The sequence below is a fragment of the Salmo salar genome, chromosome 12, assembly GCF_965601325.2.
Source record: "Salmo salar chromosome 12, fSalSal1, whole genome shotgun sequence".
NCBI lineage: Eukaryota > Metazoa > Chordata > Actinopteri > Salmoniformes > Salmonidae > Salmo > Salmo salar.
The window spans coordinates 31,729,059-31,848,207 of record NC_138302.1 but is presented as its reverse complement, the minus strand read 5'-3'; the positions used below and the strand labels follow the sequence as shown (position 1 = coordinate 31,848,207).

The following is a 119,149-nucleotide window of genomic DNA, read 5'->3' as shown; positions in this document are numbered from 1 at the left end:
TTGTCAGCACATTCAACTATGTAAAGAAAAAAGTATTTAATAAGATTATTTCTTTCATTCAGATCTAGGATGTGTTGTTTAAGTGTTCCCTTTATTTTTTTGAGCAGTATATATATGTATATATATAAACAAATGTGGACTGGGCATAAGGTAGGCAATGTCAAACTATAATAAAACTAAGTCTTCATCTTTTGTGTCTTTTAATATAAATAAATATGCATGTGAGCAGTGACTTGAAATACCATTGATGATGGTGATGACTTATCCTTTCACTTACACTGTGTTTTCAAAAATATCCCTCAAATACCCCTCGAGGGACATAATACGTTATGTCAAACTGTAGAATTGCAGGAAATGTGTTTTTAAAATGTAAAAATTGTATGTCTCGTGTTCGTCCCCCCAATATCTACACCACCATTTCGCCCTTGGTCTGATGGCATTGATGGAAATCCCACCTGTCTTGCTATTCTTCTACACTGAACAAAAATATAAACGCGACATGCAACAACTTCTTATAAGGAAATCAGTCAATTGAAATAAATAAATTAGGCCCTAATCTATTGATTTCAAATGACTGTGAATACAGATATGCATCAGTTGGTCACAGATAACTTTTAAAAAAAGTTAGGGGTGTGGATCATAAAACCAGTCAGTGTCTGGTGTGACCACCATTTTCCACATCTCCTTCGCATAGAGTTAATCAGGCTGTTGATTGTGGCCTGTGGAATGTTGTCCCACTCCTCTTCAATGATGCGAAGTTGCTGTGCGAAGTTTCTGGATGTTGGTAGGAACTGGAACACACTGTTGTACACGTTAATCTAGAGCATCCCTAACATGCTCAATGAGTGACATGTCTGGTGAGTATGCAAGCCATGGAGGAACTGGGACATGTTCAGCTTCCAGTAATTGTGTACAGATCCTTGCGACATGGGGCGGTGCATTATCATGCTCAAACATGAGGTGATGGCGGCGGATGAATGGCACAACAACGGGCCTCAGGATCTCATCAAATTGCTATAGACCCTGGTGAAGAAGACGAGTACGCAGATGAGCTTCTCTGAGACGGTTTCTTGACAGTTTGTGCAGAAATTCTTTGGTTGTACAAACCCACAGTTTCATCAGCTGCCCGGGTGGCTGGTCTCAGACGATCCTGCAGGTGAAGAAGTCAGGTTTTGAAGTGTGCCCCTGCTGTCTGTAAATAAATTAAAAACAAGACAATCGTGCTGTCTGTAATATATATTTTTTTAACAACAATCATGCTGTCCGGGTTGCTTAAGATAAGGAATTTGATGTGTAGCGTTTACTTTTAACTTTTGATCAAGTATGAAGCAGTGTTGCAAATGCAGAGTGCCATGATACACACAGTGGCTTGTGAAATTATTCACCCCCTTGGCATTTTTCCTATTTTGTTGCCTTACAACCTGGAATTAAAATAGATTTTTTAGGGGGTTTGTATCATTTCATTTACACAACATACCTACCACTTTGAAGATGCAACATATTTTTTTATTGTGAGACAAACATGAAATAAGAAAAAAAATAAGAAAACTTGAGCGTGCATAACTATTCACCCCCCCAAAGTCAATACTTTGTAGAGCCACCTTTTGCAGCAATTACAGCTGCAAGTCTCTTGGGGTATGTCTCTATAAGCTTGGCACATCTAGTCACTGGGATTTTTGCCCATTATTCAAGGCAAAACTGCTTCAGCTCCTTCAAGTTCGATGGGTTCTGCTGGAGTACAGCAATCTTTAAGTCATACCACAGATTCTCAATTGGATTGAGGTCTGGGCTTTGACTAGGCCATTCCAAGACATTTAAATGTTTCCCCTTAAACCACTTGAGTGTTGCTTTAGCAGTATGCTTAGGGTCATTGTCCTGATGGAAGGTGAACCTTCGTCCCAGTCTTAAATCTTTGGAAGACTGAAACAGGTTTCCCTCAAGAATTTCCCTGTATTTAGCGCCATACATCATTCCTTCAATTCTGACCAGTTTCCCAGTCCCTGCCGATGAAAAACATCCCCACAGCATAATGCTGCCACCACCATGCTTCACAGTAGGGATGGTATTCTCGGGGTGATGAGAGGTGTTGGGTTTGCGCCAGACATAGCGTTTTCCTTGATGGCCAAAAATCTCAATTTTAGTCTCATCATACCAGAGTACCTTCTTCCATATGTTTGGAGAGTCTCCCACATGCCTTTTGGCGAACACCAAACGTGTTTGCTTATTTTCTTCTTAAAGCAATTTTTCTGGCCACTCTTCTGTAAAGCCTAGCTCTGTGGAGTGTACAGCTTAAAGTGCTCCTATGGACAGATACTCCAATCTCAGCTGTGGAGCTTTGCAGCTCCTTCAGGGTTATCTTTGGTCTCTTTGTTGCCTCTCTGATTAATGTCCCTCCTTGCCTGGTCCGTGAGTTATGGTGGGCGGCCCTCTCTTGGCAGGTTTGTTGTTGTGCCATATTCTTTCCATTTTCTATAATGGATTTAACGGTGCTCCGTGGGATGTTCAAAGTTTCTGATATTTTTATAACCCAACTCTGATCTGTACTTCTCCACAACTTTGTCCCCGACCTGTTTGGAGAGCTCCTTGGTCTTCATGGTGCCGCTTGCTTGGTGGTGCACCTTGCGTGGTGGTGCACCTTGCGTGGTGGTGCACCTTGCGTGGTGGTGCACCTTGCTTGGTGGTGCACCTTGCTTAGTGGTGTTGCAGACTCTGGGACCTTTCAGAACAGGTGTATATATATACTGAGATCATGTGACAGATCATGTGACACTTAGAGTGCACACAGGTGGACTTTATTTAACTAATTATGTGACTTCCTAAGGTAATTGGTTGCACCAGATCTTATTTAGGGGCTTCAAAGCAAAGGGGCTGAATACATATGCACACACCACTTTTCTGTTTTGAATTTTTTTGAATTTAAAAAAAAAGTATTTTTTTTTTCATTTCACTTCACCAATTTGGACTATTTTGTGTATGTCCATTACATGAAATCCAAATAAAAATCAATTTAAATGACATGTTGTAATACAACAAAATAGGAAAAACGCCAAGGGGATGAATACTTTTGCAAGGCACTGTACCCTTGGTACCACGAGTAAGATTTAAAAAAACTTGTGGCCATGAAGGACCCAGCGGTCATCTCCACCATTCCCAGTTATATCTGTGAGTGAATCTTGATGGTGTACAAGTGACACCTATCCGCTTCAAGTCCGCAGCCCACGGCGTCCAATAGCTAAGAGCTGTGAAGAGGCTTTGGAGAGGAAGTTCTTTGCAGTTGCCCTATCTGAAGACCTAAAGAAGAAAAATGTCCATTAGTGCAGCTCTCAGGTTGGGAAACTGGCACTGTTCCATAATAAAGCTTCCCCTCCTCAGAAGGCATTCCCTCCTTTGACTGACAGCGACAATTTGGAATACATCCACTGTGTAACTCTGCCTCGCTCCTCCGTCAGAGATGTGGTCTGGATCCATCCCAAATACTTTGTTGGGGACGACTATGAAGAGGTTGTAACATCAGAGACCAACACCAAAGGATTGTGGAAAGACACCGCAAGAACAGGCTCAGAAGGATGCAGAGAGGGACAAACCAAAGGTGACAAACCTTGATATTGTTCCTGTTATTATTGACAGGAAAGTGTGTTCCAGGATTCATGGACATTCAAGCACTATTACGAATGTAATGACATCCCACTTTGCAATGATATGGTCCAGCACATTCATATCCACGTTCAGAATGAAGCATTGAAATACCAAAACCAAAGAATATAGTCTTAGGCACTGAAGTAACTCAACAATCAGCCAGACAACATAGCCAAATTCTTAGAAGACATCAAACTCTACATTAGGAAGGAATACTTCAAGACCTTCTGTCAATGTGCAAGATGTAAATCCCAGCTGTATCCAGACAGACGATCTCTGCTGGTATGCAACATTGCGGTCAGTGAGGTCATGGCTCACCTGAGGTCTACCTTGACCTTCGCCAAGGACACCAAGAAGGGTGATGACCGGCCATACTGCATCAACATCCCGGTCAAGAGAAAGACCAGCACACCGAATTATACAGGCAGAACACTGTTTACTGTTGTTGTGGTACATTCAGAATCAGGCCTAGTCTCTTGTAAATTACTTGTATTCCACAATGTTTTTTCATTCATAATTTTACAACAATATCCAATGTTGAGGACACAGCTACTTTTTTTATGTGATCAAATGTTTTTTATTTAGTCATAATTGTCAGCAAATATGAATACATACATAGAAAAGGAAGTTACATCCCCTTCCCCTGAGTACACAGCTACTAACATGTTGGGCAATAACAACTTGCACTTCCGTTCAATCAGTTCCTATGTTGTCACTTTACCATTTACCCCAGACAAAACCAAGCTGGAGCTACATATCGAGAAAGCAAGCGCTGGAAAAACTCCTTACCCCAGTTGAGAAGGTAAGCTACACTGTATTCTGTATTGTCTCATTGATAATATCAGTCAATTTGAATGTTGTCTGTCCCGTACTGAGCTGCAGCTTCAGCCAATGCCATCCTTCTCTCTTTCATGTTGACAAAATGGTCTATCACTCTGTCAAACAGTACATGCTTTTATTTTTGGTTGTCCTATGCTACCTGGCTAAAATGCTTGCTCGCTAGCCTTACGTCCTTTCATGGGCAACGTTAGCTAGTTAACATTAGTCTTCTACATCTAGCTACATATTGAACGTCCATTCTCTCAGGCCAAGGGCACAATGTATGACTTAATGGTTGGATCAGAATAGCTTTTATAATCATTGGCCAGTACAGAGAATTAAGTAAAACCACAAGTCCAAATACCTATCTCCATCCATGACTAATTTAGGAAATAGCAATTTGCATGAAATCACCAAAATGCAACAATTCAAGTTGTTTCTTTCAATGACAGTACGCTCTCAATACGATTTGATAAGAGTGAAGGCAAATCCAAACTGGCATCCATTGACACGTTTTTGGTGCGCCAGGACCAATTACAGTTGAACTCACTCAGTTTAATTGGCTATTACTGATTGGCTATTATTTTATATACAATTTTATCAAGGGAGGCCAAATGCTCGCTGGCTTCCCTTGCGTTCAAAGCTATAGCCGGCAACAATGTCATACTCTTTTGGACCAGACAGCATCAGATAGATGGCCTACACATACTGTACAGAGAGGCAGAGGGGCGCTGTTTCAGTCGAGTGGATGCTTTCATATACTGCATATTCAGCCTCTTGCGAATTGAAGGAAAATTATGAAACACAGAAAGATGAAAGATTAATTATTTTATGTTTTTTTTCTTGGTAAATGTTTTGGGAAAGACTGGCTTCCCTTGGCATTCATGAATACACACCACTGCTCACAAGCTCTGTTTGTTCACAGGAACTCAAACCCCTCTTCTGGCAGGAGCGGGCTCCCAAGAAAAATAAGTGTTGTGGCTGGTTCTGCGGTTTGTTTGGCTGCAAGAAGAAACCTGGGGCGCAATACTGGAACAAGGAGATGCGCAGGTTTGGAATTGTGTATGTTAGAGTTGCCATCTAATCAAACTTATTGACGCACACACATCTACAGAGACACAGATAATACAACATAGCCTACCTCAAACCAAACACAATGTAGAGCTTGTCCAATAGTATGTCTTATTTTCAATGTAGGCCTTCATAGTATTGATAGCCTCTGAATATGTCTGTCACCAAATAATATTCTGTTCACCTGCAGTTTAATTATATTTAAAAAGAAAAACATTTTATTATTTGTAAACTATTCAACTTTGTGAGTTTTACACGTCTTTTATATTTTAAAGACATACCTACATGTCTTTTATAGGACTTTTCTTACTGATATTTCTGATACGGAATAAAAAAAACATTCCATATAGAGAAGCCTCCTGTGTCTTTTATGCTCAATGTAACTAATAACCATACATTGTTTTATTGTTGTATTTATGGTGTAGCCTGAAAATCTAAGTGTTTTAATGTTGTTTTTGATTACATTAGTTCATTTTTTGGGCGAAAATATGTTTTTCATTTGGATTTCTAATCTAGAAAGTTATTGTAACTTCATTCTAATCTTTATACATTTTGTATAGAATTGCGTACGCGACCTATGCTTTGGAGAAAAACGTCTACGTCTCGTCACCGGAAGTTGTCACACTGCTGATGCTCCGCCACCAAATGCTACATTCCCCCATAAATCCAAAGCTGTAAAACAGGTATTTAACTTTATATTGACAATTGTGTTATCCCAAGTTGCAGAGAGAGTCTTGCCATATATACGCTTTATATCATGCAAAAGGCAATGTTTAATTAACTTGACGAACAATAACACGCTGCTGTTGAGAGATTTGCTAGCCCCTCATCCCAATGTTTACAAATGTTCTCCCCAAGCAAGTGTGGCTGACCAGTAGAATATGACAGCTAGCTAAACCATGTGCAACTGAATCATAGAGGCCTCAAATGAGTTGACAGTAGACTGCTTATTGAGAGACAAACACATTTCTTAAAACAAATCATTTAGCTATATGTAGTGTAGCTAGCTAGTACAGAACTGTGCTGTAGCCTATTTAAATTCACCCTCATTAAAAGCCCAACCTGTTTGACGAGCTAAACACAGGTAGGTCTAGTTGTAGTCAACTGCATATTTAAATCAGTCACGTTAAAAAACTAATTACATACACTACCGTTCAAAAGTTTTGGGTCACTAAGAAATGTTCTTGTTTTTGAAAGAAAAGCAAAAAAATTTGTCCATTAAAATAACATCAAATTGATCAGAAATACAGTGTAGACATTGTTAATGTTGTAAATGACTATTGTAGCTGGAAACGGCAGATTTTTAATGGACAATCTACATAGGTGTACAGAGGCCCATTATCAGCAACCATCACTCCTGTGTTCCACTGACACCAGTCTCAAAGTCAACAGTGAAGAGGTGACTCCGGGATGCTGGCCTTCTAGGCAGAGTTGCAAAGAAAAAGCCATATCTCAGATGGGCCAATAAAAATAAAAGATTAAGATGGGAAAAAGAACACAGACACTGGACAGAGGAACTCTGCCTAGAAGGCCAGCATCCCAGAGTCACTTCTTCACTGTTGATGTTGAGACTGGTGTTTAGCTGGTACTATTTAATGAAGCTGCCAGTTGAGGACTTATGAGGCGTCTGTTTCTCAAACTAGACACTCTAATGTACTTGTCCTCTTGCTCAGTTGTGCACTGGGGCCTCCCACTCGTCTTTCTATTCTGGTTAGGGCCAGTTTGCGCTGTTCTGTGAAGGGAGTAGTACACAGTGTTGTATGAGATCTTCAGTTTCTTGGCAATTTCTCGCATGGAATAGCCTTCATTTCTCAGAACAAGAATAGACTGACGAGTTTCAGAAGAAAGTTATTTGTTTCTGGTTATTTTGAGCCTGTAATCGAACCTGCAAATGATGCTCCAGATACTCAACTACTCTAAAGAAGGCCAGTTTATTGCTTCTTTAATCAGAACAACAGTTTTCAGCTGTGCTAACATAATTGCAAAAGGTTTTTCTAATGATCAATTAGCCTTTTAAAATGATCAACTTAGATTAGCTAACACAACGTGCCATTCCCATACAAATCATTAAAATCCAGACAGAAATACTTTCACAAGAAGCAACCTATTATCACTCAGTCAAACTCTCATTTCATTTAGTAAGTTCACCATTCTGCCGTTCTGTTGCTGATAATGGGCCTCTGTACGCCTATGTAGATAATCCATAAAAAATCGTCCGTTTCCAGCTACTAGTCATTTACAACATTAACAATGTCTACACTGTATTTCTGATCAATTTGATGTTATTTTAATGGACAAATACAATGTGCATTTCTTTCAAAAACCAGGACATTTCTAAGTGACCCCAAACTTTTGAATGGTAGTGTAAGTTGTGTAGATATCTTTTCCCCAGATGCTTGGAGAATGGGGAGAGGTGTGGTGGCTGATTTTGGCCCCAGTGAGTTAATCTCTGGCCTGTGCCACACGGACACCCTTGACCCGTTCCCAGTGTGGCGGGATGGAGCCATCAGCCCCTGTTTTAACCAGCTGGTTCTGGGAGCCCTGGCTCACGCTGTGGTGGCCGTCTTCAGTGCCTGCTACCTGAGTGCTCAGAGGTAACGTTAGGTCACAGTCAGGCCGCTCACAAAATCACAAGGCGTAGGCTAGAACATTCTGGCCACTATTAATCCTACAGCACATACAGTAGCATGTGATACAGGCCCGCATATTGTACCTACATGTACCTAGGTAAAATGAAGATGCATGATTTCTACCTCCAGAACAGTAAGTTCATGTCTAGTTCATGTCTGTACTGGATCCCATTCTGTAGATCGGCATCTTTATCAGTTATTATATCTAGCCAGGCCATATTTCAGACAGCTCATCTACCATTTTATCCTTTTGCATTACACAGATGCAGCCTCCTCCGGTCCTCTCCCCCATGTGGCTGGGGCCTCAGGTTGGTCTCGGCCCTGCTGGTGGCCCTGTTCTTTGTGGGGGACTTGGTCCTGGTGGCCCTCCTCCACCGGGGGGACATGTACCTGGACGTCCTGGCTGATGGATGTGCCATTCTGTCCTGGCTGGTCCACTTTGGGGCCCTGCTTGTCCTCCAGAGGTCCATCCATAGAAGAACCAGGGGTCCCTCTATGTTACTACTGCTGGTGCTGTTGCCTATCCCTAACCTGGTGGTCACCCTGCTGGATTACGCCCAGGATACCACCTACCTGGACCTGGCGGAGCCCCTTAGAGTGGCACGGCTGGTGCTCGCAGCCGCCCGGGGACTCCCTCTCCTGGTCTATCTCCTGGCCTTCGCTGCTCCCTGCGTCGGTGAAGGGAGTTACACCTCCATGTCCGTCAATGATGCAGACAGCTCTCTCCTCATCCCAGAGAGTTCCTACCAGGAAACGGGAGAGATGGTGGCAGAGGATGGCAGTGGCTGCATCTCCCGCCTGCTGTACCTGTGGTTGAACCCTCTGCTGAGGCGCGGGCGGCGCGGGGAGCTGGAGAGGCCATGCGATGTCTATCTCCTTCCTCGGAGACTGCGCACAAGCGCAGTGCGCCGACACTTCCTCCGCTGCTGGGAGGACTGCCAACAGCGGGCAGCAACACAGAGAGGGAACACTACACCCAGGCCTGCAAACATGAGCCTACAGAATGGAACATGGACTTCACCCCTCCAGGAGGAACTATCTGGTATAGCAGTGGAGGTAGGACTGTTAAAAGTGTTGCACAAAGCCTTCGGGCTGCGCTACTACCTGCTTGGTGTGCTGAAGCTAGCGGGCAACATGCTGGGCTTTGCGGGGCCCCTGCTCCTCAGCAGCCTGGTGACCTACATGGAGGAGGAGGGGGCCCCCGTCAGCCGGGGGGCCTGGTGTGCCACAGGCCTCTTCTTCAGCACCTTATTTTCCGCCCTCATCCGGAACCTCTTCGTCTTTGAGGTCTCAAAGGTCTCACTCTCGGCGCGCGCCGCCCTTGTCTCCTCCATCTACGGCAAAGCACTGCGGGTCAACGGCGGCGGCCTGGCGGCACGGTTCACCTTGGGTGAGGTGGTCAACTTCATGAGCACAGACACGGACCGCGTGGTCAACTTCTTCAACAGTTTCCACGAGATGTGGAGTCTGCCCTTCCAGTTCTCTATTGCCCTCTACCTGCTCTACCTGCAGGTGGGCGTGGCCTTCCTAGGAGGACTGGGTGTGGCTCTGCTGCTGGTGCCGCTCAATAAGGTGCTGGCCTCGAAGATCATGGAGAATAACAAGCACATGCTCACACATAAGGATAGTCGTGTCAAGGTGAGAAATTCTCTATGGCTTTGGCTATCTTTGACTTTTATCTTAACACACCAACCATAGCAAACATCAATATGGACACTATTATGTTTAGAGTAGTACTATTAAGTAGTTATAACGTAGTAATTGCATTATACAACTTCATACATACTGTACGGGTTCTTGTAGACCTAGTCCTACAGCTTTTATATTAAAATACTTTGATATCAGATGTGAGATGTGAACTCATTCAATGTCGTCTGTTTGCCCTGTCCTTGCCTTCCAGCTAATGACAGAGGTCCTCTTTGGAATACGAGTCATCAAGTTCTACAACTGGGAGGCCTACTTTGCCCAGAAGATAGCAGCTTGTCGGAGGCAAGAGCTGTCCCACCTCAAGGCCATTAAGTACCTGGATGCTCTGTGTGTGTACACCTGGGGAGCTCTACCCGTAGTCATATCTATCATCACCTTCGTCACATACGTGCTGCTCGGCCATGAGCTCACTGCAGCCAAGGTAGGCATGTTTCATTTTGTGAAACTAGAGCGCTTCGCTTTTAAATGTGAGCAAACTATTTTGCAATCAATCTGTTCCAATGTCCTCACTAGCATACCACCTTGTATGAAGTAATGTTTCGGTTAGAACATTCCAAGTGGTGGCTATGCCAAAATGGACATGGGAAGAGACGTATTAACTGTTGAAAGACCTACTAGCTGATACCCAGGAACACAATGAGGATGTGGGTACATGAGACTAATTCGAATAGGGACACTTTCCCTCCCCCATTGCAGGTGTTCACCACACTGGCTCTAGTGGGCATGCTGATTCTCCCCCTCAACAGCTTCCCCTGGGTCCTCAACGGTACCCTGGAGGCCAAGGTGTCCCTGGACCGCATCCAACGCTTCCTCAAGCTGCCCAACCAGGACCTCGATGCATACTTCAGTCATGGTAGGTGTGTGTGTATATGTGCGTGCGCAGCATAAATAAAGAACATTTTGCTTGTACATACATTATTAATTAATACATGTGCAATAACTCTGTCTATGAAAGTGAGATATGCAAATATGTGTATGAATGTTTTTCATTGACTTTGTGGCTCCAACTTACAGTGGCCTCTGAGGACCCCCAGGACACCATTGTGATGAGTCAGGGCACATTCTCATGGCAGGGGCCTGGGGGGCCAGACCACCCCACAGAGGGAGATACAGGCTCTGAGACTGAATCCACCAAAGGAAGTCTGCTGCTCCATAGCCTCAACCTCACCATCACTAAGGTGTGTACCCTGCATCACAAACTATGTAACCTATACAGTGTGTAAATCATGGGGTCTACCATCTAATCACTGCAATGTTGTAATGCTTTTTTTCTTGTCCGTCAGGGATCCCTAGTTGTTGTGGTGGGCAAGGTGGGCTGTGGGAAGAGCTCGTTACTGGCAGCCATCACTGGAGAACTCAACAGGTAATGCTCATCGCCTCATTTACTAAGTTTACAAAGCTCAAGTAAATTTGTTTTGTTTGTTTATTTCAATGACCTTTTTGGATCTATCATTGAGTTATTACTTCCCTCTGTAGGCGTGCAGGTGTTGTATACGTCCAGGGCAGGGAGAATGGGTTTGGTCTAGCCGCTCAGGAGCCGTGGATCCAGCATGCAACAGTTCGGGACAACATTCTGTTTGGCAGAGACTACAACAGTTCCTTCTACCAGGCCGTGGTGGAGGCCTGTGCACTCACAGACGACATCAATGTGAGACTCACCATCTCTCTTTTTCTTTTTAACTCTCTTTATTTGTTTCTGTCTCTACTTCAATCTCTCTTATCCTCACAGACAACCTCAATGCTACCGTTCTCCCTCGTTCCATTTTATTTTGGCCAAGTACAAGCTTTACTTGACAACCCCTAATATATTTGTGATATATCCAATGACTGTTATAAACACAAATTCCAAACTCGGTGCATATGAAAGTATTTGACTGAATTGTCTTGTTTGTCCAGATTCTGCCTAATGGGGACAGGACCGAGGTGGGAGAGAACGGAGTTAATCTGAGTGGAGGACAGAAAGCTCGCCTGGCCTTGGCCAGAGCTGTTTACATGGTAAGAGTCCTCACCAGAATCCATGGTAGCACAACAGCCATCTAGAAAAGACAGAGACTGTGTTTCAGTGAATCTCCAACTTTATTTAACAAGCAAGCTTTTACCAGGTTAGGAGTTTGGATAGCAGAAAACATTCAATGATTATATTTTTGTACTGAATGTCAATTTCTCTTTTTGTCTTTATCTCTCTTGCACACATCTGCATACTCCCCCTCTCTCTTTTAAACATACAAGGAGAAAGACATTTTCCTCCTGGACGATCCACTGGCAGCAGTAGACACTGACGTGGCCCATCACCTCATGGAGAGATGCATCATGGGAATCCTCAGGAGCAAGACCAGAATCCTTTGCACCCACCGCATAGAGTTTGTGGACAAAGCTGATGTGGTGATTCTCATGGACAATGGAACAATTATTAAAACTGGTAGTGAACTCTGGCCTTATGTTCTTCAATTGATAATGGAATAATGAATTACTTTTCTGTGTTAACACATTTATATGTCTGAATAAACTCTGTATGTCCTTCTCATTCGTTTTAAATAGGTACACCTGAAGAGGTCCTTCCTTTAGTAGAAGCAGTGCCCAAGAACCGGAAGAATGACAGTAATGCAAAGGAGAAAGGTACCAGTAGTCATTAATGTCTCTTAGCATTGTGTTTTTGGAATATATTGCTTGCGACACAGTGCTAATATCACTGATGCAGAGGAACGAAGCTCCATTTAATTACTTTCTACATCTTGAATTGAGTGGTGGACTACTGTATGGAAAAATTGCCAGGTGTTTTTATGTGCATTCTGACTTGAATCAGATGTTATTGAGCGAGAGGAGGAGCAGGGCCCGTCCAATGAGCTGTTTGCAGAGGTGGAGTCTTCACTGTCAGGGGAGGAGCAGAAGGCTGTGGGCGGGCTGGCCTGGAAGGTTTACCACGCCTACTGGAGAGCGGTAGGAGGGGCTTTGGCTGTCTCCATCCTACTGTCCCTACTCCTCATGCAAGGTACAGTGACCACCTGGTGCCTTAATCACATCACACTTCTGTTGCCTTTGCAGGCTTGTATATGTTTTGCACATTTTGCTGTCTCTGTCCCTCAGCCTCTAAGAATGTGTCTGACTGGTGGCTGTCCCACTGGATCTCTAACCTGAAGAACAATGGTTCCGCCCAGAGTGTTCTAATGCCTGCCTACAGCTCACCACATCTGCTGCTATTCTCTCCTGGAAGACTAATGTAAGTTAGATAGAGGTTCTTACAACGTTGGGACTGATACCCTAGATAAGATTCCAATTACTCAGAATGTGCAGTGTGATTCCTCTTATATAATCCACTTACGACTCCACACTGCTTTAAGTCATACTTAGATACATTTATATACAGAGCCTCTAAATATTTTAGATTGTGCAGTAAAAGGATTAGGTTTCATAGAGGTGTCAAATCCCACAGACATCCATGATGCAGCACACACGCATGACAAGATTTATTAAGCAATTGCATATTAAAATGTGTGTTTTCTCCCCTTATCTCCAGGTACCCGGTCAGTATTATGGAAACGACACCTTTCGCCAACATGAGCTCAGAGGTGAAGTTCTATCTGACAGTTTACGGTTCCATTGCGGGGGCTAACACGATCTTCACCGCCGTCCGAGCCTTCCTCTTCGCCTATGGAGGCATCCGTGCAGCATCGGTCGTCCACAACAGACTGCTGGACACAGTCCTCAAGGTGGGCATTTTCTGTTCAGTTGACCCCTCGGGAAACTGGTTTAGTCATGGTCATGGTTTCAATCATGCAAAGGCAGTATTTTAAATTTGTAGCATAAATATGATTTATTTCTGAAAGATTCTCATTGTTCAACTCATGCTGTGAGAGCAGTTGAGGGGAAGATGGCTCATAGTAATGGCTGGAATGGAGTCGATGGAATGGTATCAAACACATCAAAGACGTGGTTTCCATGTGGTTGATACCACTCCATTGACTCCATTCCAGCCATTATTATACATTTCTAGTGTTGGGTACTGTTTGTAATTGTGTGTGTGTGTGTGTGTGTGTGTGTGTGTGTGTATATATATATATATATATATATATATATATATATATATATAGGCTGAAAAGGCATTGGTCCCATGCTGCAGCGCTATATGTGATCGGGAGGCAGCGGTTTAGACTGCTAAGACCACCTTAATCCACGTGTTTGTAATGTTTACTATTTACATTGCCATGATAGAGTACAAACACACCTAACTAACCCTGACTCGCCTCTCTATATCAATCCAGGCTACAGTTACCTTCTTCGACACTACACCGCTGGGCCGTGTCCTTAACCGCTTCTCCTCCGACCTGTACAGCGTGGACGATACTCTCCCTTTCTTCCTCAACATTCTGCTGGCTAACATCTTCGGCCTGCTGGGAATGCTGGTAGTGATGAGCTACGGGCTGCCCTGGGTCTTAGTGCCCCTGCTGCCCCTGGGCCTGCTTTACCACTGCACACAGCGCTTCTACCGACACACATCCAGAGACCTAAAGCGTCTGTGCAGCCTCACCCTCTCGCCGGTGTATTCGCATTTCTCTGAGACGCTGAGTGGCCTGGGTACCATCCGAGCAAGTTCCAGTGCCTCCAGGTGAGGACGGTAAAGTTAGAATGAGGAATTGATATTTTGGGCCAACCTAGATCTGTGGTTACCAACTTTGATTTGGCTAGTTGAATCAGGGGTGTTAGCGGTTAGTGCTGAGCTGGCACAAAAGCCTGCTTAACCTGTAGGACCAGTCCAAGGTCCAAGCCAAAACATGTTTTTTGTGCTGGCTACTACTGTAATATTTGAAAATGTAAAAATAAGTGAATAGGATTTCAGTGTAAATACACAGTTGTCTGCCTGCGGTTACAGCTGAAATATTGCTGTCAATGCATGAATTAGGTAACCTTTGAGTGGAAGGAGGTTCATCTTCTCTGTCTGTTGTGGCTCCAGATTCGAGGAGGAGAACGAGCGGCGCCTGGAGCAGAACCAGCGCTGTCTGTTCCTTAGCAACGCCGCCATGCAGTGGCTGGACATCCGCCTGCAGATGATCGGCGTCATCGTGGTGACGGGCATCGGCGTGATCGCCGTCGTCCAGCACCAGTTCAAATCCATCGACCCAGGTGAGCAGCCAGCTAGCATGTTAGCATGTGTCCCATAGTCAGCACAGGCCTAGCACAACACAGGCCTTGACTCAGATTACACTGTTGATGTCTACTAGTTGTTGAGGCTGCTGCAGAGGAGAATCTAGAAATAGTATCAGTACATGTACACTGAGAGTAGAAAACATTAAGAACACCTTCTCTTTCCATGACATAGACTGACCAGGTGAATCCAGGTGAAAGCTATGATCCCTTATTGATGTCACTTGTACAATCAACTTCAATCAGTGTAGATGAAGGGGAGGAGACAGGTTAAAGGATTTTTAAGCCATGAGAAAATTGAGACATGGATTGTGTGTGTGCCATTCAGAGGGTGAATGGGTAAGACAAAATATTTAAGTGCCTTAAAGGGTTTTGTAGTAGGTGCTAGGCGCACCGTTTGTGTCAAGAACTGCAACACTGCTGGGTTTTTCCATGCGCATCAGTTTCCCGTGTATATCAAGAATGGTCCACCACCCAAAAGGCATCCAGCCAACTTGACACAATTGTGGAAAGCATTGGCGTCAACATGGGTCAGCATCCCTGTGGAACGCTTTTGACACCTTGTAGAGTCCATGCCCTGACGAATTGAGGCTGTTCTGAAGGCAATATTCTTTTGTATTGAGTATACTCTAGACATGTCCTGTTTGCTGTGTCTAGGCCTTAATAATGACTGTTTGTCCTATGGGTGTTCTCCCTGCCAGGTCTGGTGGGTCTGTCCCTGTCCTATGCTCTGTCCATCACAGGCCTGCTGTCAGGCCTCATCTTCAGCTTCACCCAGACAGAGATGCAGCTGGTGAGTGTGGAGCGCACCGAGGAGTACTCCACCACCCTGCCCACTGAGCCACAACACAGCAACCCACAGGTGAGGAGTCCTGTGAGGGCGTGTGTCTTATAGCATACCACTCAGCTGCACCTCATTGAGGTGGTTTCACAATTCCTTTTTTTCAATGTCAGAAGTGTACGCCACTCTGTAGACCTTTAGAAGGTTATGTGGCAGGTTTTCAGTGGTTGTCTTTATGAGGTGTTGGATAGATGTTATTTCTAAAATTACTAAATCTATTTGTTCTTTGGGTCTTTTAGCCTGGTCAGTTACTTCTTACTGAAGTGGCCATTCAGGGGAATAGAAAACAAGTACATTTGTAAAATGACTGAGGACCCATCTACTTCCGTCTTTACCATAGGTGCCCACCTCGTGGCCGGAGCAGGGTTGGGTGGAGTTCCGTGGGGCCGTGCTGTCCTACAGAGAGGGCCTGCCCAACGCCCTGGACGGGGTGAGCCTGGTGGTCCGGCCTGGGGAGAAGGTGGGGGTGGTGGGCCGGACGGGCTCAGGAAAGTCCACCCTGTTCCTGGCCCTCTTCCGCATGGTGGAGCTGAACCAGGGTCAGATCTTACTGGACGGAGTGGACACCAGACAGGTGGGACTGGCCCAGCTCAGGTGAGAGGATTAAGAGATGATGTTGATGAGTATGGTGGTGGTATGATAATGGATTTGAATGTTTTTTTTGTACTTTTCCAACTGCTAGACTCAACATTATTGTGTACTTGGATGATGATGGTGATCTGTGCATCTGGTGACGACATTCATCGAGCACGTCTACATATTTTGAACTACAAAAAATCTGTGTTCCTTCATTCATTCATGAATCTAGAGTAGTTGACAGATCAATCTTTCACACTGTATTTGTGGCTCCCCCTGCAGGTCCAAACTGGCCATCATCCCCCAGGACCCGTTCATGTTCAGAGGGACAGTGAGGGAGAACCTGGACCCATGTGGACGTCACCCTGACCCCCAGCTACTGGAGGTCCTGGAACACTGTCACCTCAGCCCTGTCATCAACCGCATCGGTGAGAAAGAGGGAGGGTGGGAGAGAAAGAGAGGGGGAAGAGAGGATTGAGGCCAGTAGAGGAGGGAGATTGTGATGGTGATAGAAGGGAGATGGATGATGAAAAAGCATGCAAATGAGAGGGTGATATAGCAGATAAGAAATAGGAAGAGTAGTTGAATTAAACAGACAAACAGAATGAGAGACCAATGGAGAGAAGAGGGGTATCAAACGGGTGAAAGTAAGCCGGTACCATGTCCCGACAAAATAAATACTGGTGGTATGCCGTCCTGGTAAAACGTGGCCCATCGCAATAATTAAAAGGAAATACCAAGAAAACTATATGCAATTACACCATTATTTAACATTACCGCATGTCAGCTGCATGAAAATGAGTGAGTTGTCTTGAAATCGGTCCGTATACCCTCTAAATTGCGCTGTGATTTGAAGAGAACACAAAAATGTTGCCAAGGCGGAGATAAGTGACCGAGATGCACGCGTACAGCAGTGGATGCATCAAGACAGGCTACAAGTGTAGTGGGCCTAATGACAATCGACGAATGTCATTACACTTTTAGTTTTTTTGTAACAGATTTGTCTTTCCATTCAGAAAATTGCGGGTGCACTGTGGATGCTGGAATTATTTTGTGAGTGGACAAACGTGCGTGTGTAGCTAACAGGAGTGCCTTTTGAAGTGATTGTTTCACAATCAAGTGAAAACCTCATGACTGGTTGTTTTTATGCCACATTAAAAGTTAATACATGATAAAAGTTATATGACACGGCAATCATATGACATTAATAGCGATTCTATATGTAATATATGCATCTATATGTCATTCTATGATTAGACTAGGGCTGTTAGGGTGACCGTATTACCGCCACACCGGCAGTCAAATTCCACGTGACCGTTTAGTCATGGTAACTAAGCTTCTCCAAGCTCTGATGCGGCTGATCGTCATTAGTAGCCTACCAAACTTGCTAACTGCCTGGTACTCAGCACTCTATTCTCCGTCTAATCACTCTGACATCAATGCAAATGTAATCGAAAATCAAATCAAACACTTCATGAGCTCATGTTGCGCAACATTTCTATAGGATATGCAGTTGCGCGAGAAAAGTGTTTTGATGGCCTCTATTAAAAAGAGGAGGATCCCATCAGCTTTCTATAAGCTAGGCTTTCCTAATATTAAACACATTGCTTTGCTTTAAAACAGAAGTATAGCCTACCTGGCTGGCATTAAAGCTAACCACAGGAAAAGTTTCCTTCATTTGCTATTTAAGTGCAGAGATTCAAGCAGACCACCATAGTCCCTGTGCCCAAGGAAGCGAAGGTAACCTGCCTAAAGGATTACCACCCCGTGGCACTCACGTCGGTAGCCATGAAGTGCTTTGAAAGGGTGCTCATGGTTCACATCGACAGCATCCTCCCGGACACCCTAGACCCACTCCAATTCGCATACCGCCCCAACAGATCCACAGATGACGCAATCTCAATCTCACTCCACACTGCCCTTTCTCACCTGGACAAAAGGAACACCTATGTGAGAATGCTGTTCATTGACTACAGCTCAGCTCAACACCATAGTGCCCACGAAGCTCATCACTAAGCTAAGGACTCTGGGACTAAACACCTCGCTCTGCAACTGGATCCTGGACTTCCTGACGGGCCGCCCCCAGGTGGTAAGAGTAGGCAACAACACGTCTGCCACGCTGATCCTTAACACTGGGGCCCCTCAGGGGTGTACTTAGTCCCCTCCTGTATTCCCTGTTCACCCACGACTGCGTGGCCAAATACAACTCCAACACCATCATTAAGTTTGCTGACGACACAACAGCCTGATCACCGACAACGATGAGACAACCCCTCAACACAGAATAGCTGCATGTGTGCACTTCATCAGAAATCATTTGGAGAAAACATCCTTTCTATTTTATTCAGCTACAGTTGAAGTCAGAAGTTTACATACACCTTAGCCAAATACATTTCAACTCAGTTTTTCACAATTCCTGACATTTAAATCCAAGTAAAAATTCCCTGTCGGTTAGGATCACCACTTTATTTTAAGAATGTGAAATGTCAGAATAATAGTAGAGAGTGATTTATTTCAGCTTTTATTTCTTTCATCACATTCCCAGTGGGTCAGACGTTTACTTACACTCAGTTAGTATTTGGTAGCATTGCCTTTAAATTGTTTATCTTGGGTCAAACGTTTCAGGTAGCCTTCCACAAGCTTCCCATTTGGAAGAACCATTTGCAACCAAGCTTTAACTTCCTGACTGATGTCTTGAGATGTTGCTTCAATATATCCACATAATTTTCCATCCTCATGATGCCATATATTTTGTGAAGTGCACCAGTCCCTCCTGCAGCAAAGCACCCCCACAACATGATGCTGCCACCCACGTGCTTCACGGTTGGGATGGTGTTCTTCGGCTTGCAAGCGGTCCCCTTTTTCCTCCAAACATAACGATGGTCATTATGGCCAAACAGTTATATTTTTGTTTCATCAGACCAAAGGAAATTTCTCCAAAAAGTACGATCTTTGTCCCCATGTGCAGTTGCAAACCGTAGTCTGGCTTTTTTATGGCGGTTTTGGAGCAGTGGCTTCTTCCTTGCTGAGCGGCCTTTCAGGTTATGTCGACCTAGGACTCGTTTTACTGTGGATATAGATACTTTTGTACCTGTTTCTTCCAGCATCTTCACAAGGTCCTTTGCTGTTGTTCTGGGATTGATTTGCCCTTTTCGCACCAAAGTACGTTCATCTCTAGGAGACAATGAGTCTCTTTCCTGAGCGGTTTGACGGCTGCATGGTCCCATAGTGTTTATACTTGCGTGCTATTGTTTGTACAGATGAACGTGGTACCTTCAGGCATTTGGAAATTGCTCCAAGGATGAACCAGACTTGTGGAGGTCTACAATTACTTTTCTGAGGTCTTGGCTGACTTCTTTAGATTTTCCCATGATGTCAAGCAAAGAGGCACTGAGTTTGAAGGTAGGCCTTGAAATAGATCCACAGGTACACCACCAATTGACTCAAATAATGTCAATTAGCCTATCAGAAGCTTCTAAAGCCATGACATAACTTTCTGGAATTTTCCAAGCTGTTTAAAGGCACAGTCAACTTAGTGTATGTAAACTTCTGACCCACTGGAATTGTGATACAGTGAATTATAAGTGAAATAATCTGTCTGTAAACAATTGTTGGAAAAAATACTTGTCATGCACGAAGTAGATGTCCTAACCGACTTGCCAAAACTATAGTTTGTTAACAAGAAATTTGTGGAGTGGTGGAAAAACTAGTTTTAATGACTCCAACCTAAGTGTATGTAAACTTCCGACTTCAACTGTATGTTCAATTGTATTCTTCATACTATAAAATAATGCCACGGAATTCTAAGCAAATCTTGTCTGCTAAATGAACTAGTGTATCCCACAGCAATATGGCAAAGCCAGATCAGGGCCTAACATAACGACAACTCAGAGTATGCTATTCTGTTCTTCTGAAATAGACTACATTTTCTTCATATCATGTTTCTTTAGACCTGCCTAAAATAAATAATGGATTTATTGTCATGGTGTAGGTTATATTACATAGATTTATTAGACATTTTCAAATGTAGAGGTTCCAAAGGTCTACATCAGTGTGGAAGCCAGGAGATGCCAAATGTGTTTGTTAATTAACGGTCAATTACTGTGTGACCGGCAGTCATTTGCTTTACAATCACAACATGTCATGACCGCAACAGCCCTAGATTAGACCCATTTAAAAAAAACATAGTATGTCTAGTACCTGTAAGAAATTAATTCTACTTTCACGTTTGGTATCAAACCAAGTGAGAGTGAAAGAAGAAGGAGGGAAGAGAGTGACGGTAGTAATTAGTTCATGTTTCTGTCTGTAAGAGTTCGGTCAGGTGGCCTCACTAACATCTGTGTATCTTAGGTGGTCTTGGTGCTGAGGTGGGAGAGCGGGGCAAGTCTCTCTCTCTGGGACAAAGACAGCTGCTGTGTCTGGCCAGGGCTCTGCTGACTGAAGCTAATGTAAGAACCAGCCCGCACCATCATCCATATCGATTACTAACATGGCTTTGAATTCATCCATCCATACCAATTACTAACATGGCTTTGAATTCAACATTCCATATCAATTACTAGACAATCAGCTGGGCTAGACAATCTGGACCCTCTCTTTCTAAAATTATCCGCCTCCATTGTTGCAACCCCTATTACTAGTCTGTTCAACCTCTTTTTTGTATCGTAAGAGATTCCTAAAGATTGGAAAGCTGCCGCGGTCATCCCCCTCTTCAAAGGGGGTGACACTCTAGACCCAAAGTGTTACAGACCTATATCCATCCTGCCCTGCCTTTCCAAAGTCTTCGAAAGCCAAGTTAACAATCAGATCACTGACCATTTTGAATCCCACCGTACCTTCTCCGCTGTGCAATCCGGTTTCCGAGCTGGTCACGGGGGCACCTCAGCCACGTTCAAGGTACTAAACGATATCATAACCGCCATCGGTAAAAGACAGTACTGTGCAGCCATCTTCATCGACCTGGCCAAGGCTTTCGACTCTGTCAATCACCGTATTCTTATCGGCAGACTCAACAGCCTTGGTTTCTCAAATGACTGCCTCTCCTGGTTCACCAACTACTTCTCAGATAGAGTTCATTGTGTCAAATCGGAGGGCCTGTTGCCTGGATCTCTGGCAGTCTCTATGGGGGTACCACAGGGTTCAATTCTCGGGCCGACTCTCTTCTCTGTATACATCAATGATGTCGCTCTTGCTGCGGGTGATTCCTTGATCCACCTCTACGTAGACGACACCATTCTGTATACATCTGGCCCTTCTTTGGACACTGTGTTAACAAACCTCCAATCGAGCTTCAATGCCATACAACACTCCTTCTGTGGCCTCCAACTGCTCTTAAATGCTAGTAAAACTAAATGCATGCTCTTCAACCGATCGCTGCCCGCACCCGCCCGCCCGACTAGCATCACTACTCTGGACGGTTCTGACTTAGAATATGTGGACAACTACAAATACCTAGATGTCTGGCTAGACTGTAAACTCTCCTTCCAGACTCATTAAGCATCTCCAATCCCAAATGAAATCTAGAATCGGCTTCCTATTTCGCAACAAAGCCTCCTTCACTCACGCTGCCAAACATACCCTCGTAAAACTGACTATCCTACCGATCCTCGACTTCGGCGATGTCATTTACAAAATAGCCTCCAACACTCTACTCAGTAAACTGGATGCATTCTATCACAGTGCCATCCGTTTTGTCACCAAAGCCCCATATACCACCCACCACTGTGACCCGTATGCTCTCGTCAGCTGGCCCTCGCTACATATTCGGCACCAGACCCACTGGCTCCAGGTCATCTATAAGTCTTTGCTAGGTAAAGCTCCGCCTTATCACAGCCCACTGGTCACCATAACAACACCCACCCGTAACACGCTCTCCAGCAGGTATATCTCACTGGTCATCCCCAAAGCCAACACTTACTTTGGCCGCCTTTCCTTCCAGTTCTCCGCTGCCAATGACTAGAACGAATTGCAAAAATCGCTGAAGTTGGAGACTTATATCTCTCTCACTAACTTTAGGCATCAGCTATCTGAGCAGCTCACCGATCGCTGCAGCTGTACACAGCCCATCTGTAAATAGCCCATCCAACTACCTACCTCATCCCCATATTTACTTTTTTTGCTCTTTTGCACACCAGTATTTCTACTTGCACATCATCACCTGCACATCTATCACTCCAGTGTTAATTTGCGAAATTGTAATTACTTTGCTACTATGGCCTATTTATTGCCTTACCTCCTTACTACATTTGCACACACTGTATATAGATTTTTCTATTGTTATTGACTGTACTTTTGTTTATCCCATGTGTAACTCTGTGTTGTTGTTTTTTGTCGCACTGCTTTGCTTTATCTTGGCCAGGTCGCAGTTGTAAATGAGAACTTGTTCTCAGCTGGCCTCCCTGGTGAAATAAATGTGAAATAAAAAACTAACATGGCTTTATTTCTCAACCATTTTTTCCTCTCTATAGATTCTGTGTATTGACGAAGCTACAGCCAGCGTTGACCAAAAGACTGACAAACTGCTACAACAGACAATCAGAGAGAAGTTTCAAGACAAGACCGTCCTCACCATTGCCCATAGGTAAATGATTCAGTGAACACAACTTTACATAATAATCTTAAATGCTTTAGTAGACATTTATACCGAATTATACATAACATAAGTTTTCATGGTACATTTATAACGTAATTTGATGTCATACTTTATTAAACTGACACCTTGATTTTCTCTGTCAACAGGATCAACACCATCTTGGACTCCGACAGAGTGCTGGTGATGCATTCTGGGAAGGTGGTGGAGTTTGACACCCCTGCTGATCTGTGCCAAAGAGACGACTCTATTTTCTGCAAGCTGGTTGGTGGGAGGGGAGAGTGAGAAGAGAAGCTATCAGAGGACTAAAGACAATGGGAAATGTCAATGGGAATCTCTCTATCTCTCTGTTTCCCCACAGGAGGGCAGTGGTGGTCGGACTCGGTGGACCTGTCCAATGGAGGTGGTAGAAGTTGGCCCTATAATAATTACTGGTCCAGGGTCAGATAATTTACAAAAATTCAGCCCCATAATCATTAAGGTTAGGATTTAGTGTAGGGTAATCTGATCCTAGATCTGTGGTTAAGGGTTGAGACTTCTGCCTTGAGGCCCACCGACTGACATTTGACCTCAGAGAGCAAGGTCTGAATAGTCCAACCCAAGCGAGATTTTTCTTTTACTACATTTTAGGAAGCCGGGTTAATTTTCTAACCTGGGCGTCGTGGAATTTCTCTGCTTTTTATTCAGGAAACACGTTAATGTGGTACAAAGGAACTGATGTGTCAATAGCACAGAGGTAATGAAGGAACATGGAATAAGTACTTTAATTGATTTTGTGTTGAAGGGAGTATTTTATAGAGCTATAATGGATTTTGACTGAAAAGTTGTCTTCCTAGAGCAAGTCAGTCATTCACTTTGCAGCATCGTCAATCATTTCTGAATGTCTGAGATTCCTCTTGCACCTGGTCTGTTGGCAGTATGATAGTTATAGCTAGACAGAGCGCACAATAATGGACATACTTCACATAGATAAAATGCATGTTTACACATTGTTTGCTGTATGGACGTGTTGCAGACGAACAGACTTTGTGATAAATAAAGACAATTTCAAGTTCATCTTTTTACCATTCACACAGAGCACATTTGTTTGGAAGCTCCTCACAATATTGTTACATCTGATGATTTCAAGCCATTCTGTAGCAGAACTACTGTATATCAGTCATTTGAGAATGTTTCTGTTTTGTAATATACTGTAAGAGAGAACAACTCATGGAGAATCACCTTTACATACAGCGTTTTCACTTGTGGTCAGTACTCTCATGTACAGTAATATGAAGGTGTAGCATGTTCAAAATAAAATGTCTCTACTGGTTTTACACGTCTTGTCACTGTTTTTATTTATTGAGTTTGCTTGAACGTCATTTTGATAATCGTCATAATTAGGCATTAGTTATATTTCTGTTTTACACATCCCATGTTATTGTTTTGTTGAGTTTGGGTTGATCAAAATGTCAATATGTTTACATAATTGTCATTAATGGTAATTGGAAGGAGGAGTAGCCCCACCTTAAAAGGTATGATTACATAGTAAGAATGTTATAATGTGTCATAAATCAGTTCTAATCCCTAGATCATGCCACACCTTCATTGTTGTGTCTTATAATTACCATGAGTCATGAATGAATGCCTAGCTGCCCCTCCCTTGAAACAAGACAACTCTTTGGCACACCTCTGCATTTTTGTTATATAAACAGACAATTTTTTCCACCTGTCTTGGTGTGTTGATGGAGAAAAACAGAGCACTCTCCATCTCACAGTTCCAGTCTTGAGAGGCCAGGTTTCAGTGATCACCGTGCCTACCTGGACAGTTTGTGGCTGGGAAAGGATGCCGAAGATGGAACCAGTTTGTCTGCTTTGGGGAGGGTATGTTTTCGCTGACTGAGGCACCGGGAAGGTATGCTGAAGGTGGAACCAGTTTTTCTGCTTTGGGGAGGGTATGCTTTCGCTGACTGAGGCACAGGGTAGGCACTCCTACAGGAGTACGGAACACCATAGACTGCTAACACTCGACTTTCTCACATCGGTGGTAAAACTCCTCGGTGGCTGAGTAACAAGAAACTGCATGGTCAAAACAACCCAATGGAGCCTAAGGTAAGATTTTGATTTGTTGTCAATTTACATTTAGAAACTTTTGCTGAAGTACTCCATCCAGACTATGTGGTGCCAGGTACTATTACTAGTGTTTACAAAGTCCACAAGAATGTCATTGTAAGGGTCAGTTGTACAACTGAATGCATCTTTTGCATTTAACCCAACCCCTCTGAATCAGGGAGGGGCAGGGGGCTGCCATAATTGACATCCACGGCACCCGGGGAACAGTGGGTTAACTGCCTTGCTCAGTGGCAGAACGACAGATTTTTACCTTGTCAGCTCGGGGATTTGATCCAGCAACCTTTCAGTTACAACCGTCACACACATTGTCCAACACTCTTGTCAATCCAGCAACCTTTTGGTTACTGGCCCAACGCTCTAATCACTAGGCTACCTGCCGCAGCTAGATAAGTATGTCAAGTTTGCAACAGTATGTGCAGGTTTGTAATGCAAATGTCTACAGTAACTATTGGCATGGATGATGTTTTTAAAAAAAAAGTAACAAGAAGGAACACCTATGTGAGAATGCTATTCATTGACTACAGCTCAGCGTTCAACACCATAGTACCCTCAAAGCTCATCACTAAGCTAAGGAACCTGGGACTAAACACATCCCTCTGCAACTGGATCCTGGACTTCCTAACGGGCTGCCCCCAGGTGGTAAGGGTAGGAAGCAACACATTTGCCACGCTCATCCTCAACACTGGAGCCCACAGGAGTGCGTGCTCAGTCCCCTCCTGTACTCCCTGTTCACCCACGACTGCATGGCCAGTCAGGAGTCCAACACCATCATAAAGTTTGCAGACGACACAACAGTGGTAGGCCTGATCACCGACAACGACGAGACAGCCTATAGAGAGTTGGTCAGAGACCTGGCCGGGTGGTGCCAGAATAACAACCTATCCCTCAACGTAACCAAGACTAAGGAGATGATTGTGGACTACAGGAAAAGGAGCACAGAGCACGTCCCCATTCTCATCGACGGGGCTGTAGTGGAGCCGGTTGAGAGCTTCAAATTCCTTGGTGTCCACATCAACAACAAACTAGAATGGTCCAAACACACCAAGACTAGCCTATTCCCCCTCAGGAAACTAAAAAGATTTGGCATGGGTCCTGAGATCCTCAAAAGGTTCTACAGCTGCAACATCAAGAGCATCCTGACCGGTTGCATCACTGCCTGGTACGGCAATTGCTCGGCCTCCGACCGCAAGGTACTTCAGAGGGTAGTGCATACGGCCCAGTACGTCACTGGGGCAAAGCTGCCTGCCATCCAGGACCTCTACACCAGGCGGTGTCAGAGGAAGGCCCTAAAAATTGTCAAAGACTCCAGCCACCCCAGTCATAGACTGTTCTCTCTACTACCGCATGGCAAGCGGTACCGGAGTGCCAAGTCTAGGACAAAAAGGCTTCTCAACAGTTTTTACCCACAAGCAATAAGACTCCTGAACAGGTAACCAATGGTTACCCAGACTATTTGCATTGTGTGCCCCCCCCCCCACCCCTCTTTTACGCTGCTGCTACTCTCTGTTCATCATATATGCAGTCACTTTAACTATACCTACATGTACATACTACCTCAATAAGCCTGACTAACCGGTGTCTGTAAATAGCCTTGCTACTCTTATTTTAAAATGTATTTTTACTGTTGTTTTATTTCTTTACTTACCTACACACACACACACACACACACACACACACACACACACACACACACACACACACACACACACACACACACACACACACACACACACACACACACACACACACACACACACACACATACCTTTTGTTCGCACTATTGGTTAGAGCCTGTAAATAAGCACTTCACTGTTGTATTCGGCGCACGTGACAAATAAACTTTGATTTGATTTGATATTTCTATTTCTATGGTCAATTTTAGATCAACGCTATGCATTTTCAGCCATTCCTGAACCTGAGACCAAAAACAGGTTACCTGAGGGCAATACCAAAATAAATAGTCTATTGATTCTGTATCCTCACGACAAAATCTGCAGAGCTTTGATGATTTTATGCCCCAAATATTCAACGTTTTGTTGGTGGCAAGAATTCTATATAATAATTTTAGCTGAAAAGCACTAAGTCTTGAATCTTGCGTTGTTCAATATATCAACTCATACCCTGTGCCATGGAATCGGTACATCAAAAATCTCTTCCCAACTATTTTGCAATCTGTATGGCACAGTTGTCAACATCCTGGTCCTCAAATGAAACTGGTATACTTTCCTATTTATGCTATTTTTATTCCTCCGCCAGTTTTGATCCTTTATATTGAGCATACAGACCAGTTCCCTACCTCCTCCCGCTGCCACCTGCCTCCTCCATTTTGGGGTAGAGCTGTAATCAATTGATTGTACTCTTGGATTGAGCAGACCTTTCCGTACAATTCTGATTTTATAAGAGAATTATCCAGGCATTCATAAAATCCAGGCATTTAAAAATAAAATCCATTCTTACTTTGTAAAATGCCTTTTCAAAATCTGCTATAAATACCATTCCTGGCTTCTTATATGTTTCATGATATTCTATTATTTCTAGTAGTTGTCGTCTATTAAGTCCATTGTATCGTCCATGTAAAAAACCTGTCTGATCAGGATGAACAATGCCTGATAAAACCCTTTTAATTTTGAGTGCTATGTATTTTGCTAGTATTTTTGCATCACAACATTGAAGTGTAAGGGGCCTCCAGTTTTTTAGATAGACTGGGTGTTTATATTTGCCATCTGGGTCTAGTTTTAATAATATAGAAATCAGACCTTCCTGCTGAGTACCTGACAGACTACCATTTCTATAGGAGTAGTTAAAACAATCTAACAATGGAGCTTTTAGTATATAAAAAAATACTTGATATACCTCTATCGGTATGCCATCAAGCCCTGGGGTTTTCCAGACTGAAAGGATTTAATAGCCTCAAAAAGTTCTTCCTCTGTAATTTGGCCTTCGCACTGATCTTTCTGTACATTTGTTAATTTTACATTTTTTTGATTATTTGGAAAGAATTCCTTACCGCAGTCTTCATTCAGTGGGAAAGGAGGAGACGGAAAAGAGAACATTTGCCTAAAATAATTTGCTTCCTCTTTTAAAATATAATTCGGAGAATCATAGATGACTCTGTCTTCAGTAATGAGTTTTTGCAAATTCTATTTGTTAGCATTCCTGTATTGGAGATTCAGGAAGAATTTTGTGCATTTTTCTCTATATTCCATCCAGTTTGCTTTATTTTTGTAATAGATTACATTAGATTGTTCTTGAATAAGTTCCTCAAGTTCTTTTTGTTTTCCTCTAACTTATTTTGTATCTCTGTAGTATAGTTTTTATTGCTAACTACCTGTACTATTAGTTCATGGATTTCCCTTGTTAGTCTTGTCTCTTTAGACAGAAACTGCTTTTTTATTATTGATGAATATTGAACCCCTGAAGGTACATTTAAATGTATCCCAAACAATAAGGGGATTTGCTGAACCTATATTATACTGGAAAAATTCAGTTATAAATTATTTTGTCTTAGTTAAAAATAAGTTGTCCTTCAGTAAACTTTGATTAAATTTCCAATATCCAATATTCAAAATTTCCAATATCCAATATTCAAACCCACAATCCTGGCGTTGCACACACCATGCTGGCATTGCAAACACCATGCTCTACCAACTGAGCCACAGGGAATATCCAGAATTTCTAATGTGTCCATAACATTTGGGATTTCCTTAAGGGCACGGTGATGGTAGTTTGTAGAGTGATTACCTTTACGGTCCATTGAGGTACTTATTAACACTGTGTTTAGTCTCCTACCATAATGATTAGATAATTTGTTGCCTGTAAGTTCAATAAATTGGTATAAATGTTTTCGAAGAAGTGTGGATCATCCTGATTTGGACCATATAGATTAATGAGCCAAATCTCTTTTTCGTGCACTTTCATATTCAAAAGGATCCACCTTCCTTGCGAATCTTTCCTGACTATTTGCACATTCAGATCGAAATTTTTGTTAATTAATATCATCACACTCTTTGAGTTCCTTTGTCCATGACAGAAAATTATTTCACCACCCCATTCCTTTTTCCAGGCAACTTCATCTAAGGATGTAGAGTGAGTTTCCTGTAAACAGTATATGTTATATTCCTTTTCTTTTAGCCATGTAAAGACTGATTTTTTTAAATAATCTGCTAAACCGTTATTATAATTATAACTGGCTATACTTAGTTCACCCCTTACAATAACTAGATACTATTCTCAGTCTAAATTAACCATAATTAGTGCTTGTAAAGTTACTGCCATCAGAGGTATTATGAAGGTCAAAACTAGAGCTTTCAAATGTCTGATATTTAGAATTCAAGAAATAGGTTCTAGCAATATGTGTTTTATTCCCTTGCCTGTTTGCCTGTGAGCCAATACCACAGATGTTATACAATTGAGACAAGATATTATGTGTGTAGCAAATCTGAGTAGGTTGATGTGTATGATATTGGATGTGATATAGTGAGAGTGTGTACAATGTCTGTATAAGAGTAAGACTATAATGTGTGATGTCCAAATAAATAATAACTCTGCCAACTTGCATGGTTGAGTGTCTATGTGTGTAACATGTAGTGCGTATAGCCTTAATATTCATGATGATAATTGTAATCCATATCTTATCACCATCATAGTTGCATCATAATTACCTTTAACATAATTGAAAAACACATCCCAGCATTTCCATAGCAATTGATGTTTCACATGATGATGAAAGAGACCTTGCATTACTCTAGAGACGGCTTCACTACAGTACAAATGTATTCCGTACAATATGTTATTATTCCCCAAGGCCCCTATTCTGATATCTTCCCCTTGCTTGTTGTAAACATATATAAACTTGTAGACAAATACTTAAAACAGATAGACAAACAATAAACACATTAAATTATAAAACAGTTCTCGACAATAGAGAGAGAAGGAGAGAAGAGAAGAGAAAAGAGAGAAAGAGAGAGTGAGAGAAGAGAGCGAGATCAGGTGTGTGTGTGTATGTATAAGTCCCTATGTGTAAGCAAGCATGTAATTGAGTACGTGTGTGTTCATATCCAGTTCATAATGTTCAGATATTTGTACAGTTCCCATACCTTCTTTCTTTTCGTAATCTGAAGTCCCTGTAGAATTTAGTACAGCCACGGTGTTATGGATCATGTTTTAATATGCTGATCTGAAATATTTTATAGCTGAAAAAAGATATTAAGGATGCATATAGAGTAGGAGAAACCATACATTTTGAAGAGACACTCTGAAATGGCATATTTTTGTACAGTAGTATGTACAGTACAGTACATACAGTTAAATATCACAAGCATACAGTTTGTCTTGAGTGAATAGAGAGCTCATAAAATACAACCTTAGACTTGGAGAAAATCTCAGTCAGCCTCTAATCTCTTTCAGCTCTGCACAATGTGAATGAAAGTCAAATAATAGGAATTATTTGAACAGAGTAATTGTCAATAAAGTGCCATGTTTCCAGCTTTTAGCTTACTGTCAGTCCACTCTTTTTTGAGTGCGTATACAGGTAACTGCCAAAATAAAGGAAACACCAACAAATAGTGTTGGGCCACCATGAGCCATAACAGCGTCAATGCACCTTGACATAGATTCTACAAGTGTCTGGAACTCTGTTGGAAGGATGCGACACCAGTTTTCCACGGGAAATTCCATAATTTTGTGTTTTGTTGATGGTGGTGTAAAATGCTGTCTCAGGTGCCACTCCATGGCATTTGGATTTCATGCTCATCAAACCATTCAGTGACCACACATGCCCTGTGGATGGGGGCATTGTCAACCTATGGGGGCGTAACCATGGTAGCCAAAATAATGGCCAAAATGGGGGCATAGCCATGGTAGCCAAAATAATGGCCAAACTAATGGCCTGCCCAGCATACTTTGTATCAATATGTCTTGTATCCCTTATTTATTCAAGTGTTTCCATTATTTTGGCAGTTACCTGTAGTTATTGTTGGGCGTATGGTATAATTACATTCAATCTCTGCTCCTGAATTAAAGTTATTCCATTCAAAACATTATGGCTGACTTAAAAGCAATAGGGGAATATTGAAACACATAGTTTAATAAGTCTGAGTGATTCATATTTGTACATATTCATGTGTTGGATGTACAGTACTTGATGATGAAGTTAATGATGATGATTATGATAATTGTGGAACAAATTATTGTTCATAGAGCAGCAGTCTCGCTAAGCATGTGACACAAATCACTTACAGGACCTGAAAGAACATACCTGAAGCGATCGTTTACAAATCGCTTTATTTGAGCCCCTGCCACGGCAAGCTTTTCATAATAGAAACTGCTGGGTGTGGTCATTTCTGAGTTTACTTTTAAAAAGGAAACACCCGACTATAGTGCGCTTAGATATATATATCTATTTCCCCGGACAAACTTGTTCCTGTTGTTCCCTCCATGTCCCAAGGCCATACCTCGAATACCTCAAATGGGCAGCTACCTGGGTGTCAACCATCTGTCAATTTGCACATGTAAACAGGTTATCAATCACCCATAGCCCCCCTTTAGTTATGGTTTCAGCTGATTTAGTGTTTTATGTTCAAAGGGGTAAAATGAGCTGTGGCATTATTGTCTAATTATGTTCTTTCTTTGCATTTGATACTCTTGAAGGCTATGAAAGTATGATGCTGTATTTAGACCTATATGATTTGATTATTATAGCATGAAACCAAGTTGAGCATTTCTTTTCAACTGATTCTTTCCTCCTCAACAGGTTTAGACAGAAGAGCTTTGCATAAAGGATCATGGTATGTGAGATAATTCATCCATCAGCCATGATGATAGTAATAACAAGCATATTCCAACACAATAAGCTAAGCAACAGGAAACACCTATGCCTCAGCATTACTTTCTAGAAGTGCATGCCATTTAAAAACATCTATTTAAAAAAGTTATTGTATTATAGATTTGTAAATTATTGTAAATAACATGTATTTGTAAGTTTATTGTTCATTGTTGGCATTTGATGATTGGGCTATTGAAACATGACCAACACTGAGGCCACACGCCTGTCTGCACATTTCTTATAACTATGTTTGTACTGTATGTCTGCTTTTAGGCAGGTGTCCGCAGCGGGAGGAGGCCCTCTGGGGGGCTGATGCTGGAGGAATCAGAGAAAGGACGATTGGTCGTCTCCAGTGTTGTCGATGGCTCCTTGGCCAATCAGGGGCTCAAAGAAGGTATGACTTTTGAGTCTATTATTTAATGTATAAAAATTTTGTTGAGTCTCAAAGCTCACAATAAAAAAATTTAACTTGAGCTTTCACTTTTGGATTTTTCTCTGACTTTTGTGCATCAATAAAATACATAGCTGTTTTTAAGGACACATTTAGAATCATTGACATTTTCAGTCAACATGCTTTAACTGTGTTTCACTTTGAGAAATGTAATTTTTTTCAGGAGATGAAATTGTTGGTGCCACAATCAACTTTGACCAACTTTCGAAAGACGATGTGTTGAAAATACTGAAGCTGATGGATGATAATGGATTTGATGAGAAGGTTCAAGTTCTGACAAAAAATAATTTGCGCAAGAGTATGGGGACCTTGGACAGCATCAAAGCACCAGAGGAGGTTTGTGGAATACATTTAAAGTTAAACAGAATTAGCTGAATAACAAATAAAGTACATTTTCAAAAGGTTGTTAGATCAATTATATCCATTGTTACTGGATTGCTTTCTCTTTGCAGATGCTGAAGGAGTCCTATAACAGACTCAATGCCAAAATAAAGAAGTTCATGAAAGAGGACAGCTCTGGGCAACCTACAGCTTCTGGGGAAAGAGGCTCTCCTAACGGACAGGTGAAAGGCAAGGGACCGAGACCTCTCTGGGCCAAGCCTGATGTCAGAGGAACAGACTCTACAGTGACTCTCGACGCTCCTGGTGGAGAACTTTCATTGCCTAATGCCAACATGAGTATATCAGATCTCTCTCTAGCTCATTTGAATGGGTCTTTAGGGGCTGATCCTGATGTCAATATCTCAGATTTACCTTCAGTAGACCTTAAAGGTTCCAAAATAGATCTAGAATTGCCAGATTCAAACATTGGTATCCCATCTGGGAAGATCAAAACACCAAGTCTTGGAATGGCTGACTTTGCTATATCTGGATCAAGAGTTAGGAATCCAGACCTGGACCTCTCAGCGGCTGAGATGTGTCTATCAGACGTCAATTTGCCTGACCTCAGTACTCCAGATATTGATATACCCTCAGGTAAATTAAAACTAAAGAAACCACATGCAGAACTCAAAGCTCCTGATTTCGATGTGGATGCCCCCTCTGGTAAACTGAAGATGCCCAAATTTGATGGCTCTGGCCTAAAAAGACCAGATCTGGGAATTGATTATGATGTAAAAACACCAAAACTATTTCTCAAAGCTCCCAAGATAAAAGGTGGACTTGATGCACCTGACTTGGACTTACCCAAAGTCGACCTGAAATCACCTAAATTAGATGTAAACACTCCAGATATTGACATCAACGCACCCTCAGAAAAATTCAAAATGCCAAAGTTTAAGATGCCTATATCTGGCCTTTCAGGCCCTAAAGGACCAGACGTTGGCATTGATAGAGACTTGGATGGACCAGATCTGAGCTTATTATCTTCCAAATTAAAACGGCCAGACTTGGGTGTTGGTAGCCCATCTGGAAAATTAAAGATGCCAAGTCTAAAGGCGCCAGACTTTGGCTTCTCGGGGCCAGATGTTCAAAGGACCGACTTAGAGGTAAAGACTCCAGACTTGGATCTTTCCGCCCCCAAGTTTAAAGGGGGAATTAGTCCCCCAGCTTTGGATCTGCCAGATGTAGACCTCAAAGGCCCCAAATTAGACCTCAATGCTCCAGATTTTGACATAGATATGCCCTCAGGTAAAGTCAAAGTACCTACATTGAATAAACCAAAGGTTGATCTGAATGCTCCTGATCTGGACATCGATGGGCCCTCTGGTAAACTGAAAATGCCCAAATTCAATCTCCTTGGCACATTGCCAAAAGGACGAGGTCTAGACATCAATGCAGGTGTGAAATCACCAAAGTTAAAAGGTAGGATTGATGCCCCTGACATGGATTTACCAGACATTGACCTCAAAGCCCCTAAATTAGATGTAAACACTCCAGATATTGACATTGATTCCTCCACAGGGAAATTCAAAATGCCCAAAATGAAGATGCCTAAATTTGGCATGAAAAGACCTGATGTTGACATAGACGGAGATCTAGAGGGGCCAGGCCTGAACTTGTCTGCACCAAAATTGGACATAGAAGCACCCTCAATGAATCTCAAAGGTCCCAAAGCAGACCTAAACATTCCAAATACTGATTTTGGAAGTCCATCAGGGAATTTCAAAATGCCAAGTTTCAAGATGCCAGATTCGGGTTTCTCTGGACCAAAGGTTAAAGTGCATGACTTTGAGGTAAAGACTCCAGGCTTAGATCTTTCAGCCCCCAAGTTTAAAGGAGGAATTAGTCCACCAGATCTGAATCTGCCAGATCTCAAAGGCCCCAAACTAGACCTCAATGCACCAGATGTAAACTTTAATGTGCCCTCAGGTAAAGTCAATGTACCTACATTGAAGAAACCAAAGGTTGATCTGAATGCTCCTGATCTGGACATTAACGGCCCCTCTGGTAAACTGAAAATGCCCAAATTTGGGCTGTCTGGTAAAATGCCAAAATCCACAAAACTGAATCTCAAAGCCCCAAAGATAAATGGGGGAATTGATTCCCCAGACCTGAATTTTCCAGATGCTGATCTAAAAGCCCCTGAACTAGATGTGAATACCCCGGATCTTGACATCAGTGCACCCTCTGGGAAATTCAAAATGCCCAAATTTAAAATGTCTAAATTCAGAGGCCTAAAAAAGCCAGATGTTGACATTGATGGAAACTTGGAGGGCCCAGATATTGATATCAATACCCCCACAGCTAACCTCAAAGGTCCCAAAACAGGTCTAAAAATGCCAGATTTGAAGATGCCTGGTTTCGGGCTATCTGGGCCAAATGTAGATGAACCTGACTATGACTTACCTGATATTGACCTCTCAGCCCCAAAGCTAAAAGGGGGCATCAATCCCCCAGATTTGAGACTACCTAAAGGTAAAATCAAAGGCCAAAAACTAGACCTCAATGATCCAGATTTAGATGTTAATGCTCCCTCGGGTAAACTGAAAAAGCCCAAATTTGGACTCTCAGGCACTATGCCAAAGGGATCAAATCTGGACATAAATGCTGGTGCGAAATCACCAAAGTTCAGTCTAAATATGCCAAAGATAAAAGGTGGGATTGATGCCCCTGATATGGATCTACCAGACATGGACCTCAAAGCCCCTAAATTAGATGTAAATAACCCAGATATTGACATTGATTCACCCACAGGGAAATTCAAAATGCCCAAATTGAAAATGTCTACATTTGGAATGAAGGGGCGACATATTGACAAAGATGCAGATATAGAGGGACCAGACCTGAACTTGTCATCTCCCAAACTCAAGGGTCCCAAAGCAGACCTCAACATTCCAGACACTGATATTGACAGTCCATCAGGAAAATTTAAAATGCCAACTTTCAAGATGCCAGATTTAGGTTCCTCTGGACCAAAGGTTAAGGGGCCTGACTTGGATCTTTCAGCCCCCAAGTTTAAAGGGGGAATTAGTCCCCCAGATCTGAATCTGCCAGACCTCAAAGGCCCCAAACTAGGCCTCAATGCACCAGATGTAAACTGTAATATGCCCTCAGGTAAAGTCAATGTACCTACATTGAAGAAACCAAAGGTTGATCTGAATGCTCCTGATCTGGACATTAACGGCCCCTCTGGTAAACTGAAAATGCCCAAATTTGGTCTGGCTGGTAAAATGCCAAAATCCACAAAGCTGAATCTCAAAGCCCCAAAGATAAAGGGGGGAATTGATTCCCCAGACATGAATTTACCAGATGCTGACATCAAAGCCCTTAAACTAGATGGAAATGCCCCCGATTTTGACATAAATGCACCTTCTGGGAAATTCAAAATGCCCAAATTTAAAATGTCTAAATTCAGAGGCCTAAAGGGACCAGATGTTGACATTGATGGAGACTTGGAGGGCCCAGATATAGATATCAATGCCCCCACAGCTAACCTCAAAGGTCCCAAAACAGGTCTAAAAATGCCAGATTTGAAGATGCCTGATTTCAGGCTATCTGGGCCAAATGTAGATGAACCTGACTATGACTTACCTGATATTGACCTCTCAGCCCCAAAGCTAAAAGGGGGCATCAGTCCCCCAGATTTGAGACTACCTAAGGGTCATCTCAAAGGGCCCAAACTAGATCTCAATGCTCAAGACTTTGATGTTGACACTCCCTCTAGTAAACTGAAAATGCCCAAATTTGGGCTTTCAGGTTCTATGCCAAAAGGACCAAATGTGGACATAAATGCAGGTGCGAAATCACAAAAGTTCAATCTAAAAATGCCAAAGATTAAAGGGGGGATTGATGCCCCTGATATGGATCTACCAGACATTGACCTCAAAGCCCCTAAATTAGATGTAAACACTCCAGATATTGGCATTGATTCACCCACAGGGAAATTCAAAATGCCCAATCTGAATATGCCTAGATTTGGAATGAATGGGCCACATATTGACATAGATGGAGATATAGAGGGACCAGACCTGAATTTGTCATCTCCCAAACTCAAGGGTCCCAAAGCAGACCTCAACATTCCAGACACTGATATTGACAGTCCATCAGGAAAACTCAAAATGCCAACTTTCAAGATGCCAGATTTAGGATTCTCTGGACCAAAAGTTAAGGGGCCTGACTTGGACCTTTCAGCCCCCAAGTTTAAAGGGGGAATTAGTCCCCCAGATTTGGATCTGCCACATGTAGACCTCAAAGGCCCCAAATTAGACCTCAATGCACCAGATGTAAACTTTAATATGCCTTCCGGTAAAGTCAAAGTACCTACATTGAAGAAACCAAAGGTTGATCTGAATGCTCCTGATCTGGACATCGATGGGGTCTCTGGTAAACTGAAAAAGCCAACATTCTTGCTGTCTGGTACAATGTCAAAATCCCCAGACTTGAGGCTCAAAGCTTCAAACATTAAGGGGGGAATTGATGTTCCAAACATGAATTTACCAGACGCTGACCTCAAAGCCCCTGAACTAGGTGTGACTACCCCAGATCTTGACAGCAATGAACCCTCTGGGAAATTAAAAATGCCCAAATATAAAATGCTTAAATTCAGAGACCTAAAGAGACCAGATGTTGACATAGATGGAGACTTAGAGGGCCCAGATAAAGATATCAATGCCCCCACAGCTAACCTCAAAGATCCCAAAACAGGTCTAAAAATGCCAGATTTGAAGATGCCTGATTTTGGGCTAACTGGGCCAAACGTAGATGAACCTGGCTATGACTTCCCTGATATTGACCTTTCAGCCCCAAAGCTAAAAGGGGGAATCAGTCCCCCAGATTTGAGACTATAGTAAGGGTCATCACAAAAGCCCAAAACTAGACCTCAATGTTCCAGATATGCCCTCAGGTAGATTCAGAGTTCCAACCATAGAGAGGCCAAATGATAGCATCAAAGCCTCTTATTTATCAACACTCCGACATTCAAAATGCCTACATTTGGGTTGTCTACACCAAAAGGACCAGATCATGACATCAGTGCTGACCTAGGTTAAATATTCAAACATAAAGGTGGGATTGGTTCACCAGATCTGGACCTACCTGCAATTGACTTAAAAGCCCCTAACATAGATTTAGACACTCCAGATATAAACATTGGTTCACCATCTTGGAAATTCAAAATGCCTCACCTCAAAATGCCTAAATTCAGCCTTTCTGGTCTGAAAGGTCCAGATGCTGGAATAGATGGAGACATTGAGGGACCTGAGCTTGTCAAATCAAATCAAATCAAATTTATTTATATAGCCCTTCGTACATCAGCTGATAGCTCAAAGTGCTGTACAGAAACCCAGCCTAAAACCCCAAACAGCAAGCAATGCATGTGAAAGAAGCACGGTGGCTAGGAAAAACTCCCTAGAAAGGCCAAAACCTAGGAAGAAACCTAGGGAGGAACCAGGCTATGAGGGGTGGCCAGTCCTCTTCTGGCTGTGCCGGGTGGATATTATAACAGAACATGGTCAAGATGTTAAAATGTTCATAAATGACCAGCATGGTCAAATAATAATAATCATAGTAGTTGTCGAGGGTGCAACAAGCACGTCCGGTGAACAGGTCAGGGTTCCATAGCCGCAGGCAGAACAGTTGAAACTGGAGCAGCAGCACGGCCAGGTGGACTGGGGACAGCAAGGAGTCATCATGCCAGGTAGTCCTGAGGCATGGTCCTAGGGCTCAGGTCCTCCGAGAGAAAGAAAGAAAGAGAGAAAGAGAGAATTAGAGAGAGCATATTTAAATTCACACAGGACACCGGATAAGACAAGAGAAATACTCCAGATGTAACAGACTGACCCTAGCCCCCCGACACATAAACTACTGCAGCATAAATACTGGAGGCTGAGACAGGAGGGATCAGAAGACACTGTGGCCCCATCCGATGATACCCCCGGACAGGGCCAAACAGGCAGGATATAACCCCGCCCACTTTGCCAAAGCACAGCCCCCACACCGCTAGAGGGATGTCTCCAACCACCAACTTACCGTCCTAAGACAAGGCCGAGTATAGCCCACAAAGATCTCCGCCACGGCACAACCCAAGGGGGTCAACCCTGAAAGTAAACATGAGGATTGGTAGTCCAGATTTAGACATAAATGTTTCCTCTGGTAATCTCAAATGCCCCCAATCTGATCTCAATTTGCCAGACAGTGACATTGCTATACAATCTCGAAAATTCGAACTGTTCTCATTAAATTGCCTCAGTTTGGAAGTCCCAATTCAAGGGCAGTATCAGATATGGACTTTATGAAAACAAATGACATTTCTCCTCCAAAGGCTTAAGTGAATCTAAAAGCACCAGACTTGAAAGTTAGTCACCCAGATGTCAGCCTGAGCATACCCAAAGCTGATATCAGAAGCCCGGAATACAAAGTGTCATCTCATAGTAAACGCAGATCTGATATCCCAGGTGGAGCGCATATAAATATTTGATATGCCAGGTGGAGTACATATAAATGTGCCTGTTGGGAAGTCTAGGAAGGTCAAAGGAAGAGCTAGTTATCCCATTGCAGATATTGATTTGCCAAAAGTTGATTACCAAGTGTCTGGTGTGCATCTGAGAGGTTCAGACCTTAACCTTGATGACCTCACAGTGAAATTCTAAATTCCCAAATACAAGATTTCTAAACTGGGTAGTTATACGAGAATACCAGATATAGACTCAAGTCTTCCCAGTATTAATGTCTCAGTCCCTAAATTCCCACCCCAAAGTGTGGATTAGTGGTTTCACAGCCAGATTTTAATTAGAGAAGAACTGACCTCAAGGACAATAACCATCATAGGAAAGCACCAGCTGGTGAAACCGGCAGAACAAAAAGTCCAAAACAGTCTAAAATTGTTATGTCCTTGACAAATTTGACTCATGGTTCAAACCCCCAAATTTCAGAAGATCAATAATATTTGATCACTGCAAAGTATTTCCCAAACATGTCAAAGATGATGTACCAAACGGAACTGGGAGCCTGAAAAATCGGCACAAGGAAGAGTCAAACCGTAGATCTCATACACTCAGAAGTCTCGACTTCAGTTCATCAATTTGGACCTTAAAGTTCCAGAAGATGAGAACTTAAAAGGCTCAAAACTAACAAAGCTTACATAGCATTCAGATAACTGACTAAATGTAATTTTAGGCTTGTTTGAATCACAGTCTTCTGTTGAAACATAATGCAGAAAACTTCTGTTACTTGAACTTAGTTGTACTTTTTATGTAAATTGATGTGGTATTTGTTATGAACGTTGAAAATGAATGTGTGAAGGGTTCTCATTTTGTCAAATTGTTTTACAAAATGGATGAAAAGCTATTTGAAAAGGTGTTTTTACTGTACACTTTCTGTATTAAAATAATTTGTTTTATCTTTACATTAATGCATGAAAACAATTAATTCAAAACAACTTCCAAATGCATTAGCCTAGGCAACATTATTCTGACCCGATTCTGACAGTAGGCCTTATTTCCCATATTTTTACACTTGAAATAACGTCTGGAAAATTAATTCTGTCAAGTATGATAAAACATTTAACTCAACTGCTATTTTTGTAGAACTATTTATTTGTTAGTTTAATTTAAAAATGATAGTATTGCTTCACCTACTAGAGACTTTTACCTCCCACCGCTAGGTGGTAGGTAGTCTTACCACACTTGACTCTACACAACATAAACGTCATCAGTACAATATCTTTGGCACCACCGCACGACATTTCTGGTATTTCATTCCAAACAATGTGTTTAATAAGTTGGGAGGTCTTCAATTTTTACTGAAATGTAATGATATTCTTGAATTGGCTAGGTTTCACCAACAAGCTTTAATCAAATCAAACTTTATTTGTCACATGCGCCGAATACAACAAGTGATGACCTTACCGTTAAATGCTTACTTACAAGCCCTTAACCAACAGTCCAGTTCAAGAAGAGTTAAGAAAATATTTACCAAATAAACTAAAGTAAAAAGTAACAGGGGGTACCGGTACCGAGTCAGTATGCGGTGGTACAGGTTAGTTGAGGTAATTTTTACATGTAGGTAGGGGTGAAGTGACTATGCATAGATAATAAACAGTGAGTAGCAGCAGAGTACAAAACAAATAGTCTGGTGGCCATTTGAGACATTGTTCAGCAGTCTTATGGCTTGGGGGTAGAAGCTGTTAACGACCCTTTTGGTCCTAGACTTGGCGCTCTGGTACCGCTTGCCGTGCGGTAGCAGAGAAAACAGTCAATGACTTAGGTGACTGGAGTCTTTGACAATTTTATTGGCTTTCCTCTGACACCGCCTGTAGGTCCTGGATTGCAGGAAGCTTGGCCCCAGTGATGTACTGGGCCGTACGCACTACCCTCTGTAGCGCCTTATGGTCAGATGCCGAGCAGTTGCCATACCAGGTGGTGATGCAACCGGTCAGGATGTTCTCAATGGTGCAGCTGTAGAACTTTGAGGATCTGGGGACCCATGCAAAATCTTTTCAGTCTCCTGAGGGGGAAAAGGTTTTGTCGTGCCCTCTTCACGACTGTCTTGGTGTGTTTGGACCATGATAGTTTGTTGGTGATGTGGACACCAAGGAACTTGAAACTCTCGACCCGCTCCACTACAGCCCAGTTGATGTTAATGGGGGCCTGTTCGACCGGCCTTTTCCTGTAGTCCACGATCAGCTCCTTGGTCTTGCTCACATTGAGGGAGAGGTTGTTGTCCTGGCACCACACTGGAGGTTCTCTGACCTCCTCCCTATAGGCTGTCGCATCGTTGTCGGTGATCAGGCCTACCACTGTTGTGTTGTCAGCAAACTTAATGATGGTGTTGGAGTCGTGTTTGGCCATGCAGTCGTGGGTGAACAGGGAGTACAGGAGGGGACTAAGTACACACCCCTGAGGGGCCCCAGTGTTGAGGATCAGCGTGGCAGACATATTGTTGCCTACCCTTACCACCTAGGGGGAGTCCATCAGGAAGTCCAGGGTCCAGTTGCATAGGGACGTGTTTAGTCCCAGCATCCTTAGCTTAGTGATGAGCTTCGTGGGCACTGGTGTTGAACGCTGAGCTGTGGTCAATGAACAGCATTCTCACATTGTTTTTCCAGTGTGGAGTGCGATTGAGATTGCGTCATCTGTGGATCTGTTGGGGCGGTATGCGAATTGGAGTGGGTCTAGGGTATCCGGGTGGTAATCATTTAGGCAGGTTACCTTCGCTTCCTTGGGCACAGGGACTATGGTGGTCTGCTTGAAACATGTAGGTATTACAGACTCAGTTAGGGAGAGGTTGAACACGTCAGTGAAGACACTTGCCAATTGGTCCATGCATGCTTTGAGTACACGTCCTGGTAATCTATCTGGCCCCGCAGCTTTGTGAATGTTGACCTGTTTAAAGGTGTTGCTCACATCGGCTACCAAGAGCATTATCACACAGTCATCCAGAACAGCTGGTGCTCTCGTGCATGCTTCAATGTTGCTTGCCTCGAAGCGAGCATAAAAGGCATTTAGCTCGTCTGGTAGGCTTGCGTCACTGGGCATCTCACGTCTGGGTTTCCCTTTGTAGTCCATAATAGTTTGTAAGCCCTGCCACATCCGACGAGCATCAGAGCTGGTGTAGTACGATTCAATCTTAATCCTGTATTGACACTTTGCTTGTTTGATGGTTCGTCTGAGAGCATCGCGGGATTTCTCATAAGCATCCAGATTAGAGTCCGCTCCTTGAAAGCGACAGCTCTAGCCTTTAGCTCGATACGGATGTTGCCTGTAAATCCATGGCTTCTGGTTGGGATATGTACATACGGTCACTGTGAGGACAACGTCGTCGATGAACTTATTAATGAAGCCGATGACTGAGGTGGTATACTCCTCAATGCCATTGGATGAATCCCGGAACATATTCCAGTCTGTGCTAGCAAAACAATCCTGTAGCGTAGCATCCGTGTCATCTGACCACTTCCATATTGAGCGAGTCACTGGTACTTCCTGCTTTAGTTTTTGCTTGTAAGCAGGAATCAGGAGGATAGAATTATGCTCAGATTTGCCAAATGGAGGGTGAGGGAGAGCTTTGTACACGTCTCTGTGTGTGGAGTCAAGGTGGTCTAGTTTTTTCCCCCTCTGGTTGCACATGTAACATGCTGTTAGAAATGAGGTAAAAATAATTTAAGTGAGCATTTTCTTGTTTGCTTATGGCCTTATAGAGTTGGTTGATTGCGGTCTTAGTGCCAGCATCGGTCTGTGGTGGTAAATAGATGGCTACGAATAATATAGATGAGAGCTATCTTGGTAGATAGTGTGGTCTACAGCTTATCATAAGGTACTCTAACTCAGGAGAGCAATACCTCGAGACTTCTTTAATATTAGACATCGCACGCCAGCTGTTTTTGACAAAAAGACTGTTTTGCGGTGCATGGAAAATCCCGCCAGCTCTATATTATCTGTGTCGTCGTTCAGCCACGACTCGGTGAAACATAAGATATTACATTTCTTAATGTCCCATTGGTAGGATAATCGTAATCGTAGGTCATCAATTTTATTTTCCAATGATTGCATGTTAGCAAGTAGAATGGATGGCAGTGGGAGTTTACTCGCTTGCCTACGGATTCTCAGAAGGCAGCCCGATCTAAGTCCTCTTTTCCTCTGTCTTTTCTTCACACAAATTACGGGGATTTGGGTCTGTTCCCTGGAGAGCAGCATATCCTTCTCATCGGACTCGTTAAAGGAAAAAGCTTCTTCCATTTCGTGGTGAGTAATCGCTGTTCTGATGTCCAGAAGCTCTTTTCGATCATAAGAGACGGTAGCAGCAACATTATGTACAAAATAAGTAAAAAAATAAGTTACAAAGAATGCAAAAAAACTCTCAAAATAGCACAATTGGTTAGGAGCATGTAAAACGTCAGCGATCCTCTTCGGCGCCATCTTAATGTCCTGGAAAATATGTTTCCTGCACAATCTTTCCCCACATAAAGCTCTTTTGTGGAATAATTCAGACATAACTATGAGGAATAAGTCATTGTTCTAACCTAGCTGGCATGAGAGGAATATTGACTTTGTTCTTGTTGTTTTCGACTACAGGGCTAATATTCTTGCATATGCACAGTTTCCAATACCTTTCAGAGAGTTTACTTCTGTGATCAAAGCCATTCCCTGTGGTCTAACTACGCTAATGAAAACTCATCTTAGCTTTGGCGATGATCACAGAGCTTATCCAGAACTCAGTTTGGAAGGCGTGGGCTTACTTGATAAATATTGTTGTAATAAATACATAAGACAAATTTTCCATTCACGGAATCAACTTACGCCTAGAGGAAAAATGTTCTTGAACATGCTAACTCCTGACATTGTCTGTAAAAAAGCTTGGTTGATGCCTTACAAATATTGTATATCAAACAAATGTAAGGAAGTGCACTTTAAGATTCTACATAAGATATATCCATGTAATTCTATGTTGTCCAAATTTGTGGCTATTGATGATATCTGCGTTTTCTGTGAAAGAGGTGAAAATCTGACTCACTTGTTCTATGAATGTATATCTGTGACAGATTTTGGGGAAAACTTTGCAGAATACTTATTTGCCTTTTTGAACACTACCCATGTTTTTGACATGAAGGATATAAAATGTTACTATTGCAATGATAACAAGACCATTGAAATGATTGTGATTTTTTTTATTCTTGTTGCCAAATACTTTATACACAAACAAAAATTCCATAATTCTATACCAACATTTTTTATATTTTGGATTGAATTTAATCATCTTGTTAAGACATTAACCCTAGTGAATAACAAAAATAATAACATTTTCCTGAATCATTATAATGAGATTTTTCTTCTGAGTGAATACAATTGCACTAGAATTGTTGTTCTTTAAAAAAAAAGTTTTATATATATCTTTTCTTTTTTGTATGTATTTAGTAATTTCTTGTTTAAGCCTGCTTTTTTTCTTAGACATGTTTTATGTAGGTGTAGCGTGGTTCGTTCTGCGTTGTGTACTTTTACTTAGGACACTGCCACAACTGGAATTCTGATGGTTGGATCATTTTTATTCGACCTGCACACGAAGAGACAACACACAATATGTTAGCCCTCGGTGCAGTCACAGCTCTCTGGCACCTTGCTAGTTGAAGGTCAGGCAAAAGAGAACAATAAGAGGGTACGTAAGTACAGATAACCCGCGATGGACCAAACCAAAATATACAAAACTTTTACAATTAGGTGTATTTACAATATAGATATAAAAAAAATGTTTGTACACCGCAAAATAACATTAACTATGCAGCTGTAATTAAATAAAGAAAACACATTGAATTATTATTATTGTTATTAACTTATTAACATCCCCTCTTGACCTGGCCTACTTGAACTGTCCTTGTGTGCAACTTGGTGCACACAAGGACATAGGGATGTAAGTTGTAACATCCCTTACATTACATCCCTTACAACAACTACATAGGGATGTAAGTTGTTGATAATTTGTTATTATGAATAAACAAAATTAATAATAATATATATTTTTAAACATTTTCCTTTTAAAGACACACAACCTTTCTGATTTTGAAACTGGAAAATACATGTTTGTTTAGAAATATGATCTCTTAAAATTCTGTTTTAAAGAAATCGCACATATTTGATTGTCTTAATTGAGTTTACAGAAATGTGTTGTTGCTATATCAATTAACTTTACAGTGTGTGGTAGAGGCATTACTAAAAGATTGAGTATTAAAACAGACTAATGCTAACTTAGCTAGCTGTCACTTTATTGTAGATATGTAGTGGCTGGTATGACCAATGGTACATATAAATGCTAATCATCAAATGTCCTTTTTTATGTTGCCTTTATCTTTCTTTGGAGAGAACGCTCTACCCTCGAATGTATGCATCCCTTACAAATTTGTGGACCCTGCAAGCAAGTAGGTCTTCTGCTTTTCATTCATTGCCTTCTTATCATGCACTTAGCCAGAATAGATTCTGGAATTTGCAGTATTAAAGGTAGGAATCTATTAAGGCTATCATGCACTATTTATAATGGACCATTGAACTGATGGTGCGAATTTAAATGGTAAAATGTGCAAGTTCTATACAGATGCATGTAGACTGCAGAACCCTGTCCAGACTCCAGACACAAACAGATTATTCCCTTATTCTTGAATGCAATGTTGGTCTGTCATTTTCAGAGCATTCATTTCCAACTAGGTCAGATGTAAGAAAGCTATTTGATGTTTTATGATCTCTTTCCAGAGAGGTCCCCTCCTCCATCAGACTCCAGTCTTCCTGTGTTGAGGAAGTGTTATGCTCCCGTCCCTGTACACTTGAGCCCAGTACAGACATGGGTGGAGACGTTGGAGAGGCGGGACAGTGAACCCTTGGGTAAAGGTTCCTCACCCTAAAAGTAGTCTATGGGCCAAGAGAAACTGTAATCCATGGTTCAGTTTTCAATAACCCCCTGAGGTCGATGTCCGCACCCCCACAAAAATTGAATTAGCATAATACAATCCCCATCAAAATCTTTCAGTTTAAACTAGAGATCTGAGGTGGAAGGTGACAGAGCTAGAGCAGTGTTTGTCAGACCATGAGACATCCCGAATATCAGTCTTCTCACAAAATCATCTGTAGTGTCTGAATCATTTGGCAAAAAACTATTATGACCCCTCTATGGAAAGATGAGACTCATGAACACGATGGTGTTTTGCTCTAGGATGCTCACACGCTTCACAAGACTAGTCTGAAGGTCCCCGGTACCAGTGTGCAAAGCTGTCATCAAGGCAAAGGGTGGCTACTTTGAAGAATCTCAAATATAAAATACATTTTGATTTGTTTAACACTTTTTTGGTTACTACATGATTCCATATGTGTTATTTCATCATTTTGATGTCTTCACTATTATTCTACAACGTAGAAAATAGTAAAAATAAAGGAAAACCCTGGAATGAGTAGGTGTGTCCAAACGTTTGACTGGTACTGTATATGGAGATAGTTTAGTGCCAAAAATAAGGGGTTAAAGGGGAATGGAAACACTAGGATTTAGAATGCCAGCTAACTGTAACTGTAAATCGCCATTTTGGCATTGTTGCTTCACTGGTAGGAGAGAAAATTTTGGAACTGCCAAAAACGACTGAATTTACAGAGTAGCTCCGAGTCTGAGAATGAGTTCATTACAGAGAATGAAATAAATGTTAGTTAGGGAGCCAATGAACCTACTGAAGCCGTTCATGTTTGAGCCGATCGTTGCCCCAGATCAAAGAGTTCGTTCTCGTAGCAGTAACAACACAGACATGCCGCCTAAAACACCTCAGCTAGAGGGTTGACGTAGCCAAACACAAACCGTTGTGAGTGGGGATGCTGCCAGATAATGGCTAGAGTATGAGTTTGTGTGTTGTTGAGAGATGGTGCCGATACAGCACAAAATCCCAGCAGATGGTGGCTGTATTACATCCAGTCAGAGCTTTCTGTCTGGATGGCGATGTATTTATTGGATGTGTCACTAATCCTTATGAAGGACTTCCTGGCAGAAGACGTTACTCAACCAGTCAGCAGCCGATATGCCAGTTAAATAATTGGTGAAAGTTTGCTTGATTATAAATGATTTAAGGTTAATATCAGTTGCGGGCTGGTGTTCAATATATATAATCAGTATCCTATAACACTGTTTATCACCAGTGCTGTTTGGCGCAATGGTAACAAATGTACCTTTTGATTAGACGACCTGAGTTCGAATCGCAGACAGCATCATGATTCATGAAATCTCAGTCTAACCAATAATGGGGCATGCTCATTATAAATACATTGTGATTTAGTATTGGTATCAGACTAAGTTTTCTTATGATTTTGTTTGCAGAGCATACAGGCTGGCAGTTTATCTCCAGTTCAAGGGAGAATTGGACGAGGTGTACGACGTTTCATCCCTGCGTGTGTCGTTTCTTCCATAAAGCGCGCATACCCAGAAGCAAAGTAATTTACATAGGGTTTTAGTTTGAATAAAAACAGTTCATTTGGTAAATCTAGCCTGTGCCTTATGTAAAAATAGTATTAGTTAGCTTGTCCACTATAACAACAGGTTCAAATGTAACCAGATAAACTTGCTTGGAAGATCAAACTATTTTCAACGTGAGCTTATCCCTTGTCCCTGTCGCTAGAGTAGTGAATTCAACTAGCTTTGGCTGCCATCTATTGGAAAGGAATGGTAACTACTAAATATAGAGATGTTTTTATGTTAAATGCACATGTTTAGTATTAGTAGATTGAATACATCTCTTTCCTTAGATGTACTTCCTAGTGTTTCCATTCCTCTTTAAATACATTTAAAAAGTTTCCTGATCTTTCTTATCTCTCAGATATAAGACAGACACTTCAGAACAAACTTCCTTCCGATTTTTGGGGGGAATATTTGTTGTTCATGTACTGAATCTGTTAGTCAATGTGCTTGTATGGGCTAATAGCAGTAAGGCCAAAAATTCTTTAATCAGATAATTTTTGGATATTGTCGTAGAAATTCATGTATACTGAGAGAGACTTCAAACAATCATCTTTATTTAATATCAATTAATTATTGCAACAATGAAGCTAGTCGACCACACACTCTGAAGTGTGTGTTGCCGAGAGCTTAACCTTTAATGAAACAAAAGAGATCTTATATAGGAGACCCAAAAATGTGAATGAATGTCAAATAATAGGAATTATCACTTAAAATCAATTAAAATCAATTCCATATTTGGTTTGATGTTACTTTTTTAAGGCGATTTGGCCATTAAAAAAAACATGCTCACATGCCCCCATCACTTCCATTAATTGTTGGTTGTGGTGTTAGTTAGCTGAAGGTTGTAGTGGATGTTTAAACTAAACTGTACCGTGGATTACAGTTTATCTTGGTCCATAGACTACTTTCAGGGTAAGGAACCATCTAACATTTAGCAGAGGCTGTTATCCATAGCGACGTACATATTCAGTGCTTTATTGCTTGGTGGGAATAGTGACTCATAAAGACCTTGATTCTCTCTCTCTGTCAACAAGATCAACACCACCATGGACTCAGACAGAGGGCTGGTGATGCATTCTGGGAAGGTGGTGGAGTTTGACAGCCCTGCTGATCTGTGCCAAAGAGACAACTCCATTTTCTGCAAGCTGGTTGGTGGGAGGGGGGAGAGAGAAGTAGAAGCCATTAGAGGACTAATGACAATGGGAAATGTCAATGGGGATCTCTCTCTGTTTCCCCAACCAACCATCCGTCCAATGGAGGTGGTAGAAGTTGGCCCTATAATAATTACTGGTCCAGGGTATGATTTTTCTAATCCCCATGATCGTTAAGGTTAGGATAGGGGGTAGGGAAATCTGATCCTAGATCTGTGGTTAAGAGCGGAGACTTCTTTCTCGAGGTCCACCGACTGACATTTGACTTCAGAGAGTAAAGTCTGAATAGTCTAACCTGAGCGAGATTATTCTTTTACTACCATTTAGGAAGTCAGGTTAATTTTCTAGCTTTTTATTCAGAAACACGTTAATGTGGTACAAAGGAATTGATGTGTCAATAGCACAGAGGTAATGAAGAAACATGGAATAAGTACTTTAATATCTTTTGTATTGAAGGGAGTATTTTATAGCGCTATAATGGATTTTGACTGAAAAGTTGTCTTCCTAGAGCAAGTCAGTCATTCACTTTGCAGCATCGTCAATCATTTATGAATGTCTGAGATTCCTCTTGCACCTGGTCTGTTGGCAGTATGATAGTTATAGCTAGACAGAGCGCACAATAATGGACATACTTCACATAGATAAAATGCATGTTTACACATTGTTTGCTGTATGGACGTGTTGCAGACGAACAGACTTTGTGATAAATAAAGACAATTTCAAGTTCATCTTTTTACCATTCACACAGAGCACATTTGTTTGGAAGCTCCTCACAATATTGTTACATCTGATGATTTCAAGCCATTCTGTAGCAGAACTACTGTATATCAGTCATTTGAGAATGTTTCTGTTTTGTAATATACTGTAAGAGAGAACAACTCATGGAGAATCACCTTTACATACAGCGTTTTCACTTGTGGTCAGTACTCTCATGTACAGTAATATGAAGGTGTAGCATGTTCAAAATAAAATGTCTCTACTGGTTTTACACGTCTTGTCACTGTTTTTATTTATTGAGTTTGCTTGAACGTCATTTTGATAATCCTCATAATTAGGCATTAGTTATATTTCTGTTTTACACATCCCATGTTATTGTTTTGTTGAGTTTGGGTTGATCAAAATGTCAATATGTTTACATAATTGTCATTAATGGTAATTGGAAGGAGGAGTAGCCCCACCTTAAAAGGTATGGTTACATAGTAAGAATGTTATAATGTCTCATAAATCAGTTCTATTCAAGTCTTAATCCCTAGATCATGCCACACCTTCATTGTTGTGTCTTATAATTACCATGAGTCATGAATGAACGCATAGCTGCCCCTCCCTTGAAACAAGACAACCTTTTGGCACACCTCTGCATTTTTTTTCTATTACCAGACCATTTGTTTTCCAGCTGTCTTGGCGTAGAGAATGCTCTGTTTGTTTATTTCCCTCTATCTCACAGTTCCAGTTTTGATAGGCCAGGTTTCAGTGATCACCCTGCCTACCTGGACTGGGGAGGGTGTGTGACGGTGTGCAGCTGGAAAGACATGCCGAATGTGGAACCAGTTTGTCTGCTTTGGGGAGAGTATGCTTTCGCTGACTGAGGCACGGGGTAGGCAGTCCTACAGGAGTAAACGGCAGGGACTGATAACACTGTGTCGCAACTCTCTCACATTGGTGGTTAAACTCTTCAATGGCTGAATAACAAGAACAAACCCAGTCAAAATTGCCCAATGGAGCCTAAGGTAAGAGTTGCCAACTTTTGCTTAAGTACTCCATCCAGACCATATGGTGCCAAGTACTATTGCTATTGTTTAAGAAGTCCACAATGATGTAATCATTGTAGTAGCTAGATGAGTGTCAAGTTTGCAACAGTATGTGCAGGTTTGTAATGCAAATGTCTACAGTAACTATTGGCATGGATCATGTTTTAATATGCTGATGTGAAACATTTTATACCTGAAAAAAGATATTAAGGATGCATATAGAGTAGGAGAAACCATACATTTTGAAGAGACACTGAATTGGCATATTTTTGTACAGTAGTATGTACAGTACAGTACATATTAAAGGTTAAATATTCACATGCCTTTAGTTTGTCTTGAGTCAAAAGAGAGCTCATAAAATACAACCTTAGACTTGGAGAAAATCTCAGTCAGCCTCTAGTCTCTTACAGCTCTGCACAATGTGAATGAATGTCAAATAATAGGAATTATTTTAACAGAGTAATTGTCAATAAAGTGCCATGTTTCATAAAATATGATTTCAGCTTTTAGCTTACTGTCAGTCCACTCTTCTTTAAGTGCATATACAGGTAACTGCCAAAATAAAGGAAACGCCAACATAAAGTGTCTTAATAGGGTGTTGGGCCACCACGAGCCACATCAGCTTCAATGCACCTTGGCATAGATTCTACATGTGTCTGGAACTCTATTGGAGGGATGAGGCACCATTCTTCCTCAAGAAATTCTGTCATTTGATGTTTTGTTGATAGTGGTGGAAAATGCTGTCTCAGGCGCCACTCCAGAATCTCCCATAAGTGTTCAATTGGTTTGAGATATGGTGACTGAGACTGCCATGGCATTTGGTTTACATCGTTTTCATGCTCATCAAACCATTCAGTGACCACTCGTGCCCTGTGAATGAGGGCATTGTCATCCTATGGGGGCATAGCCATAGTAGCCAAAATGGGAGAATAGCCATGGTAGCCAAAATAATGGCCCGCCCAGCTTTTTTAATACATGATGGTATGTTAATTGCTTAATTAACTCAGGAACCAGGAACCTTTTGCAGCACTGAGCAAATTTCAGCATTGTGACATTTCTGTGCAACTTCCAGTGTGCATTTACTGTGAACACTGAGGCTGTTCCTGCTTTAAGTTACAGTTTTAACAGTGGCCAAGTAGACTACTGAGGCTGTTTGATCATAATGTGGGCCTACCAGACAGTGGCAGTCAGTGCCAGAGTTTCTATTGGACAAATGTAGAGAGTTTCTACTGGACAAATGTAGGTATGTTTATCCCCGTTTTGATCCGTTTGCTTCCGTTTAATAAACTTTTTTCAAAAGAATCTGCAGAACGAATACACCCCTGATCACGCTAAAACTTATTTCACTTTCGTAGCAGGCATGTTGTATTCCTTCTCGCATCTATGCGCTCTCCTGCTCTCACCTTTTCTCTTCAACTTATGGACTTCATTGCACAACACAGCTGTATGTGACCAGGTGAAAAAATATTTCCATGCCAAACCATATCATACCCGCTAGACACAGCTTACATCGTTGTCACCATCTTAGCTAAAGTAATGTAATAGTCAGCATAGCTAATAGAACTAACACGTTAGTAAACCCGCTACAATCATGCAGTAACGTTACAGTGTGCAGTAAGTAAGCAGTTTAGCACTTACACCGGTAGTCCCTGGTGGTAATAAATTAATTAAACCAAAAGCTTACAGTGGGGGAAAAAAGTATTTGATCCCCTGCTGACTTTGCCCACTTACAACGAAAGTCTATAATTTTAATAGTAGGTTTATTTGAACAGTGAGAGACAGAATAACAACAAAAAAATCCAGAAAAACACATGTCAAAAATGTTATAAAATGATTTGCATTTTAATGAGGGAAATAAGTATTTGACCCCTCTGCAAAACATGACTTTGTACTTGGTGGCAAAACCCTTGTTGGCAATCACAGAGGTCAGACGTTTCTTGTAGTTGGCCACCAGGTTTGCACACATCTCAGGAGGGATTTTGTCCCACTCCTCTTTGAAGATCTTCTCCAAGTCATTAAGGTTTCGAGGCTGACGTGTGGCAACTCGAACCTTCAGCTCCGTCCACAGATTTTCTATGGGATTAAGGTCTGGAGACTGGCTAGGCCACTCCAGGACCTTAATGTGCTTCTTCTTGAGCCACTCCTTTGTTGCCTTGGCCGTGTGTTTTGGGTCATTGTCATGCTGGAATACCCATCCACGACCCATTTTCAATGCCCTGGCTGAGGGAAGGAGGTTCTCGCCCAAGATTTGACGGTACATGACCCCGTCCATCGTCCCTTTGATGCGGTGAAGTTGTCCTGTCCCCTTAGCAGAAAAACACCCCCAAAGCATAATGTTTCCACCTCCATGTTTGACGGTGGAGATGGTGTTCTTGGGGTCATAGGCAGCATTCCTCCTCCTCCAAACACCATTTTGGTCTCATCTGACCACAACATGTTCACCAGTTGTCCTCTGAGTCATTCAGATGTTCATTGGCAAACTTCAGACGGGCATGTATATGTATTCTTGAGCAGGGGGACCTTGCGGGCGCTGCAGGATTTCAGTCCTTCACGGCGTAGTGTGTTACCAATTGTTTTCTTGGTGACTATGGTCCCAGCTGCCTTGAGATCATTGACAAGAACCTCCCGTGTAGTTCTGGGCTGATTCCTCACCGTTCTCATGATCATTGCAACTCCACGAGGTGAGATCTTGCATGGAGCCCCAGGCCGAGGGATATTGACAGTTCATTTGTGTTTCTTCCATTTGCGAATAATCGCACCTAATGTTGTCACCTTCTCACCAAGCTGCTTGGCGATGGTCTTGTAGCCCATTCCAGCCTTGTGTAGGTCTACAATCTTGTCCCTCACATCCTTGGAGAGCTCTTTGGTGTTGGCCATGCTGGAGAGTTTGGAATCTGATTGATTAATTGCTTCTGTGGACAGGTGTCTTTTTTACAGGTAACAAGCTGCGGTTAGGAGCACTCCCTTTAAGAGTGTGCTCCTAATCTCTGCTCGTTACCTGTATAAAAGACACCTGGGAGCCAGAAATCTTTCTGATTGAGAGGGGGTCAAATACTTATTTCCCTCATTAAAATGCAAATCAATTTATAACATTTTTGACATGCGTTTTTCTGGATATTTTTGTTGTTATTCTGTCTCTCACTGTTCAAATAAACCTACCATTAAAATTATAGACTGATCCTTTCTTTGTCAGTGTGCAAACGTACAAAATCAGCAGGGGATCAAATACTTTTTCCCCCCACTGTACCTTGTCTTGGTCGAGTTCCACGTGGCTACATGCAGCTCTTGCTTTGATCCCAAAACAAGCGCATCTACTCAAGACCGCTCCTGCTGTAAATACAGTCCAGTTCAAAGTAATGGCACAGCTCCATATATGGCAATGGTATATTTGCATATAGGCCTACTACAGCTCTGATTACATCCCTCCTCTCTCCCTTTACACCACTGACACTGACCAAAATGGGTCACCGTCTTCCAGCTGATGGCAAAACTCGAGTCCCACCACATTATTTCTGCCGCATGCACAAATTCATGATGTTTCTCCTATAAACAGAGTCAGTTAAATATTCTTCGATATAAAAAAAAAAAACAAGCTGCTAATAATAACAACAACGCAAGCCTATCGATACACTTTCCTACTCATTCACAGTGGTGGAAAAAGTACCCAATTGTTATACTTGAACAAAAGTAATGATACATGAATAAAAAAATTAAAAAGTCTAAAAGTATTTGGTTTTAAATATACTTCATTATCAAAAGTAAATGTTTTTGCTAAAATATACTTAAGTATCAAAAGTAAAAGTATAAATAATTTCAAATTCCTTATGTTACGGATATCCAGGGCCACGCTCCAACACTCAGATATAATTTACAAACGAAGCATGTGTTTAGTCTGCCAGATCAGAGGAGGGAGTAGGGATGACCAGGGATGTTCTTTTGATAAGTGTGTGAATTAGACAATTTCCTGTCCTGCTAAGCATTCAAAATGTAATGAGTACTTTTGGGTGTCAGGGAAATGTATGGAGTAAAAAGTACAGAATTTTCTTTAGGAATGTAATGAAGTAAAAGTGAAAGTTGTCAAAAATATAAATAGTAAAGTAAAGTACAGATACCCAAAAAAACTACTTAAGTAGTACTTTCAAGTATTTTTGCTTTAGTACTTTACACCAGTGCTCATTCATTACTACTGCAGTGCTTGTTGTAATGCTGAGTGGAAATAGGAAGAATGCACATTTTATGGTTTATAAAAGTGTTGAATACAAAGCCTTGACAGTGCTGAGTAAGAACTTAAACAGGAACACACATAAAAATTAATTGACAGTCTCTCATGGTTTAAAACGTTTTTAAATCTGACAGTTTCAACTTTGCTGTAGTTTTCTTTTATGCCTGCTACGTTACTGCAGACATGGTAATCTGAGCCCTCGGATTGGCCAGTGGTAGATATATAGTACACTGGCTCTCCGGGCCCATTGGGAAGGCAGAGTTGTACCTTCAGACACATTAAATGGTTCAAAATCGCAACAGTTCTCCTGCCAGGTGCGCCAGGCAGCTGAATCGGGTGCACCTACCGTCAACAGCCCGAGACAAATATAAAAATCGATCAACCAGTTGGTGTCCACTGCTCGAGAACGTCTCTCCGTGGGCTGATATTTCTCCCGGGGGAGCTGCGCAGCAGTCTCGGGGCTGGGAGCGCACAGTCTAGAGGGAACATTGCTGACCAGGTGAATCCAGCTGAAAGCTATGATCCCTTATTGATGTCACTTGGCAAATCCACGTCAATCAGTGTAGATGAAGGGAAGGAGACAGGTTAAAGAATAATTTTTAAACCTTGAGACAATTGAGACATCTATGTGTGCCATTCAGAGGGTGAATGGTCAAGACAAAACATTTAAGCGCCATTGAACGGGCTATGGTAGTAGGTTCCAGACGCACTGAATTGTGTCAAGAACAACTAAAATCAAATCAAATTGTATTTGTCACACGCGCCAAATACAACAGGTAGACCTTACAGTGAAATGCTTACTTACAAACCCTTAACCAACATTGCAGTTTTAAGAAAATACCTAAACAAAAAGTAAGAGATAGGAATAACAAATAATTAAAGAGCAGCTGTAACTAACAATAGTGAGGCTATATACAGGGGGTACTGGTACAGAGTCAATGTGCGGAGGCACCGATGTCGAGGTAATTGAGGTAATATGTACATGTAGGTAGAGTTATTAAAGTGACTATGCATAGATATTAACAGAGAGTAGCAGCAGCTTAGAAGAGGGAGGGGGCAATGCAAATAGTCTGGGTAGCCATTTGACTAGCCGTTCAGGAGTCTTATGGCTTGGGGGCAGAAGCTGTTTAGAAGCCTCTTGGACATAGACTTGGCACCCCGGTACTGTTTGCTGTGCGTTGACAGAGAGAACAGTCTAACAGAGTGAACAGTCCAGGGTGGCTGGAGTCTTTGAAATCACCGCTTGGTATAGAGGTCCTGGATGGCAGGAAACTTGACACCGGTAATGTACTGGGCCTTACGCACTACCCTCTGTAGTGCCTTGCGGTCGGAGGCCTAGCAGTTGCCATACCAGGCAGTGATGCAACCCGTCAGGATGCTCTCGATGGTACAGCTGTAGAACCTTTTGAGGATCTGAGGACCCATTCCAAATCTTTTCAATCTCCTGAAGGGGAATAGGTTTTCTTGTGCCCTCTCAATGATTGTCTTGGTGTGCTTGGACCATGTTAGTTTGTTGTTGATGTGGATGCCAAGGAACTTGAAGCTCTCAACCTGCTCCACTACAGGCCCGCCGATGAGAATGGGGGCGTGCTCGGTCCTCCTTTTCCTGTAGTCCACAATCATCTCCTTTGTCTTGATCAAGTTGAGGGAGAGGTTGTTTCCTTGAACCACACGGTAAGGTCTCTGACCTCCTCCCTATAGGCTGTCTCATCGTTGTCGGTGATCAGGCCTACCACTGTTGTGTCATCAGCAAACTTAATGATGGTGTTGGAGTCGTGCCTGGCCGTGCAGTCATGAGTGAACAGGGAGTACAGGAGGGGACTGAGGTGGCACTCCTGAGGGGCCCCCGTGTTGAAGGCAGATGTGGCGGATGTGTTGTTACCTACCCTTACCACCTGGGGGCGGCCCATTAGGAAGTCCAGGATCCAGTTGCAGAGGGATGTGTTTAGTCCCAGGGTCCTTAGCTTAGTGATGAGCTTTGAGGGCACTATGGTGTTGAACGCTGAGCTGTAGTCAATGAATAGGATTTTCACATAGGTGTTCCTTTTGTCCAGGTGTGAAAGGGCAGTGTGGAGTGCAATAGAGATAGCATCATCTGTGGATCTGTTGGTGTGGTATGCAAATTGGAGTGGGTTTCTGGGATAATGGTGTTGATGTGAGCCATGACCAGCCTTTCAAAGCATTTCATGGCTACAGACATTAGTGCTACGGGTCAGTAGTCATTTAGGCAGGTTACCTTAGTGTTCTTGGGCACAGGGACTATGGTGGTCTGCTTGAAACATGTTGGCATTACAGACTCAGACAGGGAGAGGTTGAAAATGTCAGTGAAGACACTTGCCAGTTGGTCAGCTAATGCTTGGAGTACGCGTCCTGGTAATCCGTCTGGCCCTGCGGCCTTGTGAATGTTGACCTGTTTAAAGGTCTTACTCATCAGCTGCGGAGAGCATGATCACACAGTCTGGAACAGCTGATGCTCTTTTGCATGTTTCAGTGTTACTTGTCTCGAAGTAAACATAGAAGTTATTTAGCTCATCTGGTAGGCTATTGTGTCACTGGGCAGCTCTCGGCTGTGCTTCTCTTTGTATTCTGTAATAGTTTGCAAGCCCTGCCACATCCGACGAGCATTGGAGCCGGTGTAGTACGATTCGATCTTAGTCCTGTATTGATGCTTTGCCTGTTTGATTGTTCATTGGAGGGCATAGCGGGATTTCTTATGAGTTTCTGTGTTAGAATCCCGCTCCTTGAAAGCGGCAGCTCTACCCTTTAGCTCAGCGCGAATGTTGACTATAATCCATGGCTTCTGGTTGGGGTATGTACGTACAGTCACTGTGGGGACGAAGTCCTCGATGCACTGATTGATAAAGCCAGTGAGTGTGGTGTACTCCTCAATGCCATCGAAAGAATCCCAGAACATATTCCAGTCTGTGCTAGCAAAACAGTCCTGTAGTTTAGCATCTGCTTCATCTGACCACTTTTTTATAGACCAAGTCACTGGTGCTTCCTGCTTGAATTTTTGCTTGTGAGCAGGAAACAGGAAGATATAATTATGGTCAGATTTGCCAAATGGAGGGCGAGGGAGAGCTTTGAACGCGTCTCTGTGTGTGGAGTAAAGGTGGTCTAGAATTTTTTTCCCTCTGGTTGCACATGTAACATGCTGATAGAAATGTGGTAAAACTGATTTAAGTTTCCTGCTGGGTTTTTCACACTCAACAGTTTCCTGTGTGTATCAACAATGGTCCACCACCCAAAGGACATCCAGCCAACTTGACACAACCGTGGGAAGCATTGGAGTCAACATAGGCCAACATCCCTGTGGAATGCTTTCGACACCTTGTAGAGTCCATGCCCCAACCAATTGAGGCTGTTCTGAGGGCAAAAGGGGGAGGGCATTAGGTGTTCCTAATGTTTGGTATACTCAGTGAGGTTTAGTAAATCTGAGTGATTCATATTTTTACATATTCATATTTTGGAGTTATTTGATGATGATGAAGTAAATTATGATTATTGTGATCATTGTGGAATTGGTAGCAAAGCATAGAGCAGCAGTCTCACTAAGCATGTGACACAAATCACTTACACAACTTACACTGTTTACAAATAACTTAATTTGAGCCCCTGCCACAGCAAGCTTTTCATAATAGAAAGTGGTGGGTGTGGTCACTTTTGAGTGTACACCCAACTATTTCCCTGGACAAACTTGTTCCTGTTGTTCCCTCCATCTCCCAAGGCCATACCTCAAATACCTCAAAGGTGCAGCTACCTGGGTGTCAACCATGTACCTATTTGCTTATGTAAACAGGTTACCCCTCCATAGCCCCTTTTTAGTTGTGGTTTCAGCTGATTTTGGTCTTTATGGTAAAATGAGCTGTGCCATTATTGTATTTGTTTGTAGTTTTAATTCTGGAGTGGAACTATTACCTTTCTTTGCATTTGATACTCTGGAAGGCTATGAAAGTATGCTGCAATATTTAGACCTATATGATTTGATAATTATAGAATGAAACCAAGCTGAGAATTTATTTTCAATTGATTCTTTCCTCCTCAACAGGTTTAAACAGAAGAGTGTTTCATTAAAGGCTGCTGTGAAAACATCAGGATCATGGTATGTGAGATCATTCATCCATTAGCCATGATGATGGTAATAACAAGCATATTCCAACACAATAAGCTAAGCAAAAGTAAATTTACTTTTTGAAAAACACCTATGCCCCAACATTGCTTTCTGGAAGTGAATTTCATTTTAAAAATCTATAAAAACAATTATTGTAAATAACATTTCTAAGTTCATTGTTGAAATTCTATTTGATGTTTGAAACATGACAAATGCTGATGCTACACACCTACCTTTGTATATCTGCTTTTAGCCTGGCCACCGTAGGGGAAGGAGCCTCTCTGAGGGGCTGATGCTGGAGGAATCAGAAAAGGGAGGATTGGTCATCTCCAGCGTTATCGGTGGCTCTTCTGGCAATCATGGGCTCAAAGAAGGTATGAGTCTCTTATTTAATGTATACACTTTTTGTTTTGGTATTTACATTTCTTTGAGAAAATGTAAAATTTCACATTTTGGATTGTTGTCTGAATTATGTGGAACAGTAAAATACAGTGTAACAGAGAAAATCTTTTTTTTTTCAGGAGATGAAATTGTGGGTGCCACAATCAACTTTGACCAACTTTCGAAAGACGATGTGTTGAAAATACTGAAGCTGATGGATGATAATGGATTTGATGAGAAGGTTCAAGTTCTGACTAAAAATAATTTGAGCAAGAGTATGGGGACCTTGGACAGCATCAAAGCACCAGAGGAGGTTTGTGGAATATAGTTAGTAAATAGAATAAGCAGGGGGGGAAATAATTTCAGAAGGTTGCTGGATAAAATATGTTGTTTGTTAAAGGGTCAGTTTGAGATGTTGGCAATGATCAGATAATGAGTCAGATAACCTTGTGGATACCATTTTTATGTCTCTGCGTGTAGTTTGAAGGAATTTGAAGGATTGGTTTCTCTTCACAGATGCTGAAGGATTCATATAATAGACTCTACAATGCCAAAATAAATAGGTTCATGACAGATGACAGCCCTGGACAACCTGCAGGTGCTGGGGAAAGAGGCTCCCATAATGGACAGGTGAAGGGCAAGGGACCGGGACCTCTCTGGGACAAGCCTAAAGTGAAAGGTGACCTCAAACTCCCTGTCCTCACCACGGATAACCCAGTTGTGGAGACACCCAAAGTAGATGTTCCTACCTACCTAGAGTCTCCAGACCTCAAATTCTCTGCTCCAAAGTTAAAGGTGCCTAAACTTGATGTCAAAGGCGCGGTACCTGATGCTCGCAGTGGAGAACTTTCATTGCCTAATGCCAACATTAGTACATCAGATCTCTCCCTGCCTCATTTGAATGGGTCACTAAACATTGATGCTCCATCAGTTAACCTGGAAAGGCCATATCTTGAAACTGATATAGATGCTATCGATATTCTAGAATTTGATATGTCTTTGCCCGAAGTTGACCTCAAATGCCCTGATCTTGACCTGAAAGTTATGGATCCACTTCCCAAAGTTGTAGGAAATATCAATGTCCCGGAAGCAGAGCTCAATCTACCAGAGGTTGTCACTGGACCTACTTTAAATATCAACGCCCCAAAGTTTGATATTGAAAGAGGCAAACATGTCAAAATGCCCAAATTTAAGATGCCTGACTTGGGTCTCTCTGGACCCAGTGTAAATGTACCCAGCCTTGAGGTTGATACACCAAATATGAGGATCCCAGATAAAAATATGCTTGGAGTTAATCTCAAAGGTCCCCAACGAGACCTACAAACACCAGATGTTAATCTCAAAGGTCCTAATCTAGATCTGCAAGCCCCAGATGTCAGCATGATGAATATGCCTTCAAGTAAAATCAGAGTCTGGTCCTCCAAGAAACTGAAAAACCCCAACCTTGATGTGGATGATCCCTCTGGTTATTTTGAATTGCCTAAGTTTAGGCTCTCTCGCACAGTACCAAAAGGACCAGATCTGGGCATTGATGCTGATGTAAAAACACCAAAGGTAAGTCTCAAAGCTCCCAAGATAAAAGGTGGGCTTGATGCACCTGACTTGAATTTACCCAAAGTCGACCTGAAAGCACTTAAATTAGATGTAAACACTCCAGATATTGACATTGATGGCATTGATGGAGACTTGGATGGACCAGACCTGAGCTTATCATCTTCCAAATTAAAACGACCAGACTTGGATGTAGGTAGCCCATATGGAAAATTAAAGATGCCAAGTTTTAAAATGCCAGACTTTGGGTTCTCAGGGCCAGATGTTCAAGGGCCTGACTTTGAGGTAAAAAATCCAGAATTGGATCTTTCAGCCCCCAAGTTTAAAGGGGGAATTAGTCCCCCAGATTTGGATCTGCCACATGTAGACCTCAAAGGCCCCAAATTAGACCTCAAGGCACCAGATGTAAACTTTAATATGCCCTCAGGTAAAGTCAAAGTACCTACGTTGAAGAAACCAAAGGTTGATCTGAATGCTCCTGATCTGGACATTAATGGCCCCTCTGGTAAACTGAAAATGCCCAAATTTGGGCTGTCTGGTAAAATGCCAAAATCTCCCAAATTAAATCTTAAAGCTCCAAAGATGAAGGGGGGAATTGATTTTCCAGACCTGAATTTACCAGATGCTGACCTCAAAGCCCATAAACTAGATGTGAATGCTCCAGATCTCGACATCAATGCACCCTCAGGGAAATTCAAGATGCCTAAATTTGGGCTGTCTGGTACAATGCCAAAATCTCCCAAATTAAATATTAAAGCTCCAAAGATGAAGGGGGGAATTGATTTTCCAGACCTGAATTTACCAGATGCTGACCTCAAAGCCCCTAAACTAGATGTGAATGCTCCAGATCTCGACATCAATGCACCCTCAGGGAAATTCAAGATGCCTAAATTTGGGCTGTCTGGTACAATGCCAAAATCTCCCAAATTAAATCTTAAAGCTCCAAAGATGAAGGGGGGAATTGATTTTCCAGACCTGAATTTACCAGATGCTGACCTCAAAGCCCCTAAACTAGATGTGAATGCTCCAGATCTCGACATCAATGCACCCTCAGGGAAATTCAAGATGCCTAAATTCAGAGGCCTAAAGGGACCAGATGTTGACATTAATGGCGCTATAGAGGGACCAGATCTGAACTTGTCATCTCCCAAACTCAAGGGTCCCAAAGCAGACCTAAACATTCCAGACACTGATATTGACAGTCCATCAGGAAAACTCAAAATGCCAACTTTCAAGATGCCAGATTTAGGATTCTCTGGACCAAAAGTTAAGGGGCCTGACTTAGATCTTTCAGCCCCCAAGTTTAAAGGGGGAATTAGTCCCCCAGATTTAGATCTGCCACATGTAGACCTCAAAGGCCCCAAATTAGACCTCAATGCACCAGATGTAAACTTTAATATGCCCTCAGGTAAAGTCAAAGTACCTACATTGAAGAAACCAAAGGTTGATCTGAATGCTCCTGGTCTGGACATTGATGGCCCCTCTGGTAAACTGAAAATGCCCAAATTTGGGCTGTCTGGTAAAATGCCAAAATCTCCCAAATTAAATCTTAAAGCTCCAAAGATGAAGGGGGGAATTGATTTTCCAGACCTGAATTTACCAGATGCTGACCTCAAAGCCCATAAACTAGATGTGAATGCTCCAGATCTCGACATCAATGCACCCTCAGGGAAATTCAAGATGCCTAAATTTGGGCTGTCTGGTACAATGCCAAAATCTCCCAAATTAAATATTAAAGCTCCAAAGATGAAGGGGGGAATTGATTTTCCAGACCTGAATTTACCAGATGCTGACCTCAAAGCCCCTAAACTAGATGTGAATGCTCCAGATCTCGACATCAATGCACCCTCAGGGAAATTCAAGATGCCTAAATTTGGGCTGTCTGGTACAATGCCAAAATCTCCCAAATTAAATCTTAAAGCTCCAAAGATGAAGGGGGGAATTGATTTTCCAGACCTGAATTTACCAGATGCTGACCTCAAAGCCCCTAAACTAGATGTGAATGCTCCAGATCTCGACATCAATGCACCCTCAGGGAAATTCAAGATGCCTAAATTCAGAGGCCTAAAGGGACCAGATGTTGACATTAATGGCGCTATAGAGGGACCAGATCTGAACTTGTCATCTCCCAAACTCAAGGGTCCCAAAGCAGACCTAAACATTCCAGACACTGATATTGACAGTCCATCAGGAAAACTCAAAATGCCAACTTTCAAGATGCCAGATTTAGGATTCTCTGGACCAAAAGTTAAGGGGCCTGACTTAGATCTTTCAGCCCCCAAGTTTAAAGGGGGAATTAGTCCCCCAGATTTAGATCTGCCACATGTAGACCTCAAAGGCCCCAAATTAGACCTCAATGCACCAGATGTAAACTTTAATATGCCCTCAGGTAAAGTCAAAGTACCTACATTGAAGAAACCAAAGGTTGATCTGAATGCTCCTGGTCTGGACATTGATGGCCCCTCTGGTAAACTGAAAATGCCCAAATTTGGGCTGTCTGGTAAAATGCCAAAATCTCCCAAATTAAATCTTAAAGCTCCAAAGATGAAGGGGGGAATTGATTTTCCAGACCTGAATTTACCAGATGCTGACCTCAAAGCCCATAAACTAGATGTGAATGCTCCAGATCTCGACATCAATGCACCCTCAGGGAAATTCAAGATGCCTAAATTTGGGCTGTCTGGTACAATGCCAAAATCTCCCAAATTAAATATTAAAGCTCCAAAGATGAAGGGGGGAATTGATTTTCCAGACCTGAATTTACCAGATACTGACCTCAAAGCCCCTAAACTAGATGTGAATGCTCCAGATCTCGACATCAATGCACCCTCAGGGAAATTCAAGATGCCGAAATTTGGGCTGTCTGGTACAATGCCAAAATCTCCCAAATTAAATCTTAAAGCTCCAAAGATGAAGGGGGGAATTGATTTTCCAGACCTGAATTTACCAGATACTGACCTCAAAGCCCCTAAACTAGATGTGAATGCTCCAGATCTCGACATCAATGCACCCTCAGGGAAATTCAAGATGCCTAAATTCAGAGGCCTAAAGGGACCAGATGTTGACATTAATGGTGCTATAGAGGGACCAGATCTGAACTTGTCATCTCCCAAACTCAAGGGTCCCAAAGCAGACCTAAACATTCTAGACACTGATATTGACAGTCCATCAGGAAAACTCAAAATGCCAACTTTCAAGATGCCAGATTTAGGATTCTCTGGACCAAAAGTTAAGGGGCCTGACTTAGATCTTTCAGCCCCCAAGTTTAAAGGGGGGATTTGTCCCCCAGATTTAGATCTGCCACATGTAGACCTCAAAGGCCCCAAATTAGACCTCAATGCACCAGATGTAAACTTTAATATGCCCTCAGGTAAAGTCAAAGTACCTACATTGAAGAAACCAAAGGTTGATCTGAATGCTCCTGGTCTGGACATTGATGGCCCCTCTGGTAAACTGAAAATGCCCAAATTTGGGCTGTCTGGTAAAATGCCAAAATCTCCCAAATTAAATCTTAAAGCTCCAAAGATGAAGGGGGGAATTGATTTTCCAGACCTGAATTTACCAGATGCTGACCTCAAAACCCCTAAACTAGATGTGAATGCTCCAGATCTCGACATCAATGCACCCTCAGGGAAATTCAAGATGCCTAAATTTGGGCTGTCTGGTACAATGCCAAAATCTCCCAAATTAAATATTAAAGCTCCAAAGATGAAGGGGGGAATTGATTTTCCAGACCTGAATTTACCAGATGCTGACCTCAAAACCCCTAAACTAGATGTGAATGCTCCAGATCTCGACATCAATGCACCCTCAGGGAAATTCAAGATGCCTAAATTTGGGCTGTCTGGTACAATGCCAAAATCTCCCAAATTAAATATTAAAGCTCCAAAGATGAAGGGGGGAATTGATTTTCCAGACCTGAATTTACCAGATGCTGACCTCAAAGCCCCTAAACTAGATGTGAATGCTCCAGATCTCGACATCAATGCACCCTCAGGGAAATTCAAGATGCCTAAATTTGGGCTGTCTGGTACAATGCCAAAATCTCCCATATTAAATCTTAAAGCTCCAAAGATGAAGGGGGGAATTGATTTTCCAGACCTGAATTTACCAGATGCTGACCTCAAAGCCCCTAAACTAGATGTGAATGCTCCAGATCTCGACATCAATGCACCCTCAGGGAAATTCAAGATGCCTAAATTCAGAGGCCTAAAGGGACCAGATGTTGACATTAATGGCGCTATAGAGGGACCAGATCTGAATTTGTCATCTCCCAAACTCAAGGGTCCCAAAGCAGACCTAAACATTCCAGACACTGATATTGACAGTCCATCAGGAAAACTCAAAATGCCAACTTTCAAGATGCCAGATTTAGGATTCTCTGGACCAAAAGTTAAGGGGCCTGACTTAGATCTTTCAGCCCCCAAGTTTAAAGGGGGAATTAGTCCCCCAGATTTGGACCTGCCACATGTAAACCTCAAAGGCCCCAAATTAGACCTCAATGCACCAGATGTAAACTTTAATATGCCCTCCGGTAAAGTCAAAGTACCTACATTGAAGAAACCAAAGGTTGATCTGAATGCTCCTGATCTGGACATTGATGGCCCCTCTGGTAAACTGAAAATTCCCAAATTTGGGCTTTCTGGTAAAATGCCAAAATCCACAAAACTGAATCTCAAAGCCCCAAAGATAAAGGGGGGAATTGATTCCCCAGATTTGAATTTACCAGATGCTGACCTCAAAGCCCCTAAAGTAGATGTGAATGCCCCAGATTTTGACATAAATGCACCTTCTGGGAAATTCAAAATGCCCAAATTTAAAATGCCTAAATTCAGGGGCCTAAAGGGACCAGATGTTGACATTGATGGAGACTTAGAGGGCCCAGATATAGATATCAATGCCCCCACAGCTAACCTCAAAGGTCCCAAAACAGGTCTAAAAATGCCTGATTTGAAGATGCCTGATTTCGGACTATCTGGCCCAAATGTAGATTATGACTTACCCAATATTGACCTCTCAGCCCCAAAGCTAAAAGGGGGAATCAGTCCCCCAGATTTGAAACTATCTAAGGGTCATCTCAGAGGGCCCAAACTAGACCTCAATGCTCCAGATATGCCCTCAGGTAGATTCAGAGTTCCAACCACAGAGAGGCCAAATGATAGCATCAAAGCCCCTGATTTTGACATCAACACTCCTTCATTGAAAATGCCCAAAATGCCTAAATTTGTGTTGTCTAGTCCAAAAAGACCAGATCATGACATCAGTGCTGACATAGGTTTTAAATTGTCAAAGATGAAAGGTGGGATTGGTTCACCACACCTGGACCTACCTACAGTTGACCTAGAAGCCCCTAAGATAGATGTAGACACTCCAGATATGAACATTGATGCACCCTCTGGGAAATTCAAAATGCCCCAACTCAAAATGCCTAAATTCGGCCTTTCTGGCTTGAAAGGTCCAGATCCTGGAATAGATGGAGACATTGATGGACCGGACCTGAGCTTGTCAGCCCTGAAAGTAAACACAGGGATCGGTAGTCCAGATTTAGACATAAATGTTCCCTCTGGTAATCTCAAAGGCCCCCAAGCTGATCTCAATTTGCCAGACAGTGACATTGCTATACAATCTGAAAAACTCAAACTGCCATCCTTTAAATTGCCTCAGTTTGGAAGTCCCAATCTAAGGGCAGGTACAGATATGGACTTTATGAAAACAAATGACATTTCTCCTCCAAAGGCTAAAGTGAATCTAAAAGCACCAGACTTGAAAGTTAGTCACCCAGATGTCAGCCTGAGCATACCCAAAGCTGATATCAGAAGCCCAGAATACAAAGTGTCATCTCATAGTAAACGCAAATCTGATATCCCAGGTGGAGCGCATATAAAAGTGCAAGCAGAAGACATAGATACAGAAGTGACACTGCCACACACTGATAGGAAGTCTAGGAAGGTCAAAGGAAGGGCCAGTTATCCCATTGCAGATATTGATTTGCCAAAAGTTGAGTATGAAGCGTCTGGTTTGGAACTGAGAGGTTCAGACCTTAATGATTCCACAGGGAAATTAAAAATGTCCAAATCCAAGACTTCTAAATTGGGCAGTCATACAAGAATACCAGACCTTGATATAGCCTCAGTCCCTAAACTCCCACCCCCAAGGTATGGAGTCGAGGTTTCACAGACAGATTTACATTTGAGTAGAACTGACCTCAAAGGCAATAAACATCATATGAAAGCCCCAGCTGGTGAAACCGGCAGAACAAAAAGGAGAAGTCCAAAACAGTCTGAAATTGGAACATCCATGTCAGATTTTACTCATGGTTCAAGCACCAAAATGTCTGAAGATCAAGAAGGATATTTTGTCACTGTATTTCCCAAACATCTCAAAGGGGATGTACCAGACGGAACTGGGAGCCTGAAAAATCATCACAAGGAAGAGTCAAACCGTAGATCTCATACACTCAGAAGTCTCGACTTCAGTGCATCAAATGTGGACCTTGAAGTTCCAGAAGATGAGAACTTAAAAGGGTCAACATTCTGGCTTTCTAAGCTTATATAGCGTTCAGACAACTGACTAAATGTAATTTTAGGCTGGTTTGAATCACAATCTTCCGTTGAAACATAATGCAGAAAACGTCTGTTACATATAAAACAAGCATCAGATTATTTGCACTTATTTGTACTTTTTTATGTAAATTGATTGGTATTTGTTATGAACATGTTGAAAACGAATGTGTAAAGCTTTCTTTTGTCAAGTGATTCAAAAAAATGTATGAAAGGTTTGTTATGTTCTGTTGATAAGCTATTCGAATGGTATTTTTACTCTTCATTGTAATAAAATTAAATGGGATTTAGTAACTTTTATAAATCTTTGTTTTATCTTTCTTTACATGAATTCAACAAAATGATTAATTCAAAACAACTTTAAAATTCATTAGCCTAGGCTTCATTATTCTGACCCAATTCTGACAGTAGACCTTATCAATAAAATGTATTTATAAAGCTGATGTCAGCTGATGTTACAAAGTGCTGTACAGAAACCCAGCCTAAAACCCCAAACAGCAAGCAATGCTTATTTCCCTTACTTTTGAACATTGAAATAACGTTTGGCAAATTAAATATTTCAAGCTGAGAATTCAAAAGAATTTAACTCAACTGCTATTTTTGTATAAATATTTGTTAGAAAAAACAATTATAGCATCTATTAGAGATGTTCACCTCCGCACCGCTAGGTGGCAGTCTTATGACACTTGCCTTTACGCAACATAAACGTCATCAGTATGCGACAACACACCAGCACTGTCGCACGACCTTTCTTATTTGGAAACGGAAATATCTAGAAAATGCATGTTTGTTTCAAAATATGATCTCTTTAAAGACTGTTTTGGAGAAATCGCACGTATTTAGTTGGCTTAATTATCTATACAGAAATGTTTCGTATATCAGTTACAGTGTGTGGTCGAGGCATTTCTAAAAGGGTGAGCGTTAAGCTAGGCTAATGCTAACTTAGCTAGCTGTCACTTTATTGATATATAAAGATGTAGTGGCTGAAATTACTGGCACATATACAATTTCATTGTCAGATGTCCTTTTTTTAGTTGGCTTCATCTTTCTCTGGAGAGAACGCTCTACCCTCAAATGTACTCATCCCTTCCAATCTCGTGGACCATGCAAGAGCAAGTAAGGTCTGCTTTTTCATTCACTGCCTTCTATCATGCACTATGGATCATTGAACTGATTGTGTGAATTTGAAGAAGCAAGTTCTATACAGATGCATGTAGACTGTAAGACCCTGTCCAGACTCTAGACACAAAAAGAGTATTCCCCTATTCTTGAATGCAACGTTGGTCTGTCATTTTCAGAACATTAATTTCCAACTAGGTCAGATGTAAGAAAGCTATTGATGACTTGTGGTCTCTTTCCAGAGAGGCCCCCTCCTCCATCAGACTCCAGTTTTCCTGTGTTGAGGTGTGATGCTGCCGTCCCTGTACACCTGAGCCCAGTACAGACATGGGTGGAGACGTTGGAGAGGCGGGACAGTAAACAGTTAGGTTTGGTTGACCTCCACCCCGATGTCTTTGCAGTCCCTACCAGGTAAGACTGTCAATGTCTAGCCATAGTATTTATATTTAAGTCATTTAGCAGAGGCTCTTATCCAGAGAGACTTACATATTCAGTGCTTTGTTATCGTTTGGTGAGAATAGTGACGCATTAATTATTTTGTTGCCACCAGGATTGACATACTCCATGAAGTTGAACTCTGGCAGAGAAATTAAGATAATTGTAAGTAGCAATAGCGAACCAATAATCAACTTTCTCAGACTGCTGTTGTGGCCATATTATACAAATTAGGTGATGAGAAGTACAGACATATTTCTGTAGGTTTATACCCAAAGCTCTGTACTTATCTGAGTTGAACTAGATTTGAATAAATGCACCTGCTCCTACTATAAGAAACTGAAAATCTCCCTTAGAGCCGTGCCCACACTAAGGTCAGATCGGAGGTGAGAGGTGGAGGAAAGAAACCCTGGAGACAGAAGGGAAGTGGCAAAGCACGACATGGAAGCATCAGGTCACCTATATGGAGAGGAGGTGAGGGTCTCAGTCTGTATGGGCCAAGTCAGTAGTATGATGTTAAGTGGAGGACAGCATTTTACTAGACACATACAGGTCAACACACACACTGACAAAACAAACGTATTACATTTTAGTTTAAGATGCCAGTTCTAAGAATGAACATAGATTAAGCTGTCATCTAAATATCAGTCAGTCCAGAAGAAGGAACAGTCCCAACTAAGAGCCAAAGTCATTGGAGGGATTTAAAACAATTAGAATAAATTACATAATTTCTGTTTTGCAGGTGGTGTTTCTCATGGACCCAGAGGACCAACCAGTTTTTACTACATGTTGCCCATGAAAGTACGTGTTCAAGGGATAAAAATTGCCCTCAGCTCCAAACTGGCCCAGGTATATACCATTTTATTTGTGAAAACACTTTTCACAAGTACAAGTTTATTCACATCTTAAACTTCCTCTATCATGTAATCAATCCTCTCAAATGAATGTTTTTTTAATTATGCCATCTACATTCCTACTGTATTGATGTTGGGTGTGGTTTTTCAGGATTATCTCCATGTGGTTGACACTCTGAACATCCCCACACCTGACCCACAGTACCTCATGGACCTCATCAGATACCGACATTGGGGGGGGAGTCTGTTTTGATAGTGGATGTGTAAGTATCAGCAGTGAACAAAAAAAAAATCAGTTCTGTGGACATCCTAGCTGAGGATTGAGTCTTTGATATTTTACAGGGGCGAAGAGCTTCCTGAGAACATCCTTCAGGCCACTGAGAGCTTGAAGACTGTGAATGTCCTTCCAGCCATAGGTAAGTTGACACTAATTTAGAAAAGGACTTTAAGTCTTGAGACATGGATTGTGTATGTGTGCCATTGAGGGTGAATGAGCAAGACAAAAGATGAGTGCCTTTGAACAGGTTATGGTAGTAGGTGCCAGGCGCACCTGTTTATGTCAAGAACTGCTACACTGCTGGGTTTTTCATGCTCAACAGTTTCCCGTGTGTATCAAGAATAATCCACCACCCAAAGCACATCCAGCCAGCTTGACTTTAACTGTGTGAAGCATTGGAGTCAACAATGGCCAGCATCCCTGTGGAACGCTTGACACCTTGTAGAGTCCATGCCCCAACGAATTGAGGCTGTTCTGAGGGCAAGAGGGTGGGCAACTCAATATTTGGAAGGTGTTCTTAATGTTTCGTACACTGTGTATAATTGACCTAGGAGCAACATTGTGTTACAGTTCACATGGTACTATGTAAGATATTTACTGTTACTACACAGATGAGGGCAAATGAATGTAAAGTTAAAATGTTTCCTGATAACTTTTCTTCCACAGGCCTGAACATTCATAGCATGCTAAAACACGAGGTCCTGGTCCTCACCCTGGAAGCAGTGAAGTTTCTGGAAAACAAGCTGCTTTGGCACGACCAATGCTTCACACCGCTGTACCCGTTCAAACTCCCCTACACTGACCTGCCTTGAAGGCACTGGGTGAAGTAATAACGTCATGTAACATATTCAATGATCCAAATGTTTGTCATGCCTTTTAATATGTTCAATAAAAACTTGTGAATAAATAAATGTCAATGATAAGATGTGCAAACCGGTGATTAAAAGAGAGCCTATTTAAGGCATAAAGTACATAAGGCCTAGAGTCGATAGTTGATTGGCGGCAGGAGTCCATTGGCCAAGTCATGTCGTATTTCCCATCTCAGGGCGGAGCGTTTCTTCTCTGTAGGCACCACGTAGGTGTTGGGCACAAATACTCTTCGAGGCTTCGGCTGGGGGGGGGGACATTACAAGATGTCAATGTTTTCAGTCATCGCTAGGTATTTACCCCCCCTAGAAACCCATGTCTGTGGTTTCCAGGGAGCAATGCAGCACAGCTCAGTGCATCCTCAGTGGTTTTACTTATTCCTTTTCAAATTCTTTAAAAGTGGACCCTTCCTTGAAGTAATGACTGGAAAGGTGGAGTCGTTGCGTTCACCTGTCCAACCATGTCTAATCAGCCATTTAGGAATGTGATTGGTTAATGATTAGTGGGCGTGGCTTGCGACCCAGTGACAGGTTTGAGTCAAATAAGAGGAGCCAGGTTGGCTAGCGGGTATAAAACAACAGGTCCCAGGTTCAACACATGATGCTGATTTTGTTTTCTAACTCTCGTGTTTAAAGATCAGTGGGTTGGGCTTACAGCCATTAATAGTGAAAAGGCATGCCTGGTGCATTGCTCCAAGTGGCAGAGAGCGTAACATGGGTTGCCATGCAGCAGGTCCCTGGTTTTAATGTGAGTCCCGTATTATACATTCTCTATCAACTTGGATTACTTGACTAAACAAACTTAAAATGTGGTTATGCCCTCAGAACAACATTGAATAAGAAACTCAGATCTGTCCTGTCTTCTCTAAATTAGGGGGGAGAAAGGAATCAAACACGAATACTTTGTCCATTTGCCTTACAGTCCACAGAAATGTGTCAATACACACTTTGGGCATCAGGATACTCAAAGCAATTTATCTTGAAATATTGAATGTTGACATGCATAATTTATGCGGGACTGTGTCAAACATGGCATGGACTAATGACATTCTTTTTGGGGGGGAAATCCCTTTAAGGAAATTTCTGACCTGAAATAATGAATGACAGGATGGTTACAAGATAATAAAATTGTTATAAATGAAGCATACTCACTGGTAAAGGTTGGTACGCGAGCTGTTCCTGAAAATACAAAGAGTGATTAATTCAGACATTATGGTCATGCAGCATTACAATTAATCATGATTTGTCCTCTACATGCAAAAAGTGGTCTTGAAATAAAGTATGTAAGCCAACTGAGTTTGTTATGGAGAAGGTGTTCATACTCTGATTTCCCAGTGCAGTGCTTTCCTATCCTTCTCTCCTGGCGCCTTGAACATTTCCCAGTCCTGCTTGTACTGGAAATACCTTTGGAAGATGGGGAACAATATGAAATGTAGCACAGATCCACAGCAGTAATCTTTCAAAAGATGGCTGATTATTTAGACATTTCGGTAATTATCCCCTTACTTTGCCACTGGGTCTGTCTTCTTCAGATTTCTGGTGTGAGGATGATCCATTACTGGGCGGATAACTGCAAGAGCAGACATGAGTGACTACGTTTAATTGGGGCACATTGTAACAGGACAGATTGCAGTGAGCACGATGACATGTGTAACAGCAGTGTGGGTACTTACACGACTTGGGCTGGGGTCTGATGTCAATCTCACTCCCAGATCTGGCCTGTAAGAGATTTAAAACAACATTTGTTTTCAACAAACATTCATGTATACGTTTGGAACGATTGTCAAAAAAGATCCTGGACTTGAGGATAAATTATTTATTCCGAAAACATCTAAAACTCTACCTCTTCAAAGAGTATCCTAAATAATCCCACAGCACCACCCCCCCTTTCGTGAACTAACACTTCTCTTACTAGCTGACTTTGCTGATAGCTACTTTGAGAAAAATGTTACTATGACTGAGCTAAGTGGGACAACCACATATCAATCTTAAGATGAAGGCACTAACTTAAGTCGCTCTGGATAAGAGCGTCTGCTAAATGACAAATGTAAATGTACCCATGTTTAATCTTCTGGGATTAATAAACAAAACCGATGTTAGCTCTCAAAAGGCAAGAGTACCCACCATGCCTCTGATGTAGGCTTTGAAGGTACTTGGGAGATGGTCCGACTCCGACCTGTCACTCAGACTGCCTGCTTCATCACTCTCCAGCTCCAACTCCTGATGGGTGGACATGGACACATGAATCCCTCCCAGACGCTCCCCCAGCCCACTCACTGCACCTGAAAGGGAGACATAATGGGGACACAATTAACACGTTAGCCTTAGTTACCACTGTGTAAGGCCATAAGCAATGCTAGTAAGGGCTAGGCAGGTGTTGCATGATCACTGAGCCGGACAGGTCCAGTACATCTCACATTTTAGTTATACAAGTGCTGCAATAGGGATTAGTACTATGCACTGGATCAGTGGTTCCCAACCAGGTACTAGGATCCCTTGGGGTACTTGGCCTATCCACAGGGGGTACTTGATAAGACTCATGAGACCGTAGGCCTATTGCTAAAATGCATAAGCAGGAGCAGGGCTTTCTAATCGACCGGGTATCCTGGAAGAATATTGACCTCATCCCATCAGTAGAGGATGCCTGGTTGTTCTTTAAATGTAATTTCCTCACCATCTTAAATAAGCATGCTCCATTCAAAAAAATGTAGAACTAAGAACAGATATAGCCCTTTGTTCACTCCAGACCTGACTGCCCTCGACCAGCACAAAAACATCCTGTGGCGTACTGTACTAGCATCGTATAGTCCCCGCGATATGCAACTTTTCAGGGAAGTCAGGAACCAATACATTCAGTTAGGAAAGCAAAGGCTAGCTTTTTCAAAGAGAAATTTGCATCCTGTAGCTCTAACTCCAAAACGTTCTGGGACATTGTAAAGTCCATGGAGAATAAGAGCACCTCCTCCCAGCTGCCCACTGCACTGAGGCTAGGAAACACTGTCACCACCGATAAATCCACGATAATCGAGAATTTCAATAAGAATTTCTCTATGGCTGGCCTTGCATTCCTCCTGGCTCCCCCAATCCCAGTCAACAGCTCCGCACCCCCCGCAGCTACTTGCCAAAGCCTCCCCAGCTTCTCCTTCACCCAAATCCAGATAGCAGATGTTCTGAAAGAGCCTGGACCCGTACAAATCAGCTGGGCTAGACAAGCTGGACCCTCTTTCTAAAATAATTTGCCGCCATTGTTGCAATCCCTATTACTAGTCTGTTCAACCTCTCGTATCGTCCAAGATTTCTAAAGATTGGAAAGCAGCCGCGGTCATCCCCCTCTTCAAAGAGGGAGACACTCTAGACCCAACCTGTTACAGACCTATATCCATCCTGCCCTGCCTTTCTAAAGTCTTCGAAAGCCAAGTTAAACAGATCACTGACCATTTCTAATTCCACCGCACCTTCTCCGCTGTGCAATCCGGTTTCCGAGCTGGTCACGGGTGCACCTCAGCCACGTTCAAGGTACTAAACGATATCATAACCGCCATCGATAAAAGACAGTACCGTGCAGCCGTCTTCATCGACCTGGCTAAGGCTTTCGACTGTCAATCATTGTATTCTTATCGGCAGACTGAACAGCCTTGGATTCTCAAATGACTGCCTCGCCTGGATCACCAACTACTTATCAGATAGAGTTCAGTGTGTCAAATCAGAGAGACCTCTGGCAGTCTATGGGGGTGCCACAGGGTTCAATTCTCGGGATGACTCTTCTCTGTATATGTATGTATGTATGTATGTATGTATGCATGTATGTATGTATCAATGATGTCGCTCTTGCTGCGGGTGATTCCTTGATCCACCGCTACGCAGACGACACCATTCTCTAAACATCTGGCCCTTCTTTGGACACTGTGTTAACAAACCTCCAAACGAGCTTCAATGCCATACAACACTCCTTAAGTGGCCTCCAACTGCTCTTAAACGCTAGTAAAACTAAATGCATGCTCTTCAACCGATCGCTGCCCGCACCCGCCCGCCCGACTTGCATCACTACTCTGGATGGTTCCGACTTAAAATATGGGGACAACTACAAATACCTAGGTGTCTGGTTAGACTAAACTCTCCATCCAGACTCATTAAGCATCTCCAATCCAAAATTAAATCTAGAATCGGCTTCCTATTTCGCAACAAAGCCTCCTTCACTCACGCTGCCAAACATACCCTCGTAAAACTGACTATCCTACCGATCCTTGACTTCGGCGATGTCATTTACAAAATAGCCTCTAACACTCTACTCAGCAAACAGGATGCAGTCTATCACAGTGCCATCCGTTTTGTCACCAAAGCCCCATATACCACCCACCACTGCGACCTGTATGCTCTCGTCGGCTGACCCTCACTACATATTCGTCGCCAAACCCACTGGCTCCAGGTCATCTATAAGTCTTTGCTAGGTAAAGCTCCGAATTATCTCAGCTCACCATAACAACACCCACCCGTAGCACGCGCTCCAGCAGGTATATCTCACTGGTCATCCCCAAAGCCAACACCTCCTTTGGCCGCCTTTCCTTCCAGTTCTCTGCTGCCAATGACTGGAACGAATTGCAAAAATCGCTGAAGTTGGAGACATATCTCCCTCACTAACTTTAAGCATCAACTATCTGAGCAGCTTAACGATCGCTGCAGCTGTACACAGCCCATCTGTAAATAGCCCATCCAACTACCTACCTCATCCATATTGTTTTTTACTTTTTTTGCTCTTTTGCACACCAGTATTTCTACTTGCACATCATCACCTGCACATCTATCACTCCAGTGTTAATTTGCTAAATTGTAATTACTTTGCTACTATGGCCTATTTATTGCCTTACCTCCTTACTCCATTTGCACACACTGTATATAGATTTTATATTGTGTTATTGACTGTACTTTTGTCTATCCCATGTGTAACTCTGTTTATTGTCGCACTGCTTTGTTTTATCTTGGCCAGGTTGCAGTTGTAAATGAGAACTTGTTCTCAACTGGCCTACCTGGTTAAATAAAGGTGAAATAAAAAACATAAAAAACAAGGGGTACTTCAGGGGTACTCTGGGCAGAGCAAAATTCAGTTGGTGGTACAGTAACCGAAAAAGGTTGGAAACCACTGCAATGGATGGCATGACTTTCAGCAAAAATTTCAGGCAAGGTCTTTCGCTTTGTTCTCTTGTACAGGGTGTCAGTGTATTATGCACATACTTGGACTAAGGGGATGTTACCTATTGAAAATACAATTTCTTTCTATAGGGAGAATAGACCGGGTATACAGTTTACCCCTTTTGTGTCTTCTGTTATCCTCCCACTCTTCATAAGTCTTAGTAGACTTGGAATCAATTAACGTAATGTCTTTATTGCTCGCCAGCGACTGCAAATCCTCCCACTCCTGCTCATCCTCTGCTCCTTTCTCTTCTTTCCTGTCAGAGTCTTCCTCACTATATCCTTCTCCAGTGGGCCTCTCATTGTCTTTGGACTCAGTGAGAGAACTTTCTTCAGGATATATCCCATCTAATACTGCCTTTTCATTTCTAGTCTGAGCCAATATATAGTCATCTTCACAGTAGTTCACATCAGTGTGGTCTTTGCCCTCCAATTCAACAGGAGGATGATCTTCACAATATGCCATATTAGAGAGGCTTTGACTTTCTTCCAACTTCGTCCTCAAACCGGTGTCCTCACAGCTCTGTAGATCAGTGGTATCCGCCTTACCGTCACCATCAAAATTGGCGAGCGACTGGTCATCCTCATCGCCATATCGCATTTCAGAAAGGCCCTGGCTTTCTGTGTCAAACTCAGCTATGGTACTGTCGTCTCTATAGTCTTCTCCCTCCGGGTCGTTCTTAGCTGAAGAGTCTGGCCTGTAGGTGCCATAACCAGATGTCAGTAAGCTCAGCGCCGGGCTCCCATCACGAGTGCTGTAACCCTCCTCGTCAATCTTTTCCTTTTCACCCTGCTTAGCCCTTTCTCCTCTACACTCCTCCTGTTCGGTTTCCTTTGGACGCTCCGTGACAGGTGGCTCTGCGACAGGTAGCTCCTCTTGTGTGTGTTCAGTGGTTCTGTTGGGCTCTGTATCTTCCTGCTTGTATTGCTCAACCTTCTCCTCCTCCCCCTCTCCGTCAGACCAGAAAGCGGAGTTTAGGGAGCTATTCCCGTCCTCACTCTCTTCATCCCACTGACTGTCGTACATTTTATACATGGTAGCGAAGGGTAAGAAGTCTCCTTATGCTGCTGCTGTGGGGAGTGTGTGGTGATCTGCAGAGGCAGATGGCTAAGGAGTAGTGCTAAGAGGATTATACCCTGTGGTCTCAATGTTGCTCTATACTGCCACCTGTTGAAGGCTGGTCGCCAGAGGAACTGCAACTCCACAATGCTGTGTGATGTATTCCTTCTCAACAGCTTGTCCAAAAAGTCCATGGGTAGTCTAGCACTAAGCTTTGTTTGTCAATATCAACAGTACATTTCCAATAGCGCCTAACGAACCTATTCACAGTTGAATAGCTTGCAACATTTGTTTCCAAAACAGACGCGTCAAACATTTCCAAACCAACAATCACAAAAGATAGGCTTAGCTTGCACGTTAAACCGGTATTGTACTCACGGTCGCTCGTCAGCAGAGCTGCTTTGCTCCAGGTGTCTTGATTAATCCATAACGTGTGGAACTTTTTACTTAAATGTAGTGGCTTTCAAATAGCCATGGGAAAACCAGTTGAAAGATTTGAAACGCAAATCCATAGAAAGTCAAGAATCCAATGGCTTGATGAATAAAACTTTAAATGCTTTATATGTAGAATCCAAAATGATAAGTGCAAAGTAAACAGAGGTTCCAATATTCCATTGAAATTAAAAGATCAAGGTAAGACGTATGTGGGTCCCAGTAACCCAAACATTTGCCATAACTAGCAGGCCCTACTTCTCGTCTCAAAATACCCAATTAACATATCTGTGCGGGCCTGCCCATACTTTAATTCTGGCTAGAGGGTGTAATTGACCTATTCTCATTCAAATCATAAGACCACATAACCAAATTAATATATACACACCTGATATAGAAATAAAATGAAGTTATTCTAAATGGAACAATATGACCTAATAAACAAATATTTGCATAACCAAATAAATAGAAACTGGCTCCAACAACAGGCTGAAAACGAAATACAATTATATACCCTATAGTTTGGATCCTGGGTGCTGATTGGCTGAAACAGCATTTCAGCCATGTGTATATCAGACAATATACTTGTTTACGGTTCTATTTATGTTGTTAACCAGTTTATAATAGCAATAATATACCTTGGGGGTTTGTGGTCAATGTGGTCAATATGGTCAATACACCATGGCTAAGGGCTGTATCCAGGCACTCCACATCGTGCATAAGAGCAGCCTTTAGTCGTGGTATATTTAAGCAATAAGGAGTTGTGGCCAATATACCACCAATAAGGGTTGTTCTTACGCATGACAAGAACCGGTTTCCATCATAAATATAACAGTAAACAAGTAGTTGTGTCAAACCCGTGGTATATTTAAGCAATAAGGCCCGAGGAGGTGTGGAATATGGCCAATACACCACTGCTAAGTGCTGTTCTTAGGCACAACGCAACATGCCTGGACAGCCTGTAAGCATGGTATATTGGCTATATATCACAAATCCCCGAGGTGCCTTACTGCTACTATAAAATGGTTACCAACACAATGAGAGCAGTAAAAATAATTGTTTTGTCATACCCGTGGTATACGGTCTGATAGAACACGGCTGTCAGCCAATCAGCATTCAGGGCTTGAACCACCCAGTTTATGTATGATATAAACTCAGCAAAAAAAGAAACGTCCTCTCACTGTCAACTGCGTTTATTTTCAGCAAACTTAACATGTGTAAATATTTGTATGAACATCAGATTCAACAACAGACATAAACTGAACAAGTTCCACAGACATGTGACTAACAGAAATGGAATAATGTGTCCCTGAACAAAGGGGGGGGGGGGGGTCAAAATCAAAAGTAAGTCAGTATCTGGTGTGGCCACCAGCTGCATGAAGTACTGCAGTGTATCTCCTTCTCATGGACTGCACCAGATTTGGCGGTTCTTGCTGTGAGATGTTACCCCACTCGTCCACCAAGGAACCTGCAAGTTCCCGGACATTTCTGGGGGGAATGGCCCTAGCCCTCACCCTCCGATCCAACAGGTCCCAGACGTGCTCAATGGGATTGAGATCCGAGCTCTTCCCTCGCAATGGCAGAACACTGACATTCCTGTCTTGCAGGAAATCACCCACAGAACGAGCAGTATGGCTGGTGGCATTGTCATGCTGGAGGGTCATGTCAGGATGAGCCTGCAGGAAGGGTACCACATGAGGGAGGAGGATGTCTTCCCTGTAACGCACAGCGTTGAGATTGCCTGCAATGACAACAAGCTCAGTCCAATGATGCTGTGACACACCGCCCCAGACCATGACGGACCCTCCACCTCCAAATCGATCCCGCTCATTCCTTTGACGATAAACGTGAATCCGACCATCACCCCTGGTGAGACAAAACGTCCGTCACCCCCGGTGATGTCTGTTGAGGACATGCCTTAGAACAGGCCTACAAGCCCTCAGTCCAGCCTCTCTCAGCCTATTGCGGACAGTCTGAGCACTGATGGAGGGATTGTGCGTTCCTGGTGTAACTCGGGCAGTTGTTGTTGCCATCCTGTACCTGTCCCGCAGGTGTGATGTTCGGATGTACCGATCCTGTGCAGATGTTGTTACACGTGGTCTGTCGCTGCGAGGACGATAAGCTGTCTCAGGCATCTCACAGTACGGACATTGCAATTTATTGTCCTGGTCACATCTGCAGTCCTCATGCCTCCTTGCAGCATGCCTAAGGCACGTTCACGCAGATGAGCAGGGACCCTGGGCATCTTTCTTTTGGTGTTTTTCAGAGTCAGTAGAAAGGCGTCTTTAGTGTCCTAAGTTTTCATAACTGTGACCTTAATTGCCTACCATCTGTACGCTGTTAGTGTCTTAACGACCGTTCCACAGGTACATGTTCATTAATTGTTTATGGTTCATTGAACAAGCATGGGAAACTGTTAAAATGAAGATCTGTGAAGTTATTTGGATTTTTACGAATTATCTTTGAAAGACAGGGTCCTGAAAAAGGGACGTTTCTTTTTTTGCTGAGTTTACATTGCTGGAATGCTGTTTTAGCCAATCAGCATCCAGGACCCCAACTGCACAGTTTATAATGGCCAACATATCACATCCCCTCAGGCCTTATTTTAAATATAGTACTCCTAAGCCTTTTTGCATAAGTAATATAATGTATAACATTGAATTACCTGAATCTTCACTATGTGTTGATTCATCGCAGACGTGAACTTGTCCTTGTTGTTTCCTTTAGGAAGAAACAGAGTGAGGTTGATTCAAGTATCCTCAATAGCACACGTGATCATTAGTCTTTACAAAGCCACACACGTGATCATTATAGTCTTTACAAAGTCGCACACGTGATCATTATAGTCTTTACAAAGCCGCCTGATGTAAACTTAACGTACCTAAGGACTTTCCTCTTGATAAAGGGTCTCCCATGCGCTCCTGTGTCTCGGTCTGGTGTGGATGACTGACTGACAGCAAACGATAACTGCTGGAGGTCAGTTAGGTCTGGATCCACTTCCAGTCTATTAGGGGCTGTTGAGGGGCGCTGGTACTTGGGGGCAACAGAGTGCTGAGTGTAGGAGTCATACTCCTGTCTGGCACCATAGTTAATGTTATCTCTGCTGTATGTGGAGGTTAGCACCTGGGTGGAACACAGAACAAAGTAACATGCCATTCTAGTATTAATATTATTTTTAATAAATACAATACAGCTAGCTTATCTGCTGGATGAAGGGGGACTGAATGATTTGGGACAAGAATATGTACCCGTCTTTCATGGTGTGATGGACCAGCCTGGGCAAACACATTTCTGAAGGCTGCAGTGTTATCCTGTACTGTTAGGGGGGAAAACAAGGAAATTCAATTGAGACTCAAGAGGAACCTCACTGCTCATCAAACGGTGCAACCAACACTTACTGACCAGGGCCCACTTTCCCAAAAGCATCTTAAGGCTAAGTTCATCTTTAAAACCATAGGAAACATGGGATCCCATGGCTCTAAGATGAACTTAGCCTTAAGATGCATTCGGGAAACCAGGCCCAGTTATATTTGATTATGCAGTGGACATGAGAACAGTACTGTGATCTTACCTTTAACCTTGGTGACTGCAGGAGGACTTTTGAAGATGGTGCTTTGAGATCTTGTCGAGTTCAATTCACTGGATGAGTGGCTCTTAGATTTTTCATGTCGGATCAGTTCATCTAGATCTAAATATGTACACACACGTACACACACAAAGTTGCTTCTCCACCAATCTGACAGCTAACTTGCAGAGTGAAAGTCACAAAACATCCCAGTTATTTCAGGTTTAGTCAGCATTTGGTCATCAACATGTAGACCTATATTCGCTAATTTTATCAACCCACCTCTTTTGAATTCACGTAGTCTGTGTCTTGGTATGTTGTTGTAACCAAGTGCCTCCAATTGTTGTTGAATTTCATCTTCTGAGAAATCCAAGTTTTCCATTTCCTGAAAAATAATTGTCCCGTAAATGTAATATAAGCAAAAGTATTTCGTTAGTAGTTGGACAGTTAGATGGATTGCTAAATAGATAGCAACGTGATCAATTATGGATAGCAGAGAAGAATGATGGAAGCGATTGACTAAAATCAGCAACAAGTTAGCTACCATCAGGCTAGACAACCACCAACCAAACTCTAGCTACAATCAAACGTTCATGATCTCTTTCTTATCTAGCTAGCCCAAATCAACCAAAAGGATGCATGCTTCTAATTTTGTATGCAATCTAGGAGCTAACGTTAGCTTCAAATACATGTTAAATGAGCCATTGGCCAGCTAACGTTAACTAGCTAAGTTATAATATAACTAGCTAGCTAACTTTGCAGGATAACAAAGACAGCAGTTCAACACAACAGGCCATTTTTCCAATGCTAACATTGATTGATAAAATGTGTTTTACCTATAGTGTGAGCTTCTTAGTATAAATGCGTAACGTTAGCCACGTCTGTTTTGCAACACAAGTATTGAACTGAACTAGCTAGCTAGTTACTGCCTGTATTTTCAGTACCAAGACAACAACACAGCCGTTGTTCGAAAAAAACAACGTGCTTTAAAAACGACGCCCTTTCTGAATTTTCTTCGGTGGATTTGACTTGGTCCAGAAATATCGCCGCCTTGTGGAAGGAAGACCGTGGGGATACCCTGGCAATGCAGTCTGTGCCTATGATGATGATGATGCAGTGCCTATGAAGATGATGCCATTACAAGATTTTGTCTGAAATGTTTGTGTGCTCGCCAGTTTGCAGTCCTTAGTCATCCCTATGGAAAAATGAATGGGGAAAGAATAGGGTTTTGGAAAAAACGCCCAAAATAAATTCTGAAGTTAACACAGGATTAGGAGCTCTAATACATTTTGTTCTATGAGATAATAGCATTACCATTATGATTCTTTTTTTTTTATTATTGCATAAGTTATTCAAAATTCACAAAAAGTGATGGTCGTTTATGAAGATTATCTCATAGAACAAAACGTATAAACTTTCTTATGCCTGTTTATCACAGACCTTATTTAAGGCGTTTATTCAAAAACCCTACAAAAACGCCATTAATTTTCCTCACGAACCATGGCAGAGTTGGTGCCTACATAAAATACGCCATTATATACTGTATTTCTCTCTATGAGATAGCTATATAAAAAGAAACATTAAAGCAAGTCAATCAAAATCGACAATTTAATCAGTGGGGATATGTGTTGAATAATAGATCTCACTCACGTTTATCTATTGTAGGCCGACGCCTACGTGATGTTCCCACAATGTCCAAAATCAAATCAGGCTGACAGATTTAAATTCATTTTGCTCTCTCATTTACAAACTCTATGTTGAAGAAATATTGCATTGATGATTGCAACAGCAACATCATTTATGATGTATGTTATACCTGTTCAGAAGTAGGTTAGGTTTTGTCCTATGCTATTTGGGAAAAGGTTGGATTTGTTTTTTGTTTTTGTACAATTTGTAAAAAACTGTTGGAATACAAGCGTTTAGTTCACAAACTACAAGTCAGCGAAAGTTGCAGGTATTTATACGTATTGAGAGAACATTCCAAATCCCACCCACTGTCTCACAGAGAACCCCTCCCCTTGCGCGCACCTTCCATCTCTCCTCCAACCACTTACCAGCTCTCCAGTCCATCATGAATAAACATGCATTTTAATAGTACATGGTACCTTTCAGTCTACTGTGAGGTTCAGTTGGGGAATATTGACAGGTGGTCCGTAAATCCCAACTAATCCGGTAAAAGGGACGTTTTGCGTCTTCTGTGTCTTTAGGAAGACCATGGCTCGCGCCAGGATATATCGGGAGTCATTGCTGGTGATTTTATTGCAAATCGTCCTAATTTGCTCCGCTCAGGTAAATCACAAATTACGGTTATTTTCTTCTCCAATGGTTCACACCGATTTGTTTGCCAGCCACAATGTATAACTGGTTTGTATGACAGGCATGTATGACTGCTTTTCTTGAGATTATATTGTCCTGTGTTATTGGGATATAATTTCCCATGGATGGGATAGGCTGGGATGGGATGCTCAGACTCCCAAATGTTTTGAAACACACCTTCTATGCATTTACAGATTCGTTGAATCATATAGTTTACAAATACATTACCATAATATGCCTATTGATCAGTGGACTATTTCTTTCTTTTGTAAATAGCTGCATGATTTAGAGGTGTGTGTGTAGGGCAAATAACATAACAGCTGCCTGTGCTGACATATGGATCCAATAGGTTGGAATCTCAACAAAAATATTCTCAACTTATGTAGTTACATAGAGTGGTCCCTTGTATAGTGGATAAAGGCTTGTGGTTTTCTTTTCTTGACCTTTCTCCCCACAAAAAGAGTAATTTCACACAATGGAGCTCTTTGTGTGAGGTGACCAAAGCACTGCCATCAGCCATGATTTGGAGATACATTTCAGTAGAGGCTCTTTAAACGATTTTGTGCATTTATCTACAGAGGGGCCCGGTCGGTCCCAGAGGCCCCGCAGGACCCCCTGGTATAGCAGGCGTGCCTGGAGTCGACGGCATTGATGTGAGATATCTTTTGATTTCATATTTTATTGTTTATTTGTGTCATTTCAGGCTTCAGACTTATCTGTTGAACAGCACCTCACCTGGTACAGACCAACATTAATTGTGTTTTTCTGTCGTTTTCAACCTATAGTGGAGTTTTACATGGTTATTAAATAAACATTCCTTTTTTCCTCTTTCATTTCAGGGAGACAGAGGGGACGATAACTTCATAGAAGGCGGCCCTGTGAGTGGACTATCATTTCCTTTGCCATAACCTACCAATAAATGGTTAATACATTTTAGCATGGTATTGAAATGGTCACTCTGTTCCCAGGGTCCTGATGGGGAAGACGGCAAACCAGGAACTCCCGGAACAGCCGGCCTACCAGGGGCAGACGTAAGTTACACAGAATACACACATTTACAACAGTTTATTATTCATACTCCCCAAGCAGGAAACCTTAGTACAAAATCAGATAACAGACTCCACTGAGTCTACTGAACATCTGTAACTTCTGAAACTCAAGGGACTGAAAATCTGTGGTACTACTGCTGTGTGAGTCGTTTATATTGGCTCCTGAGCAAAAGGTTTGGGGGGGAGAGAATCAGTGGAATACATCAACCTGGGTATTTAGGGGAGAGAGGAGAATGCTTCAAATAGCTTCCTGACTGAAACAGAAACAGAGGTATTTTTGTGTGAGTCGGGGGGTGCAGGGGATTCGGCCGCCCAGTGATGGCTGATAGGAAAGAACTGTATGCTGGGAAAGGTGGAACAGAAGGGCCACAGTGTGTGTGCTGTCTGTTTGGGCGATAATGCTGAATACAGAATGGCTTATCAGATGAACTGCTGACTGCTGTGTGTCTGGCAGAGTTGGTAGTGTCCAGGTGTGTTGAGGTATGCACTAGTTTTGGCTGGGTAGCTCCCTATTCTCTTTTGTTTAGTGAATAGTGATCATATTTTAAGGAACAGCAAATACCTTGATAACACTGACTTCAAGTAGTCAACTATCATCCATTTTTTCTGTTTCTCTGTCCATAACTGGAGTCCTGATTTGAATGATTCCGGATTTCTGTTGTTTGTTGCCTGCCAAAGCTATTGACTAGTTCGAGAGTAGTAGTAGTTCCTTGATCTTGAGAGGATAGTTCAGAGCGTCTTCTCTTTTCAGTCCATTGATTCAAGCTTGGCGGAGGACTAGTTAGACTAATTAAGTGACCTATGGTTTATGTAAGTGGTGGAAGAGGGGAGGGGCTAAACAGTGTGAGAGAAGACACACCCCCATTTTAGTCTTATAATTGCTAAATTACTGTACAGGAAACATGTAATCCATGAAAGGTCAATGATGAAAATATGCAATGGTTTAGTTAGTACATTGTTTAATTAGAGCATTGATCACATACTGTGTAATGTATTATCGTCTAGATACAAAGTGGAATATAAGAGTTGTCTCAATTGAGATGCCTTCCATAATTTGTCGAAATCTTGTTCATAAATTATAGATTTGGATTACAAACCTTCCTTTGTGTTTATCAAACGCAAATTGAATTAAGGAAATCAGATTTATAGTAATATTGCCTTGAAGTAAGGCAACCCTGTTACTAATGGTGATCTCAGAGTGTACTGTGTCAGCAACTCAGTGTTGGAACAGTTCCATTTCAAATCAATTCATTTCAGGAATGGAGGAATGGATGGATTGCCTATTGTTTCTAATGAATATTTTCACAATCAGTCCTTTTGTAATTTCCCAGGAGTCTCATTGAATACTTGTAAAGAATAAAATATAGAATATCACACTAAGAAGGGGTAACAGACCATGAAATTAGCTCTTTAACTGGAGGGCATAAGACACGTATTGAAGTTTTATATTGTTTACTCATTCATATTTTTGTGTGGTTGATATAAGCTTTGTTTTCTCTATAGGGTGCCACTGGACCTGTTGGAGATCTCGGCCCAGATGGGCCTCCTGGACCAAAAGTATGTTTTCTTTATTTGAAATGAAATGTATCCATAACCTTCCTATCGGTCTAATATCTATATTACTGAAATATAATGCATATACACTCTCAGTACTCAGTGTGTGGAGCTGGTCAGAAGAGTATGAATGAGAAAATATCAGTATGATCCAAAGCAATGAAAGGTTGAGATTGTTTCGCTGCCATGTTATTGTCATCACCAACCATCTTGTGTGCTTCTCTATCAGGGTGAACCCGGAGAGGCTGGGGAAGTCGGGGAGATTGTAAGTAAGCATGGTTAACTAAATGTATTAATATAATGTATGTATAATAGGGATGTAGTAGGGGTATTGTCTATTATGACATAGCCTATGGCAATCGTGCAGAAATGACCGAACATCATCTGGAAAGGGATCGACCTCACTTGTTTCAATGGATTATTACATTACCATAAGGATGGGACCCTCCCCTCCAAGGACTTGTCTTACCCATCCACTGAAATGACTGGAAATCTGGAATAGGCTACTCCCTTTCAAGGACCATGTAACAAAAGGACACACCCATAAAATGGTCTAATGCTTTGTTCATAATCAAGTGGGAAGGTGGTAATTACCAGTTGTGGATTTATAAATACAAGTTGGGTGCATTCACGTTTTGGGAAATACCATCAAACATGGGGCTCATTAGAAGGCTTGTGATTGTTTTGTTCTTTTTTGCCCATAACAAGTATTTCTAGAGCTGCGTTCACTTTCTAAATTAAAAGGAAGATGAACAGAATACATTTTCTATCAACAATTTGCATTTTTTTCTTACCATAAACAACAACTGCTGAAGATGCCGCCATGCTTGCTGTCTTTTTTCTTGACAAATGACAACAGAGAGGTGCAAGTGACAAACTCGGAGCACGTGGATGATAGATGAGTTTCCCACTAGTAATTGCCAGTGGATTTTTCACAGTTGTATGCTGGTATTTACGGAATTATGAGATGTTGTGAACTCGGCATAACACACCTTTATAAGTATTGTACACAGACACCCATTGGTTGACCTGAAATCATATATGACATAAATACGCCCACCTAGGATATGACACTTATAAGGATACAATATCTATTTAAGGGTATGACATACTATAAGGACTGATTTATTGAAACTGCATTGTTTAAAATTGTACATTTTATTACTGTACCCTTGATACTGCATTGATTAACTTGTTTATACAGAAAAATTTAACTTTACCTCAATTTTACACCATCAAGTCTCTCCATGAATGGGGGTAGAAGCTGTTAAGAAGCCTTTTTGACCTAGACTTGGCGCTCCAGTATCGCTTTCTCTGCTACAACACAGCAAGTGGTACCGGAGCTCCAAGTCTAGGTCAAAAAGGCTTCTTAACAGCTTCTACCCCCAAGCCATTAGGCTCTTGAACAGCTAATCAAATGGCTACCTGGACTATTTGCACTGTCCCCACCCGACCCCCCATTTTTACGCTGCTGCTACTCTCTGTTTATTATCCATGCATAGTCACTTTACCTCTACCTACATGTACATATTACCTCAATTACCTTGACTAACCGGTGCCCCTGCACATTGACTCTGTACTGGAACCCCCTGTATATAGCCTCACTACTGTTATTTTATTGTTGCTCCTTAATTCTTTGTTATATTTTATAAATGTTTTCTTAAAACTGCATTGTTGGTTAAGGGCTTGTAAGTAAGCATTTCACTCTAATGTGAACCTGTTGTATTCGGCACAAAATTTGATTTGAATTCTCTTTTGTCTACCACAGGGCGAGGGACCTGATGGGACTGATGTGAGTACTTAACCATTTTCCCCACACCTGAATAAGGAAGAATGTATTTAAATACAAGAGAATTCAGTACATTACGACTGTGTCATGTCCTTTTTGTTTCACTGACAGGGAGCAGCTGGTGCACAAGGGTTGGTGGGCGAGCTTGGCAAAGTCGGAACCCCGGTGAGTACTGCCTTTTTAACATTTAGAAAATGATGGCTAGGTACACAGGGCATCCAACTGTTTCAATATCTTATTATATTGCAGTTAATACAGCGATATTGACTTCTACTTGTTAAATTATTGCATTCATTCACCTGTAAACATATTATTATTATTATTTACAGGGATCACAGGGCAGGAAGGGGCCAGTTGGGCTTCCCGGACCTGCAGGGCCCAGGGTAAATATATTTATTTTCATGATGAATTAGTTCCATATTAGTGTTGTCATCCTTAGTACAGTAGGACAACACATGTGAGTCCCATGTGATGTAATAGCGGCATGGTTCTGTGTGCCATGAAAAGTATCAAAGGGGAGACAGACAATTTACAGCATCCTGTACATTTTTAAGAGCATTGCAACAACCAGCCTGTATGACAACCAGCCCCTGTTTCGCCGACAATAACTTCAAACACAGAAATGTCATTAAAATGGTGTTTTTCTCTTTTTCTCCCCAGGGTCTTCCTGGCGTGTATAAGGGGGAAGACCTGGTAAGGCGTTCACAAGTTTCCTTTAAGGGCACCACAGCTATGCATGTGTACCCTGATGCTGATGATGGGGAACTTTTCAGCAGAGCCCTCCTGTGGGCTCTTAGATGACCTCAAATAGGCTTTACTTGTGTTTTTCAGTGTCCCAATGCCTGTCCTTCAGGTCTTAACGGATATTCTGGCCTCCCAGGCATGAAGGTGACTGTATAACAAATACTCATACTATACTATGGTTTCTCATTGATACTAATATACTATAGATGTTGATGCTGTATCTTGTAACATTATATGGTTTCTCTTTAGGGCCACAAAGGGGTAAAAGGAGAGTCTGGTGAGCCTGGAAAGCAAGGACACAAGGTAACGTCTCCCTCTTTTTACCCAGATAAATTATCAACAACTACAATAAGGTCAATAATAATGACTGTGACATTTGTTTGATGTTTTCTACAGGGAGAAGAAGGAGACCAGGCAGGAGAGGGCGAGATGGGAGCTCAAGGGCTACCAGTAAAATATTTTAATATTTCTCTCACAAATCTGTATCAATATGAATGTGTCATTCACAATGTGGCTATGATACATGTATTTTTTTTATTGAAATTGGCTTCTCTCTCTCTCTCTCTCTCTCTCTCTCTCTCTCTCACACACACACACACACTATTATCTCTCACACACTATTATCTCTCTGCTGAGTGATTTTAGGGCCAAGGGGGACCCAGGGGAATAACAGGCATGATGGGCCTCAAAGGTGACAGGGTAAGGGTCATGAGGTCACACATTGCTTGACATCATAGGATGAATGCCCAAGATGAACGATGTACTGTATATTACTGCCATCCTCAGCGGGTGTAATATTGCTGTAGAAATTACTTCAGCTTGGCCTGTTTCAGCACTGCCAAACCCCAACATCCCAGAACTTATGTTTGAGCACACTAGTAAATGCATAAAAAAAACGTATATTTGACATCTGAAATGTGTTTGATAACAGGGACCACGTGGAACGTTTGGAGATCTCGGTCCCCAGGGAATTCAGGGTGGCTCAGTAAGTGCCTGTCTTATTTTTAACACTGTGACGTTCACCTCTTTTTCACCATGACCTCTTTGCCACTACTCACATTACAGTAACATCTGAACTTATATTCTACTATTTTGGTTTAAGAAATGTGTTTTTCTTTTATAGGGTGACGTGGGCCAAAGAGGAGTAGTGGGCGAGACTGGACCAAACGGTGGTCAAGTAAGTACTAAAACATCACACCATCATACAAATATATTATCACTGTTATATCATCATTATTATTATTACTGTTATAGTATCACTGCAGAACAACAGAGCACATGGTCATTCACTTTCAAAAGAAAAAACCTGCCGTCAATTCATACAGGTGCACTCTATCTATCAAATAATGTACAGTAGAAAGACTTTTATTCACTGTGTGTTGTTTTGCAGGGGGCCCGAGGGCCACAAGGAATAAGGGGCCTTCCAGGGGGGAAAGGGGAGCCTGTAAGTATTGTACACACCACAGCCTTACTAAATCTGATTTATTATCGACTAACATCTCATCTATGACATCTATGACGTTACACACAGCATGAGCTGTGAGTTCATGGACTCCATACAGCTGACTCAATACACATGCCATGAAGCTAATCTTCTTTGTTAACGCTCAACTTCCCTGTTCTTTCTCCCATGGACAGGGTCTAGCTGGGCCCGATGGACGTGAAGGAATTCCCGGATTGCCAGCATCTAAGGTACAGCTCAAACTGCTGTTCAAAGACATAGACTAAATGAGGATGTACACACAGGAAATAAGTAAGATTGACAAGCTGTTGTTTTTTTCTCTATCCTTTTAAGGGTATTACTGGGAAAGTTGGCAGTCCAGGTGATGCTGGGCTCCAAGGACTTCCTGTAAGTGTGACCTCTGACCCCTAGCATCTCTGATTCATCATATCCATTCTACATTTGTATTTGTTTGGGTTTGTTTGGTTGTTCATTTGTTTTGATGTGATTCTCGCCATAGGGTTTGCCAGGCGCTTATGGTCCAAAAGGACAAAGTGGCGAGATGGTAGGGGAATATTTTAAATGTATGAATAAAATCAGCTATTGACCACACAGTAAATTAATCTCTATTATAGGGAATCTTATGTTTTCCTCTCTTTGTTACTAGGGTAACTCTGGCGACCCAGGTTCTGTAGGACTAATGGGGTCTCCTGGGAAATCAGTAAGTCAAGAGAAATTCTATTGATAAAAATTAAATCACATTAATTGACAGTGATGAAACAAAATACTTTGATACAGTATACATAATATCCCTTTCATACTTGCACCAGTAGCATGAGAGATCTCATGGTGACTTGCTTTGTTTACAGGGGGAACGTGGCGAGCAGGGAGAAGTAGGACCTGTCGGAGCAAGAGGTGGACCAGTGAGTATGTTCTATAGTTATATGTGATTCACTGTGAGAAAGCCATCCATGTTAAAACACAATCAAGTTGGATTACTCTTTTCAAGGTCTACGAACTTCAGCAGTTTGAATAAATGATCTGGAACTGTGTGATTTGGCAACCGTTTTAGGGTTAGGGAATTAGGGCTAAAGGTGTGAGCTAAATAACTGAACAATAGAATTAACAAGATCAGCACAAAGCATTTGAACTCTATTGCCACGCACAACCTTTGCTCTATTATTCTATAAGCATTGTTCAACAAGCTCAGAACTTCATGTGATTCATTTGGGAAGGTCTTGGACTACAAGACTATAATAAATCTGCACCTGCGCCACAATTGCTTCTCTATAACTTCCTATTCTTCTTCTCTTATTTCGCTGTAGGGTGAAAGAGGAGTGCGTGGCCCAGACGGACCTGCAGGGGCACCAGGACCCAGGGTAAGTCAACAGCCCAACAGACCATTATAACTGACATACTCATAGCCCCAAAACAAGCCCATTATATGTATCCTGAACCACAATAAATAAAGCCTTTGACAATTTCTCGTAGACATCCATACAAGTATCATGGTATGAACCATGATTATCAAACTGACCAATGAACTTGAAACATACACATGAAGTAGGCTAAGATGCTGGTGAAATCTGTAACCTGGGTAGTAAATAGGTGGAAGACTAGAGGGAGTTGAGCATCTTCAAGCACAGAACCCTGTGGTGCTCCAGTCATCAGACTTTGTTGTGAGAAAATGCAAGGATTGGTAAGGTAAGATGCAGACAAGGAAATATCGGAGTGACACCAGTTCAATTCGGAATACAGAACAGGATTTTGTGGTTTGCAATGTGATGGATTATGATGCTACTGTGATGGGGAAAGAAGAGGAAGACAAGAACATGATGAAGATGGTGTGAAAGAGGAGGAAGAAGAAAACAAAGAGTATGAAATAAATGACCTTTTTAGGATCATGTGCTGTGTGGCAAGAACAAAGTCGATGCTGGTCTCTCAACATTTACTAGGGTGGCCATTAAAATGATGTTGATATAATTGTATATGTAATTATTTATGCTTACTTTCCTCATATGTTATTTTCATTACAATGCCTTTCCTGCCCTACCTTTCCTGGAACTACGACACCTCAGAGTGCAAATAACACAAGCCGCCCCCATCCATACCAACAGTCTTTTGCTATTTATATATGACATAACATCAGTATAAACAATGCACTGAGTGTACAAAACATTAGAAACACCTGCTCTTTCCATGACATAGACTGACCAGGTGAATCCAGGTGGAAGCTATGATCCCTTGATGTTCTTTGTTAAATTCACTTAAGGCAAAACAGGGGGTGCAACTCAATAGTAGGAAGGTGTTCTTAATGTTTTGTACACTCAGTGTATATTGCTATTATCTGGTATCATTCCATACATATACAATTTAACATTGGCGTCATTACCATAGTAACCATTCAGCTCAACCAAGCTGAATACCAGTGACTAAGAGCAAACCCACTCCAAGCAAGTGGAGCCGTATGCTCTCTCATATTGAGAGTGGCAGCCCTTTTTAAGCCTCCAGACTGCAGTAATACTGTAATCCGCTGATGAGGGGGCATGAATGGAGTCCTGTTACACTGGTCCATGGGCCCAGGGGTATTTCTTCAGAGAGGAGGATTCAGGCCAGGAAAATAAGCTGAAAAGGCCTGAAAGAACCCTCTGTTTCCCAGGAATTCCTTAAACCAGTCGGCCGAGGGTATGCCACAATCAGTACCCACACTTCCAAAACATCTCATGGAGTGTGTCCCCAATAACCTTTCCAGCTCACCCCCGTTTAGACATGTTTTTTTTCCAGCTAAAAATATTTTTGGGTGCAAATGTAGTCAGCTGAAGGCAAGGGGGGAGGTTGGGTGCGTTGCACAGGCAATCCACTGTGTTTGAGTTTAAGTGTGTGTGTGTGTATGTATATATATTTATTTCCTTTTTACAGGGAGGTAAAGGGGATCTCGGGCTTCCTGGTTTGCCTGGCCCTGCCGGCCTGGTTGGACAGAATGGAGACAGGGTAAGGAATATAAAAGGTACCACTAAAGCAGAAGCAGAAATACATGTGTAAAAGCAAAATATAATGTTCATTTTCCTATCTCTCCAGGGTGGAGTCGGTTTGACCGGTGCTCAAGGAGAACAAGTAAGTTCTATCAATACCATCTCAACTGACCGAATAGTACATTCCTCCATAAGGGAGGTGACCATATTCTATGTAGCCATCAAATTATGGAAGAAGATGAATGGAGTGAATTCAAATGAGTAACATCAAGCACTAGGAGCTACCAGAATAGTACAGAAGGCCCCACCAAGGCCTACTTGGGATGGATACATGTTAATGATCCTGTAAGACATGTGTTTTCTCTAACAAAGACATTTCTACTCGTTGATTTAGGGAGAAGCAGGTTCAGAGGGCACAGCGGGAGACAGAGGGGACTTTGTGAGTAAATACATAAAGAAAAAACGTTGCTGTGCCCAACATTTGTTTTTTAAAGTAAAAGAGTACTGATTCTGTTTTATTATAGGGTGACGAAGGGGAGCCAGGAGAGAAAGGATCGGTGAGTCCAGTTTATAGCACTGCTTACTGCTACAGCTCTCTGTTGACATGGACTAGGCCAATTATGTCCAGTACACATAATGTGATACCTGTTCGTCCCAAAATCATGGAGGACTCATCATGATTAGATCCCACAACTTTATACCGCTGTCTAATGCTAGAGGTCACGTACAAGTGAGCGTCATCATTTCTCATTACTGAATCACTTCACAGTGTTTGTGCCATGTCAAAAGAAAGCCTTGCACACTGTAGGACTACATGCCTGAAACACATGATCCTAGACCTAGACAGACAGCATTGTCTATCCTCCCAATGGTGCAGTCTGTGTAATTCAATTTTACCTTTTGTTTTGAATGAATGCTGAATGCCATTGTGTCGCGCTCTGTCGCTGTTTTCAGACGGGCAGACCAGGAGAGACTGGAAACAAAGGGCCGGAGGGCGGCCGGGGCATACCAGGCCCAGAGGGCAAGCCGGGCCAACCTGGACCACGTGGTATGCAGGGAGACAGAGGGGTGCCAGGACTGCCAGGGACACAGGGGCCAGCGGTAGGCCCTTTAACAATTAACCAGATCTGAGGGCCTGAAACAGAGCAGGAGTCAAAAAGAAATGTTTCTTAGTACTGCACTCATATGGAGTAGACTGGAGGAGACAGCAGAATTCACATGATGACTTTGCCCTGTGTTAAAGACACGCTCCCGAACTTTGACGTCTACTAAGTATTTTTGGGGCTGTATGTGTTTTGGGCTGTATGTGTCAATGTGTAGTTTATACATGCATAATCTATGAGAATGACTGTCTTACCTCAATTAGTCACGAAATCCCTCGTTTGAAAGCGACTGTTTTTCTGGAAGCTGTGCTGCGCCATTTTCCCTACATATTCCCCCATGTGGGCCAGCCCCCTAGCAATTTGAGTTCTAGCCAATGAGCTTCAGCCCCTCTCCATTTGAGTGACAGCTAGTAAGAGGCACACACAGCAGAGCGAGAGAGAGATCATTGACGTGTTGCACATATCTGCACATATGTGACACAATAGGCAATTTTCGTGGACCACTTTTGGCCCATGAGCGCTACATTCAGAACTACTGGCTAAAGAGTTTACCAGTGAATCTCTTTAAGTATGTCCATGGGTTAAGACATTTCATGAAAAAAAAGCCTGTGTAGCTAGCTATGAATAGCATTAGTTACCGGTTAACACCACAATTCTCTCAACAACCACCTGTTTTCCCAGGGGAAAAAACCAAGCGATACACACATCACACAAGTTTGCATGAGGGTAATGCAAGGTAAGTCATGATCATTTTCATATCAAACTCTTATCCATTTGATATTGACCATTACTGAACCCATCACATTTGATAAGGCAGGTCCATAGGTTTCATTGAACTGACCCCCCCATCCTTTTCCCTTCCTGTGCCACAGAGCAGCTAGCCCAGCTAGCAGCCAGCCTGAGGAGGCCTGAGGCAGGAATCTCTGGACTGCCAGGTCCCCCTGGCCCCCCTGGTCCTGCAGGCCCCTCCGGAGAGAACGGCTACCCAGGACTGGACGGGGCCAGAGGACTGCCAGGTCTCAAAGGACCTCCAGGGCTACTGGGTCGCAAAGGGCCCAAAGGTGAGGTCCTGGGTCTCTGAAGATGGTGGAAATATATCCTAAATGTAATATTATGGCCTAGTTTGTTAAGACAATGACAAGTTGGTTGAAGCAGGCTGGTAGCAGTAGTATAAGTGATCTCCATTTGAATAATTAGGATTGTTTGTGCAATCACAAGTGAAGTTCACTACAGCCATCCTGCATCACTAAACGTTACTTTAATTGATGATAATGTATACGTTCTGCGTAGGTGACACGGGCGACAGAGGAGACAGAGGACCCACAGCGAGAGGGGATAAAGGAGCACCTGGAGCACCCGGTCTACCAGGTAAAGATATCAGTCACAAGAGTATTATAAGGCTACATGCCCATACCATAATAATGAAGGCTATAGCCATAAACACTGTGCTAACCCAATATGCGCCAAGTCTCTATATGCTCAGCTATAACATGGTTCGCTAGCTATTTAGTAGTTCCACATTCATGTACAAATCTCAACTGACCACTCTATCCACAGGTGATCACGGTAGAGCCGCCTATGGCACAGACGGCCGCGATGGCGAGAGAGGGCCACGCGGCGTTCCCGGTATTCCCGGCGTTCCAGGGCCTCCTGGTCGTCCTGGCCTCAATGGCTACTGCGAGTCGTCACAGTGCATCCTTCCTATGGTGGCGTCACCGATATCGGCAAAAGATTCCAGCATGAAAGGGCCAAATGAGGAATAAGATGTGAGTCGGAGACCCAACGGGTCCCTGAACTTAGGGGCCACAGGGGCCAAACTATTGAGAGACTAATGGAGGAACTAACTAACGCGCCACGGAAGATCAGGGTTGGGGTCAATTCCATTTCATTTCCGTCAATTCAGGAAGTAAACTGAAATTCTAATTCAAAAATGTTTCTCATTGAAAAGCAGGAAATGGAATTGAACTGGAATTTCAGTTAATTTCCTGATTTGAATGAATTCAAATTGAAATTAGATGAAAATGTACCCCCAACCCTGTGGAAGAAACATGACTTTGTTTGATGTGTTTTGACTGTTTGTTTGTATTTTGTTTTATTGTTTTGTTATACCCTTCTAAAATACATTTCAGTACTCCTTAGCTCTTGGAACACCCCTATCCCTTTTTTTTTTTTTACCTCAGCTCTAGCTTTTGCCATCTTTGCACTGTGATATAAAAAGACCATTACATTTTTTGGGCAAACTAATTGTGATTTTATTGGGTACTGTAGGCTTGGTGTTTTGTTAAATATGAACCAAGTTAAAACCAAAACAGACCAGACTAACTGTGCTTTAAGCGACAATGTACCAACCTTTTTTAATTCACAGAATTCTGTATGTTTATGTATTTGTGTCAATACCGAACTTTCATACAAATTACCGGTATACTGTTGGTTCAATGACTTTCATTTGTTTGCAAGTATCTTTGTTGCATATTCACTCACCATCCCCTATGCTTTCTCTTCCTGATGTAGGATTTTCTTTGTCATGATGACTGTTTTTGTGATGGGAGAACTAGGACGGCAGTGTTGTTTGAAGACATATGTAGAAATTGTATATGCCATTCTTATTTATTATAAAGGTCGGAGGAGGTGACATCAAAGGTTGTACAAAAGAGAAAATAAACACATTTTGATAAAGTCTTGCATGTTTTATATGAACGACTACAACGAAAATCCAGCAACATGTTTTTCAGCTAATTTCACACATCTCCAGTAGGCCTTAAAGAGACATTTTCTGAGGCATGCTGAGTTCTACAGACTGGATGGCCTGTGGGTACAACTATAGCCACAAGGTGACACTAACAACCTTGACTGTCACCAGATCCAGGGTGTAACCAACAGCCATTTAACAAAATATCTCCACAAATGGATTTGATTCATTTGCTGAAAATGCTGTTTGTCTTTGTGCATTAGACTGTAGTTTCCCTACGCAGAAGAAGATTCTTGTTATTAAGTATGCCTTGAGGGACATGTAACAGGGTAGGGGAGGGTTGAATCAGTAAATTACTCACCTGTAATTGAGCCCACGCTTCTCATTTAAACCAAATGCAGTTAAGTATACCTTAATTATAGCATGTGTCACTAAATGTATTAAACTTACATTATCAGTTTCAAGCCGTTTCCTGTGGGAAAACCTCTCCCATGACTCTGCACGGCTTGTTTTTTTGGGATATTCTGGCATAATTATTTCATTAGCTGAATTGGTTTCTCATGATCTTCTATGAAACAGTATGTAAACTTCCTCTTTCTCTGCCACAGTTCCAATCAGCAGTCCCATAGACAGATCTGACTCTTTGTTAGTGCCAATGCTGGTACTACAGGCAGAACAAGCTCACTGGGACAATCCATTAAACCAAACAAGGCCAATGTATTATAGGCATTATAGGCCTTCACTAATGGGAGTTCAATAGGATATCAAAGTGCATTAAATGCCATTCAAAACCAAGTTCAGTGTATCATTTTAATGTACTCTCACAAGTTGGTGAACAGTTACAATTTGTCGCTCACGGTACTAAAACACACATCCATTGATAGTATAAATAGCCAACCTAACAATACACATTTTCAAATACATAAATCATCAAGTATCCAAGTATTAAGTTACGCACATCAAAATAAAAAGGCATACAAAATATCGCAGACATTGAAGTCCAGTTTCAAAGCGAAAAACACAAATCACATTTCAGACATGGCAGTAATTAATCAACAAGGTTTGATAAGAGAAAATAAAAAAATAAAAAGGTCCCAGACTTTCAATAAACAAATATTGCAACAATTAAGCATTTCATATTAAAAATAGTTACTGAAAGGACTTAAGTGTGTAGACGTCCTGCACAAGACAAAGGCAACATTCTTTTGTTCCAAGTAAAAAAATGAGACCTTTTCTAATGTAGTGGATGACAAACCCACTCGATTGCCTTTTTGTTCCATTTTAATTGTAAGGCATTTCAAGTTTTAACCATGTGGAGGAAGGCATACATCTTTCTATTCAGTATTGAACTGAATCATAAAATTTTAAGGGATACCTAACTACTCATGTTAAATCATCGTTACAGTACTTTTTAAAATATATTTTTTAAAGTAATAAGCACCCTTGCCAATTAAAACCTTGGGATGTGTTCAACATGTATAAACCAACATCTGGAGGTTCACAAAATTACTTCACTGGCTGTGCTCCTTTCCAATTCTAAGGACACACATAGAGAACACTCACTCACTGTCACTTGTTCACAAACTAACCTCTTTATTGACACTTTTTAATTGAGAAGGGAAAACTTTAATTATTTGAGAATGAATTTCCAATGGAAATACTTCAACACAATGGATTTACTAAGAAAAAAACAAGCCTGCCAGGTAGATAAGATAAAGAAATGAATGTATTTTATAGGGGCATTGTTGGCATGGACTAGGAGTTAGTTTTACTACTGGATGCAGCAGTTGTTGCGGTGGCCGTTGGAGTCTTTGAAGCGCAGGCGCATCTTTGGACGATACTTCTCCAGGTAGAAAAGCTGCTTGCTGTTGAACGCTCCACGACGCTTCCTGTTACGAGAGAAAATACATTGTCATTTCACATTATCTAAATTGCAGGTCAGTGATATTAATTTAAAACAGTGGGTTTTATAGACTAGCCTCCCTTTTTGAATGAAATTACCCACTGTTACAATGTACTTACACTGTACTAAGGGTTAAGGTACATAATGCAATTTCAACTTCTCAATTGCAGCTCAGTCCAATTCTTTCAAAACAATGCGTTTTAGCCTCCATTTTAAAATGCTGCAGCTACAGTATATAGAGATCTACATAAGTGTATTTGCATCAGACTTACTGCCGGATGAACTGGACAGCATCTTCATACTTCATCCCACATTCAATCAAAGCCAGGGCAACCATGACAGGGGCTCTAGGAGTATAACATAACAAAAACTTTGGAAATACTCAGAAGAAAAGTTGACAAAAGGCAGTTAGGGTTAGGGTACTATGGGACTTTTTAATACTGTGTATCATGGCTAATTGTTTTTTGGCATTCTTACCAAAGAACTAGCATCATCAATCTAACACAATTCTGAATATAAATACTTATTACATGTTTAAAAATCCTTGTTACAGGATTATAAGTGTTTCTATACTAAGAGGGAAATAAGAACACTAGTTTACCTCCCCAGGCCAGCTACACAGTGGACAGCAATGCAGCAACCAGGCTCCTCCCTAAACTTCGTCTTCAGGAGGTTCAACCAATCATCAACAATCTGGTTAGAGGGGGGAGCTCCATCATCAAACGCCCAATCCTATTGGTGGAGGAGGGGGAAATTAGTTCATCTGCCCTCTTTCTCAGAAACCAAAACAAAGATGGTAGTAAATAAGTGATGTTGAAGCTTACCAGAACCTGTATTCCCTCTTTCCCCACCAAGGTGGAATCATAGGTGGCCTCACATACTCTCACAACGGTGGTCACTCCATACTTCTTCAGTTCCTGTAGAAGAATGTACTTTTATTTTCATATGATCTGCAACATATTCCATTGTACATTTGACATACTACACAGGGAAAACATTTATATTTTCTAAACAGACCCTTTATACTATGGAAGAGAGGGACTACCTATGAGAATCCAGAACATTCATTACGTTTTATAACAAAATTAATTTCTGATATCGTCACGGTGTTAATGATGTGAGGGCTCACCTCAATGAATTTATTCAAGGTGGCATTGGTTGGATTGTGGGTAATGAGGAACCTCATGTTTTTGTAGGTGATCTCCACAGGGGCAGGTCGGTTCATACGCGCCATGGTGACAGACGAAAAAACGAGATCTCCCACAAAACAATCTAACAAAAACACTTATTTAGAGGGAATATCAACAAAATGTCAAACTATATTCCCGCAATAAAAATACACCGTGACCAGTGGGCTAAAGAAGGCTATGGAGCGAAAGGAGGTCGGATTTGGCAGAAAAAAGGGTGTGGACAACCAAAATCAAACCCCTTCTCCTTTGGGAAACAAGACAGGTTCCCCCTTGATTCTGACCAGGCGGAAGCCAACGAGGGCAGTGTGCAGCAGGTAGAGTTACCCCATCCAGGCTCGTTCTGCTGGTAGGTTAGGAGGTGTCCTGATCCTGCCAACGTTTCAGATCCTCCTCCTGTGGGTCCAATGTGTTCGGAGAGGAGGTGAGTTCTGCTGTTCACTCGTCTGCATAGGCAGCTGCGTGCTGTGCCTGGCAGTAGTCCCCACTGCCCTTCAGAAACTCCATAAATGTGTGACCCAGAACACCACAGAACTGCTGCAAGAGAAAAGAGGGGGAGGGAGTAAGATATAAGGCCTCTAAACTCAAGGGGGAAATGGCTAAAACAATTGAAAAAGAAAAGGTTATGGAAACACATAACTGCTGCTCTCTTTCAGCCCAGATCTAGTCTAACCATAGGTCTAACACGACTGCCAATGTGTGAAGGATGGATGTAGCTTACTAAGGCCTACAGTAGGTCGCTGTTCAACTCTACATATTCTTTAGAAATGCATACAAAAAGCAGTAATATCTACATATTAGGCCTACTATATGCCTCGTTGACAGAAGGAAAGATTTTAGAATTTCAGCAAAGCTATTTTTGACACAAGCCATGTATAACTCCCTTAGCCCTAAGCATTGTATATGTTTTTCTCTGGCTGGTGCTCCAAATACTGTCTAAGAAGCTTGAAATATGGATAGTTAATCCGATTTTTTTCCGTCTGGAAAATAATGTTTTGTTCTGAACATTAAAGCCAAATTGGACCTTGAATTAAGAGACAATACAATGACGTCAAACCTAGACGTCTGTCCAACGACAAAACCCAAACAAACCGAAATTTACATAAGTATGATAAAAGAGGATTTCTATAAAACTGTCCTTTGTGAGGGCAGACTCGGCGCCATCACCGGTATAGAGGCCTCATAGCCGAGCACTTGTAAAATGTCCATTGAGATACAGAAACACATTTTTTAATAGTGAGATATTTAGCGCCTCGTTTAAGTAAACTACAGTTAATTACGGTAAGAATGATTATAGAAACTGTCAATGATATTGCTGACAAGTTCATAAGAAAAATGCGTAAATTTTATACGACGGTAATAGCTACGTCAAATGCTTCTCAAAGGCGCTCCAAAGGCAACCCACCACCTCGTTTTACTCGAATAAAATGTAAATCTAACGGCAAAGCCCATTTAATTTCGCATACACCTTTGACATACCGTTAATCACAGGAAAAACTCACATGTATCAATTTCACAAAGACAACATAGCATTTGTCGAAGAGGCCCGATATTTAACATTTGAAAAATTTAAGACCAGTTGATACAGAATTACAACACGAGTCGCTACAATGTAACAAAAATATAGTTATGAAAATTTACACTTACTGGGATATGCTTACTCATTGAAGATTGTAGCTTAATCATACAGCCGGTCCCTAAAAATAAGTAAATATATTAAATGGTTTTGCACCATGCAGTCTAGGCAATTCCTCCGTGCGGAGTCGGCGTCTACTCGAATAGTACGACGCAAGGCAAACGGGCAATCACTATTCAGAGCTCGAGCTCTCTCGAAACCCCACCCTAGAAAGCCTACAAACTGGGCATGTTCTCTGGGATCAAATTGTAGTCCTGCGCAAAAGAAGCCAACTCTTTATTCAGGTTTATTCACCTCTGTTTGAATACTTAAGGATGGCTGATTATTGATTACCTATATAGTGCTAATCATTTAGGGCTTCCACTAGCGTTCACTGCCACAAAGTCCAAATAAGATTTTTTTTTTTTGCTTTTTGGTCTCAGTTTAAGGATTTGAGGGATAAGGTAAGGTCCCAAACAGTCATTCTGAAAAGTACTTTTTATCTCAAGGCTAACAACTTGACTTGACAGCTGCGTCAGAGTTTTGAACAACCCTTACCCCTTTTGTTCTATGCTGACTGAAGACCTAGTTAGCCAATAACTAGCTAACACCAGACACAGATGAAAGGGGAAACATATACCAAAGAAAAATATAAACGCAACATGTAAAGTGTTGGTCCCATGTTTCATGAGCTGGAATAAAAGATCCCAGAAATGTTCCATATGCACAAAAAGCTTATTTCTCTCCAATTTTCTGCACAAATTTGTTTGCGTTTCTCCTTTGCCAAGATAATCCATCCACCTGACAATGTGGCATATCAACAAACTGATTAAACAGCATGATCATTGGATTGACTGGGCCTGGCTCCCAAGTGGGTGGGCCTATGCCCTCCAAGGCCCACCAATGGCTGCACCCCTGCCCAGTCATGTGAAATCCATAGATTAAGGCCTTACAAATTTATCTCAATTGACTGATTTCCTCATATGAATTGTAGTTCAGTAAAATTGTTGAAATTGTTGCATGTTGTGTTTGTATTTTTGTTCAGTATATAAGTATCTGTGCCATAGATGAATAGGGTAAACTTTTAATTATATTTGCTGAAACCCTACAGTCATACTTTGGCACCAGTAGAGTAGCTAACTAGCTATATAAACCATGCTCCTCTGCAAACACGCCTTCTCCATCGTTGGTTACAAGGCAGTACTTATTTTAATTAGGTAAGAGAATATCATGTTACCATTGGTGTACTAAAATGACAGTTAAGGTGATGTCACCATTTCTTCTTAATAATGAATACAAGTGTTTGACATGGGGGGAGGGGACCAGTAACTTTATGATCAAACTTTATCAGTGTAGCAGCAAAAGTCATTGGTCATCATACTTTAATCTGGTTTCTTTCAAATATCATCCAATTGAATGAAAAACATGATTTTGACTGTTCATGACCTATAAAGCAGAGAAATTGTATAAAATTGTTTATGACTTTGTGGTTATAGAAGCCAATAGTGTGCAACTGTAGCCCACAATTTGGGGCGTTCCTTCATGTGAACATTTTTTTGGGGGGGCACACGGGTAGTTTGGGAAATAATGTAAAATTAACATGTGTACAGAGACTCATGTGAAGGCCAAATTACAGAGGAGGAACTTCTTGATGCAATTAAAGCCTTTAAGGCTGGGAAAACTCCAGGGCTGGATGGCATACCAGTGGAAGTATACAAAACTTTTTTTGGTATACTCAGAGGACCATTATTAGCATGTTTTAACCACTCCTCTATAAATGGTACATTATCAGACACAGAACAAGAAGGTCTGATATCATTATTACTGAAACAGGACCCAAGTAGTGTGTGTGTATGTATATATATATATATATATATATATATATATATGATCCAGTCCATTTAAAAAAATGGAGACCTCTTACACTTCAGTGTTGTGACGCAAAAATCCTAGCAAAATACTTGGCGCATAGAATTAAAGTATTGTCAGATATTATTCATCCTAATCAGACAGGTTTTTTATACATGGACGATACATTGGAGATAATATAAGACAAGTACTGGAAACAATAGAATACTCTGAAATATCTGTCACGACTTCCACCGAAGTTGGTGCCTCTCGTTGTTCAGCGGTCATTGTCGCCGGCTTTCTAGCTGCCACCGATCCACGTTTCTTTTTTCCATTTGTTATGTCTTGATTGTTCACACCTGGTTCCATTACGTTATTATTTCCCTATTTAACCATCTGGATCTCATTATGTTTTGTGCGTGATTGTTTCCTGGTTTGTTATTCTTTTGTTAGGGTTTGTTATCCCTGCGTGGATTTATTGGCTGATTATTGTTCTGAGTAAAGTACGTTATTTTACTCAGTTCTGTGTCCTGCGCCTGACTCTGTCCTCACCTCTGCACAACTGACACTTGACAGAATCATGCACCATTTTTATGGAGTCAGCAGGTGCACCCAGTCCTCCGGTACCAGTGGAGGAACACGTCCAGCAGCACGCGATGATGCTCCAACATCTTGGCACAGGCATGGATCGCGTGCTGCTCACCATGGAGCAATGGGGGGGAAAAGGTTTTTTTCCCACAACCCCATCAACTTCACTCCAACCAACACCACAACCCATACCGCTGTCCACCCCTGGGTCACCTGGACCCAGTGGGATTCGGCTCTCGCTGCCGTGCGCTGATTATGGGACGGGTGCCAGGGGTTCCTGCTCCAGTTGGAGCTCTACCTGGCGACCGTCCATCCGGCTCTCTCGGGAGACAAGAGCGTGACCGCCCTCATTTCCTGTCTGTCGGAAGGCGCTTGAGTGGGCCAACGCGGAATGGGGAAGTATAGACGCAACGTTGGTCCGCTATGAGCATTTCACCCGACACTTCCGGGCGGTCTTCGATCATCCACCTGAGGGGAGAGCGGTGAGGGAACGCTTGTTCCATCTCAGACAGGGGATGAGGAGCGCACAGGAATTCGCACTGGACTTCAGGGCCCTGGCTGCCAGCACGGGATGGAATGAGAGGGCCCTGATCGACCATTACCGCTGTAGTCTACGTGAGGACGTTCATCGAGAGCTGGCCTGCAGGGACACCACCCTTACCCTCGACCAGCTGGTGGATTTATCCATCCGGCTGGATAACCTGTTGGCCACCCGCGGACGTTCGGATCAGGGTCCGTCCATTCCATCCCCCAGCACCTATGGTGCTACTCTAAGGGTAACCGGAGGGGGGGCTGTTCCCTGCACTACCTGTGGCCGCAGAGGACACACTGCTGGTCGGTGCTGGAGAGGTTCCCCAGGAAGTCAAGGCAGCAGGCAGGGCACTGGTGGATCATCCCAGGTGAGTATGCACCCAACTCACCCAGAGCTTCCTGTTGTGCACGTGTGTGTGTGTGTGTGTGTGTGTATATATCTATAGAATTTCCTGAGTTTTCCCCGCATTCCCAACATAAGGCGCTAGTAGATTCAGGCGCAGCTGGGAACTTTATAGACCGTTCGTTTGCTCGTAGATTAGGGATCCCTATTATTCCTGTTGATGTGCCCTTCACTGTACATGCCTTAGTCATCCTTTAGGGTCAGGTCTGATACTGGAGGTCACAGCTCCACTATGTGTGATAATGCAGGAGGGTCATGAGGAGAGAATTAGTCTCTTCCTGATAGATTTTCCTGTGGTGTTGGGGTTTCCCTGGTTGGCCCATCATGACCCCACTAGTTCGTGGCAACAGAGGGCTCTCAAGGGATGGTCACGTCAGTTTTCAGGGAGGTGTATAGGTGTTTCCATAGGTGCAACTACAGTGGAGAGTCCAAACCAGGTCTCCATGCACATCCCCTCTGAATATGCCGATTTGGCTCAGAAGGCGACTCAACTACCACCCCATTGACGGGGGGATTGTGCGATAAATCTCCTGGTAGACGCAGCACTTCCCAGGAGTCATGTGTATCCTCTGTCACAGGAGGAGATGGCGGCTATGGAAACATATGTCACCGACTCTCTGGGACAGGGATGCATTCAGCCTTCCACTTCACCTGCCTCTGAGTTTCTTTTTTGTGATGGAGGTTCAAATCAGATCACGGTGAAGTAAAGTTACCCTCTGCCTCTCATAGCCAGTGTGACCAAGTCATTGCATGGGGTGCGCTTCTTCACCAAATTGGATCTCAGGAGTGCTTACAACCTGGTGCGTATCCGGGAGGGGGATGAGTGGAAGACGGCATTTAGTACCACCTCTGGGCATTATGAGTACCTCGTCATGACGTACGGGTTGATGAATGCTCCATCCGTCTTCCAATCCTTTGTAAACAAGATTTTCAGGGACCTGCACGGGCAGGGTGTAGTTCTGTGTGTGTGTGTGTGTATATATAGATGACATTATAATATACTCCACTACACGCGCCGAGCATGTCTTTGGTGCACTAGGTGCTTGGTCGACTGTTGGAGCATGACCTGTATATTAAGGCTGAGAAATGTCTGTTCTTCCAACAGTCCGTCTCCTTCCTAGGGTATCGCCTGTCCGCGTCAGGGGTGGAGATGGAGAATGGCCGACTCCAACCACGGTAAAGGAGGTGCAGCGGTTCTTAGGGTTTGCCAACTACTACCGGAGGTTTATCCGGGGCTTTGGTCAGGTAGCGGCTCCCATTACCTCACTGCTGAAGGGGGGACCAGTGCGACTGCAGTGGTCAGCTGGGGCGGACAGGGCTTTTGATCACCTGAAGGCTCTGTTTACCTCGGCTCCTGTGTTGGCTCATCCTGATCCCTCCTTAGCGTTCATAGTAGAGGTGGACGCATCTAAGGCTGGGATAGGAGCTATGCTGTCTCAGTGCTCGGATACGCCACCTAAACTCCGCCCCTGCGCGTTCTTTTCGAAGAAGCTCAGCCCGGCGGTGTGACGCTATGATGTGGGGGACCGGGAGCTGTTGGCTGTTGTCGGGGCTCTGCAAGCGTGGAGGCACTGGCTTGAGGGGGCGAGACACCCTTTTCTCATTTGGACTGACCACCGCAATCTGGAGTACATCCAGGTGGCGAGGAGAATGAATCCTCGCCAGGCAAGGTGGGCCATGTTTTCCACCCGTTTTGTGTTCACTCTATCCTACAGACCAGGTTCCCAGCACGCTAAGGCAGACGCACTGTCTCGGATGTATGACACAGAGGTGCGGTCCATGGATCCCACTCCCATTATTCCGGCTTCTTGCCTGGTGGCACCGGTGGTATGGGAGGTTGACATCGAGCGGGCGTTGCATGCGGAGCCCACTCCCACCCAGTGTCCAGTTGAACGTAAGTACGTTCCGTCTGATGTTCGTGATCTGTTGGGCTCATACATCACCTTCCTCTGGTCATCCTGGCATCGGTCGGACAGTGCGCTGTCTTAGTGGGAAGTACTGGTGGCCCACTTTAGCTAAGGACATGAGGGTGTATGTTTCTTCTTGCTCGGTGTGCGCCCAGTGCAAGGCACCTAGACACCTGCCCAGAGGGAAATTACAACCCCTACCTGTTCCACAACGGCCGTGGTCACACCTATCGGTGGATTTCGTGACGGATCTCCCTCCGTCACAAGGAAACACCACGATTCTTGTTGTTGTGGATCAGTTTTCTAAGTCCTGCCATCTCATTCCTTTTCCCGGTCTCCCTACAGACTGCGGAGGCCCTGTTTACACACGTCTTCCGGCACTACGGGGTGCTTGAGGATATAGTCTCTGATCAGGGTCCCCAGTTCACATCAAGGGTCTGGAGGGCGTTCATGGAACGTCTGGGGGTCTCGGCCAGCCTGACCTCAGGGTTTCACCCCAAAAGTAATGGGCAGGTGGAGAGTTAACTAGGATGTGGATAGGTTTCTGCAGTCTTATTGCCAGGACCGGCCGGGGGAGTGGTCGGCTTTCATCCCCTGGGCAGAGATGGCCCAAAACTCCCTCCGCCACTCCTCCACTAACCTGTCCTTGTTTCAGTGTGTACTAGGTTATCAGCTGTGGCATCAGAGCCAGATCAAGGCACCTGCAGTGGATGAATGGTTTCGGCGCTTGGAGGAAACGTGGGACGCTGCCCATGTACGCCTGCAACGGGCCATCAGGCGACAGAAGGTGAGCATCGACCGCCACCGTAGTGAGGCCCCGGTATATGCACCGGGAGACCAGGTCTGGCTCTCGACCCGAAACCTGCCCTGCCGGAAGCTGGGTCCGTGGTTTGTGGGGCCATTTAAAGACCTGAGGAGACTGAACGAGGTATGTTATAGGTTACAGCTTCCCCCTGATAATCGTATTAACCCCTTGTTCCATGTGTCTCTCCTCAGGCCGGTGGTGGCTGGTCCGCTCCAGCAGTCTGAGGTGCGGGAGGTTCCTCCGCCCCCTCTGGACATCGAGGGGGCCCTGGCGTATACTGTGCAAGCCATCATGGACTCAAGGCGTCGGGCGAGGGGCCTTCAGTACCTCGGAGGGGTACGGTCTGGAGGAGAGGTGCTGGTGGACATACTGGACCCGTCTTTACTGCAGGAATTTCACCACCCAGATCGCCCTGCGCCTCGTCCTCCTGGTCATCCCCGAGGCCGGTGTCGGCACGCTGCTGGAGCCGCGCGTCGGGGGGAGGGGGTACTGTCACACGACTTCCGCCGAAGTTGGTACCTCTCCTTGTTTGGGCGGCGTTCGGTCGTCACCGGCTTTCTAGCTGCCACCGATCCACATTTCTTTTTCCATTTGTTATGTCTCGATTGTTCACACCTGGTTCCCATTCCATTATTTCCATATTTAACCCTCTGGCTCTTATGTTTTGTGCGTGATTGTTTCCTGGTTTTTGTGTTAGGGTTTGTTATCCCTCCGTGGATTTATTGGCTGATTATTGTTCTGAGTAAAGTACATTATTTTACTCAGTTCTGTGTCCTGCGCCTGACTCCGTCCTCACCTCTGCACAACTGACACTTGACAATATCGGGGACACCAGGCCTGGTTTTCATAGCTGATTTTGAAAAGGCTTTTGATAAAGTATGACTGGAGTTTATATATAAATGCCTAGAATATTTCAATTTTGGGGAATCTCTTATAAAAATGGGTTAAAGTTATGTATAGTAACCCTAGGTGTCATATAGTTTAACTTGAGATGTAGCCATTATTTACTATCTAGAGGAGTAAAACAAGGTTGTCCACTATCGGCATATCTATTTATTGCCATTGAAATGTTAGTTGTTAAAATTAGATCAAACAATAATATTAAGGGATTCGAAATCCATGGCTTAAAAACTAAGGTGTCATTGTACGCTGATTCATGTTTTCTTTTAAAACCACAATTAGATCTCTCCACGGCCTCATAGAGGATCTAGATACTTTTGCTATCCTCTCTGGATTAAAACCAAATTATAAGTATACTATTACGTATTGGATCACTAAAAGAATGCACATTTTACATTACCGTGTAGTTTACCAATTAAATGGTCTGACCGAGATGTGGACATACTCGGTATACAAATCCCGACAGAAATGATCTCACGCCAATACATTTTTATTATAGAAAGTTAGCAAAAATAAGATCTTGCTACCATGGAAAGGAAAATACCTGTCTATTTGTGGAAGAATCACCCTGATTAACTCTTTAGTCATATCACAGTTTACCTATTTGCTATGGTTTTGCCTACACCCAGTGACCTGCTTTTTAAATTATATGAACAAAAGATTCAATTTTATTTGGAACGGCAAGCCAGACAAAATTAAAAGGGCCTATTTATATAACGAATATGAATTCGGAGGGCAGAAATTATTAAATATTAAAGCATTAGAGCTCTCATCAGGCATCAGTTATACTTAAATCCAAACTGGTTCTCTAGTAAATTGGTAGGAATGTCTCATCCTATGTTCAAGAATGGCCTTTATTCAGATTACACCTGCTCACTTTCGGGTTGTTTGAAAAGGAAATCTCCAAAATATTGCTATTTTTTTTAAACAAGCCTTAGAAAGTTAGTTGCAATTTCAGTTTAATCCACCTGAAAAGACAGCACAAATATTGTGGTTAAACTCAAATATACTAATTGATAAACAAAAATGAAATTAAAAAGTATACTTTTAGTGAATGATATCATAAATAGGACTGGTGGAGTTGTGTCACACATGCAGCTAACGCAAACATATGGAAATATCTGCTCTACCCAAAATTACAACCAATTAATTGCAGCATTACCCCAAAAATGGAAGAGGCAAGTAGAAGGAGAAAAAAGTAAAGAACTTGTATGTCGGCCCTGTATTAAAGAACATAAATGGTTAAAGAAAAGTGTGATCAATAAAAACATTTACCAATTTCATTTAAGGACCAAAAAACTGACAGCTGTGCCATTGCAAAATAGTTGGAAAGAGATTTTCGATGTACCCATTCCATGGCACATGGTTTATGAATTGATACGCAAAACAACACCGGGATTCAAAACTTCTAATTTTTCAATTGAAATTACTAAACATTCTATTGGTTGCAATAATTTTGTAATCTATATATATATAGGGATACAATCTTCCCAGCTCTGCAGATTTTGCTGTGAGGAGGCAGAGTCATTAGATCATTTATTTTGGTATTGTCCATATGTAGCTTGTTTTTGGTCACAGGTCCAGGAATGGCTGAAGAATTGCAACATTTGCCTAGAACTAACGTTGCAGATCACTGGGTGACTTGAAAAGCAATAGTCAATCAATCAATAATATAATAATTATTTTAGCAAAAATGTTTATTTTTAATTTACAATCTGTAGAAGCTATGAGAATAGAAAGGTTCAATACTTTTGTGAAGCATCACTGCACAGTTGAAAAATATATGGCAAATAGAAATCCAAAATGGATGATGTTGAGGGGTTGAATGGAGCTGAAGGGTGGGACTAATAGGATAACCAATGTAAAACATACGGGGTCTGTAAAATGTATATAGGTTCAGAAATGTTGTGAAATAGCACAGTTACAAATAGAAATCAAACTGGATGGACATCAGAAATGGAGGAAGGACTAAAAACAAACAAAATATAACTATTTTAAAATAGAGTGTGTCTGTAAAAAAATGTAAAATGTGTATAAGATGTATAAACTGAAGGTAGAAGCCTAAGTGTTTATTAGTTTACTACAATTCGGGGAAGGGTGGTAGGGTTTGCGGGGAATAATAATAAAGGTATATTCTTAAAAAAGTATGTCTATATAGGTATGTGTATGTGTATATGTATGCATACGTGTATGTGTATGGATTGTCACGTCCTGACCAGTAAAGGGGTTATTTGTTCTTGTAGTTTGATCAGGACGTGGCAGGGGTATTTGTTTTATGTGGTTTAGGGTGTGTTTGTGTATGTGTTCATGTAGAGGGGTATTTGATTTATGTATTCCGGGGTTTTTGGATTATCGTTCTATGTTAGTTTATTTCTACGTTATGTCTAGGTGTTTGTATTTCTATGTTTTGGTAATGGGGATTGGGGCCTTCAATTGGAGGCAGCTGTCTATTGTTGCCTCTGATTGAAGGTCCTATATTTAGGAGTGTGTTTGTCATGGGATTTTGTGGGAGATTGTTTCTGTGTATAGCTTCATGCCTTACAGGACTGTTAATCGTCGTTGTGTTTTTGTATACGTTTTGGTTTTCCTTTGTCCTAAATAAAAGAAGATGAGTATACATTTTCCCGCTGCGTTTTGGTCTACACCCTACGACACCCGTGACATGGATATATACTGCTCAAAAAAATAAAGGGAACACTTAAACAACACAATGTAACTCCAAGTCAATCACACTTCTGTGAAATCAAACTGTCCACTTAGGAAGCAACACTGATTGACAATAAATTTCACATGCTGTTGTGCAAATGGAATAGACAACAAGTGGAAATTATAGGCAATTAGCAAGACACCCCCAATAAAGGAGTGGTTCTGCAGGTGGTAACCACAGACCACTTCTCAGTTCCTATGCTTCCTGGCTGATGTTTTGGTCACTTTTGAATGCTGGCGGTGCTTTCACTCTAGTGGTAGCATGAGACGGAGTCTACAACCCACACAAGTGGCTCAGGTAGTGCAGCTCATCCAGGATGGCACATCAATGCGAGCTGTGGCAAGAAAGTTTGCTGTGTCTGTCAGCGTAGTGTCCAGAGCATAGAGGCGCTACCAGGAGACAGGCCAGTACATCAGGAGACGTGGAGGAGGCCGTAGGAGGGCAACAACCCAGCAGCAGGACCGCTACCTCCGCCTTTGTGCAAGGAGGAGCAGGAGGAGCACTGCCAGAGCCCTGCAAAATGACCTCCAGCAGGCCACAAATGTGCATGTGTCTGCTTAAACGGTCAGAAACAGACTCCATGAGGGTGGTATGAGGGCCCGACATCCACAGGTGGGGGTTGTGCTTACAGCCCAACACCGTGCAGGACGTTTGGCATTTGCCAGAGAACACCAAGATTGGCAAATTCGCCACTGGCGCCCTGTGCTCTTCACAGATGAAAGCAGGTTCACACTGAGCACATGTGACAGACGTGACAGAGTCTGGTGATGCCGTGGAGAACGTTCTGCTGCCTGCAACATCCTCCAGCATGACCGGTTTGGCGGTGGGTCAGTCATGGTGTGGGATGGCATTTCTTTGGGGGGCCGCACAGCCCTCCATGTGCTCGCCAGAGGTAGCCTGACTGCCATTAAGCACCGAGATGAGATCCTCAGACCCCTTGTGAGACCATATGCTGGTACGGTTGGCCCTGGGTTCCTCCTAATGCAAGACAATGCTAGACCTCATGTGGCTGGAGTGTGTCAGCAGTTCCTGCAAGAGGAAGGCATTGATGCTATGGACTGGCCCGCCCGTTCCCCAGACCTGAATCCAATTGAGCACATCTGGGACATCATGTCTCGCTCCATCCACCAACGCCACGTTGCACCACAGACTGTCCAGGAATTGGCGGATGCTTTAGTCCAGGTCTGGGAGGAGATCCCTCAGGAGACCATCCGCCACCTCATCAGGAGCATGCCCAGGCATTGTAGGGAGGTCATACAGGCACGTGGAGGCCACACACACTACTGAGCCTCATTTTGACTTGTTTTAAGGACATTACATCAAAGTTGGATCAGCCTGTAGTGTGGTTTTCCACTTTAATTTTGAGTGTGACTCCAAATCCAGACCTCCATGGGTTGATAAAATGGATTTCCATTGATTACTTTTGTGTGATTTTGTTGTCAGCACATTCAACTATATAAAGAAAAAAGTATTTAATAAGATTATTTCATTCATTCAGATCTAGGATGTGTTATTTTAGTGTTCCCTTTATTTTTTTGAGCAGTGTATATTTACCCCAAAAATATATGGGGGATTGGAAATGATGCAGACAATTACATTGATGGAAGCAACAATCTTTTCGCAATATTAAGCTGATCCACCCCTTAAAAAAAAAAAAAAAAAAAAAACAGTGCCCAACAGGCGGGTTAAAGACACTGTCTACCGGTCGCCCCCGCCTCCTGCCTGCTGTGTTCTGGAGAAACCTGTGCCCCACAAGTGGGGGCGAAGGACACTATCTACCGTAGCTACAACCTGGCCTCAGAGCATTTCTTATTACTCTGAACATGAATCCGGGACACTCCCTTTAGTATGAAATGTTACATTTCGTATGGTATGTATTAATTTGTGGATGTCCATCATCCATTTAGTATGATATGTTCCGAATTACAATTCGTATGATATGTTACGAAGACACCCCCCCCCCCCCAAAAAAAACTAGAATCGTCCTAACTAAGCAAAATGACGTTGAAAAGACGTGTAAAATATGTATTTTCCAGACGTTTGTAACGGTCGTCGTAAGGAGTGGACCAAACTGCAGCGGGTATATTGAACATCTTCTTTACTTTTATTGAAGAAAAAAAACACTTGAACAAAACAAATGACGAAAACAGCCCAGTAAGGTGCACAGACTATACTAGGAACAACCACCCAACAAACACAAGTGAAAACAAACACACTTAAATATGGCCTCCAATCAGAGATAACAACAAACAGCTGCCTCTGATTGGAGGTCATTGACAAAACTAACATAGACATAGAAAACCTAGAAAAACCACATAGAAATAGAAAACATAGAACATAAACCAAAAACCCCGAAACACACTAAACAAACACCCCTGCCACACCCTGACCAAACTACAATAACAAATAACCCCTTTTACTAGTCAGGACGTGACAACGTTAAGGTTTGGTTTAATTTAGGTTCTTAATGAGAGGTGTAAATACATATTTTCTGTACATTTAAAATACATATTTTCCAGGACATTGAAAGTCATCTTTTGCGGACATTGAAAAAAATACTTATTTTCAGTTCTGAATGAAAGTTGACAATACACATTTTCCAGATGTTGAAAATACTTATTTTCCAGACATTGAAAATATGTATTTTCCAGATGTTGAAATCAGCCTCAATTTTGGTTTTGAATGAAAGTTGAAAATATTTAGTTCATATTTTATTTAACCTTTATTTAACTAGGCAAGTCCGTTAAGAAAAATTCTTATTTACAATGACAGCCTACACCGGCCAAACCTGGACAAAGCTGGGCCATTTGTGCGCTGCCCTATGGGACTCCCAATCACGGTCAGTTGTGATACAGCCTGGATTCGAACCAGGGTGTCCGTAGTGACGCCTCAAGCACTGAGATGTAGTGCCTTAGACCGCTGTGCCACTCGGCGCTTGGGCTGGCCTAGACTGGACAAAATCTGAAGCAAACATAGACGTCTATGATTGGTTCAGAATCGGTCCAGACCGGACCAAAAACCAATGTCCGTGGATGTGGAAATCAAGGCCAGTCCGGACTGCACCAAAAAAAACTTCCAAAAGGCATCGGCATCAGTCCGAGCTTACTGAGGTGTAGCCTACAGTGTTGCCAGAAATCCCATTTTATGTACGCTCATCTATGTGGTAAGCCTACCGTTTGTAAAACACCAAAAAAAGAACATCCGGTCCGGACAATTTACGGATACAAACTTGAAACCTCTGATCATGACAATGGGGTGAAACTCCTGGATGATAGTTGTGATTATCCATTCCATATTGTCCATTTTACTTTGACATGTCCTGTTTTTGGGATATGTTGCTTGTTAACATGACAGTGCATTTTTGGGGAGGGATGTTGCCTCTTTTACAATGGGGGTCAATAGGAAATAATGTTGGTTTTCCCCAATTTGTGGGCGTGGTCGAGGGGAATTCCTTATTATTACTTGAATGCCGACTGAGACAAAAGCTTAAAAATTAACGAATTGAAGTATAAAGAGGGTTTCCTGCAGATGCAGGAATGCCTACATGCAGGAACACCCCGATTTGCGGGCTGGAATAGCACCCTTCTCACGGCAGGGTAGCCTAGTGGTTAGAGTGTTGGGCTAATAACCGAAAGGTTGCAAGTTCAAATCCCCGAGCTGACAATGTACAAATCTGTCGTTCTGCCCCTGAACAAGGCAGTTAACCCACTGTTCCTAGGCCGTCATTCAAAATAAGAATTTGTTCTTAACTGACTTTCCTAGTTAAATAAAGGTAAATAAATAGAAGCTAGTGACAAACATCATTTAGGGCCTATGTGGCAACAAATAGGCTATTCTTTCCAAAGTTGAGTGACCGGAATTCTACACATCATGATGCACACATCTTAGCAGGTAAAATGCACAATTTTGTAGGTATTTATAAGTAGGCTATAGCTAGGCTATGCTGTATTGCAGTCTATATTACAATTTTTTTTTATCTTATTAGGTATTTCAGTGAAAAGTATTTTATGATATAATATAGTATAGTTGTTCTTAATAATATTGTAATAAAGTTGTTATCTAGTTGTTACAGTGTCCTGGATGAGCACTAAATTCATTCTAGGTCCTATGCCAATGTTGCACAAGTTAATCTAAATATAAACTAATCTCACGATAGAAAAAAAAAATATTATTATAGAAAAGAGAGCATATTTGGTCCAGTCTTGATATAAAGGTTTTGTGAAGCCATATCAAATCTAGTTTTATTTCATACAGACAGTAGCCTAGTTCTTTACCATAAAATAGTTTATATCAGCAAAAAGTTAGAGTTACAACATCTATTGTAGATGCCTGATAAATATGTTAATGTTTCTCAGTACTTTTGAACTAAATGCATCTTTCTAGAAACTGCCTGAATGTCATGATTGGAGGCACAAACAAAATAGCTGAGCTGTGTGTTTTTGTCTCCACCTCCCTTTGCATTGACACAAAGGGGGATATTGAATCGTGGATGTTAATAGCCAGTGGGGTGAAAGCAGAAGTGTTTCAGTCTCTACCAGTTGTCAGTGGATACCAGTGTACAACCGGAGTGCCCATGGGTGCGGTGAGAGAATTTTCCAATCCATCACCATTGTGCCAATTGTCCATAAAATAAATGTGCGAGCATAGCTCTGGTTTCAAATGAAGGCACTCAAATCTCAGGTCAAAACTCACAAATGAGTATGAAAGGAATGCATGACTCAGAGGATCTCGTTCTCGAGGTAACATCTCTAGCTCTTTTATATTTTTTAGACCTGTAAATCCCAGTATGGAGTTTTGGATTTGGACACAATGTTGTTTCTTTTTACCCATGAATGGTAACTGAATTGAAGAAATGTAAAAGACATCACTAATCTGAAAAAGAAAATGGTAAAAAACAAAAGATGTTCCTTTTCCATTCCTTTTGTTTTAATATGGTGTAACAATTGCATTGTTAATTTAACTGTAATCTATTTGTTGTAGGTATTAAAATGTATATATATATTAATAAATATATATGTTTATTAATAACTATATAATAAATATATGAAAAGTACATACAAATACTGTATATTTTTGGTGGTTGGGTGGTGTTTCCAGGAGGGCTCAAGTAGGCTCAGAGACCAGGTAGATGGCAGTGGAATGAGCCAGGGCAAGAAGAAGGGGGTGAAGGTGAGTGGGAAACACGTGGCCCCAGTGGACTGGGACAGAGGGGGGCCGTCCATAGTCCACCACTCCGACTACGTGAGCAGCCCCAGACCCTCAGAAAGCAACCCCACCATCATCTCTATCGGCCCCTCTCCCCACTCCCACAAGCCCTCTGTGTCTCCAGAGAGGGATCGGCCCAGGCAGGATGAGGGCCCCCCCTCCAGGGTGGAGTGGTCCAGAGAGGGTTGCACCTACAGCCCAAAGGGCGAGGTGGGGGTCTCCAGACAGACCATGGATGAGTTGAAGAGTATCCTGAAGGATAGTTCCATGCTTGGTGCCCGGGGGAAGGAGGAGGGGGGGGGTGTCCCAGCGCCTTACACCTACCTGCATGGGACCAACAGGGGAGATGGACGGCCGGAGTCCCAGTCCTCCTTCACCACTTTCAAGCCCCACTCTGATGCTCCCAGGAGGGTGTCCACCAGGTCCAGGGACAGCAGCTCCCTCCAGCTTGGCTCCGGTATGGACTCGTCAACCTCATACAGGTCAGATGTGACTGGAGCAAACAGGCAATCCGAAGTACGGTCGTCCACGTTTGAGAGCAGCAGTGCCAACTGTGGAGGTTAGTCTGGTTTTGGATTAGATTTATCAAAAAGTTTATATTCTTATTTTGTAGAAACTTGTAGCTAATAAAGTAGTTCCATCACAAGCGACTATCTTTTTTTACAGACATGATAGTTGCTTTTGGCTCTTTTTCTCATAGATAACAGTAAAGACAACATGGATAAGTCTGGGACTCAGAGCTTTGTCTCAGCCATGGAGCACATCAAGCAGCAGATTGCCCGGGAGAATATCAACTTTGTCCGCTTCGAGGCCACAGATCTCCATGGGGTGTCCAGGTCTAAGACAGTGCCAGTCCGCTTCTTTCATGTAATCATCTCACACACAGTACACAAACATCCTGAAATGTACTAGCTATAGTGTATCGAGAAAACCCACAATGTTTTAATGCTATTTGTTTAAATGGTTGCTCAGTGGTTATGCTTGCCTATAGGAAAAGTCCCATGATGTAAACCTTTTTTTATCTTTACAGGAGAAAGCAGTATATGGGGTGCCGATGCCAAGAAGCTACCTAGAGCTGACCCTGAGCCCTAAGAGCTGTGAGGTGGACCACGCCAACAACCCTGCCAACTTCAGTAGCGATGTGCTGCTTATCCCAGACCTGTCGACCTTCAGGGTGCTGCCGTGGGCAGAGCAGACGGCCCGGGTCATCTGTGACCCCTGCATGATAACCGGTAGCCCCCTGCGTACCGCACCCCGTCTCATCGCCAAGCAGCTGATGGGGCAGCTCCAGAGCATGGGTTTCTCCCTGTACTCCTCCTTCACCTACGAGTGCTGTGTCCTGGGCTCGCCCGACAGGGTGGGCCCCAAGACCATGCTGTTCCCTGCCACCACCCTGGCCAGCAACCACGACCTGCCCTTCTTCCAGCAGCTGGTGAATGGGATGTACTGCATGGGGGCCGACGTGGACAGTTTGGCCTCAGCCATGGTGCCCGGTCAGATGGAGATCAACTTGAGGCCGGAGTTTGGCATCGCGGCCGCCGACACCGCCTTCACGTTTCGTACCGGCATCAAAGAGATGGCGAGGAAATACAGCTACATCGCCAGCTTCTTCACCGACGACAGCCTGTACAACGCCGGGGTGCTTTCCCACTCTCTCTGGGACACCAACGGACAACGTAGTCTCTTCCACACCGGGGACCACGGCGCAGGGGAGCTGTCGGAGATTGGCAGGAAGTGGCTTGCGGGGCTCTTGAGCCACTCGGCCGCCCTGAGCTGCCTGCTCTCCCCTGGGCTGGGCTGCCGCAGCCACATTGCCAAGAAGGTTAAAGACCCCAAGCACAACGTGCTTTACGCCACCTATGGCTACAACGACAACAGCAGCGCCTTCAATGTAAAATGCCATGGCGGGCGGGAGACGCATATCGACAACAAGCTGGGCTCGGCCATGGCTAACCCATACGTGGTGCTGGCGGCCACCATAGCGGCAGGACTGGATGGTATCAAACGGAACCTGGCGGCTGAGACAGGTCTGACCAGGGCCTCCACCCACACCCAGCTGGGGAAACAGCAGTTTGCCATCCCTGTGAAGCTGGAGGACGCTCTGGTGGCTTTGAGCGAAGACCATGTGATTCGCGGAGCGCTGGGAGAACCATTTGTGCAGTATTTTATTGCTCTGAAGCAATTTGAGATTGAGACTGAAGAATTGGACGCAGAGAGAAACAAATGTCTGGAATATTTCATATAGAAGTACTCAATATTGTACAGTCAGATTCCTGTTAAACAAATGGATTGATTGAATTCACACAATGCTTTCTTTCAATATATATATATTTTTTATTCCATATTTGACAGAAAACAATAAAAACATGATTGAAATATCAACATCTGTGTGCAGGGCCCAAACGAATTGAAAATGAATTATCACATTTAAAAGAGAGTAGGAATATCAGGGGTTTGGGTCTTGAATTATGATGCCTTTCAGTTGATAGCTGTCAGCATGGTACACAAACATAAATAACATTCTCAACCTATTACAGTGCTATGGGAAAATGTATGAAAGGAAACTGGCCACTTTACACTAAATACTGACATTGAAACTTATTTTACATGTATAGCTGAACACAGAACACAGGGT

The 119,149-nt window shown here is 42.5% G+C and overlaps 7 protein-coding genes and 1 pseudogene across 11 annotated transcripts; 6 read left to right on the top strand and 2 right to left on the bottom strand.

Annotated features, from left to right (window-relative positions):
- The first annotated feature begins 6,084 nt into the window (after positions 1-6,084).
- Positions 6,085-24,324, top strand: LOC106564741 (ATP-binding cassette sub-family C member 10). 2 transcript variants are annotated; one of them, XM_014131052.3, is made up of 22 exons: positions 6,085-6,209; positions 7,919-8,120; positions 8,420-9,794; positions 10,057-10,284; positions 10,560-10,716; positions 10,878-11,041; positions 11,147-11,226; positions 11,340-11,511; positions 11,760-11,858; positions 12,093-12,282; positions 12,402-12,479; positions 12,667-12,852; positions 12,948-13,080; positions 13,378-13,570; positions 14,123-14,466; positions 14,812-14,981; positions 15,704-15,864; positions 16,184-16,437; positions 16,702-16,847; positions 20,770-20,867; positions 22,887-22,999; positions 23,158-24,324. In XM_014131052.3, exons 2-22 carry the CDS (start codon positions 7,930-7,932, stop codon positions 23,291-23,293), a joined length of 4,668 nt encoding a protein of 1,555 aa, XP_013986527.2. In that variant the 5' UTR covers positions 6,085-6,209; positions 7,919-7,929; the 3' UTR covers positions 23,294-24,324. The 2 variants fall into 2 exon arrangements, with proteins under 2 accessions (XP_013986527.2, XP_013986526.2); XM_014131051.3 differs by having other exon boundaries at positions 7,904-8,120.
- Positions 24,325-24,740: 416 nt separating this feature from the next.
- Positions 24,741-37,980, top strand: LOC106564740 (uncharacterized). The gene is made up of 5 exons (XM_014131049.3): positions 24,741-25,099; positions 31,872-31,905; positions 32,217-32,337; positions 32,558-32,730; positions 32,847-37,980. The coding sequence occupies exons 2-5, from the start codon at positions 31,903-31,905 to the stop codon at positions 37,620-37,622; spliced, it is 5,073 nt and encodes a 1,690-aa protein (XP_013986524.1). The 5' UTR covers positions 24,741-25,099; positions 31,872-31,902; the 3' UTR covers positions 37,623-37,980.
- Positions 37,981-50,274: 12,294 nt separating this feature from the next.
- On the top strand, positions 50,275-67,767 carry LOC106564761 (uncharacterized). The gene is made up of 5 exons (XM_014131104.3): positions 50,275-50,617; positions 58,909-58,962; positions 59,225-59,345; positions 59,493-59,665; positions 59,869-67,767. Exons 2-5 carry the CDS (start codon positions 58,960-58,962, stop codon positions 67,456-67,458), a joined length of 7,887 nt encoding a protein of 2,628 aa, XP_013986579.2. The 5' UTR covers positions 50,275-50,617; positions 58,909-58,959; the 3' UTR covers positions 67,459-67,767.
- A 419-nt stretch (positions 67,768-68,186) lies between these two features.
- On the top strand, positions 68,187-72,311 carry LOC106564739 (large ribosomal subunit protein uL4m-like; annotated as a pseudogene). Its single transcript, XR_014379676.1, has 9 exons — positions 68,187-68,377; positions 68,498-68,579; positions 68,825-68,993; positions 69,133-69,186; positions 69,376-69,491; positions 69,760-69,866; positions 70,023-70,134; positions 70,214-70,287; positions 70,815-72,311. The product of XR_014379676.1 is annotated as a large ribosomal subunit protein uL4m-like (transcript).
- LOC106564738 (centriolar and ciliogenesis-associated protein HYSL1) lies at positions 71,010-82,278 on the bottom strand. Its single transcript, XM_014131048.3, has 12 exons — positions 82,095-82,278; positions 81,541-81,643; positions 81,265-81,381; positions 80,942-81,009; positions 80,575-80,816; positions 80,359-80,414; positions 73,139-73,296; positions 72,688-72,733; positions 72,521-72,584; positions 72,337-72,418; positions 72,167-72,193; positions 71,010-71,259 (listed from the first exon to the last, which is right to left on the bottom strand). Exons 2-12 carry the CDS (start codon positions 81,638-81,640, stop codon positions 71,128-71,130), a joined length of 1,092 nt encoding a protein of 363 aa, XP_013986523.3. The 5' UTR covers positions 81,641-81,643; positions 82,095-82,278; the 3' UTR covers positions 71,010-71,127.
- Positions 82,279-83,321: 1,043 nt separating this feature from the next.
- Positions 83,322-96,903, top strand: LOC106564737 (uncharacterized). The gene is made up of 32 exons (XM_014131047.3): positions 83,322-83,547; positions 84,153-84,227; positions 84,414-84,452; positions 84,543-84,605; positions 86,127-86,180; positions 86,407-86,442; positions 87,946-87,969; positions 88,078-88,131; positions 88,296-88,349; positions 88,627-88,659; positions 88,798-88,854; positions 88,960-89,013; positions 89,107-89,160; positions 89,356-89,409; positions 89,642-89,695; positions 89,834-89,887; positions 90,101-90,154; positions 90,349-90,402; positions 90,506-90,559; positions 90,672-90,716; positions 90,819-90,872; positions 91,021-91,074; positions 91,477-91,530; positions 93,071-93,142; positions 93,230-93,265; positions 93,518-93,562; positions 93,648-93,680; positions 94,078-94,224; positions 94,908-94,962; positions 95,099-95,287; positions 95,517-95,594; positions 95,784-96,903. Exons 1-32 carry the CDS (start codon positions 83,473-83,475, stop codon positions 95,987-95,989), a joined length of 2,064 nt encoding a protein of 687 aa, XP_013986522.1. The 5' UTR covers positions 83,322-83,472; the 3' UTR covers positions 95,990-96,903.
- An 808-nt stretch (positions 96,904-97,711) lies between these two features.
- tp4a1 (tyrosine phosphatase type IVA 1) lies at positions 97,712-101,763 on the bottom strand. Of its 2 annotated transcripts, NM_001165365.1 has the most exon segments (6): positions 97,712-98,804; positions 99,091-99,165; positions 99,420-99,550; positions 99,643-99,735; positions 99,948-100,542; positions 101,653-101,763. In NM_001165365.1, coding segments are annotated over 5 exon segments (522 nt in total). In that variant the 5' UTR covers positions 100,053-100,542; positions 101,653-101,763; the 3' UTR covers positions 97,712-98,686.
- Positions 101,764-115,808: 14,045 nt separating this feature from the next.
- LOC106564736 (lengsin) lies at positions 115,809-118,863 on the top strand. Of its 2 annotated transcripts, none has more exons than XM_014131043.3 (4): positions 115,809-115,891; positions 116,407-117,073; positions 117,215-117,381; positions 117,545-118,863. In XM_014131043.3, the coding sequence occupies exons 1-4, from the start codon at positions 115,883-115,885 to the stop codon at positions 118,757-118,759; spliced, it is 2,058 nt and encodes a 685-aa protein (XP_013986518.3). In that variant the 5' UTR covers positions 115,809-115,882; the 3' UTR covers positions 118,760-118,863. The 2 variants fall into 2 exon arrangements, with proteins under 2 accessions (XP_013986518.3, XP_013986519.3); XM_014131044.3 differs by lacking the exon at positions 115,809-115,891 and adding an exon at positions 115,902-116,048.
- Positions 118,864-119,149: the final 286 nt, after the last annotated feature.

Coding starts and splice junctions, on each gene's coding strand:
- LOC106564741 (XM_014131052.3), top strand. CDS start 7,930: ATGGGGAGAGGTGTGGTGGCTGATTTTGGCCCCAGTGAGTTAATCTCT. Junction 13,571..14,122: donor TGCTGGACACAGTCCTCAAG/GTGGGCATTTTC, acceptor ATATCAATCCAG/GCTACAGTTACCTTCTTCGA. Junction 14,467..14,811: donor GCAAGTTCCAGTGCCTCCAG/GTGAGGACGGTA, acceptor TTGTGGCTCCAG/ATTCGAGGAGGAGAACGAGC.
- LOC106564740 (XM_014131049.3), top strand. Junction 32,338..32,557: donor CAATCAGGGGCTCAAAGAAG/GTATGACTTTTG, acceptor AATTTTTTTCAG/GAGATGAAATTGTTGGTGCC. Junction 32,731..32,846: donor GCATCAAAGCACCAGAGGAG/GTTTGTGGAATA, acceptor TTCTCTTTGCAG/ATGCTGAAGGAGTCCTATAA.
- LOC106564761 (XM_014131104.3), top strand. Junction 59,346..59,492: donor CAATCATGGGCTCAAAGAAG/GTATGAGTCTCT, acceptor TTTTTTTTTCAG/GAGATGAAATTGTGGGTGCC. Junction 59,666..59,868: donor GCATCAAAGCACCAGAGGAG/GTTTGTGGAATA, acceptor TTCTCTTCACAG/ATGCTGAAGGATTCATATAA.
- LOC106564738 (XM_014131048.3), bottom strand. CDS start 81,640: ATGGAAAACTTGGATTTCTCAGAAGATGAAATTCAACAACAATTGGAG. Junction 81,382..81,540: donor ACTACGTGAATTCAAAAGAG/GTGGGTTGATAA, acceptor GTACATATTTAG/ATCTAGATGAACTGATCCGA. Junction 81,010..81,264: donor TGCAGTCACCAAGGTTAAAG/GTAAGATCACAG, acceptor CCCCCCTAACAG/TACAGGATAACACTGCAGCC.
- LOC106564737 (XM_014131047.3), top strand. CDS start 83,473: ATGGCTCGCGCCAGGATATATCGGGAGTCATTGCTGGTGATTTTATTG. Junction 86,443..87,945: donor CTGGGGAAGTCGGGGAGATT/GTAAGTAAGCAT, acceptor TGTCTACCACAG/GGCGAGGGACCTGATGGGAC. Junction 89,410..89,641: donor TGGGCCTCAAAGGTGACAGG/GTAAGGGTCATG, acceptor GTTTGATAACAG/GGACCACGTGGAACGTTTGG.
- tp4a1 (XM_082958377.1), bottom strand. CDS start 100,052: ATGGCGCGTATGAACCGACCTGCCCCTGTGGAGATCACCTACAAAAAC. Junction 99,551..99,642: donor AAGAGGGAATACAGGTTCTG/GTAAGCTTCAAC, acceptor CTCCACCAATAG/GATTGGGCGTTTGATGATGG. Junction 99,166..99,419: donor TGTGTAGCTGGCCTGGGGAG/GTAAACTAGTGT, acceptor TTATACTCCTAG/AGCCCCTGTCATGGTTGCCC.
- LOC106564736 (XM_014131044.3), top strand. CDS start 116,004: ATGAGTATGAAAGGAATGCATGACTCAGAGGATCTCGTTCTCGAG. Junction 116,049..116,406: donor CAGAGGATCTCGTTCTCGAG/GTAACATCTCTA, acceptor TGGTGTTTCCAG/GAGGGCTCAAGTAGGCTCAG. Junction 117,074..117,214: donor CAGCAGTGCCAACTGTGGAG/GTTAGTCTGGTT, acceptor TTTTTCTCATAG/ATAACAGTAAAGACAACATG.